The 113,813-nt window shown below is 47.6% G+C and overlaps 2 protein-coding genes and 1 long non-coding RNA gene across 8 annotated transcripts; 2 read left to right on the top strand and 1 right to left on the bottom strand.

The window, feature by feature from the left end:
* The first annotated feature begins 53,953 nt into the window (after positions 1-53,953).
* gw (trinucleotide repeat containing adaptor protein gawky) lies at positions 53,954-93,044 on the top strand. Of its 6 annotated transcripts, none has more exons than XM_084604013.1 (15): positions 53,954-54,108; positions 57,403-57,469; positions 60,116-60,233; positions 60,354-60,511; positions 65,434-65,931; positions 66,707-66,880; positions 67,390-67,923; positions 69,785-70,102; positions 74,404-74,536; positions 74,867-75,099; positions 76,033-76,200; positions 76,882-77,010; positions 80,413-80,670; positions 80,754-81,439; positions 81,558-93,044. In XM_084604013.1, exons 2-15 carry the CDS (start codon positions 57,416-57,418, stop codon positions 82,354-82,356), a joined length of 4,260 nt encoding a protein of 1,419 aa, XP_084460139.1. In that variant the 5' UTR covers positions 53,954-54,108; positions 57,403-57,415; the 3' UTR covers positions 82,357-93,044. The 6 variants fall into 6 exon arrangements, with proteins under 6 accessions (XP_084460139.1, XP_084460143.1, XP_084460141.1 ...); XM_084604017.1 differs by having other exon boundaries at positions 80,817-81,439; XM_084604015.1 differs by having other exon boundaries at positions 69,806-70,102.
* Positions 61,613-62,786, bottom strand: LOC146189081 (uncharacterized). Its single transcript, XM_084604019.1, has one exon. The coding sequence runs from the start codon at positions 62,585-62,587 to the stop codon at positions 61,670-61,672; it is 918 nt and encodes a 305-aa protein (XP_084460145.1). The 5' UTR covers positions 62,588-62,786; the 3' UTR covers positions 61,613-61,669.
* Positions 93,045-93,912: 868 nt separating the features above from the next.
* Positions 93,913-104,197, top strand: LOC146189082 (uncharacterized). Its single transcript, XR_014707634.1, has 3 exons — positions 93,913-94,015; positions 94,719-94,836; positions 104,041-104,197. It is a non-coding gene; the product is annotated as an uncharacterized LOC146189082 (long non-coding RNA).
* Positions 104,198-113,813: the final 9,616 nt, after the last annotated feature.

Raw genomic sequence — 113,813 nt, forward strand, 5'->3', positions numbered from 1 at the left:
GTAATGAGCACCCCGTGCTCTACTTGAGCAGAAAGCTGAGTTCTAGAGAGAGGGCTTATTGCGCGTCAGAGAAAGAGTGCGCTTGCATTGTATGGGCCATTCAAAAATTGCAGTGCTATCTTGGAGGGGCCAAATTCACCGTAGAGACGGACCATTGTCCCCTGGCTTGGCTGCAAACTGCGACATCGAAGAACAGTCGCCTTCTTAGGTGGAGCTTGATTTTACAGCAGTACAATTTTGAAATAAGATACAAAAAGGGGAAGTTAAATGGGAATGCGGACGCGCTTAGCCGCTCTTTCTAAGCGGTCCGAGATGTTCCTCACCATGTATCCAAATTGATAATCAGGTTTTTTTTTTTTTGTGCGCTTGTATATGTGTGGCTATGTAAAGCAGCACGTTTGGTTTTCTAGGAATACGTGGGTCCCGAACGTCTTGAGAGTGGGCTTTTCTCGAACAACAATGGCAGTTTTCTTTTAACCTGGTCTCTTCAGACGGGAGCCGAGTGCTTGCTTCGACATGTGGTTGAGTTTCAGACAGCTCGAGCAATTTGGCCTACAACAATCGAGACAACGCGACAAGCAACAGCGAGCTTCAAGCGTTCACGTGCAGGCCATTAAGTCGTCTCTTCATGCAGCAGCTGGGACTGCTGCCCTCCGAGACTCTTCTGGCGGGGGAGGAGGCTGTTACGACCAAGCATCCGCATTTGCGCGCTCTATTGTTCGCCTGTGGGCATGGAAAAGTATTGTGAATATGTGGTGATGGTCCATTGGCTCTAAGTGAGCCTGTTTCCAGGAATCCTGTTTTGTAAGCCTGTTTTGCTTTGTGGACACCCTGCGAATGCCAAATTGACCCTGTCAAGAGAACGTCTGGAAAAACACAAAGAAACGTCCCCCTGCGGGAAATAGCAGGAAGTGCTTTCTTTCTTTTGTTCACCCTTCCAGTCGAGAAGTGCTATCCTCCAGTGATGAATGCCTCCTATCCAAAGGAGACGACAGAGTGACATGTCCGCTGACGTGCAGGACAAGAAAGGAGCTTGACTCATACGGCCATTAAGTGATTTCCCGGGAATGCAGGAAAGATTTGCAATTGTCGAAAAGGGACAATGCTGGGAGCCCTATGCGGCGCGCACGTGTACTTGGGTTTCTGAGAAGTAAATCCCCTTGCCGGAACCAGCTGCCTATCGATTCTTGGCTGAAGAATAGAAATGTACCTCCTCGCCGTTCCCAAGCTTTTCCCGCCAACAAGTGATCACGCCCAACGAATGAATGCCGGACCAGTCAGTGCTTCAGACCATCAGTGCAGGGATGTGTTCAATTGGATGCCGATACCTGAGGGGCGTTCCCTGGATTTGGTTGGTCAGCATCTTCAGAGAGGGGCTGGACATAGGGGGTTTTAAGGACGCTGCAGAGCTCGAAATGTCGCTCTGGGCCCTGGGTAAACGGCTCATCCAGTCGCTTCTCGCTATGAACTCTTAACGCTTGCCATTTTGCTGATGTACCCTTCTTTTTCGTGTAAATAATCTTGTAAATAAGTTTCTCAAAGTGCCATTAAACCTGCTTGTACATATTTCACCAACTTCGAAGATTCAATCCTACTTCAACCCCGAGTCTCTGCACGCTACCAAGTGAAGGCCGGGTCGACGTAGCCCCAGCGTCACGACAATCCATAAGAACAGTGACACGTGCGTGAGCTCACCATCTGTAAGCATCCAAGATTGTAAGATTTTATATCTGGATTCCTAGGAAAAATCTGTGAAGCGCATGTGCCTTTGGTTGTCTTCTGCGAGTATTTAATCTGTGTTCTTCGAGCAAACTTTCAGTTGATAGTAGCGCCTGTCCTTGTCATTACTCTCTCGTTGTTGTTCTCCGTCGCAGCGCTCGTAATTTGCAATGCTGTCATCGTCATTATCGACGGCTTATGCGTACCGGTACGGTTGATCCGGGGTGTAAGCTAGGTGCACTTTTATTGGTGGTGGTGGTTGTGTGTGATTAAAAATAATATTCAAAAAAGGAAGGAAAATAATATGTCACCTGCCGCGGCAATCGCTAATATCTATCAGCGTTTGCTGGCGTTGGTAAAAAAATGCCCATCCCATAGATGGTTGCACACGTCAGGAGAGTGTCTGCGCACAGTGCTTGTGCGGTGACAGAACACAGAGCTCCTTCAACAAAGCAGGCAGCCCACCAGCACCTCCGACAGCCTGTCGGGCCATTGAGTGCCTGTCGCATGGAGGCTGCTGAGCCACCAAGGCTCCGGGACACAGCGGACAAACAGAAGACACTACTCAAGGAGCGTTTGCTCTCCCCCGGTCAGGAGGCAACAACAGGACAAACAGCCGCCCCGCGGAGGGAGCGTTCCGCCGACGAGGAGCAACAACAGCGGACCAAATCGCAAAAAGAGGAAAACGCGCAAGGAGTGAACGCTCAGCGGAGGGGCACCTGCTTCCTCTGGCCCTGAGCAAACACAAGAGCACCCTGCAGTTCCAAAAAGAGGGAAAGGCTTACGCGGTGGAACGTCGCCACGGGATTGTTGTAGCGGTGCAGCCTGCGTGTAGAGGTCTTTTCACGTCCCCGCAATCTTCCCGAACAGTGTGCGCAAGACCGCCACATGGCTGCACGTGGCATGTGGGGAGCAATGACCAGACACGCAATTAGTGCAGCTTCACGCGCCGTATGCTAGGTTCGTTTCAGCGAAGGCAAGAGCTCCTCTGTCCACAAGCCTTTGTTCCCCATGCCTCTCCCTCCACGGTAGGTCCCCTCCGCCGCTGAATACTACGGAAGAACATCCGGGATTCCTCCATATGCCGGCTTGTAGACGACAGTTTGCAAGCCGTCGTGTGTCTGTTCATGCAGTTTCCCCGAGTGCACTACACAGGTGTCCACGCTGATAGACAAATCAGGAAGAAAAAGAGTGTTGCCGGCCGCGGCAACTGCTGTCTGAAATCTGAAGCACCGGTGCCTTTAGGCAAAGAAAAGGGGCTGGGGAGAGAATAGCGAGGCTGAGTACAGAGGAGAGACTCTTTGAACACGGTTGCTGTCTCCAAAGTGCCCGTCCGACGCGGCCGCTCATCGAAGTAACGCAGGCAGCAAGCTCAGAAGGATCTGAAAGGCGATGGCTCGCATGCCCTGCCCTGCCCCTTCATTGCGAAGTCACGTTTGGAGCAATGGCACTTGGTTGACAGCAACCGTGTTCATATTAAATGTCGACGACCCTGTAGTCGCTGCAATGTGCAACGGAACAGTTAGTTCGAGCACTTGATTGCTCTGCCAAGCACCCTTTATTGTTTTGTACACGCACGCGATATTCGGAGATCGTGGGTTCGGTTCCCACCATCGGCACGTTGTTTTTTTCTTCTACTTTGGTGTTTAATCATCTTTCCCCTAAACAGATTGCATTACAAATTTATGTGATTATCGCAGTAAAAATAAAAAAAAAGACAAAGTACAATCCCGAATACTTTCCTTGGCCTCGCCGACCGTTGGCTTCTTTCCTTCATGTATTTTAACGAGCATCCTCATTTCCCCTTCATTTTTCTGCTTGTAGCTTACGGGGGTTTCGGTTCTGAGTCTTGAAGCCATAGGTAGCGTAAGAGGGTCCTAGCTTATCCTAGCACAGCTTTCGCCCTCGCTCTTGATCACATTCTGCGTGACGCTGGGGGTAACACAGGACGTTCCACATCCGCCACTATGGTTGAGGGTGGCGCTGGTGAACACCCTCAAGGTCCGTATACAGACAACATTAATACCCAAGAAAGTAGCAGGGGGGACAGCGGTCGATGTAGCTCAGTTGGAAGAGCACCGGACGCGATATTCGGAGGTCGTGGGTTCGGTTCCCACCATCGGCAGGTTGTTTTTTCTTCTACTTTGTGTTTAATCATCTTTCCCCTAAACAGATTGCATTACTAGTTTATCTGATTATCAATCCTCAATGCTTTCCTTGGCCTTGCCGACTGTTGGCTTCTTTCCTTCGGTTTTCCTAAAGTTGTTGTTTTTTTCAATTCCTGTAATAAAAAATCATAGTTTGCGCAGGCTGGCTGTTCCTTTCATTTTCAACAACCCGTACAAAGCTGCATGTTCGGGTAGACCATGAATAAGCGCGGTGCCGGGGGCTTCAAATGATTGATACAGCTCCGGGCCAGCAAGACGCTGGGTTCGCGGCTTGTTTCTGCCTTGAACGCAATGAGCCTTCGACCGTGCTTTTATTTTCTGTGTTTTGATGCCGTTTTCTTATCTTGATAGTACCAATGGCTACCTGGGACGGAATTTGTAGGGAAGTCGAAAAAATATGTGCGCGTCACGTGTGGAGAGAGGTTTTGGTTTTGTTTACTTGGTTCACATAGTTTTATATGAATGAAAACAAGAAATTAATTTAAAAGTAATACCATTACTACCCAGAACTGTAACGTAATGACATTACTTTTTGGGAACAGTAATCAGTAATTAGTAATGTAACTAAATTGCATTCTTGCGATTGTCTGCAGAATAATGAGTAACATAATTTATTTATTTTTTAAACGTAATTTTGCCATATATGGCGTTGACCGACCGCGGCAGCGTATGCTGTTCTTAACGTTTGGAACGGTGTGAAGGAGACTGCAAATTGCCTGTGATTTGAACGCTGTTCGAGGACATCATTTTGGATAGCTCGAACGTACAGCGCGAAATTAAGGGGGACAACAAACGAAGGCACATACAGAAGAGCACTTGCTCATAAACCTTACCTCATATTTGCCTCAAGCGATTCCCTTCTTTTCTGCCTTAATCACGCCCTTGTGAGTTTAACGATTAGCGCAAGTCTGCAATGTTTATGCTTACCCAAATTATTGTGCTTTCGGAAATTATTCAGCGCATATATTCGTTTTCTCTACTGAAAACTCGGCTCCAATAACAATAGTGAAAAGGTGTTTCTGTACGTATGTCGTGTATTACCATGTCTCTGCTCCCGAAACTGATCAACCACAAAACTATGCAAGCCCTTTGTTGAGGCAGATAAATGAAGGTGAAATGAGGGTGCTCGTTATAATACATGAAGGAAAGAAGCCAACAGTCGGTGAGGCTAAGGAAAGCATTGGGCATTGTACTTTGTCTTTTTTTAAGTTTTACTTTGGTAATGACATAAATTAGTAACGTAATCTGTTTACGGGAAAGATAAACACAAAGTTGAAGGAAAAACAACGTGCCGATGGTGGGAACCGAACCAACGACCTCCGAATATCGCGTCCGGTGCTTTTCCAACTGAGCTACATCGGCCGCTGTCCAACCTGCTACTTTCTTGGCTATTAATGTTGACTGTATACGAATCTTGAGAGTGTTCACCAGCGCCACCCTCAACCATAGCGGTGAACGTGGAACGTCCTGTGTTACCGCACGGCCGGTCCCGAGGGAGAGCTCCCTCGTGGTTACCGCCAGCGTCACGTAGAACGTGATCAAAAGCGAGGGCGAAAGCTGTGCTAGAACCCTCTTACGCTACCTATATGGCTTCAAGACTGCCACAACCGAGACCCCCGTAAGCTAAAAGCAGATAAATGAAGGGGAAATGAGGGTGCTCGTTATAATTCATACACAATAGCGGCAGAACATGACTTTGATGAGTGGGGTTATAATTGCGATGCTAGCATGCAGTACCTACGGGGTTCACGTAGATTCGCTGTGTTTATAACACTTGCAGATCATTGGGCGAGGACAACTTGTCAGTCATCTTGTATCATTGTGCGCTCAGAGACGGCGCGCTCAAACGTCTTCTATAGACCGTTTACAGCGAGTAGTTCCACTCTTCCCTAACAGGTGGCGCCACTAGGACGGCCGTCATTGCTGGCCTTCGCAACGCATCGGCGCGCAGTGCTAACTGCTGCTGTGTATCTTGTGTAAGAATACCAGCTGACTTTTAAACAGCGCTGCTTTGATGCAGGTGTCATCTGTATTGTCGAAGTATTCTGCGAGGAAGTAGAGCTAATGACCCTGTTGTTTATTGGCGGAAGAACAGAAGACGCTTTCTACCTAAGGTGCACATCATGGCCTAGGCAACCGTTTTTCTGGGAGATGTATCACGAGTTCATGTTCCTTTCTGGGACAAGAAAGCGCCTGTGAATTGCAGAGAATGGCTATACCTCACGCCCCAGCTCGTTTTAGCACCTGCAGTAGCCATGGGAATGCGAGAACGACCCTGACGTTTTCTCAGGAATTTGATATTGAGTCTGCACTGCTGCCGAGTTTTTTTTTCGCAGGGCGTTAAGAGGTACCTTGACGTTGCTATTAATGTCCATGCAGTTATACGAATTGATTGCGCAGAGAAGGAAAGTTAGTGTGGGCATGTAAGTGAATCTGTTTACTTTAATTAGGTACTATTCCCTAGGATATGCGGGATCGAATCTCGATCGGCCTCGGTGGCTGCTTTTCGCTGGAGCCAAAAACCCAGGCGCCCGTGTTTTGTACGATATCAGTGCACATTAAAGAACCCCAAGGGGATGAGAATTTCCGCAGTCCTCCAGCTCATAGCCTGAGTCGCTTTGGGACGTAACACCGCACAAACAAAACCAAACTTTAATTAGACAAGTACTGCTGAAATACATGTAATAACTGCTGCTTTTATGAAACTAATGCACGGACCAATGATGAAATTCACCATGATAAGATTTTTTTATATCCCCGCTTGCTTGAGCTACGTACTGTGCGTTCTGAATTCCGGTGCAGTTTCCAGTCACCTTCGCCCGAGCGCAGGTGAACGCCGCTGAGCGCCTGATGCGGCCTTCAAGCAGCGTAATAGTCTTTTGAAGCCAGGACGTTTACAGGAGATAAAATTATATCTTATCAATTATCGGGGATTACACGCGCGTCCATATTGAGCAGTAATTATTGGGCACAATGTTAAATGAACATTCATAATTTGTCTCAGCCAGCATAGTCTGAGCAATGCATGCGTTCGCCCTTTGCGCAAGAAAATTTAAAAAAAATAAGTTTGAGGGAATAATCAGTTTGCAATCTATTCAGTTTTACAGAAAGTCACGTTTTCCACAAAGAGCACTAGAAAGGGAATTGATAAAAAAAAGCAAAACAGAAAACCGAGTCGACGGCTGATGGGTTTGTCGAAACGTTGTAGCCAATGCAGACATTTAGGAAGACGCAATAAATGAACTACGTGGTTAAATTAAACATTTTTTAGCATCTACACATGCTATAGGCTTACACATGAAGTTAATTGCCTGTCTACAAGCTCGTTGTCCCCAGCAAAAGCTGGTACGCCGCACCGTGCAGCCGAGTACCAGCGTGCCGGAAGCCGTCAAACCAGAAGGCCTGAAGGCCGGCGATGGCGGAAGGGTCACGTGATCAAATATGGCAGCGCCCATGCGCTCGCGCTGTAAAGGGTCTATAACCATGCGACGTGCAAGTACTGCTCCTAACTATCACAGACGTGTTGTCAGTTGTTAGTCCAGCTTTTGACCTGCCTGCGTTGTTCTTCCTCGTGCGTGCGTCTTATTTACCTAAAACAAAGTTCAGGATGTCATTCCGATTGGCCCACTATACAACATACAACCTTGCTTCGCCAAGGAGGCGCCACTGTACCATTCTAAAAATTATACAGATGAACGGCCGCTGGCGTCGACTCCCGACTAGCATATGATTTGTACGATTTTAATCCCATACTACGTTTAACTTGTTATTGTGTTTTGGGCCGAACTTTGCACATACACGAACGGATTAATATAATACCAATGTACAAGTGCAAAGCGCATAATAATGGGCAACAAGTATCCGCATTAATTAATATCAGTCAATCAAAATATCAATCACGTTTTCTCTGGAAGAGTAGTCGAATTCAGCGATTTAAAGGTGAGACACCGATAAAGTGGCCGTATGAAAGCAGTAGACTCCTTACCTGCGATGAGCACTCGTGTGGCTAGCTCGATTTATTGCAGCAACAAAAAGATATTCACTTTCGCTTTCTTTGCGCAATCTGAGTGGACTTCCCAGGCTGCCTACACAGCGCGCCTGTGTGACATTCACGCCTCGACGGGGAGTATCGTCACGCGCCTGAAAGTCTAGCGCCTGTGCGAGTGTGGCGTCTTCTGGGAGCATTGGCCGCATACTCGCGTAACACACTACAATATATTTGGCTGTTTCGGCTTCACCACCGCACAGCGGACACAGTGTGCACGAGATCGTTTCGTCGTACCGGCTTCGGTATGTCAGCGTTCTGAGAGCTCCCTCCCTAGACTCAAAGAACAAGGCGCTGTCGACGCTATGGTCGTAGAGATGGTCCTGAACGATGCTGTGCTTGTGGCTCCGGTATAAAGTCAGGGTGACCTTCTCTTCCATGCTTGCGCACCGCAATACGCGTTCAGCCTCGGTTACCCGTTAGTGCACCTCGGCAGCCCATTTTCCAGCCGTGCCTGCAGCGATGAGGTTCTTGAAAAACCTAAACCTCTTTTCAAGTTGGCAAATTCGGGCCGTCCAGTGCATCCTGAGGCAGATCGCTATGAGATAATCAAAGACACGACGTGCCCATCGCTCGCGTGCCATAAACTGAAGTCGGCCTCGATATCCTAACTTACTGGAGGCTTCGCGTGCTTCGAAGCTGGACCATCCCAGGTCCCCCTGCAGGGCTTCATTGGCAGCCCTGCCATTGCAGCCATGTGCGATATGCGCCCGACCTCCCGCTGGCGACGTTCCAGCCAAGAACGCGCTGTCGTTGACAGGCAGACAACTGCGTTACAGAATGTCAGCCCGGGAGCATGCACTTGCAAAGGTCCCGCACCATTATAAGGCGGTCCAATCCCACAGGCATCGCCTTAGGCGCGAATGGCTGCTTGGCGCACTGACCCTTCATGGCGATGGTATATGTTGCCTGGTGAGCAGAATGTGATGCCCATGTACCTATATTATGTAAGGACGTGCAGAATCTCCCCGCTAAGCATCAACACCGTGTTATCAGCGCTCTCCAGCAAATCGGACAACGGCTGTCTTCTTCATGCTGAACCTCAGCCCTATAGGCTAGATATAGTCCTATGACAGATCTCCAGCAAGTCCTACAGTTCCGTCGCAGACTCCGCTATGAGGACCAGATCATCAGCGAAGGCCAGACCCGGCAGTCGGCGGTCTTGTTCGAAGCCGCGGGTGGTATGCTGAAGTCGACAGCAGCTCCCTCAGCATATCCAACCTGGCGAGACAGCTAAACAGAGATGTCTTTTCTTATACTTCGTCTCACAAGATATTTGCAGCACTGCGGAAGGCAGAGGAGACCTTGCAATTGTGCTCATATGTACCTCTCGCCCCTGCGCACTATAATAGAGAATTGTGCTCCTACTGTCACCCCCGCCAATTTGGGGGGCAAGAGACGCGTAGGAGGACAATTGCCTATTGTAGAGAGCGTGATCCTGATTGGACCAGGGTGCCAGACCTGCCTTTCGCAGTGCTGCAAACATCTTTTGAGACGAAGTTTAGTAGCGCCCCCTTCGTCTCTCTCAGCTGCACAGGTACTCCACGAATCATACCATATGAAAGTTTGGGCAAGCCCCTCTCCTACCCCACCCCCCTCCCAACCACATAGACACATCACGCACTAGTCGAAATTACCGCCAAAGTGTGTGCGCGGGAAGGGAAAGCTATCCCGGAAAAGCATCGATATTCGAGGTAATCACCACAGAAACCTCCCCTGAAAAAAAAAAAATAAAAAATACAGGAAATGCGCATAATTTAAAACAGGGGACTTAGATTCCTAAGCAGAACTGTTCGTAAAGCGAGTCGTCCGTAATAACGAACTGCAAAGAAATTTTGAAAAACAGAGTGTAATTAAAATTATGGGCAGCTTTTTGCATAGTGGTGGTTACTGCATTTGAATTCAATTACCCACTTTTTGCATCTACAACCCCGTTACCTCGAACGTTATTATAAGTAAAAGAATATGTCACAACCTGAAGTGTCGAGCGGATATACTAGCTCTATGGCACATCACCGAAAAATGGGATAGCTTTGTTCACACATATGACATCGACATTCAGTCGGCTGAAAGCGAATGAGTGGCAGCTTCGGCCAGCTGGAGTAATATCCGCCTTGGTAATGTAGCGAAGCATAAACAATCCGGGAGCCACACGACACAAGACGGAGAGACAGGGACGAGCCCTGGCTACCCTCTGGGCGTTTATTTCTAGGCTGGAAACAAGGGAAACGGATGACGACAGAAGGAGAAGCGCGCGCAGTTGGAAAAGGCCGAGCAAGAAACTAAGGAGGGGGGCAAAAACACGGTAAAAATGTAGAAAAATACAAAAAAAAAAATTTAAGGCGAACAGCTCTCCTCCCACGTGTGGTACAGCCTCACAAAGGTTCACAAAGGCCAGCCTCGAACGCTCCACGCTGGACTGACTGAGAAAAAAAATGGATGAAAGCTGCGGGGAGAAGGATGGAACGAGTATGGGAGAAGAATAGGAATGAAGCTGGAGAAAAGAGGAAAAAAAAGAAACATAAAAACCTGACAAACCTGAAAACTTATGAATGCGATTATCGGGGCTTGACAACGCAGAAGACTTTTGAAGAGCTTTAGCTGTTTTTCTTGTGAGGTTGCCACTTTTCTCGACGATAAAGGAAAGGATTGCAGATGGCACGCGGTCGCTGATACAGCGACACAGCTGTGAGAATAGAAGACTCCATTACAGCACGGCATAACAAGCGATTTACGGTTTCTAATACACATGCATGTTTTCCTATGTCATATATGTCAGGATTGTCGCATGCCTACTTTTCTCTTTCTTTGAAAGAACGTTCGCTTCCAATCCCGACTTGAATGCTAGATTTCTTTTTTTTTTTTTTTTTTTTTTTTTGTAACGATCCTTATTGCCTCGTTACCGGTACTTTCATGTCCTCTGCCAAAAAATTAAGTTAGGACAGGGGAAGATCAGCCAGCCGCTCGACCACTTGTTTGGAGCAGGATAGCATGTAATGAATATCTGTTCAGAGCGTCCACGAATAAGTAAAAAAAAAATAGCATTTATCAATGGTTTGGTTTGTGGGGTTTAACGTCCCAAAGCGACTCAGGCTATGAGAGACGCCGTAGTGGAGGACTCCAGAAATTTCGACCACCTGGGGTTCTTTAACGTGCACTGACATCGCACAGCATACGGGCGCCTTGCTTTTCGCCTCCATCGAAAAGCTGCCGCCGAGGCCGGGATTCGATCCCGCACCCTTGGGAACAGTAGTCGAGCGCCGTAACCGACTAAGCAGTATGGCATGAGAAACAGCTCATCATTCGAGGTTCAAGAGCTCAGTAGACATCCAAATGCCATTAACACAACTAAACGAATGAAGTGTATGGAATGGCAGACAGGGCTTTTATGAATCACATCTACAGAGGAGGGCGAAGCGGACAGCTGGTACTTCGACGTCAGGTGCGCTTCTTGGCGCTTGGTGAGGGAGTGTGAGAACTGTGCGGCTTGATGGTGTCGCTTAGGTTGCTTAAAAAAAAAAAATGCCCGTGAGCACCTCATGCATGTGATCCGACAATGACACAAGGACAGCCGCTAGCATTTCGGGGTCCCAAGGAAATATGGCTAGCTAGAGGAGAACAGCGGAAACCCACCTGGGCTACGAAAACTGGCAGGGCAAGCAAGAAGAAAAGTTTAGAGTTAAAAGTGCGGACTTTTGTCGGGGGGGGGGGGGGGGGGGGGGAGAAGGAAGCCAAAGATGGCGAGAAGAAAAAAAAAAACGTCAAGCTGGGGAACGGGCAAAGGAAACCGCCCAAGAAGAGAAGGAAAGTAGCGGCATAAGCATGGAAGGAAAGGGTGTGGAAGGAAAAAAGGATCGAGCTTAGAGGGAAGAAAAAATAAAGAAAGAAGGGGAAAAAAAAAGTTGCGAAGACAAATTTGTGAAACTAAACTCAAGACACAGTAAATGCCCAATTGAAACGCTCCATTTTCGTTGATTACTCTCTGCATTGTACTGCGGATTATACAAGTTATCGTAAGGAGGGAAATATAGACCGCAAGACAGCTTCAATAAAAATTGCGCAATGATCAACTGCATTCACGAGCGCGGCACACTGGGTGCGCACGGCGGTCCTAGTAGTTTCTTTTATTAATTTTTTTTTCACGAGTTGAGAAAGGCTGCTAACACAGGTGAAGGTAGTGTGTCCTCTTTCGGGAAAAATGTTGCGCTGAAAATCTGGACGCGGCAAATCCGGGCATGGTAGCCAGCTCACTGCTCGTTGGACGACAGCGATCCAAACTTAGCGTCTGTTCGCTTCGTAAAGCTTATTTGGGGGTGTGAAAAATATTTTATCCAGCGAAACTGTGTGCAACCCAGTGACTGCAACCTAGCAATTCATTTGTGACCATAGAATGCCGCGAATAGAAGCTGCTGCTAGATGAAGTCGCGATGCAGTTTTCTGGAGCTTCGCCATCGGTTGATTGTTGTATGCAACTTTTGCTCACGACTGTAAATCGACTCGAAAAAGTCAGATGGTCGTCTGCGCATGCTTCCCTGACACTGGAATTCACTTCCTAAACACAAAGACTAACACTGCACAGCAAAGATGGCTCAGAAAGAACGGAAGAAGGACTGCGACATAGGACAATGCGGCAAAAATTGTACATAGCGGCCATAACTACATGTGCCACGGTAATACCCCTCCCAACCGCCAAACAAGTGTTGGTCGACAGCACACAGCAGCACAGCTGCCCACTCGAGTTCGGCAGCGGGGGTTGGTCGGAAAAAAAAGTACGCTCCCCTTGTCCCTCATCTCCTTCGCTATGCTACGCTGTGCACTCTGGCCAAGTTCCGGTTTCACTTCACCGGAACGGACGAGGTTCTCGGATGTTCGTTCGCAATCTCGTCGTTTCAGCGTCTCACTTGCAGTCATGTGCCTCGGGGATTGGTCGCAGGTGCCCGGATGGGGTTCGAACAGGTTTAAGATAGAGAAAGGGGGAAATAAATTTGTCCATTTCTGTACCAGCGCGTATGTGCGCCATGTCGTCAAATCTATACATGTATGTGTTTGGAAACTGAGTCTCAAATCAAAACTCTTAGCAAAACTGTTTCTTCGGCTGGAAGGTGTAGTTTGCCCATTTCTGCGAAGCCTGAACCCACCCCTTATGTAATGCCTCCAAGAGAGGCCTTCAAGGAAATAAAGTGAAGTGAAGTGAAGTAAAAAGATAGGAACGTCAGAGAGACACAGCACAAAGCACTGGCTTCGCAAAAATGAGCAAACGCCCCATGGTTTGCAGATGTTGGCGCAAACAAAGAAAAAGCTTTGCTAATAAGAGTCCTGGTCCGAAGCTCACAGTTTCCCTCATTCATACCTTAGTTTTCAAACCCATTTCTGTCTCTCTCACCACCCTGTCGTTTTCGCGCTTCAGGATTCGCCAAAACGAGCAAAACTTTGAATTTGAAAATTACCGATCTTTCGAAGCTGGTTCGCCTCCTTCTTCAGAGGGGCGGAGAGGGGCGCAAAAGAACTTGGAGGAAGGGGGTGCTGCCTTGCGAAGGGAAACGCGTAGCCAGTGGAAATACACCGGGGTCAGGTTGAACGCGTACGTGTAGTCCCGCGCGAACACATGAATTCTTGGAATGCAGCGATTCTCTTTTACCCTACCTACCCTTTCTTCGACCAGCAAGCTCGGAGGCACACTGCCCGACGACGAGCAGGGTCCGTCTTCAAGCTCTCGCGTTCTTTGTCGCGCTCTGTGTACCGTATATACTCGTGTACGGACCGTGCTTTTTTATTTTTTCGTGGTTTTGGCGGTGTGTGGTCCTCGCGGGGGACCAGCATTTTTCTGTTAGGATTTACTGGCTCCCATTACGCATCCTTTTTTAATGCAGTCACACGCGCTTTTATGACGAATTAGTATACATGATGCATTGATAGTATGGATGATAAACGGCATGTGACAACGAGACCTGTGCGATTACCGTTCGATGTAAACCATACTGTTAGCGGTTGTTAAGGTCCTCATAAGATCCGGCGATTGTAACGACTTGGCCGGCTGTTTGGCGAGGTGCTCCGCTGTTCTGGTGGCCATCTCCAGGGTTCCACGCGTACATCGGCACGTGCCCGCTGCTTTAGGCCTGGCGCTGAGGACTCCGCAAGAAAACACGCCACTCGCGTTTCCTTGCGTGTTGGGCTGCATCGAACACACCTGCACCTCATTTTGTCATTTTGTCTTTTTCGGTGGAAGCACGAGCGCACAAGACGAGTTAGTGTCGATTACGGACAGTGTCCGGCGTTTGATGTTGATTATGGCGTGTGGGTGGACGCGTTCATGGTCGTTGCTGACATCGTTTTTTTTTTTCTTTTCGAATTACCGACCGCGAAATCGGGTGTGCGGACATTATACGGGTATATACGGTATACGAACACTGCCTGGTCCCCTCAAGTGCGACGGAAGACGAGGTGCCTACACGCACGGGAAAAGAAAAAGGGAGATGATACTGTTTGGGGGAGGGCGAGGTGGGGTTAATAGCCCCTGTCATTGCTTCTGAGCCCGCCCAGCGTCGACTTGGCACTGGCTTGCTATTGGGTGTAGATCACGTGACCAGGCGACGAGCTTGGGGCGCGCAGTGCAAGTGAGCGGCGAGCCCGCGTTGTCAGTTTTGGTCCTGTGCTGTGCTCCTCTGATGTTCCCATCTGATGTTCTGCCATGTGCGCGACCTGTGCCTATCATGTAGGCCCCGGCAACAGTGCTCTCCCCGGCTGCGACTTCCTTCGGGGGGCATTCTACCGTTGAAGAGGACAACATGGATGCCTCCAGGGGCAGAGGTGGCAGAGGCACCGGGCACTGTAGCAGAGACGGGTACGTATTGATTTGGTATACTTTTGTTTTTCGCTGCGTTATCGTAACCGAATGTTTGACGATTAGTTTAACACGAACAGAACGAAAAGACAAATGACTTGCTTTGTTGTGAGTCTACCTTACATCGTTCTTGCACTGGCTTGAGGGCTATATACTCACCATCTGTATAACCGCTGGCCGTCATATCTGCATGCATGGTATCTTAGCGTGAAGGTTAGTGAATGTGTATTGCATTTATAGTTTATAAACTTATATATTGTGGAAATGTCAAAAAGTGATCTTAGTTATGGGTTATTTTTAGTCTCCTTTAAGTGACCAACTCTAGCATAGAGTTGAGGTTGTTGTTTATTTTTCTTTAGGTACTTCGCTCGAATGCGTTTTCTAAATCTGTGCACATTCTGCATTGAGGTTTGTCTTCGGTCTTTGTATACTGTGTGGAGTTGTAAGCTGGGAGAAGTATGTTTCATTCCCGAGTTGTCCGCGGCTTTCCGTAAGACCCGTGCGGAACAGCGTGCAATCCGGGCTGCGCTCTTGACAACGAATACAATAGGCTCGCTTAAAGGAAATTTCTTATTGCTGAGGAGAAAACAATACTCACTAGCGAAAACCAAAATTTTCATGAGTTAACGGTGAATAATGCCGATATTCCGAGGCCCCGCGAACTAGCATTTCGTTGGCGAAGAGACATCCGCGGTCGTCTGCGCGCATCCCGGTCAAACGCTCCCCATTATCATGCGCCAGCGCAATGCTCGCATCGTAGTGGTACAATGGTACTACTTTGTACCATCAGCACTGGTACTAAAGTAGTATCCTTCCAGCCTTCATACTTTTAGCGCGCATGTATAATTAGGTTTATAATAGCTTATAGTCTGATTCCGCGGTACCGAGGGCATGGGGAAGGGGGGGGGGGGGGGGGGGGGGGTTTGCACATCTACGCATGCGCGTTTGGCACCTACTGCAAGTTTCAGGCTTTCAGTAGTCTTTTTTTTTTTTTTTGCTGGGTCACAATGATGTGGCCATCCGTTCGGGAGAGTTGCCAACACGGACATTATCATCAGAAGTGTTAGTCTAGGCGCACAATCACTGTCTTGTGGTCGCAGCGGGCAGCTGTGCGCACGTCATCCGTGTCGGGAAGTGAGCGCATGCGCGCTGGAGGCCCTCGGTACTATAAATAGGTAGCGGTGCGCGCTGTGTTAAAGGAGTATAGACACTTCATTTTTTAAGTTCGTGGTTTATCCTTTGTAATGATGCGTAAGACATTACTGTGCCTGAATCGCCTCGTGATATTTGCCTACAGCCGCTGAATAATGTATAATCGAATTTCTTTTCTCACCAGTTTCGGTTTCAACAGTCGAGCGATGGCTATGACGTCAAAGCCAAGTCTAGGTCACGTGAGGAATGAATAAAACAGCGATAAATTCTTTCCTGTGTCGTTGTAATTCTCCAGAACACTAAAGCCAGCCTGCCTGAAGGACAGAAATTATAAAAGATGAAGAGCGAGCTATTGTATTGCTGTTTTTTCATGCCGTGCGTGACTTAGACCTGTGACGTCACAACCGTCTCTCGGCTGCCGAAACCGGAACAGGCGAGAAAAGAAAATTCAATTAAAAATGATGTGGCGGTCGTAGGTAAACACCGAGTGGTGATCCATATACAGGAATGTCTTACACATCATTAACAGAAAGAAAAATTTCAACAATATTTGGTGCCTATAGGCCCTTAAGGGTCTCTGCTAACATGACGTGACCTCTCCTTAAAGGTCCACTAAAGAGATCTAGTTTTGAGCTTGTCTTTTTAATGCTGGAACTCGACTCAAAGGCTGCCAACACTCTTGAAATATTTTTTTTCCTATGTGGCCATTTCGCTTTCAGAAATTCTGTGGCTCTTTTTAGGTTTCGTTATGTGATACGAATGCTAAAAAATTTTCCATATTTCTGTTGTTTTTTTCACCTGTGCTGACACTGTTTTATTGATTCTACTGCACTGACTGCATTTTTGGTTTCTGCTGGTCTGCGTTTGCCTCAAGTTTGATGTTGTGCCCACTCCTATCTTGGTCCAGGTTGGACTGATAGCATATACAAATAAATAGATATGTGCGATGGGCTGCGCACGTAGCACACGAAACAGCTACCCACGCCTGGCCCTCAGCCCCAGTCAAACCGGTTTCTGCGCTGGTCACTTTGCGTGACTAAGATGTAACGTCATGACTTGTGAGTGCATGATGAATAGATGGATGAAGGCTGAACCCTTCGAATCGGGCGGCGGCCAGCCACGAATCAGCTAACCTTCGTTTGGTTATTTCTACCCTTTTGAAGTCTATTTTTCCTCCATTATCCTTAAACCCCAATACTTTGGCTAAATCTTCCCCATTTATTTGAACTATAGGGAGAGCCCTTTACAAGAAATTATTAAGTGTTCAGCCGTTTCCTCATCCTTCCCATACACACCACACAGCGTGTCTATCTTTTGGTACTTGACTCGGTACGTCTTACTTCGCAATACTCCTGTCCTAGCCTTGTACAACAATGAGCTGCCCCTAGAATTATCATAAATGTTTTCTTTGGCTACTTCCCTTGTCTCTAGTAGCGCGCCCTCTTGCGGCCGCCAGGCGAATTATGAGTGACTGGACGGGTTACGGAGAATTTGTGCAGAAATTCGTTTTTAGTAGCGGGGTGGATTTATTTTCCGAACAGTGGACGAGTGCAGGGATGGTCTCGCCTAGCCGTGTGCAGTGATGCGTGAGTCATCTGTGAAGATACCTTGACACCCTAACCTCGCTCCTCCTCTTCTGTTAAACCATGACAATGACAAAAGGAAGCTGACGAACCTGGTCCTGTGTTCTCTATTGAGGCAAGCTGGAGGAGGCGGAGACAATATAATGCGTTCATTCCGAAAACCTAGAAGATGCTAGCAGTGCACGCAATTATTGTGCAGCAATTCGTCGCGTGGATGAAGCGAGGTGCGTCGTTCCCTGGAAAAAGTACGTGCAGCCAAGTCCTCCTCTTATTTGCGCTTGGCATATCCCCACGAAAATACAGTAGCACTACTTAAATAAGGTCCTTTGCGTGTTCAGTCACTGCTTAGGGTTACTTAATAATAAAGCGTCACTACTTTAAGATTAATTCCCGCTATTTTCAAACTGCACTGAGTTAATGTTTGTTTTATATTGCTGAAAGCTTGGTCATATACACAGTTTCATTTTTTACAACAAGCAAGCAAAATTAAAGAGCACTGCAGAATCTGCATTGGAGTAATGCGAAAGCACAGATGCTGCTGTTGGTTGCTTCTAGTTGCTAAATTCACTTCCTGTTTACCCATTATAGTCTGGTACTTTCAAATTGCGCGCCAATCCCTTCCTATGCCTTTTTTGGCTCTACTTCCAGTCGCGTGACGTCACATCCTTGAAGTCACCATATAATGATGTCTTAATTAACTAACTTATTGGCCGAATTATTTTCTCGGACACAACATTACGTCCCCCACTATCGATTGACACCACTCATTAACCTCTGCCACTTCTCAATCACTCACAACTGTTGCGGACACGATTTTGCATGTTTTTACCTGTAATTAATTACATCAATAACCGATTAACCTAATTATTTTTTTTGGGGAAAAATTACGTCCCCTTTATCGATTGACACCACTCATTAACCTCTACCACTTCTCAATTACAACTGCTGCGGACACGATTTTGCTGACGCGGCCAGCGGATAGAAATCTGTTAACATAACAAAGTATTGCTTTCGCGTTAATAATTTTAAATAAACAAAAAAGCTTGAATCGAAAATGAAGGGCCCGGAGACTGCTTTGCGTGACGTCACGTGATGACGACACAGGCGTGCAGCCGAGCCGCACGCACCCGCTGCCGTTCTGTCGAGGTGTGCGAATGTCAGTCGTCGCGTACTGCACCATGTCGAACATATACTAAGTCGTCCTTGCCGTCATTGGGCAGTGACAGTCAGGACTCGTCACTCAGTTACAATTGAAAAAAAAAAAAAAGTAAGCAGTGCTCGACGTGCGGTGGCCAATGAAGGCAGAGTGCGAGCGATCTTGAATGCGACTAAATTACTGCCGTATGAAGCATTCCCTAGAATGTTCGTCATTTTTGCCTTCACACACCCTGACGTAAATGGCCCGCATATATAATTTTGTCCCATAGCCAAATTTTCTCTGTCAAATGTAAAACTCCCCACCGTATTTGTAATGTAAATTCCCACCGTATTTTCTAAACGATGGTCCGTTCCCTTCGGAGTGGTTAAAAACCTCTCCAAGCGTGGTGATTCGGCGATGATGCGGAAGAGGAAAAAATATATTCACAGTATTTACAAAAATACAAGGACAAATTGCAAGTTACAGATGCAACGTCACAGGGACAAAAGAAACTACTGTAACTTAAAAGAAAACAATCTCACACAGAGATACTGATCTCACTGAGGGATACTGTCTACTGGAACTTACTTATCGACTGGGCGTTTTTCTCTGTTGTGCGGGTGGGACACCTATCTGCCACAAAAGGCTCAGGCGGGCGCCGCCGTTCCCCACTCTGAAATGTGCAATGGCTTAACCAGATCTGAATTGTTGGTTTGCCACTGTGAAAGGAGAAATATTCAGTTCCGCAAGTGGGCACGTACGTCAAGGGTATTCGGGAGGAGACATGATTGCTTCCTTCTTCAATTATGGGGACGTCTTTCGTCACAAAAGCAGCAGAATTCGCGGCCCGGAACCAGTAACAGGGCAGCGGGCTAACACCCACCGAAATGCACTTGTTTAATGTCATTTTTTTTATATGCATTGCTAGACGTGTACGACCAAAACCTTTACTTATAATGTAATTGCGATATACCGGGTGTCCCAACTAACTTGAACCAAGAGATACAAAATAATACATTTGAGGTAGGTCAGTGAAACCAATTGCATTCAACTGCTATACCTCCTTGCGCACTACAGGCGATTTTTTGTTTTGCAATTACTTAATTAGCTAATTAGGTTAATTTTTCTAATTGATTAAATATCGACTTTAGACCAAACATGTGAATTGGAAACTTGTAGAGCACCTTCAGAAACCCCCATTCCATTAATTGCGATAAAGAAAGTCTCACGTGTATCTTTTTTTCCGGGCTCAAAAGAAAGCCCGCGAAATACAAATAATACCACGTGACTAGTGCATTAGTGCGCCGCGATTGTGGTGCTCTCAGTCGTGGTTTGAGCGAACGAAATTAGCTGCGGCCGTGTCTCCTTTGCCCCGTTAAAGCGGCAGGCCGATATGCCTGCGATGGCTTCTTCGCCCGCGTCCGACAGCCGGCCCACGTGATGGTGCAAGTAGCACCGAGAGCGGCGAGCCGACACCACCGGGATTCTAACAAACCCTCCTTCTCTCCCATCAGCGAACTTTACGTTACAGCAAACGGATGAGCGATAAGGTATCAGCCACTGAATCTGCGCATACAGGCATGGGTAAAGGGGCGAGATGACACGTGACTCGACTAAAATTAGCGCTGCACCTTCATTTGCCGGTTCTTTATCGTCATCCGCCTGTCGTGATGTATCTGCTGCGGTGCACAGGCATGGCCAAGATCGCAGTGACGACGGCGAGCTCGAGCTCGCTCCAACCATCGCCAACATTTCTGCCTGCCGCTGCAACGGGACCATCGGGTCAAGGCCGCAGCTGATTTCGTTCGCTCAAACCACGACTGAGAGCACCACGATCGCTGCGCTCAAATGCGCTAGTCACGTGGTATTATTTGTATTTCGCGGGCTTTCTTTTGAGCCTGGAAAAAAAGATACACGTGAGACTTTCTTTATCGCAATTAGTGGAATGGGGGTTTCTGAAGGTGCTCTACAACTTTCCAATTCACATTTTTGGTCTAAGGTGAATATTTATTAAATTAGAAAAATTAACATAATTAGCCAATTAACTAATTGCAAAACAAAAAATTGCCTGTAGTGCGCAAGCAGGCTGGTAGTTGTATGCAACTGGTTTCACTGACCTACCTCAAATATATTATTTTGTAACCCTTGGTTCAAGTTAGCTGGGACACCCGGTGTATATATATATACACCGGGACACCCGGTTATATATATATATATATATATATATATATATATATATATATATATATATATATATATATATATATATATATATATATATATATAAATGGAGCATACACAAACTTTGATGTGCCTTTACTATATTGGAAAAATGATTGCGATAACGAAAGCAGCTTTCCAGTTAATATTCATGTCTTGCATGCTAACAACTTGTTGATCATGAGTATCCATTACGAAGTTCAGTAGCTGTTCGGCGTTTGTTTACGGAAGGGTTAAAGGCCCACTGCCCACTCTTCGGCCGAAAATATTATCTTCCCCGATGACTGTGAGACTTCGCCCACAGAACGTAAGGCCGCAAAATGTTTTTGAAAAGAGTAACTAATAACGCAGTTACAGCCACCGCAATCACCCGATTCTGTCCTGCTTCTCCCCTTCCGTTCCCTTGCAAAGGTTTTTCACTCTCCTGCCCGGTCGTCTAGCCTCCGCAACACAAATTCCCCTTCCTCCTCCGCGTTTGGCGGGAGGTGGGGCGTGGCACTCTGCGTGGGGAAGAAAAAAAAATGGGAGAGGGAGCGCGCTCTGCTGGATTCAGTCCGGCCGTGGCGAGGGAAAAGCGCGCAGCGAGCGGTAGACACCCATCCTTCACCCTCAGACAGCGAGACGGACCAATGGACGTCGTTTTCGACTAAGACGTCATAGCTGCGTCATAGACGTCATGTCAGCCATGTAGCAATTGTAGCATGCCCGCTTTTCTCTTTCATTAAAAGAACGCCCTGCCTAAAATCCCGACTTGATTGCTAATTTTTTTTTTGTAACGATACTTATTGCCTCTTTAGGCGTACTTTCCAGTACTCTGCCACAAAATTAAGTTAGGACAGGGGAAGGTAACAGCCGCTCGACCAGTTGTTTGGAGCAGGATGGCGTGTAATGAATGCAGGATCTAGATCTGTTCATCACGTCCACGAATAAGTAAAAAAAGTAACGTTTACCAATGTTGTCGCTTGAGCAGTATGTCATGAGAAACAGTTCATCATTAGACAGATTGGACAGGACATAATATCCCATTACTCCGAGAAAAAAAAAGTATATGTATACAGAATGTTGGCAGATGCCTATGAAGAAGTTCAGATGCCTATGAGCTGCCTCCCCCCCCCCCCTTTTTTTTTAATGAGTTGAGAAAGACTGTTAACGCAGGTGAAGGTATAGTGCGTCTTCTTTTGGGAAAAACGCTTCGAGGTAAATCTGAACACGGCAAATCCGGGCATGATTGCCAGCTCACTGCTCGTTGGATGGCAGCGATCCAAACTTACCGTCGCTTCGCTTCGTAAAGCCTATTTGGGGACATGGAAAATATTTTATCACGCCTGTGAAAATGTGTGCAACCAAGCAACCCCGCGACTGCAACCTAGCAATTCATTTGCGACTATAGAATGCCGCGAATAGAAAAGAACGAACGGCGAATGCGACCCACGCACAGCAGATCCACCGCGTTTCTGCAGCGCGGCCGCGGGCGCACCGGCCACTACAGAAATTTCCTTCTCGCCGCGAGGGGCGCTCTCGTCGCGGCTCCTATACGGTGCCCATATAGCTCGTCTTCTGCCATTTCTTGCTTCCCAGCATTGTCATCGGAAGTTGTAAATTTTGTTTAACCGGTGCGTCGTATGTTTTTTCGGTCAGCTAGCGCATCGCATTTATGTAAGCAGGAGTAATGCGCTAGGAAAACGCATCGCATTAATGCGCTAGGCAGGGCTGGATTGAGATGGACAAGTCGACCTTCTCCGTGCATGTAAACCCGGTCGCATCGCATTAAGGTTAAGATGGTGGCGTCCGCCTCATCATTATCATCATCATCAGCCTGACTATATCCACTGCAGGGCGAAGGCCTCTCCCATATTTCTCCACTTAACCCGGTTCTATGCTAGCTGCATCCACTTGACCCCTGCGAACTTCTTAATCTCATCCGCCCACCTAACTTTCTGCCGCCCCTGCTACTCTTTCCTTCCCTTGGAATCTAGTTTGTTACCCTAAGCGACCATCGGTTATCCTCTCTTCGCTCTGCACGTCCTGTCCATGCCCATTTCTTCTTGATTTCCACTAGAATGTCAGTAACTTGAGTTATTTCTCTGACCCAATCTGCACGTTTCCTATCTCTTAATGTTACCCCTAAAGTTTTCGTTCCATAGCCCTCTGCGTTGTCCTCAACTTAAGTAGAACCCTCTTGGTTAGCCTCCACGTTTCAGCCCCATAGGTGAGTACAGGTAAGATGCAACTGGCATAGGCCGCTCGCCTCACTCACCACCAATTCGTTGTTGCCGCCCCGCTGTGTCTCGCGTTCGCTACGAACGAATGGGAGCTAGGAATAACGCACTGGGCACGTGTTGATGTAACGTGGAACCTTGTATACAATTAACAGCTCATTAAATTTAGCATATAATTGATTTCCGCGAGATACTGTCAGCGAAGCGCGGTAATGCCCAGAAAAGGGCCACCCCACAGTGGTGCACGGCACCAAACCGCCGACCAAGTCGCTACAAGCGATGGAATTTATTAGCACCTTAACGAAGGATCACGTGGCGTTTACCAGTAAAGAAATACACTGGTCGGGGCAACCGCTAATAATTTAACTCCGGATGGTAATCACGCAGGTCGCGTTGTCACACACTGTTTATCATACACACTATCAATGTATTATCAATTTAATGTATTCTAATTCGTTTATAAAGATGCATGCGACCGCATTAAAAATGGATGCTTAACCGGAGCCGGAAAATTTTAACGGGAAAATGCCGGTCCAGGGAGAGGGCCGCACCTCGCCGAACCCCCGGGGGAAATAACAGCGCGGTCATCCTTACATAAGTATATACGGTACAGGAGCGCGACAAAGAACACGAGAATTTGAAGACGCGTACCCTGTTCATCGTCCGGCAGTGTGTATCCGAGCCTGCTGGTTGTTGAAAGGGTGGGTAGGGTAAAAGAGAATCGCTTCATTCCAAGAATCCACGTGCCCAGCTCGTGCGGGACTACACGTACATGTTCAACCTGACCCCGGTGTATTTCCACGGGCTGCGCGATTTCCTCCGCAAGGCAATACCCCCTTCCCTCCAATTTCTTTTGCGTCCCTCTCCGCCCCTCCAAAGGAGCCGAGCCAGCTTACAAACGTCGGTAATTTTCAAGTTCAGAGTTTTGCTCGTTTTGGCGAAGCCTGAAGCGCGAAAAAAAAAAAAAAACAACAAAAAAAAAAACAGGGTGGTGAGAGAGACAGAGATGCGTTTGAGGGAAATGAATGAGGGAAAGTGTGAGCCTCGGACCAGAACTCTTATTAACAAAGCTGTTTCTTTCTTTGCACCAATATCAGCAAACCATGTGGCGTTTGCTCATGTTGGCGAAGCCAGTGCTTTGTGCTGTGTCTCTATCACGTGCCTCTCTTTCTACGCTTCAGGCTTCACCGAGATGGGCAGATTTCATCTTCCAGCCGAAGAAACAGTTTTGCTAATAGTTTTGATTCGAGACTGACAGTTTCCAAACATATACGTACCGCGATTTGACGGCATGACGCACACACAAGCGGGTACAGAAATGGACACACATTTATTTCCCCCTTTCTCTATCGTGAAACCTGTTCGAACCGCCTCCGGGCGCCTGCGACCAAGCCCCGAGGCACATGACTGCAAGTGAGACGCTGAAACGACGAGATCGCGAACGAACATCCGAGAACCTCGTCCGTTCCGGTGAAGTGAAACCGGAACTTGGCCAGAGTGCGAACGAGATGAGGGACAGGGGGAGCATACTTTTTTCCTACAAACTACCGCTGCCGAACGCTCGTCTAAGGGCTACCGCTGTCTCCCCGACAAATTCGTTTCTGCCAAAGGGAGTAAAATAGCTTCATATGGGTCTAACTATCCATGTTTAGTTCGCAGATAAATATGCCCTTATAGTCGAACTCCATTTCTTTTGGGGCAGTTTTATATCGGGCACCTGTTCTACAAGTAACCCTATGATTTTGCTTCGCATTAGATTGAGTCACTGTTCAGTAATTACAGTGATAAATAAATCTTCAACCTCTCAAAATTCCTTGCCAGAACGTGACAGCGCCCATGCGCAGCTTTTTACGATGTCTTCGCAGCGACTGATTGGATCGTAGCTGGCACTTTCATGTTATTGAAAATTAACCGCTGATAGTCCTCAATTCTTGTCAAGTTTACAAAAGTTTTCTCAGAGAGTAATTTATTTGCATTCTTAAAATATCTTTATACTCTGAATTTACTGTTCATCAACATCACACACATCAGCAATCCCTTATGCTTTCCTCGGTGTCGGGAAATCTTTTAGTCATTGGCGCAGTGCTACACCGATCTCTGACATTATTGGCCGCAAGAAGTATCCGCCTCTCTGTGAGCTCGGCAAGCTCAATCCACCCAGCGTTCTTTGCATGAACAGTCCGCTTTCCTGTGCCCTGATATTTATTGTGCAGTGTCGGCGTAATTTCGTTTTGGAGGAAATTTTGTACCTGGTTGTTTAGTCAGAGTCAAGTACCACGGCCGCTCGATGGAAGCGCGCTTCCACCGAGCGGCCGTGCAAGTACCATAGTCAAGTACCTCGAGTCAAGTACCATATGATGAAACAGGCTGTGTCTTGATTCATTTTAAAGTACTGCAGGTCGGAGCAAGAACCTTTCATCTGGGTGGGCTTGACACTAAATTTGCCTGACACGAGCACGCTATCGAAAATGCGATAAGGAAAACAAGCTGTCATTAGGCAAGTGGTATAGACAATAGTAGTTTGAGGTGAAAAGAAGTCATTTCTCCCGCACCGCTAATGTATCACGGGGGGATTGCGGTATAGACAAAGACAACTCCTCCCATTAGGCCCATGAGCGCGGCACAACGCATCAATCGGCAAAACGACGGCAGTAAATCTAAAACACAGGTGATTGCGTGCCTTGTTTTCCTAAAGTTCGCGCTTTTTACCCGCACCATAAGCCAAATCCATGCATTTTTTTTTTTTGCAGTATTGAAACACTTCAAACAATAAATCACTAATGCATTGCTGAACGCACGTTTTTTTCTCGCCCACAAACCCGCCGTAAACTCAGACGCAGACCTACGCCGTGTGCGTTTCTGCGAGCGCCGCCGGCTGCCGATCCACACTGTTGGAGCGATGGTGGCGCCACCCCCAGGTCGATCTCGCAGTGAATAGGTTAATACTCTTGAGTTGTGGATAGTACTGATGGGATGTACGTATTAGTCATGTACGTTTTCTAGTTTCACTAAATAGCTTTTCATGGGCCGTTTAGGGATTTTTATTTCCTGATATTCATTATTCTTCAGTGAACCGTTAAAGTTGTTAAAATGTGCAGTGAGAGCAACTACATCATCGCCCACTTTCGCGCCCTTCTCTTTTCGCAGAAGTGGAGAAAGAGGGCGAGAGGGCGACTCCGCTGTCTGCATTCGTGTAATCGTCAACCAGGAGTGAGTACTTCTAATGTCATACGAAAAATTCTTTGTAGAGGTCAACTTTTGAGCATTCGACCCAATTCGATAAAATTTATTGATTGACTTATTTTCATCTTATTGGAATGCATTCTAAAGTTTAAGTGCTTTTTGGCGCGTGTGCATCGGATGCATCGCTCACGGAAGACATCTTACACCCTCCGTCAGTTCTTGGGCCGTGTTCATGCGCGTAACCGGCGAGTCGGAGCGGTCAGGGTGCCATTTTTGTTTTTGAGTGTCGCGATTATAGTGGATTCTTGTGCAGGACTGCTCAGTGTTGTCTGCGTGCAGTCACATCAAAATCCCCCATTTGCAATGGATATAGATTTCCATTGCAAATGGGTGCTTAACCTATAAGATAGGCCATTGCATTTGCATGCATTCGCCTAGCTCAGCAAGGGTATATGTGCTCGCGGACGACTGCGAACAGGCTTCTTCTCGAGTCTGCCTGAGACCGGTCACGTACTTGTGAGCGTTTGTGTGGAGTGCTTTCGACACTGCATCCAGTGATTGATCTCGGGATTTAAGGGCTAGCAAGGGATGGCAGTGCTGTGGGATTCAGGCTTCCCGCCTTCTCATCGAAGCAGGCGAACACCCCATCAATTTGGCATAAAAATACTGACGACCAAATACTATTTCTATGCGAAATTTGAACCGCAACGACTCAGCGGTTTAGCAAGGAGAAGCATTCTACGGTCCTCGAGCATGAAAGTTCAATGATTTGGGCGTGTTCTTGTGTGAGTAAGTCTCTTCGATATGGCCTGCACCAGTTTTCAAGCGCGCGGAAGGCACGGCTTGGGGGGGGGGGGGGGGGGGGGGCAGTGCTGCCATGCATCGGACGATGGCGGCGGTCGCGCCGAGGGTGGATGCTTGAACAAAAAACTAAATCGCGCTCAGTACAGTCCGTGTTCTGTTTTCAGAAACATGCAGAGTACACTTAGTGGGAGTCGTTAGCAAGCGCAAAGTAGCCTCGCGGTGTCAACTTCAGCCATTTATTTTTAAATAAGAAATGCATCTAGGGCGCTCAAATTTTGGAAGTATCAAGGTCCAGTATTATTTGCTAGACTACAAAACTGATATATTGGATGACCGTGGCATGACCCCTTTATTGCAGCAGCGCTTTTGCGCGGTCACGCAGAAGTCTATAAATTACACGGGTTACAAACTGCAGAACTGCGCTAAAGTGAACTAGCTGCGCTACTTGCTACCCCACCCACGTGTACGAGAAAACCGCATATGAGATGGCGTCTGCCATTTTCATCTTTGAAATTGTACGCACTGCCGGTTTACAGAGGACGAATAGGTGAAAACTATATTGAAGGACCGCTGGCGTTCTAGTTGTCGCAGGCGATACATCATTCCAGTTACTTCCCAGTTACAACGGCACGTGGCCGACTTTTAGTATTTCAACCATATGAAATTCGTGTCCTATAGTTTCAGTGCATAGCACGCAAGACAGTATAGGCGAATGCGTCATCCGAAGAAAACGTAAGGCAAGCAATCAAGACGCATCCCGGCTTTTATACTTGTGGGGATTCACAATCCCCTTACTCCATTATAACTCCCGCGCGTAATTAACACGCGTGATTACGCGCGCTGGTAGTGAGGTTGGGCGGAGGAGAGGGCACGCTGGCCACCCCACGCTATCCCACGCCACCTCCGGCGACGCTGTTATGGTGGCCATAACGCTGCCGCGGGCTTCCCTCTTTCCTGCCGGCGTAACCCGGAGACCTCCTCTCCCGTTCCGAGGGACGAGCGCGTCTGTCGCAACTTCATTGGCGTCTTCGGCGGTTGAGCGCGCACGCGCGCGGTTCATGATTTCCACCGAGGAGACCACCGCCGTCACCGAGAATCGCCCACTCACCGTAGGCACTTACCGCAACGGGATTTGGGCGCGAAGCCGTGTCAGGTGAGAAGACTCTTCCTCTCACCTCCCTGTGCGAGCTTCCCCATTAGGTGGTTTTTATTTCGTCCCCGTACGCGGCGTTCGCTCGCTACACGGCGGTTGTATTTACTTGCTGTTGATTTGCCGTGTACAACTGCTCGGGCAAATTAAAGCTTGTTCGAGTGCGCAATTCGTGTTTGTCCCCTCTGGCCCGAACCCGGCCGCCGCAGTGGCGACTTCTCGCACTGCGGGTTGGGGGTCTCAGCTCTGTCTGCTAGGGCTGGCACGTCGGGGCTAGAAGGCGACTGTCGCCTCTAGCTCCCCCCCCCCCCCCCCCCCCCCCGGCGCATTTTTGCGAAAATTAACCCCCATATACTCGGGACACTTTTTTCTAGGCAATGGAGCCAAAGCTACGGAACCGAAACGCATCATCTTCCTACGCAGCTGAATATGGTCCCTAGTTACATGAACAGTTTCTGCAAAAACAAATTGAAATCATAGCGCTAGTTAATTACGGTATATTTTTTTATCACGCAACCGATTTTTTGAAATGAAGCTGTTATGCCTAAAAAATTTTTCTTGGTTCCACCGGATTTTCTTGTCTGATGTCTGTCGCCGGTTTTCGAAACGCCCCGACTTTTAATTAATAATAATAATAATAGTAATAATAATAATAATAATAATTGGTTCACAGGAAGGGAAAGGTGCAGTATCTGTCACACTTGTTTCTGTGGGCGCTTGAACCGTGCCGTAAGGGAAGGGAGGAAGGTGGGAGTTAAAGTGGAAAAGAGGAGCTGTAGTGGAATGCTACTGAGTAATTTCGACCACCTGGGGATCTTTAACGTGCGCTGACATCGCACAGCACACGGACGCCTCTTCGTTTCGCTTCCATCGAAACGCAGCCGCCGAGGTCGGGTTCGAATACGACCTACCATTATAGAGTAGGTCGTGGGTTCGAACCCGGGTACTCCGGCACAGTGGTCGGGCGCCTTACTACTGCACCACCCCCGCGGGCACTTTGAAAATCGTCTGCGGTGTCGGAAATAATCGGAGGCTGCATGCAGAATCGTATCATACTAATTTTTGGTTCTAGTGATTGATGATTGGTGTTCATAGGCGATTACGAGTTAATAAATTGAAATTAATTGATGAATTAAAGAAATAAAAGATTAAAAACTAAAAAGGGGACTCTGAATTTCCCTTTTATAGTTTTTCATTTTTCTATTTCAGTTCATCAATTAATTTCAATTTATTAACTCGTAATCGCCTATGACCACCAATCATCAATCACTATAACCGCAAATTAGCATGATAGGCTTTTTCATGCAGCCTCCGATTATTTCCGACACGTGGCGCAGACGATTTCTACTACTGCTACTGTTGTGTTGACAGCTTTTCGTCCGAACGAGCTGTATAAGCGATCACTTAATATACACTACAGTGCGCAACTAGAATTTCACGCAGTGAGCAAGGAAGAAATAGACCGCCGCAGTAAACGAGCGCTAACTCTCTCCTGCATGCAGAGCGCCCGGCCGCGCCGGTTCAGTTGGGGAATAAAATGGCGCTGCTAGCTCAACTGGCAACACTGGTCTTTAGCTGGCGCACGGCTATTCTAGAGCACTATAGCACGGCCGGGGCCCTATTCTGGACACACATGGCCAACGTTCGGCGCCATTTTGTTTTCTCTGATTGGTTCTTAGAACAGTCACGTGTTTCAGAATACGTAACCGGATTGTGTGCTTACGTGTACGTCACAATTTCAACAAAATGGCGAATTGTCGAGAATTGGGCCCCGTCTCGAGAGTACGCGCTCTCCCTCGAGACCGGCCGTGGCTGGCGGCGGCAAGTGCCCCTTCAAAGGCTGGCACCACCCTAACCGGGTGCAGCTTCGCAACATGTAGGCTCCCTAAATTTGACAGGAATGTGGCGCCATATGTCGGCTTCGGGGTGATCTGCGCATGCGTACTGACGCTCGCATGGTAGCGGTAGACGGTAACGGTAAGCGATAGCGCTAAATTGAAAGTCTTTTTTTTTTCTTCCGTGCCAGCGTGCGATGAATTGAGGGGGGAGAGGAGAAGCGTCAATTTTGATTTGATCACCGCTGTTTTCGGTGGTAGTGAATATAGCTTCAACATTTTTTGCGTTGCAGAGAGTACAGTGCGATGCTTATTAGTCGTGTGCGCTTTCTAGTTTCGCTAAATAGTCTTTCGTGGGCCTTTTAAGGATATTTATTTCCTAATATACATTATTCTACAGCGAAACGTTAGCGTTATCGATGTCCAGTGAGAGCAATAACAGAATCGCCCACTTCGTCGCGCTTTTCTTTTCACAGAAATGGAGACAGAGGACGAGGACGCATCTCCGAATTTTTACTACCTGTGCACTACCGCCACGAGTGAGTACTTCTAACGCCATACGAAAAATTCGCTGGAGGTACTTAGTTACGTCTTGAGGGGGGGGGGGGGGGGGGATGAGGGGCTAAAGAGTGAACTTTTAAACTTTGTAAACCAAATTCGATAAAATTTTCAGATATGGCCTATTTTCCTCTTATTACAATGTATTTTAAGTCCACCTGCTCTTTTACGTGTGTACGTCGGATGTATCGCTCACGGAAGTCATCTCACATCCTCCTTCAGTCTGGGCTTTGTTCACACGCATAACCGGGCCGAAATTATATTGGATGCTTGTACAGGACTGGCCAGTGTTGCCCGGGTGCAGTCGGGTCGAGATCACCCATTTGCAATGCGTGGAGATTTTCACTGCAAATAGGTCTACTACCATTTGCAACGGGGGATAGACCTATGAGGCGTAAACCTGGAGTAAACCTAAGTGGCCATTGTGTTTATATGCAGAGGCCTAGCTCTTAGCTTTGTTCCAGGAAAAGCAGCACTGGCTTCGCTTGGCAAGGACATGTGTGCTTGCGCAGTCTGCGAACAGGCCTCTTCTCGAGACTGCCCAAAAACGGTGCGCGCATGTGAGCATTTGCGTGGCGTGCTTTCGGCAATGCATTCAGTTATTGCGCCGCAGTTCATAGTCATCATTATAAATACCTCATAGATTCCAGGGGATTTCGGGGTTTAAAAGCGATGGCTCTGCTGTAGGACTCGGGCTTCCCGCCTTCTTCTGATCGAATCAGGCAAATACCCCTCCTCATTTGGTATGAAAATGCTCACGACCAAATGCCATTTCTATTCGAAATTTGAACCGCAACGGCTCAGCGGTTTAGCTAAGAGAAGCATTCTACTGCCCGCATCTAACTGCGCAAATCGAGCACGAAAGTTCAATGTTCTAATCGAGTTCTTGTGTGAGCGTAGCTAGGTCTTTCCGATTTGACCTGCACCTGTTCCGAAAAGCGGTGCCAAAAATTCTATGAGCTTGAAGCCATGGTCGTCTTTCAGGTTGAGTCGCGACCATAGCCTCCTTTATACCATAGCCTCCTTTTAGTGTATAAAGGAGGCTATGGTCGCGACACGTATGAATGGGAGCGATGATGAACAAAACGACTAAGCTACGTCGCAAAGATAAGCCGGCGTCTCACCTTCTGGTTGATGTACTCCCAGGAACCTGTATTGTATATACAAACGCGTCGATTATAGAAAATGGCGGCAGAACAGCAGCTAGCAGCCCGACTCACGAAGAGCTAAACGTGCACAATGAATACGAAACAGAACACGGACCCGCTTGTGATGGAACTTTATGCAATCCGCAATGAAATGAAGGTCATGAATGAAATAGAGGCCATAACAGAAGCCCACGTCGATACCGACCTCTTAGCTGCCATAAAACAATTGAAAAGAGTGACAAAGACACTACGTGTAACACAGGAGATTCATGCACTAAATAAAGAAACAAAGATACACCTCCAGATACAATAGACAAAAGATAATGCTGAGAACGCTGAGCAAAGAAAAGTTGACAAGCTCACACATATACATCACATCACATCACATACATTTCCAGATACGCTGGAAACAAGATTAATGGTCAGAAGGCTGAGCAAAGAAAAGTTTACAACCTCACACATCAAATTCCAAACACTAATACACCACCCACCAAGCTATCTTTTGATGCCCGCTCCGTTGTCCCCATCCTAGCATCTTCTCTGCGGAAAAGTACACGTACCCTCATCTCGCCGTGTATGCACTTACCCCCTTCCTAATAACTTAACTATAACTGTAGGAGGTTTCCCTTAGAAAGATAAGGGCTGGGGCGGCCCTTACCCCGTCGGTCAAATGTCGATGGGACTCCGAAGACATAGGACTGACCACCTGCCCGAAATGTTCAACACCGGCTGCAGAGGTGGACGTTCGCTACCTGCTGTGGACTTGTGCAGGCACGAGGGCGTGAAGAACACGGATTCTCCATGAAGTGGGACTGTCGGCGGCGAGGGACGAGGATTTCTCCAAGTTGGAAAACAGACAACACTAAAAACAAAAGCCTTCTTCAATTTCTGGCAGAAAACGAGTTACATGACTTTCTATAGTATGCTTTATGGCAAGTTAGCGAAAAAAAAAATAGTACGCAAGTGCAGGTATAGCCAGCCTTGCAGATTCCGACGTGCGCGCAGTGTGGCGCAAGTATCACGAGATACTGGTATAACTGGTCAAAGCATGAGTGCTATGTCCCTTTCTGAAGTGCTGCTTTATAGTTTTCTTCAACTTTATCGGAACTGTTTTGAAAAATTCAACCGCCTAAACCGGAGGCTAATTTGCACTGAAATTGCGCACGCAAATTTCACGTTGTTGACCTTTTGTTGCGTAGTAAGTATGGCCATGGTGCCTACCTCATTTGGCCGCGCATGATGAAAAATCGGAATCATCTGCGAAGAGAGTGAAGAGCAAATGACACAAACGCAGAGTTAGCGTCTTGGATTGCATATTGGATTAGATTTATTGGCTGCACCCTTGGTAACGGGCGTGCAACTCAGTAGCAATGTCCTAGCCTTGAACGTAAGACATATATACTAATTGCACGCAGACAAAGGCGCAGTACCACTCTCGCATGTTCTTCACATAGTTTGGGCATTAACGTGCGCGCACTATGACCCACCACTCAGCCAGTCGCTTCATGGTCGTGGACCACCGCCAACGTTGAGCTGGGATACAGTGTAATAGAATATTTTAAGAATATTCTAGTACACTGTAGCTGGGAGAAGCCGAATGCGGCGTGCCTGCGAGTGCCTCTAGTGCCTGCGGTAGCGTTGTGCCACGGCCGCTCGATGATCGAGCGGCCGTGGTTGTGCCATCTGTGGGCGCTAACGTGAGACCCGTGTGTACCAGACCAGGTGTTCAATGGTCTCCTCGTCCAGGTCACAAACTCTACACATAGCACTTCCCACTAGTGCATCAAGCGCCGGCGGTATGCTAGAGTTCTAAGGGCGTCGGCTCGAGCCTCGAAAAGGAGGCTGCTGGCGATATTGTTGTGTCATAGAGGGGTTCCATCCGGATCTCTTGTTTGCACCTTCTGTACATCTTCAGAGTGGACTTACTCTCCATGGCTTGCCGCGAAGCATCAGCCTCTGTCTAAAGCACGAGGGCTACAACTGCTTTTTCCCACTTTCGTTCGCTGTCATCCTTTACCGGGCTAGCGAAGAACCCGAACTTCTTACATAGCGGTTGCAGGCGCCTTGTCCACCTGGTGAGGAAGCTGGCTGCTGCACGTAATCGAATATTCGTCGTGCCCACCAGTGTGGCTGCATAAGACGTAATTGGCCATTATATGACAGCTTGCTCTGTACTTCACGTGCTTCAAAACTGGACCATCCGAAATCGTCCTGGATGACCTCATTTGCGACGTTGCCGTGGCAGCCCGGAGCCAGTCTCCCGACAGCACGCTAGCCGCGTTCCAGCCATTCTCGGGTTGGCGCTGTGGGGTATATGATTACATTGGCAAATGTCAGCGCAGGTGCATGGGCTGCTTTCTAGAGTTCTCGCGCCGTAATGAAGTGGTTGAAACCCCACAGGATTCTCCTGCGGAGTATGTGCCCTGCCCTCTGGGATGTTCGCCTCAGGTGTGTCTCGTGGTTAGCAGTGTAATCCTCCTGGGCACTGAAAATCCCACAGAGGTATCGGTAATTCGTTGTTTGGGCAACGGTCCTCCACATGGTAATGCCAGAGAGTCGGGTGCCTCAGAGCCAGAGAAGGTCATGACCCCGGATTTCCTTGCTCTGAACTGCAGCCCTAGTTGCGCCATGGCCTCGGCACATTTGGTGATGAGGATCTGAAAGTCGGCAATGTTCCGTGCCAATATCGCAATATCGTCTGCAAATGCCAGCAACACTTGCCACTCTCTCAGTACCTCACGCACCCTTTCTATCGCGAAGCCCACCCCTGAGGATAGCAGTGTGCTCCCTACTCTGGCTATATGCAGCATGTAGAGTAAGGGCGACAGAGGTTATCCCTGCTTTAAACCTTTGCTCATGACTACCTTGTTTGAGTATGCGCCGTTTAAGGTTGTTATAACCGTGCTATCTGCATACAGACGTCCGAGAAGCATAGTTCATGTTTGGGCATCCCAAGTGCATCGAGATGTTGTAGCAACGGTTTATGTGGCACACTGTCGTAGGCTTTCGTCACATCGATAAAAGCTCACCAACCATATTTTCTCATTTCGGGCTATCTGTATGCACTTGCTCAAGTAAACAAGTTGTCCTCGAGGCGAAGATCTCGTCGAAAATCATACTGCAGTTTTGAAAGGCCACCGTCTTCTTCGGCCCATGCAGTTATCCAGGCCTTTACGACTTAGGCGAAGACATGGTAAACCACACTTGTGATTGTGCGTGGCCGGTAGTCACGCAAAAGAGCATGGTCACTAATTCTTTTAGGAAGTAAGATCACCTTGCCTCGGAGCCAGTCAATAGGTACTTCGCCACCAGCCAAACCTCGTTAAAGAAACTGGCCAACTGTGGCCATGCCTCAGCACCAAGGACTTTCACGAGCCCCGCCTGAATACCGTCAAGACCGCGGGCAGTTCGCGCAGTTATCTTGATGATGGCTCGATAGACGGCACTACGCGGCTCCGTACGCTCCACAATATCGGTACTAGCCGAACCTGGTCGGTCTGGGGCCGAAAGGTGCAATGAAGGTTCATCTTGTGGTGGAGGTTGTATAACTGGCAGATATGGTCGGTTAAGCTTGTGGGGAGGATCAGTTGTTTTGATACCCGTTGATTCGTCAATAATTTCAGGCAGTGCAGCTTTACCATCCATTTGCGACACATACGTCCACAATTTAGCTGCTGATCCTTGGCCTGCCGATTTGATTGCCTGAGGCGTCCTCTGGTTAGCCTCTGCTATCTTATGTTGCGTAACGGCTTGCATCTTCCGTTTTCGACACAATACTCTTGCCAGGTACCCTGGACATCCTCGTTATGAGGGTTCTTTGTGGCAGTTGTGGCGCCATCTGGCGTCGCTAGAAGAAAACGCTGCAGTTCCAAAGCGCCAAGGAAAGCTCGGCACGTTTTTTCAATGGCGCTAGATGGTGCCACCGCAGCCCTTAGCAGAACAATTGGCTTTCGCGTTTTTCGTTCCTTCAGTCTTGTCACAGAGGGTTTTGGTCTCTCATCATCTAGGGCCAAACCAGGTAAGCACCACTGTTATACTTACTACACAATAAAATGGTCAATAACGGACCAGCTTTCTGCATGGTTTCACAGCCCTCCGGTTGAGGTGGAAGAATTTTTAAATACATTTCCAATAAAGCTGCCGAATACTGTTTATGCTACAATCCGAAAGCGAAACTGCCGTTGGCTACAAGGACCAGTTAGATTATGTATGCGTTGCGGTTACCAGTGCATTGCTGAGCGAAGATGTCGCTGCCCTGTGCATGGAAACGTAGCCATGTACGATCAGCAATAGACATTTCTTTAGTGGCGTTCTGCGCATGCGCAAAGCCTTCTAGGCAGCCATCTTTACCGCCCATGCCAGGCGAAAATCGAAGAGTTCGCTGCATGTGTTTTCGCACCAACGATGTTTATGAACTGCTGCTAGCATCTCCAGGGCCACAAATCTGCATTCGCCTCAAGCAAGCAGGCGTCCGGTCAGGTTCGCCAAAGTGCATTTGTCCGTAGATGACTCGCGCGTCTCTGGCCGACACTTGCTCAGCACTTAATTGCTGCCTGGAAATCTGCTTCCCCTGCCCATCACTCCGTAAAAGAATTTTCGCAGAAAATATGAGAGCCTCATTACCTTTGTATAGATCAACTCCACAGAATGTGGGTCGACTTGATTATTTGAGAGACCAAGCGAGCTGTGGATAGAAATCGCCTGACTGATATTGAATTTTCTTCCTCTACATTTTCATCCTTTCCCTCTAAAATGGATTCCTCTAAACCCCCTGAGTAATCACTCCCTGCAAAGGTACTTTGCTGTGAGGGGAGGATGGGCAAGGAAGGTGGGTTACTGGAAAAATGCCCCTTCAGGATACCTGGAAAGAGGCTTGACTGATTCAGTGGCATAGCTTCAAGGTCTCAGCCTTATTCTATCCAAGCGTATTGCAAGGGCGTCGGCAAATGATTTCTCATTGCGTTAGTGTACATCGACTCGCAAACGTTTGACTCGCCAACGTCAGAGGATCGTCTGTGCATGCTTCCCTTACACTGGACATTCACTTCCTCCACGCAGTTAGCGGCTGCGCTGCCTAAACTTAATAAAGACCAACACTGCACAGTGAGATGGATCGAGAAGAACAAAGAAAAAGAACCGGGGCATAGGACAACGAGATAGATCGTACATCGCGGCACGCGACATCATCCGCAAGGGGCGCTACCGGCCGGTGCGGCATAGACTGCATAGTGTGCCTCGATGCCTTTGCGCTGGCCATCGAGGCACCCTAAGTGCGGCGTTCGCCATGTGCTTGGTTGCGGTCCCAGGGACCATAGCGTGGTCGTGTCCTTTGCTTGCCTCGAGTTCAATTTCACTTCATTACATTGTGAGCATATCGGTCACTTTATTTGCTAGTTATCTCTCACTTCTTACCCGGACGGCCATAGACGTCCGACGGAAATCCGGTTATGTTCGACTATCCGTCGGACTATCGTTTGTGGATCCGGATCGCGTCCCACGGACGTCCGACGGACAGCCGGAGGCGGACATTCGGACCTTTCCCGGAACTTGCTCGCAGGGCTCGCTATTGGTGTAAAAACTTGCCAATAGCATTCGTGTAAAGCTCAGCAAGCATGTGCCATGGAAATTTCAGTCACATACTAGCGCTCAATTCCCCTTATTCACCTCCCAAAACAACTTTCTGAAATTCCAGACATATATTTCGCCCTCTATGCGGATGACATCACTGTTTGGGCAAGCCGAGGTAGTGACGCCACCATAGAGACTCACCTCCAAACAGCCTCAATACGATTGACACCTACGTGAAGGAGAGAGGCATATCCTGCTCACCGTCTAAATCTAAACTCTTCCTTTACCGATCTAAATCAACTCATCGATAGCCCACCTATAATTCTGACACTCGCTACACAACCGATTCCCCTGGTAACAAAAATCGGAGCACTAGGAATGATCTACTCGCATGGAGCACATGGGGATGTAACCAAAGCAATCCAGACTCATACTCATCAAACTACTCGACTCATCCGTCGTGTAGCACCTCGGAAAACAGGCTTTCATAAAAGAAACACACTTCGCCTCAACCAAGCATACGTTACTAGCAGATTCGCGTACGCTCTTCCATACTTACCCCTCACTAGTAGGAGCGCGATCAAGTGAACGCTTTACTCCGCAGTTGTACAAAATCAGCCCTGCGCCTTCCTGCCAGCACCTCGACATTCCGCTTACTCAAGCTTGGGGCCCATAATATGTATGAAGAACTCCGTGAAGCCACGCTGACAGCCCAGACGGCCAGCCTTTCGCATACACCAGCAGGTCGCGCACTGCTCTCTTCTCTACGCATATCCTCAATAGGACTCCCATCTGGAGGCACCCCATTACCTCCTGCAATTCACTCCAAATTTTTAGTAACCCCCCCCCCCCCCCCCCCCCCCCCCCGGCCCAAAATCATGAACCCAGAACGGGACAGGAAACGCAGGACAGCCAAGGCGCAAGCCTTACACAGACAATATGGAAAAGACCCCACTGTAGCATATGTGGATGCGGCCATTTATGCAAATACCCATCGTAAGGTACTAGCAGTTACAAACAATCGTGCAAAACTTCTCTCTGCTTGCTCGATTCTCACCGATTCTACAACAGAGGCGGAAGAGGCAGCCATTGTGCTAGTCATGATATCCTCGCCTGCCACGAAAATAATCTCGGACTTTAAGACGGCTATCCTTAGCTTTGACAATGGTTTAGTGTCCCCCAACACCCAACGCCTTTTGCGTTTCTGGCAACCCCGAGAATCTGCCACCCTTATTTGGACACCCGCGCATGCGGGCCTTCCCGGTAATGAGGAGGCTCGCTCCCTGGCCCGAGGTCTCACTTTCCAGGTTGGGGAGGAACGGCCTTTCTCGGATGCCGGGGAGTGCCTGCTGTCATTTCGGGACATCCTTAACTACTTCCGCCGCGAAATTAGGAGGACTTACGCTCCCCCTGCCCCGAATATCACGATAACACAAGCTGCCCATGGCGCAAGCTACAAACGCGCGCAGCCCCATACCCCATCTTGCTCCACATCCGCTTTCCTGACCAGTTTTCTTCTTCCTGCAAGCTCTGTAGCAAACCTGGCGACCTTTTACACACACTACTCACTTGCCCCTTTTCCAACATCCTCCTTCACCAGAGTATACCGGGAGAACCTACTCACCAGTACCTTCCATAAGGACCGGCGCAAGATCATTACTAGCGCTCTCGCTCGGATAGCCCTCCAAGGGCTTTCCTTTCCTTTGTAAGAGGGCCCTCTGTACATGGCGGGGGATCTCAAATGCCATGTAGAGTGCTACGCCCCCACCCTCTGTAATATTGGCAATAAATGTTTCTACCACCCCACACTAGGCTAATAGCAGCGGAGCTGGGCAGAGGGACAGAGGCCCCTACTGCACATATGCCGTTAGCATAGCAACCAGATACGTCGTTTCAAAGTTCCATGTATGGGGCTACGCTGGTGAACTTTGATGCGTTCACCGGAAGGCTGGTTTTGTTCGATGCAACGCATGGTCACCTGCATCCAAAGCTTTCGCTCCAGAGTCGGTTCAGCGGCGTTGAACCCCTCTATTTTTTTTTCTTCCGTGCCGACGTGCGTTGCGTTGAGGTGGGAGAGAAGCGTCATTTTGATTGCCCACATTTTCCTGATATTCATTACTCTTTAGTGAAACGTTAAAATGATTGATGTCCAGTGAGAGCAGTAACAGCATCGCCCACTTTCGTGCACTTTTCTTTTCACAGAAGTGGACAAAGACAGCGAGGATGCGGCAGAGGTCATCCTCCTCAGCGCAACCAACAGGAGTGAGTATGCTTCTAATGCCACACGAAAAATTCGTTGGAGGCATTTAAGCAGCTTTTAAGTTCGGTAAGGCGAAAGCCCTTATGCGACTCTTTGTACTCATATGCCGCGTTTGACCTCAGTTGCTTATTTTGCACTCATTTGCTTCCTTTATTCTGTTTGCGTTGTTTCATTTACGTTCCTTTTTTTTTTCGTAAGTGCTTTTTATCTAATTCGACCCAAATTTGGCGTTTTTTTATTCATTTTGTGAGATCTCACACTGCCTCTGTCTTTCCTCCGGATGTGATGTCATCATCCAATTTTCCTTAGCTTTTTTACCCAAATCCGCCGTTTCTAACCCAATTTTAACGTTTTTGTAATATTTCGACGTCCGAGCTGTTTTTACGTCTCCTCATTATCGACGTCCGGCGCTATAATCGACACAAATTTGACATTTTTGGCGCTAATTGACTAATTGCTTTAAAGTCACAAAAATTAGCTTCTAGGTTCATTTCTCCCTCTATCTCATATGATCATACAATAACTACGGCGAATAAAACCCGCTGTCTAACAAAGGCGGATCAGTGGTGTGGTTTAGGTCCTGGCGGCCATACTAATGCTGCGATAAGTGCTTAAGCGAAGTTGTGACGCTGCAGAATCTAGTGCCACTATATTTGGTAACATTTTTTTAAAGTGACATTGCCGAAACGCTATTTCAAATCGAGCCTTAAAAGTATGCTCGGGTTCTGCACTTGCTGTGATATCTATAGAGCAATAAATTATTATAGGCGATCTTTGTGAGTATTCGAGTCAAATAGGAAAACTTTGCGCGGAGCCTATAAACAAATTTTTAAATAGTGCCCCTGGCGACCGCTAGCAGTGACCGCGCGCAATCCTCCCCTGTGACGTCATTGTAGCTTATTGGTCGGCGCGCCTGCTCATTGGTCGCTTCCATGTTACGCGGTTGTGACCGGGTGTGGACTCGCGACTGTGTTCTTTTTAAGGCGGAAGCCCTTATTATCCCATGCTTCATGTGGCCTAAACGTGCGATCAGAAAGTAAGCAAAAATTCGTATGGCACTGTAACCATGATGATGACTAGCCATAACTTACTAAACCATGACTACGTTTGTGACTGATAAATGACTGTGTCTGGTCATGACGATGACGATGACTAACACGGCTATGAGTACCCATGATTATGACTAACCATCAACCATCACCATAGCTTTCATGATTAGTTACGGTCGTGGTTAGCCATAGTTTTTAGTGGTTAGCCATGGTTGGAGTGTCTGAAATCATAATAGTGCAATGTAGATGGTATCACTGCATGCCGGAACTGCGGGCGCAGGAGACAAATGCTGTCGTATTACATAAGTGCCCCCCCCCCCCCCCCCCCCCTTCTCCCGGAATTTTTTTCTTGGGCAACGACGTGGACTGAGGTTAGATGGGAAAGGAGCAGCATTATTTTCGATCGCCCATATGATCGATGCTAACGAAGGTAGGTTAAAGATGTTTGCTTTGCGGAGTCGATTGATTGGCTACCTATTGTTCGTGGGTGTTTTCTAGTTTCAGTAAGTGGCTTTTCATGGGGCCTTTGCGGGGGGGGGGGGGGGGGGGGGGCGTCATTTTTGATCGCAGATATTTTCGGTGCCAGTGACGCTAGCTTTAAAAAATATTTCCGTTGCGGAGAGCACTAACAGGATGCCTATTACTCGTGTACATTTTCTAGTTTCACTAAATAGCTTGTCATGGCCCCTTTAAGAGCCCTTAATTCCTGAATTCGTTTTTATTCAATGAAATGTTAAAATAACAGGTGTCCATTGAGAGCAATGACAGCATCGCCCATTTTCGCTCACTTTTCTTTTCACAGAAGTGGACACAGAGGGCGAGGAATTGGCCGAGGCAACCTTCCTCAGAGCAACCCACAGGAGTGAGTATGCTTCTAATCCCACACGAAAAATTCGTTGGAGGCACTTAAGTACCTCTTAAGTTCGGTAAGGCGAAAGCCCTTATACGATCTTTATAGCCGCGTTTGACCTCAATTGTTTCTTTTGAACTCATTTGCTTCGTTTCTCTTTGCGTTGTTTCATTTGTGTTCCTTTTCTTCTAACCGCTTTTTATCTAATTCGACCCAAATTCTGCGTTTTCTATTCATTTTGTGAGATCTCACACTGCCTCGATGTCTCTCCTCCGGATGTAACGTCATCATCTAATTTTCTTTTGTTCTGAACCCAAATTGTAAGTCTTTTAGTGATCCTAAGGGGTCATGACTCTTCATTTTTGAGTTCGTGTTTTACCCTATCTAATGATGCGTAAGACATTAGTGTACATGAATCGCCTAATGATATTCGCCTACGGCCGCTGAATAATTGATCATCGAATTTTTCTCAACAGTTCCGGTTTCGGTTTCAACGCTCGAGCAATGGTTGTGACGTCAAAGTCAAGCCTAGGTCACGTGAGAGATGAATAAAATCAATATAATTGTTTCCATGTCGTTTTAATTCTGCAGAACACTAAAGCCAGCCTGCATGCCTCAACGATAGCAAATACAAGACATGAAGGTTTCGCAAGTTCTAGACTTGATTGTGAGGTCACAGCCATCTCTCGGCTGCTGAAATTGAAACCGAAACTGGCCAGAAAAGGAAATTCAAATAAAAATTTTTTAGTGGCTGTAGACAAAAACTGCGTGGTGATCCATATACAAGAATGTCTTACGCATCATTAACCAAAAGAAAAATGCCAACAAAATTTGATGTCTACAGTCCTTTAAGTATGAATTACTCTTAATTACACATTCTTATTTTATTTCGACACAACCCATTTTAACGTTTTTGTACCATTTCGACGTCCAAGATGTTTTCACTTCTCATTATCGACGTCCGGCGCGTTTTAGGCGGAAATTTGACATTTATGGTGCTAATTAACTAATTATTTTATTTATCAAACTTGGCTTCTAGGTTCATTTTTTCCTTTATCTCGTACAATAACTAAGGCGGCTCAGTGGCGAGGTCTAGCTTCTTGCGGCAATACCAATGCTGCAGGCCATCGATATATTAGGCGGCTAAGTGTTGCGCCTCAATAAAGTATTTTACTACCACTACTACTTCGATGAGTGCTTAAGCGAAGTCGTGACGCTGCAGAATGTAATGCCACTATATTTGATGACATTTTTTCAAACTGCATATTCTCGAAACGCTATTTCAAATCGAGCCTAAAAGTACGCTCGGGTTCCGTACTTGCTGTGATATTCTGTAAGGCAAGAAATTGATAGAGGCGGTCTTTGTGAGCACTGTAGTCAAACTTTAAAGCTTTGCGCGGAGGCTATCATTTACAAATTTTTAAATAGTGCTCCTGGCGGCCTTAACAACCGCGCGCAAACCTCTCCTGCGACGTCATTGGAACTTGCTTGGCTCGACTGCTCATTGGTCGCTTCCAAGTTTCGCGGTTGTGACCGGGTGTGGTAGCGCACTGTCGCTTCTTGTATTCTTTTTAAGACGGAAGCCTTTCTTGCGCCCTGATTCGTGTAACCGAAAAGTGCGATCGAAATGTGAGAATAAATTGGTCTGGTATTGTAACCATGAGTATGACTAGCCATGCCTTACATAACTATGACTATGCCTGTGACTGACATTAAATGTATGTGTCCCATCATGACTATGACGATGACTAACACGGCTATGAGTAACCGTGGTTATGACTAACCATCACTGACTAATACAATTATAGCTTTCATGTTTAGTTACGATCATGGTTAGTCATAGTCATGATTAGTCACAGTTTGACGTAGTTAGTCATGGTTGGAGTGTCTGAAATCATAACAGTGCAATGTAGGTGGTACCACTGCATTGCCGAGACATGCCCTAACATGCTTAGCTTTGGCGGAACTCCATATACCACATAGCGCATTGAAACTGCGGGCTTAGGAGAGAAATGCTGTCGCATTACGAAAGTGTGTGTCAATCCCCCCCCCCTCCCGGAATTTTTTTTTTTCCTTGCGCGCCGACGTGGGCTTATCATGTTCTCTTTAAGGACCCTATTTTCTGAATTCGTTTTTCTTCGATGAAATGTTCAAATTATTGATGTCCAGTGAGAGCAATACCAGCATCGCCCATTATTGCTCACTTTTCACAGAAGTGGACACAGAGGGCGAGGAATCGGCCGAGGCAACCTTCCTCAGAGCAACCCACAGGAGTGAGTATGCTTTTAATCCCCTTGCAGGTCCTTGTTCGCATACACGCATAGACTAATTATGACTACGCCTATGACTAACTACTCAAAACCCGATCTAACGAGTGGCGAGTTTTCGTTACTTGCGGCAATACCAATGCTACATGCGATGGTGCGGATGCGAAGTTTAGACACTGTAGAATTTACTGCCACTGTATTCAATCGCATGTTTTAAAGTGAACATTCGCGAAACACTATTTCAAGGCTCAAAGCTTGCTCGGGTTCCATACTTGCTGTGACATTCTATGATTAGAAACCGATAGAGGCTCCTAGAGACCACTAGCAACCGCGCGCAAACCTCCTATATAGCCGCGTTTGCATGAAGACGACAGTAGCACATTGCATCGCATTTCGTAGCGCCTCATGGTAATACGATGCGACAGCGTTTACATATATAGCGCATCATCTTTAGCGCGGTAATGGCGGTACGCGGTGTCGCACATTAGAGAGGTTTAGTATACCGTGATCCGCGATCCGCCACCGTGACCCTCTACCGCTCGTGGGCGGGGCGTCCAAGCTGGTTGGTTCCAATGCGGCAGGTCTATGTGCCGACAACTAAGGCTAATGGAGGAGCCTTACCGGCAACCAGTATGTGGCGCCATCTATCGGCATCAAAGTAATCTGGGCATGCGCAGTGGAACGCGTGGTGGCGGATCAGGGTAGCGGATCGCGGATCACGGTGTGTCTATTGAAAGCAACGGGGGCTTTAATAAATGGTTTTAATAAATAGCTTTTTATGGGTCCTTTAACTATCGGCGATCTTGTACGATAAAAGCGCGTAACAGAATGTCTCTTCGGGGTGAACTCGTCATTGTTACTGGAATTTTCCGTGCATTTTAATTGGGAAGGCCCCACTGAATTGGCCATAGTCAAATTAAGTTGGGCATTAACTTTGATTAAGTTCAGATGAAGTGAAATTTCAGGGGCCCAGAGGGCCAAGTTTTGAAGATGGCCTACCTAAATTCGGAGGTCATCACTGAATTGGCCGTACTCAAATTAGGCTGGACGCCAATTTTGACCAGTTCGGTCCGGGTCGAATCTCAAGTGTCCAGTGGGCCAAATTTTGGGGATACGGACATACTTTTTGAGGACAAGTCCCATGCACGCTTTTCTGTAGCGTGAGCATGCTAACGCATTAATAAACTAATTCGTTGCAAGCGTTACCATAAAAAACAAAACAAACCAAGATTTATAAATAAAAGCTGCTAGTGTAGGAGCTTTGGAGACGCATGCATTTAGCGGAATTCGTCAAATGAAAACGATAATGGTTGAAACGACGCAGAGTGATTGGCGAATTAAGGGAGATTGCCAACTCAAGCAGTTTCAAGTAAACATAGTCGCTTAGAAAAAAAATTCGAAATGCTTGCGGTGCGGCCGGTATTGTTTATCTACTTTTTTCTTTGAATAATGTCCTTTACCCGAGAAATCGCGATAGGGGAGCGCACTTGAAGTTTTCTCCCACTACACCAGCGCCGCCTCCTCCTCTAGCGGTCATCTAGAGGAGGAGGCGCTGCTCTAGCGCCTCCTCTAGCGCTGCTCGCGCCGTCGGCACCCTCTCCTTCGCCGTCTCACCCGCAGGTGCACAAAAGATGTTGCTGGTCGCTGCGAGTCTGGCCGGCATTCCAAGGCGTTCAGAGAGGGGAAAAAAAGGTTATTGTGTCCAGGGGTGCGGAATGGCCCCTCTTCGTTCTTTTTATTAAAAGCACACAACAGCACCATGCTTGCAGTGCCACAGAATGCTAGCCGTGCAATTGCATTTGCCACTGCTCGTAAACTGCTGATTTGGAGAGCATAGCCATGAATGCTAAAAAAAATGTTCGTGATGAAACTTATATGTCGCACAGTTTACGAGTACAGAGAAAGAGGAGACGCGCCCATAATTTTTTGCCATGAACGGCCTCCAACTAGACCAGGCTTCTATCCAATTGAAAAAGTATGACATTATTTATTGCAGAAACATTTATTTATCACACTTTTGCACGGAATCGTAGCATTTAGTTAAGCATTTCTCCATTATTGTTATTTACTTACGAATGTTCATGCGGGCGAATGCAGTTTCGAAAAAAGAATTTTGAAGTGAAAACGTTTGTCATCCACATCACTGAGCATTCGCTTATGATCGATGTCTCTGCAGATAGGTTGTCTTCAGGGTACGCGTGTGCTGTGATAGCATGAAATAAATAAGCAAGCGCTTTTCTTTATGGCACTTATTAATCAAGCTTAGTACATTTTTCTTTTAACTATAAGCGAGCAGTTGGTAGGCATATTTGGTGAATGGTCTCGTCTTTCTCTTCAGCCTCGCATTTCGCCTTCAGGACTCTTAATTTGCGTTAAAATAACGATAGTATTCAATATTATTAGCACAAAAAATATCAAAATCCAATCTATTAAGTCAGCGAAGTTTCATGCACCACACTGAGCCATCGAATAAAATTGTGCATTGTGAAGATGACTATGTAAAAAATAGATTTACTTTCCACGTTGTAAACTGTTTTGCCACTTAATTACTTGCGGCACTAAAAGCGCCGTTAACATAATGGCGTTTTTGTCAATTTGCCTCACGGAGAGGACATTATCCACATAGAGAGAGAGAGAAATAACATTTATTGCACCCGTCAAAAGGTTGGTGAGGATCCGAGGCGAAGCTCTGTCCCAACCATGTCCTCCCCCTCAGCCGTCGACCTGGATCCCTTGGATCTTAGCAGCGGCCAGGGCAAGACGGATGACTTCTCGTTGCCCTTTTTCGTCCTGCTTGAGAAGTAGTGCCTCCCAGGACTCACAAGTTGTTTTTTTCGCGTTTGCGCTGAAATATTTTCCTAATTCTCTGAAGAATGCGCATACGTAAGCGTTCAAGCACTCAGGAGCAAGCACGCGACTGCACAAACAGATCTGCAGCAGCCCAGCACGTGCAGAACTGACCCCTTTCAAGAGCCACTCGCGCAGCTGTTCAATGGGAGGGGGAACCGGCCTGCCCCGTCAATTATCGGGACGCCGCCGAAGAGGGCGCTTTTCACTGGCGCTTGCAGCGCCCCCCTGCGAAGCTGCGGTCCCCTATAGGCCGGCTTCTGCACGGAAGTGCACAGCAACCTTGCATGACGCGGCCCCCCAAAGAGCGCGAAGTACTCTATTAAAAAAATCGCACCCTTAAAGGTGCACTTCGTGTCTATAAATCGCACCCTTAAAGGTGAACTTCGTGTCTATAAATCATACCCTCCAATATAGGGTGCACTGAGGTAACTAATGCACCCTTTTAATGGGGGCAGCGCTACTTGCTGCATCCAATAAAAAAGGAGCATCAGTACCTGAAAACACCATTTTCTCGAGGGTGTGATTTATAGAACCAAGGGTGCGTTTTTTTTTTTTGCAGTGTATACAAGCGCGTTATAATAGGGAATTCAGTTCGCCAACAAATGGCGCCGACGGATAACGGAAGACCCTATGGTAACCTATCTTTGCGGTTCAAGCTACTTTGTTCTGTTAGCTAGTACAACTTTAATAAACCTGTAAAAGAAGGCGTACAAACGCAGCTTGTTTTGTGTCGTTAATTTCATATCACTGTTCGGTGCATCTTTTAAAAGGTAAAGTTGCGTACTATAGTTACCTTATCCGCACGTATGTAATTTGACTTCGTGCAATTCGTAATGATTTGGTTATTGACGTATTTTCTTATAGTTTCTACAAACCAAAGTTTCGTCCCATCAGCAGTCTGTGGTTTCTTATCTGTTTTTAATCATTTCAGCCAGACGCCTAATTTCTCATCAAAACATCACACATTATATCAATAAAGCGAGTGCAAAATTCGTCTATGGTTTCCAAGGTGTCGATGACTGTGCGATTCGTAATGATTTGGCTATTGATGCATTTCCTTATAGCTAGAAATGAGTTTCGTACCATCAATGGTCTGGGATGTTTTATGAGCTTTTAATAATTTCTGCCAGATGCTGATATTTCCCATCAAGGCCATCAACACACATGTATCAATAAAGTAATGTCAATATTCGCCTCTGCTTTCCTAGGTGTCGGCGGATGTTCTTCCTTTTTTTTTCGTATGATGCTCGACATAGTGAGACCCTATCTATCTGGGACATTTAGTTCGGCGAAAAATTGTGCGCTATTCGCTCTTTTTGCCCATATTGTAGATAACTGAGAGATTTAGCTTACCGTGATCCGCTACCCTGATCCGCCACCGCGCATGCCCAGATCCCTTAACGCCGATAGATGGCGCCACATACTGGATGTCGGTAAAGCCCCTTGATACTTTGAAAGTTACGCGCCAACGATTGAACTTTGCCGCCGCCGCGCTACCTCCTCGCCTCCTCCTCGCCCCTTCGCTGAAGGCCGGCTCTCCGCCCGATTTCCTGAGCGACGATTGGTCTCCCTGCCGTTGCCCTTGGAAACCGACGCGCGTCCGGCGTTTTCCTTGTGTTTTCTTTTTTTCCTTCGCGCCATTTTTCTCCTAGTCTCGGCGAGCGAATATTGCGCGCTGTTCTTTTATTGCATCGTGCAAGCTCTATGCGTGCTGTTGCGCGTACAACTGCAGCAAGCGGCCTGAAGATGGTTGTGCGGTATTCATGATATCTCAAGGCAAGCGTGACGGCTTGCGCACGAGTCAATGGATTCACAAGATTAGTCGAAAGACGTTTATTCCTAGAAAGAACAGAGTTGTTTGCGACGTCGGGTGCCTTTCTCACTCCCCGTAATAACGCGTCACCTGACGCTGCGTTTTTTATTCCTGCTTGCTCCTCAATATTTTTGCGGCGGCAGCGTGTTCATTGTATAAAAATAAGGTTGTCTTCTGCAGCATGCTGAATATTCTGCGAGGCTCCAAGGCTCCATCATTTAACACGCTTCGACTTCTGTACAGTCAGAAAAAGGGCGCTATAATCTGCTTTTTGCTGTCAGAGATAACTGGAAAATTACAGTCTCTCGATTGCATTTGTCGCGATTATGCTAGGATCCCTGGCCTCCTTCACTAAAAATCAAAATTTGGGCTTATAGAGGAGCTAGCCTTTCCAGCTTGTACTTGTAGTGTGCGTCGATTACTCGGGAGCAATTAATGCTGGCCCTGAAAAACTCTTTGCAAGTAAACCCGAGGTATCGCGGGTAATCTGCACTAGTTAGGTCGTACGGCATTTCTTTTTTTTTTTTTCAATTCTTGAATGTGTTGCCATGCTTCGACGCACGCGTGGGTTAAAAAATATGCGTTCGTTTTATCAGGGATACGGCCAATGTGCAGGAGGTGTTCACATGATCACACACGCTTCACTTTGACCATGACTACTAGGCGTTGGCAGGTTACCTTCGCTTTGAAAGCTGGAGCTCTAAAACCGCGATTCCGCGTATTCATTTATTGCGAGAAAAGTTATCCCATCGATGTCAAATCAGCCGGAATCATTGCATCAATTTTCTGTATTTACGAAACTTAAACAATCAATAATGATTATAGTTATGATGTAAAAATAGGGGAACATTTTGCGAGCAACAATTCTTAACACTGTAACATATTACTCATTTCAATTGTATGCAAGATTTTTTTTTCACCTAGCCTGAGTGATTAACTCATCGCTCTATGTTCTAGCTACATTTCACTGAAGACCAGTTTGAGCCGCCAATATTACACGAACTCGAAAAAAAACCAGGCCAAACGCAGTTCCATCAATTTTCTCTCACCGACCTGTCCTGAAGTAAAGGAAGCCTCCTCGACAGAGACATGAACCTCGCTCTGATAGTAGTCAGTTATTTCTGTGGCTTGCTCTTTTCCCACCTCCATTTATGAGAAAACAAGAAAGTATAAGAATTAAAAGTCAATGTATAGTTGTCTCGTCAAATATTATGAGATAATAGAGATATGACTGACAACGTAAGTCAATGAAAATTGAAGTATATCAATGGGTCATGGGGCGGCATCAGATTAAATAGTGATGGTTATGAATAGTGATAGGTAATGATGGTGACTGTTACGGATAATAATAGTAAATGATAGTAATAGGCCCAGATAGTGAGGTGATAGTGTTCGTTGCGGATAGTGACAGTTACAATAGGTCTCTGGCATTAGTAGATATAGTGATAGATAGGATAGCGATAGTTAATGAACTGGCAGTTATATGCTTTCTCATTTCCGCACGTTGAAGACCTATGTGCACCTTGTAATTTTTTTATTTGATTGTTGCGTTCAATGAAATCAAGCTCTTTTACATAGCGCATGAGACCACAGCATGCTTTCCCCAGAACTTCAGTGTGTCGGCAATAGGGCCCACCACTTCTCCGAGTGTACCCTGCTGTCTTTTAACCACACGCGAAGTCAGTGAGGGGCCGCGTACTCATAAAATTATTTAATTCCTCCATCAGCATCATATCAAGACTGCCGTGGCAAACCTGTTCCTTGCCTCGAAGCAGCAAGGAACAGCTCAAAATTTGGTTTTATACAAAATTAACTAAGTAACGCAGATTATCGCGGATCGCTAACTAGCATAGTGCCATTACACTTGGCCTAAGCTTTCCAACGGTATACGGTTCGATGTTGCAGCTAAAACTTGGATTTTAATTGCAATTTACTAAATATCAATTAATTTGGCTCAGTAATTGATCTAAATACATGTACAATTAACCAATAATCCAATCTCATGGTTGATCACGTGACATATACTATGCTTAGAGAGATAGCTTGACAGTAGCGAAATAGACTAAGTCCTGCTTTGACCTTCTCTGATCTTGAAGTTCAAAGCACCAGCCTGGATCGTTTTCCGAAGTTTTACCGCGGTGACAGATTGCACGCTCTAAAAAAAAACAAACACAAAGTCAGAGGCAGTACTAGATTAAGTGCACAAAGTAAAACCTTATCATGAGACTTAAAAAATGTCTGTAGCACAGAACTCGCCTGAAAGCTTTGTTTATCAGTATTCCCCATTGAAACAGTTCTAAGAAGAAACCAATCAATTCATGAACTTTACTTTCGGCATTCTCAATGCTTTTCTCGCAATTTTTCAAAACTTTTGTGCACTCCTGAAGCGCAGACCTGGCCTAAAAGCTCGCGCTTCACTCACTGCTGCGGCCGGCCGGCGGGCGTCAAGGGGAAAACGCGTGTCGTGCGCAGCGCTCGCCTCCGCCGCGCGAGGAGAATCGAGGAGGAAAGCGCGGCGCGGAGGAGAGTGTCACTACTTTCAAATTATCAAGGGATTTTAGATGTCGGCACATAGACCTGCCGCGTCGGGACCAATCAGCTTATGCGCCCCACCCACGGCGCCATCTATCGGCGTCAAGGGATATGGGCATGCGGTGGCCGATCACGATATAGCGGACTATGGTACACTAAACTCTATTTTCTCTCTTGACCGCTTATTCACCAGCAGGACGACGCACGATGCTATCATGAGTGAGACTTGGAATGGACATTCAAAAATTCGGCAGATACACACGTCTGCTTACGTGCGAGAATGTGGAAGCACTGAGTTACTTTACATTACGTTACTCTGTAAAGGGCTAAGTCATGCAACTTTGATAATGGTCATGTCTATGACTGCGAGTCTTGACTATTAATGTTTTTTTTACAAACTTTGGGCCTCACATTACCTTATTTTGGTAAGTTCTATGTCGAGCAACAGACGCGTCACCTGCTAACTACAACCTTCCAGCGGCATACACGAGGTTTTCGTGACGTGGTTTGTGTGGGACCATAGCCTCCTAAAGGAGGCTATTGTGAGACATATACTGGGCCTGTTTTCCGAATTTGCGTCGTTATTTTTTATTGGTGGAAACACCGGTACCGAATGTTACTTCAACTTCCGGTTACGGCGTTTCCACCAATCAGATAACTCGAGGTCGGGGAGATAACGACGCGACGCAAAGCCTATTTTTGCTTCGAAAAATACTTCTGCGCATATAAGTTCGCCGCAATCGAAGAGGAATGGCTGGCGGGAAAAAGGCCCTGCAGTCTCCTCGCCTCCATCCGCCTCCGAATGCGTACACGTCCTTGCATTGTTACCATATCGAAGGACAAGTGTTTGCCTAGCAAACAAGTCGAGATCCGAGGCCTGGAGAGCCAGTGACGGGGGCGTCTTCTTTGCATCTGCGTTGCGTCTGTTTCGCTGGGCTCAATTACGTTAGGTCTTCCACTTGCTCACGCATAACCGCATATGACTCATTGTGCGTACGAATTTTTTTCTTTATTTAACGGGCACTTGGTCCGCGGGCGTGAAGAGGACGTGGTTCCTGGCGTAATCGCTGGCGCTAATTATTATCGACGAGCGCTGTGCCTGGGAAAGTTGGTAGGCGTAAACTGAAGGCCGTTTTGCCGTAGAAAATTACCTTCGATCCCTGAAGGCTTTCGATTTGTTCATGTCTTGGCTTTTACAAGCCTAGCTTTTCGGCCTTTTCCTGGCAAATAAAAAAAGAAAAGGAGCTTACAACTGCGTTCACCTTCCTGAAGCTGAGTGTGCTTTAAATCAATAGTGTTACATTTAGTGAAGAGTGCGATTTCGACGCCCCGCACCAAATGTAACGCTATTGACGTTACTGCGTAAACCAACGTTACTCACACAAAACAAGTGCACTCGAGCCAGATGGCACCCGAACGCCCACACACTTCTTCACCCTACACTCAACTCGTCTTCATCCATCTATAGTCTGTAATAATATTGTCCCGGAAGAGTTAGCAAATGCAGATAAACATGAAGCATGAAGAGAATGCGAGGGTTATTTCCTGAATGTGTGCGTCGTTGTGATCTTGAAAACGATGAGATGATTCCTCACAGAAATACGACGATAAAGGCAGCGTATTTCATGAGGACTGGACACCATTTTATGAGCCATTTAATGAAACCAAGCGTAGTGTAGTAGCGCGGTTCCAATTTCCATTGACTACCGTATGGTTGCCTAGCGTTAACACTTAATTGTGCCATAAAATCGAAACAATGACGAAACATCTTTTTCAAGATGGGGCTAGATGTCCTAAAAAGCAGACGATATGTTCAATATTACTTTATTTCCGTAAGAGAAAAATCGCAGTCGGCGACTGTAGCAAAATCAACGGAAGGTGCGGAGAGACAGCATGTGAAATTGCTCTGTGTGAACTGGTGTCGCCGAGTTTTATAAGGCCTAATCTGCCATCGAAATGTGCATGAGCGAAGAAAGACGAAGAGGCCAGAAAAATTCCGAAGAATCCGTTCGTCCGACATGTTACGCCAACGGCAGCTTTCGCTCTTCATCCTAATCGCTCTGTTCTCTATAGATAAGATACATCTCGCGCAACTCCCGCCACATATGTCGCACCTCTCTACCGCGTCCTCAATTGTTTCGCGCCTTCTCCTTTCTGTCAGTGCGTGCCCTATCCGGTTTACCAAGGTAATGTAAAGGACGTCAGACCTTTGGGCTGTTTACTAACGCGCGGCATGTATATAGGTAATGCTCGCTGCAACGGCGTGAGCGCGTCTCGTTCATTCACGCGCGTCCGCTGTGGCACGGCTAATTGCGCGTGCGCCGTGATTACGTGCGGCGGCGGCGTAGACGGAAAAAAAAAAAAAAGAAGAAAAATCGACGGCGAGCGTTTGCGTGTATGCGACGGCGAGGAATGTCAGAATTTGTGCCAGCTAGCGCGCGCTCTACGGTCGTCGCGCCGGTGCAAGGACTGTTGTGTCGGCCTACGGGGCCAGAAAGGAGCGGCCGCGACACAAGGCGCAGAGTTGCGCTCGGAGCGGCGGGCGCGAGAACGTTCCCTTCTTGCCCTGCCAAAACCGGGCAGCGGAGGATAGCGGAGGTGCATCACGTGCCCCAACCGACCGCTCCTGCAGCCGATGAGAAACAGAAAAGAAAAACATCAAAACATGGCGCGCTGCGTGCGAGCGAACGGGCAAGGAGGTTGGAGACGACCTCGTTTTCGCTCTTGCTTTTTGCGTTGTAGCTCCGGAACGCCATAACCGGGCCCTTCCGCTCTGTTTTAGCGGGGCCGAACGCTCACGAAAATTTAGATGAACGACGCCAGATTCCGATAAAAGATTGGTATATGGGTTATATCTCCACGCACCGCTCTAAACTTAACCCTACAGACCGCGAGCCGCGGCTCGTCTTCGTCGTCTGCTACTGCGCGCGCGCCGGTCGTTCTGCGATTCGAGGGCGAGTCCATTCCGTGCGCAGGAGAGGGGGCCGACTTGTTCCGGCGCCCGGCGCGCCACCACCCTCCTTGCCACCGCAGTCAAGGCAGCCAACATGGCTGCTCCTCGTATACCCGATGGTTCCTTGTGATGTGTTGAAGCTACGAAATGCTCAGATGGATGTTGGACCGTTGTTGAAGTTGCGGGAGCAAAATTGAGTACAAGTGAGTAGCCAGCACTGTCATTTTCCCGCGAAACGGAGCTTGTGCCGCGCAATGTGCGACCTCCGGTCGTGCGCCTTGCGACGTCGGAATGGCGAGTGCCCATAGGAGCCTCGCTTATTGTGAAGCTGACCAGTTAGGCCTAGTTGCCCTTGAATCGTCGACGGCTGCTCGGTGCGCAAGTCGCCTCGCTAGTTTTTGCGCCGATGCTGCGGACGTGTGCGACCTGATTGCGTTGCTTGAGGTGCCGCGGCACATTGACGGTGGTTTCGGCGTAGCGTTTGCGCCGCTGCGTCGCTAGGCCTGCTCAACAGCTGATGCTATTTTTGACCTACTCTCGCCGATAGTGCGACGCGAAATTGTTACCTCTGCGTTCTTTTAGTATCCCGGGTTATGTTACAGTCGCGAGGTTTCGTTACGCGCTTTCGGGTGGCGGCGCGGCTGATCGACGCTGTTTGCGTGCTGGCAGGCTGGAGCAGCGGTTTGACGGCGGCGGGAAGAAAACAGTGGTAAAAAAAAAAAAAAATGAAAAGGGTCCGCCACGGCGCACCGTCGTGGTCGGCTGCCGGGCCGACACCGTCCGTTTTTTTCATATTGTAATGTGCGCAGGGGACCGTTCCGTTACACTGCTGGTGCCGCTTCGTATATCCCAATTATATATGTCGCGCTAGTAAACAAGTTTACTTCTACAAGGACGCAGTTCGTGCCTTTGAATCGTTTTTTTTTTTTTTTGCGTCGACGGCCGAACGATTGATCGGGTCGTGACGTCGCGGTATCGATTTTTTTTTCATCCCTGCAGCGCGCTTTTCTTTTTTTTCGTTCGCGCCTCTGTGTCAGTGGAAGCAGTGGCGTTCAGCTGGGGGCCGACGGCGCAAGAAAAGCTAAGCGCGCGGTAGTTCTTGTGGCGTAAGTAAAAAGAAAAAGATCGTCGGAGAGAGTTGCTGCAATTGTTTCTTTTCGGCGCCATTCGTGTTTTGGCTTGGTGCGTGCGTGTGTTTGTACACCGCCGCTAGTTATGTAGCGGCGCGTAGTGGCGGTGTCTGTTTCAGAGTTTTTCCTTCGCGCGTTTCGCTCACCCTGCGCCAGATGGCGTGGCCTGCTGCTCGAGTTTTGAAACTTGGCGCAAGTTGTTTGTTGTGGCCGTCAGGTGTCACCACCTGTTGTTTGGAGGGCACGGAATGGTGGACGGCAGCAAGCATGCCGTAATGTTTTTTTTGGTGTGTATGTGTTAAGTGTGGTGTTGTGTATACTGTGCTTTGTATTGTTTACTTTTTTTTAACGACTGTGGCGCCAACACTGTTCCCGCCCGATACTAAGGGTGGAGTCAATAGATCATCATTAGGGCTCTGGTGTCGCGCAGGCACTCGTAGAGTTTGCTCAGTTCCGCGAATTTTTCTAACGCGAAAGCGTTACTTTGCTGTGTTCACAGATTTCTGCCCGCAGACCGTGTCCGCAGCAGTTGCGGGTAATTGAGAAGTAGAGGTTAATGAGTGGCGTCAATCGATAGAGGCTGAAGTAATGGTGCTGCAGAAAATAATTAGCCCCTAAGTTAATTAGGTAATTAATTAGAATAACTGGTTCACAGGAAAGGCGTGGTATCTGCCACACTTGTTCTGTGGACACCTGAACCGCGCCGCAAGGAAAAGAAGGAAGGTGGGAGTGAAAGTGGAAAGAGAGAAACCGGTGTCCTTTTGATATGAGGTCAAGGATGTGATTTCACGCAACCAGCAGAGCCAAAAAAGGGGCATATGAAGGGATTAGCACGCAATTTGAAAGTACCAAAGACTAAAATGGGCGAACAAGAGGGGAATTAAGCTACTAGAAGCAACCAATAGTAGCATCCATGCTTTCGCATTACTACAATATAGATTCTGCAGTGCTCCTTAAGTTTTACCTTACGGTTGGCGTGAAGGTGAACATGTTTGCGATTGTGTTATGCCGATGGCCCCACCAGCTTTAGCCGAGAAAACAATCGGATTAGCGGAACATTTTTAGTGTTTTCGTTACCGATTTGGGCCTAGGTGCTTAAAGGCAGTTTACGCGAAAACTCGCTCGATCTCTCGCAGAGATCGCGCAGAGAAATGCATATGTCACTTACCTCGTCGCTCTGATCTGCTGGAATATAAAATTCGCTTCTCGCCCGGAAGTACACGCGCGAGCAGCTAGTGGCATGAACGCTCAGCGTGCATCAGTGTCGCCGATTTCGCGCGCTTTCATTTGAAGTGCTACAGTTGCATTGTGACTGCATTGTACATTGACGTGCAAATTTTTGCGCTTTTTACGAACTCTTACAAACGGCTATGGTTTCAACACATCTCTGATCGACGCCGTCGAGTGCGAACAGGTCTTTTAGAACCCGCAGCACGAATCCACTCGATGTGGTTGCAGACCAGTCGTACCCAGCACTTGATGGCAAAAGACTTCGTTCGTTTCACAGTCAAAAGTAACCGCAGAGCTGCGAGCTTCTTGCGCTGGTACTTTTCGCTATAGCAAAAAGAAATGCGAACGCGTGTGCTTATTTGTTACTTGTTAGCACTTAGTTAACGCGTGTTTAAACGCTTCAAATTCAATACGGCGTGATGTAAATGGGTATTATTTTGCACGTCGGAAAATGCTTCAGATCCTGAATAATGATTTTGTTTGCGTTTAATAGTTTTGCGGTGTCAGCAGCACTAAGCGTCGTTGCTGTTCTGTACTGTCGCGGGCATTTTTCTCAATGGGCGACGTAGCGAACAATGATCTAGGGTACCTCGATGTAGCGCGCCGAGGCACCCTACGATGATTGCGTTTGCAGCGCTGCCTGTCCTTCGCACTCATTTTTGCTTACATGTAGATCAGTCTTAATTGCGTGCAGCAGTTTAATCTTATCGATTTTGTCTCTGGGTTAATGACTGCACGATCGCTGGCGCTTTCTCTTGCGATAATTTTTTGCCACTGCAATTTGTCTGTCGAACTGTCACCATCATGAAAGTTGGAGCATTTATTTTAGCTTGCCCAGAACGTTGTAGTATCAGGTGCGGCTGGTAGTGGCGTTTGTGACAATCAAACCCATGTACGCAGACAAACTGGTAGGGTTAGTTTTTGTTAGGTATGAATTTTTGAGGTGTCAAGTGATAGTGGTTGGTGTCCTTAATGTAGGAGCGGACAGAAGTTTCTCTCATAAGGATGAAGTTACAGTTAACGAAATGTTGCAGCAAGACATACTGGAGCTCAACGTTCCGTTGCCTGTGGCTTTAATTAGTCCTTTAGCGTTCCTTTTGTGCATGTGTGTGCAACATTGTTTTTCTTATCTTGTAGAACCTGCCCTAAGATGCAAGGCGACGACAAAAGAAACGACCTGTTTCTAGGCCAAGGGGGCCCTGGGGTGAGTTTTTCACAACCATGGCCGATCTTGCGCCGATTTAGTGGAAAGTTCAAATATGCACAACCATATCCGCGATACTAATGGAAAGGGATGAGCTACATCTTGGGAGGAACCTGGAGTAAAGCGTAAATGACTAGAAATGGCACCTACGTAGCGAATCCAAAGATATGGCTGTGGTCGACCGAACAGGGGTTGTTGCTGGTTGTGCACTCAGAACATTTTTTGTTGTATGCCATCGGGTAAGCAAACAGTAGTCGTTGGACACATGGGATCTGGTGTGGAAATCGAAATTTTGTGCATAGGGCAAAATCATTGAAATGTCAGGGAAAGTGACACCATAGTGTAAATTATTCGTTTATTCTAATGATCAACAGCTGCATTTTTGTTCCTCTTCACTCGTCAAGGAATTTGAGTCGAAATAATCAGGGAAAAGCTGGAAAAGTCGGAGATTTTGAAAATGGTGGTGTGTTAGACACCCTGGTTTGTGGTTGCATCTCTTGTTTTAATTCCACCCTAATTGGGGAGAATGGGAGGGAAGGGCAGTCTGCTGTCTGACTTTGCTAAGCTTGGGAGGATGACTCACGCTAACTAAATGCTTTGGAGCCTCTGGTTGCAGTTCTTACCTCAGAAATGAAAAGCAGGTTCAATCCAGGCCGCAGTGGCCACTGTTTGGAAATGAGGAGCAAGGTGCCCGTGTAATGTCTAATGTCTGTGCAACTATAAAAGAACCCCTGGTAACTGAAGTTACTTGGAGCCCTCCGACATAGCATCCCTCATGCGTGAGCAGCTTTGAAATGTTAAACCTGCTTTAAATCATGGCAACGGCATGCGCATTAAGTTTTGCTGTTGGTAACAATGACATAATGCTTTCGCTCTTTCCTGATATTTCAGGATTGGAAGCTGCGCAAGTGGTGTGCTCACAAAAAACATATCACTCTTTGCATAGAACTTGTTGCGTAACTAAACGTTTGACAGGATACACGCAGGTGTATGAATTGCATGCTTGGTATTGAAAATTGTGGATGAGGCAGTAACAAATTCAGTTACTAAACTCCCCTGAGTTTGCCCATCAGTAAGTTCTTACTTACATTTGAAAGCCGGTGGAGTTGGTGCTAATAGACCTTTTCAAAAAGTGGTCGTGGGCGCTGCCATATTGACTACTGGGCTTTGCTGCTAGCACAGGAAATGTTGAAGATTATCTCTCCCAAACGCGCCCCACAGCTGAGTCAAACCGGTTTCGCCGAAGCTCGTGAAAAGGTCCATAGGTGGGCATTTATACAGATCAGTGGGAGAGGCGGATGAAAACACTGCGAGAGTAAAATAAAGTCGTTGATGAAGGCAACCTCATTGTTGGAATTTTGTCACAGCAAATTTGAGCTGTGTGATTATCTACTTCAGGGGACAGACAAAGGCAGCGGAAGCAGGCTTGCTAGATTCGGCAGTAATGCATATGCACACCGGGCATGAGATCTGGGCGGTAGTACCTTTGGTCCAGGTGTTTGACAGTGCCGTGTGGGCTTAGAGTGGGGTTTTGCGCGAGTTCTGACTGAGCAGCAATTTGGTGGGATGCCTCAAGGTATGGACCTTTGCAACGAGGGCCCCCTGGGCATAGCCATTTTGCTCGCTGTCTGTTGTGTGCACCTGACGTCTGCACAATGAACATTGCATATGTTAAGTAGATTACATCACAATATGTACAGTCTTTGTTGAAAATATGCGGCAAAAAGAGTTTGTTTTTAAATACAGTAACGGTGCTTCTAAAAATTCTCCTGTGCATGCGAGGTAGCGGACGCTGTAGGCGTACTACGGGCCCCATCACAGGGTTTACAAGCAAACCCCTTGGGCTGTATATTTTTGACAAAGACTGCACATTTATGTTCCCTGACACATTAAGATTGCCAAACCTTGGTTTTGGAAAGCCATGGTATTCGCCATGATCAGTGTTTTTGCATACGTTTAGTGTGAAAGCACAGAGAGTCCATTATCTCAATAAAAACCTTGCTTGTGGAGCTGCAGCATAGCAACGCATTAGCAAGGCATGCAAAATTCCCAAAGCAGTTACTGAAGCTGTGAAAAACGTAGGGGTGGGCTCCAGAAATTTTGACTTCCTAGGGTTCTTCAGCGTGCACTGGCATCGCACAGGCACATTGCTTTTTTGCCTCTTATCGGAAAGGGTGCCCGTGGCCAGAATTAGATTCTGTGTGTGTCTTTGGGTTCGGTAGTTGAGTACCCTAACCACTGAACCACTGAGGCTGGTTAAGACCCGCAATTAATGACGTGTGTGTGTGCGTCAGATGCTGCTAAATTGTGGCAACTCCAGCACTTGAGATTTCCGCTTCTGGCTGATTCAAGGAAGCTTGCAAATAAATTGGCCACATGCAGGAAAGTTCTGAAAACTGGAAATGCCAGGAAATTCTTGTCATTGGTCTTCCTGCTGCTTTCCAGGGTCTGCATGGGGGAGGGATGTCAATCTAGTTTCATCATGTACATGGAATATGGTATTCTAGTTGGATTCTGGGCCCGTGCCACTTGTCACTGCCACATGAAGTGATCTGCCTTCGCGGCAGTGTGCTGCCACCATTAGGGTGACAATCGCTGTTGGCGAGCGGCCCTCCCTATATGTACGTGGGCTGTTTCACATTGCAGGCTTGGGACACGCGGCCAAGCTCAGAGCCCCGAGAGGCCGGGAATGTGTCGGCGGCCTGGCCGACCGGCACAACCTTGACACAGCCTTCCTGCCGGAACCCCTGCGAGAGGGGCATGGGTGCGTATTCCTCGGGGAGTCCTCTTTATTCTCAGTGAAAGGCTTCACGCACACACTGTAGTTCCCCGCAGTGCTTGGAGATGTTTCCGAGTGGTTGTTGACTGGTCGGGTGTTGTGCAGGTCCCGTGGAGGATATTGTATGGAGTGGGGAAGATGCATCTGTGATACACCGCTCAAGCAGCCTGGGGGGCCAGTGTGCTTCCACGGGGTCCAGCAATAGTCAGCCGGGCCCCCGACACAATAGGGGCACCTCTGCAGCCACCTCCTCATCCTCCTGGGTGAGTGCTACCCTGGCATGACATGGGAGGGTTGCATTTTGAGTAGCGTTTCTCGAAGGCGTCATTGGTCTAAAAAAATGAGCAGCATTATTTTATGGGCGCCGACTTTGTCATGACTGCTCAGTATCAGATTGCAGGTCATGTCATCTTCAAATTAGTACAGTGTGATTAGAAATGTCCCAGTGACCTGATCAGAGCTTTTTATCAGCTTAGTAACACCTACAATGGCAACTTTGATTGTATATGTATGTGGTGTTTGCTGAACGCGCCTGATTGACGTTTCATTGCAGTCTGGCAGATGCGTTAAAGGGACAGGACACTGACCAAGATATGTAATGCAATTATGGTCGAAAAGAAAAGATTTGGTTCGTATTGTACATACAGATCGAGCACTACAATATCCTAGAACCAAGATTTATGATTTAAGGGGGGATGAGGGTCTTAAATACTTTTTTTTTATTTCTTAACCTATCTTGCTGAAAATTGCCATGGTGATATATCTTTGAATGGTGATTCCAAATATGTATTTAGATTTGAAATACCTCATCTAGACATGAAAATATGGCAAGATAATGTACTGCACATAGTGTCTTTTCTTACGGGCCATTACGGCAATTTCTTAATTGAAGAAACTGGTTTTAAAAATATGCTGTCATTTCCAAGAGCCTACTGCACATCCTAAAGCTAAGGAAATTTTTAAGAAGTCATTATATAGGTAATGAATGAATAACAAAGTTGGGAGAAAAAAGACAATGTGGGAGTAATTAGTTTACATCTGATCTAATTGCTAGTCTATCAGACTTTATCGAAAACGGAAAGCTTTAGGATGTAGCTGAGATTTTACTGAAAAAAATACCAAGTTCAATAAAATCCGTGCATGCAAACATTATGAAAAGTTCCGTAAGGCAAGGCTTTTTACCAAATAAACAAAGCTGAGAAAACTGCATTCAAAGTTTTACTCACTGTGCCACTTTTGTTTTCCAATCACATGGAAAGATTTAATGCTTTAGCATGCAGCCCAGTTATTGGTGAACAAAATGACACCAAATTTACATAGATCTGTTCATGTAATGGCTGTGAAAATCTATGTATATTGGCACTTGACAAAAAAAAGATGCTCAGAAAGTCACTTGCTACAGTCTCTGAATCTTAAATCATTCACATAAGTCCTGGGCAGTAGTCTTGGGTTTTGTCAGGCCTGTGCCTCTTGGCCATCTTCTTCTTCACCTTTTCACTATCGGTGTGACCCTTATCAGACCTGCACAGCCTCTGTTTATCTTTTTCAAGGCTCCTACGAATGAGGCACCTGCCAGGGCTATAACCAAGCTGCTCTGCAACAGCTCTGCTGGTTGCTGCCATCCCTTGATTGAAGCGAGAAACTGCTTCTGCAACAGCCCTTTGAACAGCCAGTAAAGAGTCATGCGTGTTTTTAGAGCATTGGCTCCAGATAACAGAGTGCAGGCACTCGATAGCATTCTGTGTCATGCCATCTTTGCAGCGCTTCAAAAGGGCCTCGTCGCCCAGCCTGGCAAAAACTGGCTCAAGCGCAGTGCGAACATGGCCTGGCAGAGGGTTTTTGTGTGGTGGAGGCTCCACCTGGTTTGCCAAAGCACGATTGAAGGCACACCATGAATCAACTCCTTGAGGACAGCAACTGTGATCTGGGGCTTCATCTGTTGAGGTCAGGTGCAACAGCGTAGCTTGCACTGCCTTTTTCATGCCTGCGACGTCGTGGCTATGGCTCCGCAAGGCATACCCATAGTAATTGGTGATCTTTTTTATCTTTTCTTGGGTAAGGTTGCCCTTTCCACCAAGAGATTGCCCTTGTGCCTTCTTTTTCTCAACCAAGTTGCGAAGAGCCGTCCCCATCCGCTTGTGGACATGGTTGAGGCAGTCCTTCTTTTCGATGGATATATATCCATACACGCCTTCCTGGGTCAATGCATGAAATGTGCGGCTATCACCATCCGAAAGTATGGTTGTGTACCGCAACCCATTTTTTTCCAAGGACCTATTGAATAAAATCATAGCTGCTTCGGTCTCCATTCGTCCGGCATTGCAGTCAATGTTCTTCATACACTTGTGGTTCACAGCCCAGTCACCGTAACCATCATCACTGGGATCAGGTGCCCCTTGGCACCCACGACAGTACCTCGAAAGCACAACATGGTCCAGTACAAGGCCAGTGTACAGTTCTATAATGCAGCCAACTGCAATATTTGAATTGTGGCCACGCGTTTTCTATGTGCCATCAAATATCACGTCTACATTTCCTGTTGGGTTCAGGAAGTCTTTGTATAAGTCCTTCACCACTTTGACATTTGCTGCTTCTGTAGCAGTAGCAACTGCCTGGCAAGCTTTCACCATGGTGTTCATGTGCCCCCTGAAAGTTTTGTGGTGAAGTCCTCGGTGGGAGAGGTTCATCGTTGCACAAAAATCCGCTAGAGCAGTCACTCCCTTCCCTATACTTTGTATGCCTTGCATCGCCCGCAGATTTACTTGAAAGGGTGTGATGCTAGATTTCCCGGGCACTCGTGGCGACGAAAAGTGCCGCTCGGCGAAATCGCAATTCGAACATGTGAGCACTAACTTCACAGCTAAGCCATACTCTCTTCCGCTGCATTTCGCGAGTTGAACACTGGCCATCCCACACTTGCTGCAGCTTGTGGATGCAAATAGCTTCTTCAGTATGCTCATATCAGCTCGAACTTCGGGAAGTCGCGGACTTCTTCGCCAATGACGTCTTGGCGTTATCTGCACATTTTTCGCGTCCCGCGCACTCCGCCTCCGTAAAAAACACTGTGTCCAAACGTTGAACACGCGAGCTCGGTTTAGCCGCGTCCGTCGGCGCTGAAGCGACGTGCGGAAACGCCGAAGTCGTCGTTAGGCTTAGCTCAGCCGGCTGGGCCGCTTCCGACTACACAGAATTTGAAGCGACTCGCAGAGCATCCACTGGAACCGCAGACACTTGCGGTAACACCGAAGTTGACGCCGATCGGCACGGTCCAGCCGCGGCGTCCACCAACGAAGCTGACATTGACGATGTCGGTCCAGCAAAACTGTGGTCGACGAGTTCAATCCAGCCGCATCCGCCGACGGCCCTGCAGCTTGCGGCAACACCGAAGCTGTAGTTCTCGATGTGGCACTCTTCTTATTCCACGCGCGTCTCCTTTTGCCGACTGCTTTTCGTGTGCTTGCTTTCAAGCGCGCGTCCCGTGCCATCGAGACACGCGGAACAGACACCAGGCAGGCAAATACACACGAAAACAATAACTTCGAAGCTAAGAGGAGCGAGTTAATAGTCAAAATATTTACAGGAATGATGAGAAAAAATGCAGAACGAGAAATGCTAGGAAACAAAGAGGAGCGCAAAAAATCACGTGCCAGCGGGTAAAAGCAGACGACGAAGAGTCGGCAACGCGGTCGCGGGAGGCGAGGCATGCGTCAGGGCCAATCAGAGGGCTGCGCCTCGGAGAGCGCGCGCTTTACCCAATCAGCGGCTGTCTCGCGACGATTCACCCCTTGCGGACGGATGCCGAAAGCTCCGCTGTGCGAACACCTACAGCGTGTTGAGAGACGCCAGGAGAGAGAGCGGGAAACGAGCTTTCAAACGAGACCAAGATGGCGCCTATCGGTTCGCGCCGCGCGGAGCTACGGCGGCTTGAAAATGGTGCAAATTTTCGCGTTTGGCGTTCAATTTCGGCTCACTGACGTTTCTAAATTGCCGTTTTTTTAATACTTTGAGTAGGAATTGAGCTATAATATTTTGTAGAGGCATAGTCGGGACATTGAAGACTTCAAAACAGCAATTTTTAAAAATTGCCATTTTTGACCATTTTTCGCGATTTTAAGACCCGCGTCCCCCCTTAAGTTTGGCACTGAAAGTGGCCTCTTGAGACAAAACTCCGCATTTAGCACTGTAGTAACCCATATGACCTCATCTTGGGAAAATGGGACCGGCTTTCGTAAGTGGGCAGTGTTTTCTATTCTTAGGAGAGTGCTCACCTTGTTTCATTATATTTTGCACTTTCTCCAGCATGCCTTTCAGCAAAAACACTCATATTTTGCACCGCCTATGATGTGCTTTTAGCGTTTGTCATTAGATGGCCCCATAGTGTTTAGAATTTCTGTATAAAGCGATGTCCATTGCCTTCTAAAACCTCTGTCAGTGAGGCGTACGTCCCTGTGCCCTAATTGCTTTGAGTGTGGAAACTAAAATGCATGCGGCTCTGTAATAAAATGTATAATTACTGTCTGGCGGGCAACATTTTTATGTTTTTGGTACATCACTTTTGTCAACACGCAATCAGCATTGCGGTTGCTACTCATGTTTCCAGCTTTGGACTACATAAAACGGGTGCATGCACTGATAAAAAAATTTCGGTAAAAAATTCCGAGAGCACTGTAGGATCTACACTGCTGAAATGGGAAAGCCTGAGCGTTGCTGGCGTGCACAGTGCATCACAATAGCCCTCATTATCATTAACAACTAAATGCACCATCATTATTGTTGCTAATGCCATTATTGTCATTATCACTAATTGCAGCATCATTGTCGATACTATCATGCTTACTGTAGACTAGAATTATGATGCGTGTGTCACGATCCCGGGCGTGGCGTAGTTGGTTAAGGCGCTCGGCTGGGGATCTGAGGAATGGAGGTTGAATTCCTAGTGAAGATGAGATTTTTATTTTTCTGATGACGTTAGTTTTGGTTTTATGTGATAGTGTCATTTGGTGTCAGCTATAGTTCGACTAGATGAGGGAACGCTGACTGCCGTATTTTTTTTTATAGCGTTTCTGACAAGAACTGCTACAGAATTGACCACTCGAGACAGGAGGCTTTTCATAGCGCTGACTAAAATATTAAATGCTTAATATACAGTGTCCTGTCCCTTTAACACCCTCTCTTCTCCACACAGCCCGCCAACGACAGCACCCCCGAAGGTGCAGACCAGTTACTGGGCGCTGTTGGGGGATCTGAGGAGACGTCGTCACAACCCTCGTCGCAGCCGCCACAGTCATCGCGCAACTGTCGGCCTCCACGCCTCGGCCTGCTAGGCGGGGGCGAGAACTCTCACAACAACGGCACCACAGCCACCGCCACGGGCTGGGGTGCACCACCGCCCGGTCCTCAGGGAGGATGGGGCTCCAGCGGAGGAGCCCAGTGGGGAGGCGCCACAGCACGTAGTGCGGACTACACACCCGGTGGCCCAAATCCCAGTGCTGGCGATGCTGGTGGTGCCAGCTCCCCGACCAAGCCAGCGGCCGCAGGCAGCTGGGGTCAAGGTGCAGTCAGCAAGGGTGCCGAAGCGGCACCAGATGCCAAGAGTGCCAGCATGGGACCGCGAAGTGTTTTGGAGGAGCCCATGACAGAACTGCGGCGACTAGCGGCTTTCAGCGAGGGTTGGGGCCAGGCGGTGAGTGTTGTTGCTTTACTTGGGGCACTGCACGTAGCTGTGGGAAGGGCAAAGGCAGTTGTTGTCTTTATGGCAGCTCCAAGTCTTGTGACAGTTGGTCAGTGACGGGGTCTACGTGATAGTTTTGCTGTGACAACTGACTATCCCCTTTCGCTATGCTGCTCGTGCATTCTCTTTGCTGTGGGCACAAGTTTGCTTAGAAAACTGTCAGTTTTCTTCCACTATGAGAATTGTGCTGTGTTCCCTTCTGCCTCGCCATTTTTTTGTACGTGGGAAAAGAAACAAATATTTTCTAAAATAAAATATAAAAAATCTGCAGTCTTTTCAATCACAGTATAAAAAAATTGAGTCAAAACAGCCCTGAAATGAACCTAAACATTGTTTTCGCGACCACTGGTAGTGAAAAATTGGCTGAAATGTTTGCGAAAATGCTATTTAGAGTGAACGTCAGTATCAAGATTTCATTCGGGCTTTTGGTCCTACTGTCCTGCTTGCAGAAACCGTAGCACGACAATGGCTTGGTCAATTTTCATGAGGTTTGTTTTATTGTATTCCAGTGCTCTACCTGGAATACAAGGGCTCTATTCCAAAAACATAAAAAAAGAAATATCTTTTTATTCTTCAATTAAGGGGTGCTTTTCACAGTTGTGTGGTGGATGTGGCTTGAAAGGCGACATAGAGGGCTTAGCGTTTCACTGATTGCCACTGTTGTTCATCTAGCTGTGCGACGGAGTGGCTGTACTTTGCGTTCTCACTACTTTGTGGCTTGCTGCAGTCGATCAACCAGGAGACACCCTGGGAACTGCCACTGTCACCCGGGACCAAAGAGCCGCCAACAGGGGCGCCCTGGAGGGCCCCCGTCAACACGGGCACTGAAATCTGGGAGAATAATTTGCGCAGTGCCAGAGCCGGAGGCAACAAGCAGTCCAACCCACCACAGGCAGCACAGGTGGGTGTTGCCGTTTCCCACTTGTGAACAGAGAAGAAAGAAAAAAATGGATGCTAGTTACTGCCACTATCTAAGCCCTGTGTTCACGGATCTCACATCGAGACGAAGAACTAGCAGATGGCACCTGATTTCTTTTTTTTTTTCGCCACCGCATCCCTCGTGTATTCCATGCAGTTCTCTTCTCTCACTGTTACATGCTGCTTCCTGCAGCAGGGCCGAGCTAGTCAACCCACCCCTTCCCACCCCTTGAGGTGGAGTTGACTGACTCGACTTCCCGACCCGACAGCATATACACTAGCTGTGTAACCAGTTTTTTGACCTGCTCTCATCAGGCCCGGGTAAACACCACTGGCTAGTCTTGAGTATGTATCATCAAGCACTTTGCTTTGGTTGGCTTCCTTTGTTAGTTTTGCTGTAGGGACTGTGACCAGAGCCAGCCACGTGACAGGCTAGGCTAGAAATTCCTATTGTACATTATTTGAAGTTTTCTTTGGGTGCTTCCATTCTAGGGTTCTAGCCAGTGTCCTCAGCAGCAGCCCTGGGGGAGCCACACCCCCACCAGCCACATTGGGGGCACCTGGGGTGAAGAGGACGAGGTCCCTTCATCTAACATGTGGACTGGGGTGCCCACACCAGCCCAGCAGGGCGGGCCGCGGGCACCTCCGGAAGGGCCGCCTTCCTGGGGGGGCGGAGATCACCACCGTGGGGGTGGCGACAAGCATTGGGGTGGTCCAGCCCCGCCCCCTGGCTCCGGGTGGGGTGGACCCGAGGAGCGAGAGTCTCAGGGCCGTCTCTGGGGTGGCCGGCCGTCACATGGCATGGATGATGGCCCCAGTGGTGCGTGGGGCGGGGGAGGGCCCAAGGGAGGAGGCCCCCCGCCTGGTGTGGGGACCTGGTCGCCCGTTGGCGGGCCCAATGGCAAGCGGGAGCCCTCGGGCTGGGAAGAGCCATCCCCGCCACCGTCACGTCGGCCGGTGACCAACTACGACGACGGCACTGCGCTCTGGGGCAACCCCACAAGGCAGGGCAAGGTGGGTTCTGCGGTGGGTGCTATTACTCATGGCCTCCTTGAAGTTTGGCTTAGCCATCTGGCAAGCTTTAAATGCTATAGCAATCATGGGCAAACCCTCAAAACTAGTGCTAAATGTGGAATGGTGGAGGGATTACTAAAATGGATGTGTTTGAGAGTTGAGCGTGTGAAATGCGAGGGAGGCGTAGGCAGCTGGAAGCAAATGTACAAGTGGCAAGTCCCTTCAAGTTTGTTGAACCAGACAGTGAGGCTTATGGGGGATGTTCTTTTTGGCAAGCCTTAGTGTCATTGTCTTGGTTCCAGCCCATGAGTGCTAGGGCATTTCAGTGTTGTTAGCCTGCATTTTTTGGAGCTCGAAGGGGGACTGGTTAGTTGTGGAATTAGTTGTCTTGTGGTAACTTTTTGGCAGTTGGGTTGGTTGCTTAATTTTTGCATGATTTCTTTTCTCAAGGAACTCTGTGCATCTCATTAGGGTTGAAAATGTGAATATTCGTGTGACGATACCAATGTTCTGGCTCGTTTTTTGTTCTTTCCTTTTTTTTTTTTTTTTCCTATTGACTGTTGTCATGCCTGTTATATTTCTTCTGAGATGGTGTGCAAAGGGATTCCGTGGTATGTCCTGCATGTCATCCTTGACTTACAACTTCCACTAGACTCCTTAGCAGCATTCACTTTTTTTTTTTTTTTTTTTTTTTTATACTCTTTGGGTTGGAGAGGCATTTGGGAAGTGGCTATCCCTACAATATGGTGCTGTCATCTGAAGTTTGCTGCATGCATATGCTCGAGAACAAATGTTGTAAGGTTGCCTGATTGCCTGTGGAGCACGCATGTCTTCAGTGCTTGCAGGCATTCCAAGGGAATGGCCGGAGTGACAAAGTGGTTATATCTTTACCACTAAGCTGCCTGCTGTAAACATCTGCTGCCGACTGTGAAGCATGCAAGTTAAATGTGCTCTGCCATCTCAGGCAACACTCTATTGAGGCTGCACGATAATAACTTGGGAAGCAGAGTGCTCTTCGCAATAGCAAAAATGGCGATGGACATTTGAGTGGGAGTTTTGAAGCAGTAAGTGAAAAAGCAATGCTTTAATATTATCAAGGTAGCTGAAACTGGCTAAAGATGAGTGCGTAGCCTATTTAGAACTCTTGACAACTAGCATATCAACGGGCATATAGCTTAGGGAATCCTGTTGTGACACTTTGTTGGAATGTGGGTGACACTCCACTTGTGCCCTGAGCTATGCCAAAAGTGGATTTGTACCGAGTGATGTTCCCTGTAAGGGCATCCAACGTGGATTCGGGACTGTGATATGATTGCTTCCATGTGTGGTGTTGGCTGCAAGTTTGAAAAAAATGAGTGTGTGGGTGAACGGTAATGCACTCATAGCTCTAGTGCGGTAATTAGAAGTGGGGACTCGTTAATAGTCCCCGCAAGGGATTGCGTAATTGCCTTTCTTCAGCTGTTAACCAAAATAACTGGCATGTGTACCTTTCACTGTTATGGAGTGGCCAGTTGTAATCCCAGTACTTGCACGGTGTACCGGGTAATTCTCAAAACTCATGCAATTCCAAATCTTAATTTTATGCCTGAACTCGTGCTTGGCGTTTGGTACTAAAAAAAAGGCTGTCAATAATTTCGGCTCAGCATAATTTAAATAAACATTTGATTTCCCTGGAGTTGCATTATTGTGGTTGAACTTTGTTTTCACGTTGCTAACTAATCTGCATCGCAAATTCGTTATGGGTTTTGAAAGTGTTAGGGGTGATGTGTGGATTGCATGAAGCCAGTGGTTCATCTGTGAAAGGTGGTGTGCTTGTGCCTGCGTGTTGAGTGCTGCCAGTTGTTTTACCTTGCCGAGTGTCGGTGTCGTACAGCGTGCCATGCACGTGTCACAGGTGTCCCACTGGAAGGACATGCCCTCGGTGAAGTCCATCAGCGGTGGCGGCGGTGCTCCGCCCGGGATGCTGCGGATGCCCAAGGAAGGTGTCTGGGGCGGCGGCGGCGGCAACAAGGGCCCCCGCGGGGGTGGGGCCAGCTGGGGTGACTCTGGCTGGGAGGACCACAACAAGGGCAGTGCTGCCTGGGGCGGGGTACCTCCCGAGCAGGCCTACTGGGGCTCCAAGCCCAAGGGCCCACCCTCCTGGGCCGATGGCCAGATCGACACATCCACCTGGGGTGGACCTTCCAAACAGGTGGGCCACCACTTCTTCGTCCTCCTGAGGCTTCCTCGTTTGTAACTGCTACGAAATAATGGAGTGTAGACCTTTCGAACCTGATTGCTGTCATGCTGCTGGCTGGAATGCTTTTTGCGCGACAGTACCAGCCGCAGTGGCCACTTTTCGATGGCGGCGAAAAGTGAGGCGCCCGTCTGCTGTGCGATGCTGGTGCCTGTTAAAAGAATCTCAGGCGTTTTAAGGGGGGACACTGGTCTTAGAGCTATTTTCATTATTTTAAAGCCAATCCTGATAAAATCATACCCTCTTGTTCAGATTTTTATGCTGATTTCAAAAATGTAACTTGTTTTTCTCTATGTCAGTTAATTCCCGAGATAATAATATTAATTATTCATTTAATTAGTACTTCCGCGCAAAAAACACGCCTCTATAAAACATCATTTTTAATGCATGGCGGTACAGTACAATGACCAAAGAGTGCAATGATCAAAGCAGTTTTTCCATTTTACCCTTATTAGCAATTTTGCTGCACTTTGAAAGTTGTCCTTCAAGACGTGCCTATCATGCTTCAATTAACTTGGCAAAATAAAAAATTTTTGAAGCTTGAATAAAGAATTCTGTTTCGATCATTGCATTCACTGCACCTTCAGCTTTATGTAGAAAAAGGAATTACATCTCTATCTGTCCTAGATGCAGAGATATCGACGAACTAAACCAGCCAAGTGTCCAAAATTTGAGTTTTGAGAAAATGGGAAAAAACAAACTAGGCACAATTTATTCAAAATTTCGAAAAGATATATGCATATTTACACTTGCAGACAGCTAATATGCACCAGGCATGTAATCTGACTGCTTGGGCTGACTAGAATGCCGCTTTTTCAGTGCCCGATGCATGTTTTCCGCAGAGGCACGCTTGCGTACTGATTCGGCTGTTCGGCGCCTGTCCTTCTCAGCCATCCTCCTGATATTCTGGACGCCAGGGTTCATATTTAGCTCACTCAGTATTTTTGAGCATGCTTGTAGGTTTCCTGCATTGAAGCGGACAACAGCCTCTGCAACAGCTGCTTGAACGGAGAACAGTGACGCATGGCGCTCCTTTGGTGCGAGTGACCATATTAGGGAGTGCAAGCTTTCATTACTGTTCTGGGTTTTTCCCTGCTGGCACCGCTCCAGCAGCTTTGGGTCTGCCAAACGCTCATAAATAGGCAAAAGTGCTTTGCACACATGTGGTGGCAAACTGTATCTGTGCTTGGGAGCAGGCTCTCCCTTGGCTGCAGCAGCATTCTGGCGGCACCACGAGTTTGCGCCTGTCGGGCAGAGGGTGTGATTTGACACGGTATCATTGGAGGTTACGTGATGATAGGTAGCCATCACTGCCTTATGCATTGCCCCAACATCTCCAGCATGGGACTTCAGGGCCCAGCTGTAATACGATGTCAACTTGGTGACAAGGTCGCCTGTCAGCTTTCCTTTGCCACTCAAGCTCTCTTTTGCATCACCTTTATGCTTGGCAATTGCATTGCGTAGGGCCGTTCCCATCCGCTTCTGCACATGGTTTGTGCAATCTTCTTTGCTGATTTCGATGTAGCCGTACACAGCTGATTCTTGCAATGCAAGAAATGTGCGGCTATCGCCGTCTGAGAGCATGGTCGTGTACCTAAGGCCATGTTTCTCCAGTGACCTTTCGAACAAAACAAGTCCGGCCTGAACTTCCATTTCACCGGACTTTTTGTCCGTGTTCTTTTGGCACAAGTGGCTTTCTTTCCACGCCTCATAAGACGGGTCACCTTCTTTGGGCCCACGCTCACACCCAGCACAAAAGTTACTGAAAACTACATAGTCAAGTACCAGTCCAGTAAAAAGTTCTACTACGGCGCCGACACCGATGTGGGATGAATGACCCCGGGTCATCCATGAACCATCGAAAGAGACAGAAATGTTCCCGGGGTTGTCAAGGTTCAACTCGTTATAGAGTTGCCGAACAGAACGGGCGCTGTCTTTCAACACTCCTTCGGCTGCGCGTGTTGCTGCGGGCGTCAGCTTACTCTTTACGTAGTCCTGCCACGTTTTCGTGTGCAGGCCACGATGAGATATGTTCATCGCCGCAAACACATCATTCAGCGCCGTTTGCCTATGTCCGGTACTTTGCATCGCGCGTGCAGCAAGGATATTCACGGCAAACGGATTTATCTTCTGGCTGCCTTGCACGCGCGGCGAACTCCATGCCGATGAAATGTCCCCGCAAATCACGCACGCGAGAGAGAGTTTAACGGCTAGACCATATTCACGATTTCCTTTTGAAATATGGACATCCCCGCCACACACTTTACATTTCACAGCAGACAACAGTTCGTTCAGCGACTCCAAACTCACAACAGTGAACGTCGTATCGTCCGCACGGCAACCGCCGGTCGCGTCAAGAAGACGGGCGTCAGAAGTGGCGATGAAATCCGCTTTCCTCTTCGTCGCTGCGGTTGAACCCAGCTCCTGCAGCATTCCTTCGGCTTTTCTTTTCTTTTCAATCAAGTCCGAAGGCTGCAGCATCGTCGTGTCGTGGCGGACGCGTCCGCTGGGCGTAGGCGCCGCCGAGCTCGCTAGGCCTATTTCGGCCGCGGGGACTTCTTGACTTGCCGCTGGCTCCTGCACATCCTCGGAGCTTTCGGGTGCCGCAGGACGGTTCCGAAAGTTGTCGCCGCGCGCACTCTTCTTCTTTTTGCCGAATTTGTGGCGCGAGCGGAATTTACTGAGGGGCATCGTCTCGCCTCGGTCTCGACTCAGAACAAAATGGCGTCTCGGACGCTTTCAACGGCTGCTGGCCCGCCGCAAGCAGACGACGTGCGATAGAATCAGCCAATCGGATGGCTCAGTTGCAGTCACGTGCGCTCAGCAGCGAATCAGATGCCGCGTTTTCGTTTTTCTTTGTGGTTATTTTTCTCAGTGGCCATTGAGGGCAGACAAGCGCTAGCGGCGGGAAATTGAAACCCAGAAAGCGCTCTTTCAAACGAGCCTAACATGGCCGAGATCGGTCCGGCGGAACGGCAGTTGCGCGCAACGAAAAATGTGCCGTTTTATCGTCTGCTGCTGCGCAAATTCAGCCCGCGCGATGATTTCAATTCGTTATTATGCTGAAAATACTGACTTCTGGAAGAAGAAAATTGGTGAACTTGTAGATTAATAGCCACAGATTCCAAAAATGCCATTTTCAGAAAATCGGTTTTTTGGTCATTTTTTGGTCCCAAAGACCCGTGTCCCCCCTTAAATTTCCGGAGTCTTCCACTACGGCGTCTCTCATAGCCTTGAGTCCCTTTGAGACATAAAACCCCACACCACTCGATCCCTGCTCAATGTACCAAAGGCTAGGCAGGACAGAGAAGGCGATAGGCTTTTGTCCTTGCAGAGAAGCTAACTCAACAGGTCATTGGAACAAAGGCTCGAGTTTGAGCTGCTGCTTGCGTCTCCTACAGGCTCAGTGGATTGGTTACGCCAGGTACAAGACACAGTCCAGCCAGGAATATGGACGGTAATCAGGTTGGAAAGGTTTACAGGTTTCCCAAATGCAAAACTGCCTATCACTTGAGCTGGAATGTTGTTTCATATATAGGGAATTATGGAGCCTCTGTTTTCAGTTCTGCAACAGGAAGGAAAGGGGCGAGTGCATTGTGCAAACAAAGGTCACTATTGTTCAAATTTATCTTAGGTGTCTCATTGGCATAATTGTGTTGTACACATACCAGGCGCTTCATTGTGCAGTGCTTCCTGTGTTGGACGTTTTGCCAAACCGTGCTAGTAGTTAAAGCTGAACTTGCGAGGGGGTGGCAGCACATGCGGCCCTTACTGGAGCAGAGGTGAGTGCCGTTTCAAAGGAACTTGCGGTGACCCTGGTGCTGGAAAATACAACACTGCTGGGGCTACGTTGCAGCTGGTGTGAGACATCCGCAGGTGTGGCTTTCTTGCATTACAGCCAGGACATCAGAACGAAGGGAGCCCACAATGGGCTGCTGCAGGGTTACGGCTGTTTGTGCCAATGCTTCCAGAGTGTTTTAGAGAGTGAACCTAGGAGCAAACGCTGCAACACCACCAATCGTACGTGTAGTGGAGCCTGCCATTGAAGCATGTAGTACAACTTGGGGCTGGACAGTTCAGCATATGCATTTGGCGGTCATCCGCTTCTTGATGTATTTAGACGGAGTTTGATATAGCACTGGTTCATAATATTTGGATTTATTATATTGGGTTATGTAGTTGTTACGGGACTGTTTCATTCTTTCCAAGTACAGGGTGGCCTTCACTCATTGTTGATCGTCTCTTTGTCTTGGCAGGGTGGCAAGCCTTTGACCAAGGACCTCATCTATGCGAGTAAGCAGTTCCGTCTTCTCACTGAGATGGGATTCAAGAAGGAAGATGTGGAGAACGCTCTGCGTATCAACCAAATGAACCTCGAAGACACTCTAAGTGAGTGTCAGTACCGTTGTCGCTGCTCTGTGGTCTTTGGAGTCTTGGTCTTGCATTTCTGGGTTGGACCTAGGCAGGAATTGGCTCTGCGCCGATGTTAGTTTTTGCGTGTGTGAGCATGAATGCTTGCATTTGTCAAGTTTTCCCGGGTATGTTGAGAGGCGGCCGTAAAGATCCTACGATTCCTTCATTGCCCTTCATTACAGCTACTTTGTCGCAGTTCGTTTTTAATCTCTTGACTCGTAGAGTTCAGTGTTTGGATGGAAGTGGTCCTTTGTGCCGGGGTAGTAGGGTTGCATATTGTGCTTTTTGCTTTGCCTGTCACCCCAGTGGACCTGAAGGCCCTACCACGAGGGAATGGGACCCAGGACTCTGGCCTACTGGACGGCTCGGACTGCGGTCTGGGTGGGGTCCGTCCCAAGATGCGCCCCGAGGAAGACCCCCATGGCCCGCTGGGGGAGGCACCGTTTGCGGGTTTTCATGCTGCAGCTGGCTTCCAGGGGCTGCCTGTGTTTGGTGCTGGCTATGGCGGTGGACAGGGCTTCAAGCCACCACCAGTCAAGGTACGCAAAAAGGCTTGTGTTGTAGACACTGTTGGAACGTATTCACTTACAGTGTTTACTCGAATTTAATGCGACCTTGAATGTAACATGAGGGGGCGGCTTTCCATACTGCGCAGTGGGAAAAAATAAAATGACAAATGTAATGCGAGATAAGCACTTGAAAAAGTACCTTTAATAGACACCAGGGTCATTGCAGTCTAATCAAAAACGCTCATTCGTCGTCGTCAGAGGCAGAGTTCTCGGAAACCGAGTCTTCCTTTTCACTCTCGTCCCCAGACGATTCGGAAGCCTTTGCGGCCAGGCCCACGCTTAAAAATCACCTTCCGCTACATCTGCCATCCACATAATGTAGATTAGTAACGTCCTGCCGTTGAGCTGCCGCAGAATTTCCGATTCCTTCTGATATCACAAAAGACTTTTTGAGACGAGCATCATACCGTGCACAGTGCGTTGCTATCGTGCGGAATGCAATAAGAACAGAAGTAACCACGCTAATCCACTGCTAAAGATGCGACAAGTGCGGTATCTAGGGGACAACGTGATTCTGAGCCCACGAAAAAAAAAAGCGCAACATTTTTACTTTGAATGAATTGGGATTTGGCTGATTTGGCTTCCCTAATACCTATGTTGCCAACATAACATCGTAAAACCGCGGAAACCGAAACCAAGTGGTGGCAAATTCAGTCTGGCTGCACCCTGGCACTGCTCTAGCCAACTGAATCACAGTATTTGCTTATAATGCGAGGTTAGACTCTGACAGCCAGAAATTATAAAAAAAAGACTCGTTACATTCGAGTAAATACGGTAGTTGTAATCCCTAAAACAGCAGCCACGTGCTGTCCATTGAATGCCATTGCCTGCTTGTGCCTTGTTTCCATGTAACATGCACTGCAGGTTCGTCAAGCTCCTAACTGATGTTCTTTGTTCCTGCAGGGCTCCAACCAAGGCTCGAATGCTCCAGCTAGTCTACTTAACAGTGCGGGGATGGGTGGGCAGAACTCTAGTCTGACGGTAGGAAACAGTATTAGCAGCCTGAGCCCAGCCATCGTGCAGAAGATAATCCACCAGCAGCAGCAGCAGCAGCAACAACAGCACTTCCCCGTGAGTTGCTTTGCGTTCGCCTAGCTTGGAGTTATGGTTAAAAAGCCTTGTTTATTGTGGAGGCGACACTTTGGCCTCCCTGGTATCGTTTTTTGTTATCATTGAGAGTTCAGGAGTGGCCGGTCTCGGGTATTATTTATTACATGTTGGTCACGAAGGCTTTGTATGATAGGATGAGGTAGAGAAATGCGGGTTGGATGGTGAGGGTTATGTCAGGTGTGCCTGTGGTGAAGAATTTCATGCGCTGGACACTGCAGTCTGGGAAGGAAAAACGGGAGTGAAAGAAAGGACTTGTCACCACATGTTGTGCACCGTGCAAGTCTGACTGCCTCTGTCCAAGCTCGAGCCTTCATTTCTAGCCAGGTAGAGACTTCTGGAAATGCAGGCACCTAAGCTGAGCATTGTGTGATCCAATGCCAGGACAGATACCATCGTGCTTGTCATTGGTGTGGGTGCAGTGGAGTAGCCAGACATATTTTTCAAGGGTTCAAGAGAGGGGTTATAGGTTACCAATATAAAAAGAAAAATGGGCGAAATTAAGGCATTTATCCTCTGGCTATGCCCTTGCTGGGCTGTCCTTTAGCATAATAGTTGTTGCAATAATTTCATTGGATGAGGCCAGTGGGGTAGGTTGTCTTGATGTAGAAATAAAATTGCAGCGTCGCTTTATTGCACACGCAGGGCAATGCGGGTTGTCCGGCGGGCATGGGGGCTCGCCTGGGCCAACCAAATGTGCCCTCCGCAACACAGTTACGTCTCCTGGTGCAGCAGATACAGATGGCGGTGCATGCAGGGCACCTCAACCCTCAGGTGGGAACCCCTGGTTTCTACATGTGTGGTAAAGGCTCGTTAATTCGAACCTCAATAATTGGAGCCGGACACTACTTAGTGCGGCCAAGCTCCATAGAGGTCTGTGTGCAAAAAAAAAAGCTCATTAATTGACGCGCTGCCGTGTCTGGGTGGCGTGGCAGTTAGCACATGGCCGAGGAAGCGGCCCCGCGACAGGGTAGCATAGTTAGGATGCTGTGGACGTCCGAGGAATGATGGGTAAAAGTACTTATTTGCACTCCATTTTGCAGTTGCCCTGTGGTGCATCACTCTGCTTTTTTTCGTCGAACTCTGCCCCGCACCAGGCACCGAATTTAGTGCTACAGACATTTGTATGTGTGTGTGTTGGTTCGCTTCCCTTCTGGCACCGACACGCTAGATCGGAATTTCACGCATCATAAGGGGAAGAGCACCTCGCATTTGCCCTGGCAATCACAGAAGCCACAGGGTCCCCAGTTTGTTCTAAAAACCAATTTGCTGTTTCCAGCTCGGAAGGGGTACGGGAGCGCACGAGCTGCCAGCTAGCGTGCGCCGCGGTCGTACTTCTTGGCAACTAGTTCTGTGTGCAGTGTATACGCCACGAAAGTGTTCTCGCGGTCGTTATCGTCCAGTATATCGTTTGCAGAGAGTCCCTTGATAAAGACATCTATTCGGTGTCCCACATTTCTTGAAGGCACAACTAATGTGCTCTTTGAGAATGCTGGTCAAGCATCTGCGAATCGGCTGTAGGGCGTGGCCATCAGCATCGTTGGAGAGGCCCATAAGGGACCTGTGCAACATTTTGCAACAGGGAACCGAAGCTGGAGTTTGCCTCGCGATGCCAGCACTCTGTTTCTGATGGGGCGGAGAGAAGCGGCATTGCCTACGCGCAGTGCATTGGCTGACTTTGCAGCGAAAGCAGCGATAGAGTCTTGTCGACTTATTGGAGAGGCAACGGCGCGAGCCCCTGAATGCGACGCGCCGTGTCTGCTGATAGAATAGAAATAAAACCTGCAATTCTGTGACAGATAGCAGAACAACCCTTGAACCCGTAACCGCATGCGCGCCTCGTGATCGCTTAGCCTGATACAGTAGCGAGCGCGGAGCGACTGTGCCCCCCAGCAAAGAAGGTGGCGGGGGTGGGCACAGTCGCTCCATACTCTTCAGTATGTGCGCACCAATACGACACGGGGCGAAAATACGAACTTGTCGGAAGATTTGACAGGTGGCGCAGCCTGTCTAAGCTCGCCAGCTTGGCGCGAAGTTTTGAACGCACAATAAAGAATGTACCTGTACGTTCGTGACAGTGAAAGGGTTAAAGTATAGGAGAATAAAAAATAATGCGGAAGCCCCGATGTCTCCGTCCTTGCTGTTAAGAGAATAGTTGCTGCCTTCTCGTGGAGAATCTATTGATACGCGGGTACACAATAAAAAGTACTTGGGGTGCCATTTGGGGAGCTTCTCCTCCCGTTGTGACTTTGTGAACTCAAGCAGCAGACGACATCTATTGAATCTAGGCCAGCCACGATTCTAAGCCGTGACTCGAAAGTTAAGTCCGCAGAAGAGGGAAAAAAAGCTTACCTTGGTTGTACGCCGATTGAAAAAACCGGCTGTGAATATGAAGTGCAGCGCGCACACAACATTTATTTACATTAACAGGCTCCCGCTTGCTCGTCCTCATCATCGCTGACTTCTTTATCGCTGGCCTCCTCGTAGAGTGCACAGTATTCAGTACCATCAAGTGCATTTGAAATGCAACACTTGCGGAATGCGCACAGTACCAAGCTTTCCAGGATATCATCCCGGGCTGCAGAAATCTAACTGGCCACGACTCCCAGCGATGCACGCTTGACACCACCCCTGGGTGTAAGCTCGCGCTCTTCACCAGGCCAATCCAGGGAATATTTGCGCAGCCAATCCTAAAATGGCTTATTGAGGCATACATCTAGAGGCTGTAACTGGCCTGTCATGCCATGCTAGATATGATAGCGACGTCGGTACCGGCATTGGCAAGCGCAGCTTTTACATAGTCAGTCAAGTGGCCGTGGTACGAGTCTAGGACGGGAATGCTTGCCCAAGAGGGCCCCTGCACACCCACTGCCACACCATTCTTATCCACTTTCACTCGTCATTCATCCATTTTCATTGGCGCAGACGATACGCTTCTTGGAAACTCTTGAGCTGGAAGCGTCTTTCGTTTGAAAATGATATGGGTAGGCAGCTTTAGCCTTCGGCCGTGCACCACAGCATCGCCTGATGCACCGCATCTCGTATCTGGCCGAGCGCACTTTCACCTCCTTCGCACCTTTTTCGTTGACGGTGTACGCCACTGACACTTCAAACCATACGGGCGTCTGGTCACCATTTCCCATTTGCCCTGGGGGCGTAGCTGTGTACTATCCTCTTCTTTATAATGAATCTCTGAAATGAAATCAGCTTCTCTTCAGTCTCCCAGCAGCTTCTGACAGATAGACGTGCGACATGGAAGCCGAAACCAAAGGGCTTCATGACCTTCTGCAACCAGTGGCTTTGAACTGGTCCCATGGAATGCCTCGCTCTCTTGCCAGCTCTCTCTCGCTTTGGCTTGTAGCACTTCCGTAGTCACTGGAAGTGCTGCTGCTCTCTGCGACTCAACGAACTCAGCCAGTGCTGACACTACTTCACGACGAAATTTCACGGGCCCGAAGAAAGGCCGCCATCCCGAAGTAGTGTCAGCACAGGCTGAGTTCGTTGAGTCGCAGAGAGCAGCAGCACTTCCAGTGACCACGGAAGTGCTACAAGCCAAAGCGTAAGGCGAGCATTCTTTTCATCCACGCCGAAGTCCCGCCTGGAAGATTGGGTGGTTCCTTTGTAATGAGTACAACTCTCCGCTTGAAGGCGGCGCTATGTGACACTGCCTGCTTGGTGCCACGGTGTCGGGGCACCAAGCAAAAATCACAGAACATACTCGGGGTGCACACGTGAAGAGAAGGCCAAAATAGCAGCCAGGGCTCATGTGCGCTTTGACCAGTTTTTCAAGCTGCTCGTTAAATAAAGCAATGTTTTTAGTGTGAATTAGTTTTTTTGGACTGCCTGGTTTTTGGCATGCTTTTTCGCCCATTCGAGGGTCCGAAAAATCTGTCGGCGACTTCATTTGCTTTTTGGAAAAGTAAGCATTTGACATGTGGCAAAAAGATTCCCGGCACTTGTGATGTGAACATTTGTGTTTTTTAGCTGATATTCCAGTATGTGGCTGCACTGTCAAGGAAGCTGTGTGTGGAAATGTTGCTGTGATTTGGGTGAAGTGGTTTAGGGAAGAACTACTGTTTCATACTGTTTGGGAAAGCAGTATCGCCATGGTAGGGAAGTGCATGTCAGGATTGACGCAGTGGCCTCGGCGGTAACCCGTCCTTCCTCTCTGTGCAGATTCTGAACCAGCCGCTGGCGCCGCAGACCTTGCAGCTGCTGTACCAGCTGCTGCAGCAGATCAAGGTATTGCACCAGCTGCAGCAGCAGCAGCAGCTGGTGCATGCCAAGGGGGGCCCACCACTACAGCTCAACGTGCAGCTGACACAGACCAAGCAGCGCATCCTCAACCTGCAGAACCAGATTGCTGCCCAACAGGCGCTCTTCCTCAAGCAACAGCTGCCCCCACCACCACCACCCCAGCCACCCCAGCAGCAGGTGAGGTCTCTTTTACCCATGGCAGTTGTGTATTGATGTAGCTTTGGCAGTGGGTGGTAATATGCAAGCTGTGTGGTGTGTAGGCGCCACCCCATGCGGCTCCACCTCCCCCTGCTGGTTTGGGTGGTGGCCCCTCCACACCGCAGGATTTCCTTGGTGGCAAGCCCGGAGGTACCGAGGGCCTGCACACAGACTTCCGTGACCTGAACCTCAAAGACGCCGTTTCCCAGCAGCAACAGCAGCAGCAGTCGCGCCTGAACCAGTGGAAGCTGCCATCTAGCCTCGATGAGGAAAACAAAGCTCCGCAGCAGAACGGAGGGGATTTCAGTCGAGCTCCTGGTCCCGCTTCGAAGACTGGCACAGGTCTGCCATCATTCCTCGGCGGCTCGGATGGGCCGTGGTCAACTGGGGCATGCTCTCAGGATGGCTGGCCTGACGCACCACCCACGACCAGCGGTACAAGTGGTGGCACATCATCACCTGGCGAAGCCAAGGATTCTAATGCTGCTGGCTACAGCCTGAGCGACCTGGTTGCAGAATTCGAGCCAGGGAAGCCATGGAAGGGGGCTTCGGCACTTAAGAGTGCCGAGGACGACCCGCATCTGACACCAGGGAGCGTGGTGCGCTCGCCTCTTTCAGTGAACACCATCAAGGACTCTGAGCTGTTTGGCAGCTGGAAGCAGAGTCCCCCAGGAGGGGAGGGCTCCCTCGTCGCTTCCCTGGCCTCGCTGACCTCCAGCACGTGGGCATTCACTCCAGCCATGCACGGGTGAGTTTAGTCAGAGCAGACAACTTTAGCACCTGGCAACATTTTTTTAGCTCTGGGACCTTTTGTAGTTGATGTTGCCCTGGATGGGGGCCATTTGTGACCTTATGCCCTCTTGCAGGAGCGGAAATGGCAGCGCAGGCTCCTCCAAAGGCAATGCCTCCAAGAGCAGCTGGGGCTCGGAGCAGGCACCCAGCTCAGACCCCTGGAACGTGGGGCCCAAGACCCGCGGGCCGCCCCCTGGCCTCTCCTCTTCAGGCTGGGACCAGCAGGGCAGCAGCTGCACCTTCCTGGTGCTCAAGAACCTGACCCCGCAGATTGACGGCTCAACGCTCAAGACCCTGTGCATGCAGCACGGGCCACTGCAGCTCTTTCACCTGTTCCTCAAGCATGGCCTGGCCCTGGCCCAGTATGGGTCGCGCGAGGAGGCCGCTAAGGCCCAGTCGGCGCTGCACAACTGCGTCCTCTCCAACACCACCATGCTGGCCTACATCCCGTCCGAGTCTGAGGTGGCCCAGTTCCTGCAGCTGGCTAGCAACGGCCAAGGGCAGCACCCCTCACAGCAGCCCCAGCACCAGATGCCCTGGGGTTCCTCCTCATCTGCCTTCCACCCGGCACAGCGCCCTCCCCTGCAGCAGTACGCCCCGGGCCGCCCTGGCAAGCAGCCTGCCGAGCCCTGGAACACAGCCCAGCCGCCCGCCTCCTCGGCCGCGGCAGCCGTCTCGTCGTCGTCGTCCAATGCTAGCCATCTGTGGTCGTTCCCTGGTGCTGGGGGAGGCCTCTGGGCCGCTCCCCAAACCAGCCAGGCTGGGGGTTCCAACCCGTCTGGCCTCGACCACGACCACGGCGCCCCCGGTGGGCCCCAGTCCTCGCTCAACTCCTTCCTGCCTGGTGACCTGCTCAGCGGCGAGTCCATGTGAGTGCCCGGTGTGGCGCAAAAAAAGCAAGAGAAACCGGAACTACTGCGACGGCGAAGGAGCGCGCATGCCGGTGCCTTGCCGGCCCCTTTGTGATAACCGCTTTTGTGGGGGGTAGGGAGCTGGGCTCTAGTGACCCACCATGCTCCTGCCCCCTTCATCCGCCTGGGTCTGTTTGTGTATGGGTCTTACGTCGTGTGCGTGTCCCCTCTCCCCTCCCCCTCCGCCATCCCCTCTTATGCCGCCGCTGTGCGCCCTTTGAGAATGCCAAAATGACACGGACCGGCCTGTTTCTCCGTTTTAATTCTCTCGTTCTGTCGTCGCGTGTATGTGTGTGGGTGTGATTGCATATGCTTGCCTGTTGCTAGTGAGGGAAAGTCAATCAAGATGAGAAAATAGTATATACACAAACACACATAAAAAATATATATATATTGATATTACGCATATATATTATATATATATATATTGACCACCTTTTACACGTGACTAAAGAGTGTAAGAAAAAACTTTGAAAAAGCAAAAAAAAAAAAAAGATAACTACGAGAGAACACTGCTCTTCTGCACAATGTGTATGTCTTCAGTTTTTATTATGGTTGATGACGTTTGTCTTCTGGCATGCACAAGGGGGGGAGGGTGTCGTGTCAGCGGCGCGCGACGACTGCCAAAGTGTGATACCTTCATGGACAGGTGAACTTTTTTTTTTTTTTGTGAACATTGCGTTTTATTATCTGTGTTGCAGTAGTAGTCATCATTCCCACTGCTGTTAATGTTTTTTTGTTTGTTTTCCTTCGCATTTGCGTTGCTTGTCGTTTCCTTCTACGCGCGGCGGCCCACGAAGCCGAATCAACGATTTCTGCCACAGCGTTGCGCGGTATCGATTTCCGCAGGCCAGTGACGGTGCTGCCCCCACTCGATGGAGAGAAGTAACCTCTTGTGTACTAGACGATCTCCTCTCTGTTCTGGGCTGGGGACCGACCGCAGCGCTGGCTAGATGTTGCCTCACTGCCTCTGCATTGTGTTGAGGCGGCTGAAATCTGGGCTGGGCTTGCCTCTGTTTCAAAACCAAAAAGATGAAGTGCCAGTTTTATTGCCGCAGTCGAAAATGACGACACTGATTATGTTGATAGATGCATGGCAGTGCGGAGAAGTGTAGCCTTAGGTGAAATGGACGCCAAGCGCCCCATAGCCTTGGGCGCTCGGCTGAAGAAATAAGCATTGTTTTTTTTTTTCTTCTGGAGTGTGCTTGATCTAGTGTTAGGAGAGCGTTCATTGCGAGGCCAGCTTGCGCCACCTGTCAGCCATATGCAGCAAAACTCGTTTTCTTTCGTTTTCTTTTTTTTTGGCAGTATGGTATTTGGTTATTAATCAGTGATGGTGCAAGGTGAAGCTGGCGGGTGGGTGTGCGGTTGGCAGCACTGGGTGGTGCAGGCAACACAGCGACATATCGGAGCGTGCAGGGCACAATCCTCCTCTCTTACCCCATTACCTTCGCAATAAACTGGGGGCTAAGTAGCAAAGTGTTCTCCCGTCCTCCGCTTCTCGCACGTGAGCGTTCTCTATGCTCCCCCCTCCCCCCGCTACACTGTGGACGTGGTCGCATTTCCTCGAGCCTTCCGGGCGCTGGCGTTTGGTTCCTCCAGAGTGCATCTCGGTGTTGCCGCGCTCCCGCTGTGTTGGGCTGCCGCCACCCCCTGCCACTCCCATTGGACGAGTCTTGAGAAGGGCCTCACATATCTATCTCTTCAGCAGGGCTCACGATTGCTAGTGTGGCCTTGCTTGCCGCTGTCGCAAACTCTCCCTTTGATCGACAACTCTTGCTCTCTGATCACAAGTGCGTCATCGGGTGTTTTTTCTCTCGCGAGGGGAAGGCCGGCTCTCCTGGAATGCGCACACATTGTCTCCGCTCTGCTTTTGGCTGAGGGCCGGCTGTCCCCCTTGCATGGTGACGCGTTGGTAGCTCAAGCCCCCTTTCCCGCTTCCTCTGCTCGTCGGAACGGGGAGGGGGCCCCAGGTAGGAGGGATTCCCTGTCGCAAATGTTGGGTCTCCGACTCGTCCCCCACCCCCCCTGCCTCCCCACAAAAGTGCTTCGGGGTGGGGAGAGTGTGGGAAAGGTGGTGGGGGAACCACACACACGCAAGGCCCAACATCATCTCTCTACTACTATACATATAACGCAATGCCTCTTCTCAGGCACACTGGTGTGGCAATCTATGCATCTTGTGCGTAACGTGCAATACATCTCCTGACCTGGTCTCCACTTTTTTGTTTTATATTCCCCCCTCAGGACTGGCAAAACTTAAAAACAATGTAGAAAATAAAGCTCCGTTGAACTCTAAGCACAATCCTTACCTTCATCTCTTCCTTAGCTGTGTTGTATTTGCCATGCCAGCTCAACGAGGCCCATCTGCCGGCAGTGTCCCGTTTCTTTGGAGTGGTTCTGCCACGTTGTTAACTCTGGACTGTTTCTTCCTGTGCTGGCTCATGGTCGCACGGGAGCAGTTGCGTGTCCACTGAAAACTGTAAAAGCAGCTTGTCACAGGTGAAGGACAGTGATGTGTATATTTTTGCGTGTGGTTGTCCTGTTGGTGCTTTCATTTCTGTCGGGTCACAGTGGCTTTTCGTGCGTAGCTTTTTGTCCTGGCTGATGGGCAGCTTTCAGTGCCAGGTGACATCTCTGGTTCTTTTTTCCTCCGCATCTTCTCCGTACTTAAAAGTGGCAATTGAGTGCGACCTGTGGCCAGCATGTGTTGGTGGTTCTGTGTTTGGTTTTTCCTTTGCTCCTGTCGCATGTCTGCATGTAGTACCTGCTTGCAAAAGCATTGTGTCTGGTAGTCTGCTGGTTATCTGTTTATGTCCTCAAAGCCAGCGATCAAAAGGTTGACTTTTGTTGTTTCTCTCTCATTTGTGCTGTCACGATGCGGCAGCTACGAAGTCTGCCTTTTTCTCTCTGCCTGGATGCGGCCATTCCTGGTTCCTTTTTGCAAGTTTTTAATGAGTCAAGTCGAGCTTCTTGTTGCCTTTCTCAAGTGCGCGTCTCTTGGGGTTCTATTTTGTTTAGTCTCGCTTCTCGACACTAACGCAGTCGCCTCATGTTTGCGTGTGCGCGCACGTGCGCGGCACATCTGATGCAGTTTAAAAGTGAGGGGACGGTTGGTGTAGTGGCAACGTAGCCTGGGGCCAAAGTATAGACGAAGCCTGGAGAGATGAGAGCGCCCCTCCTTGTGGCCCTTGTTCGTCCCTCCATACAATTCTGCTCTCTCTCTCCTATGCTCTCGTTCTTTGTACAGATTGTCAGTATGTGTATGTAATGTGTGTGTGTGTATCTGCTATGCTTTTTAGTGAGATTCGGGCTGCTTCCTTCATCCAAAGTTCGGGAGGCAGACCCAGCACTGTTAAAAGGAAAGGTAATAAACCTAACTGTTGTCACACTCGGTTTACGCGGAGTGTGGGACAACCGCGGTGGGGCGTGTACCAAGCGTTGCCATGTGCATTTTTGGGGAGCTGTCGTCGTCCCCCATTCCCAGAGCTTTTTGTAGAAAATGCAATGACTTAAAAAGAAAAAACAAAAAGCCGCATCTCTGCTGATGAGATGCGGAACCAAAAAAAAAAAAAAAAGGTGGACAGGTGCACCCGCTTGTGCAAGTTGTTCGAAGGTTGGGGAAAAGGGGTGCGTCGTTTGGAATCTAACCTCTCGCGGCGCGCTTGCTCGTCGCTTTCCAGAGCCAAGTGCATTAGTGGTGGAATCTCTCTTGCGGCATCGCGCCATGCATGGGTGCTCGCGGTTCCTTGACGGTGATGGGCTTGTGTGCACCTGTCTGCGCGTGTGTGTTTTGAGTGCGTGCGTCGTAGTGTAAACACGTATCAGTCTCTTGTCGGTGCCGGAACACAGCAGCAGCGGATATCATGGAAAACAGAGAAGCACGTAATACTCTAGTGTGGGGCACTGCTGTCTGCTCAAGAATACGGGCGGGACTTGGGCGGGCACGCCACTGCGCTTTTCGCACCAGCAGCCTTGCCCACGAAGGGAGTGTTCTCGGAGGAGGCAATGATTAGTCACTTCCGCCTAGTGAGCAGTCAAAGTACAGGGGGAGGGTGCCACCCTCTTGACAAAGATGTTTCCGGGTTCTTGCAAGCCCTTCTCAGTTGTGTACAAAGTTGTCCGGAGAGACGGGGTGTGCCGTCGCAGGTATAGCGGCAGCTAGCGTTGATTCCAGGCGAGATGTGCGTCGGCATTTCTAGTGTGTGTGTGTGTGTGGTGAAAGGACGAGTGCGCATTTTATGGGTTGATGGAAGTGTGTGTGTGAGAGCTGGGGGGGTTGTTTTTCAAACTGGTCTCAGTAGACGGCTGGGTGCTTGCTGCCTTGTCAAGGTAATCTGGCCGTCAGGGTTTGTTCTATCTCGCGTTGTGGGTGTGGCAAAATGAGATTAACACAGCAGGACAAGGGGCAGTGGTGCTTGTTGCCCCTGGGCCAGCTATTAGGGGGGACTAGTAGAGTGCTTGTACATAGTTTGGGGCGTCCACTTCCTACGCTGCTTTGTTTGAGGAAAATCTCCTCCATGCCAAAGCTTGGTGCTTCCGGGCTGTAGCCGGGACGCTCTCAATTGCATTCCATTTTGTAGCCGCGCAGGGCAGGTGTTCCTCCTGAAGAGCAATGGGGGTCGCTAAGGTTGGGGTGTGGAGGACTGGATGGTGTCACACATTTGCGCGTCTGTGGTAGCGGGGAATGTGGGCACGAGGGTGCGAATGTTGAGACAAGTGTTGGCAGTTAGCTACATGGTGTCGGGGCAGTGTGTGTTTTTGCCGTCTAGAACAGCAGGGATGCATGCATATGCAATCTGGCCTTCTCTCCAGTTGCAAGCCTGAATTTGAGTTGCCGAAATGCCGCAAGGACAACAACTGTTTTTTCTGTGCCTTAAGGTGGGAAAAAAAAGGTCTGCAAAATGCACGCTCCATCTGCCAGTGTTGGCCAGGGCAAAGCTTGTCTGGTGTCTGCAGGGGCAGGAGGTGACCAGACAGCGGATGGTCGGGGTTTGTACTTCCAAATGAATGACGACGACACATTGCCTCCTCATCGTGGGTTGGAGTTTTGTGTTTTTAAGTTCTACCCTCTTCCCCATTACTGCCACTCCCACTGACCCTTTCTGCGGTCGGGGCACTGCTTCCTGGCACAGTTTTAACCACTGGCACGTGCAGCCACATTAAGGCTGAGAGAAGGGGATGCACTTTGATTGTGATGATTCTCCGGCGCCCGCAATGGTTACTTGTGCCACTCAGCTTTGCATACGTGTGTGTGCGTGTGCAGTGTCTTGTGCATGTTTGTGCGTGCACGCGTCATGCTAGTTTATCCCAAAATTCAAATGTTCTTGTCACAGCCAGCTTTATATATAATTCAAATTTGTATTCTTATTATGTTGCATTCATCATAGAGTTTTCTGCCGCAGGGGTATTCCCGCACATAGTGCCATCCTACAGATTTTTTTTTTGTGTGTAGCTGTCGAGTGTAGTATATTCTGTCCATTAGCGCATTTTTCCTTTTTTTTTTTTTTTTTTTTTCTTTCTTCCCTTGACGGTCGCAAGGTTGTCCATTTGCCTCGGGCCAGTCTGGGGAGCCCAGGTGCTTTGCACCCAAAACTTAGCGGCTGCACTTCCTGTTGTTTTTTGCTCCTATGGTGCTGGAAAAAAAAAAAAGACTCACAAAAGAACAAACAGAACAACGTAGCTTTAAGAAGAAATTAATAAGTGCATAAATACGCAGCAATCACGTGCAAAGGACACAGCCTATCCTCACAGAGTTGCTCGAAAGCTGATGTCCTTGAATCGTCACTCCCCCATGGCCGGATGAGGGGAGGTCATATCGAGACCTCGTGTGTATAAACTTCTTTTTCTGGTCGATCTGCGATGATGCATGGTACTACTGCCAAGCCCATTAGTCATTCAGTGTCGTACGTCTTGGCTGCACAGCAGTCTGGTCGTCCCTTGTTGATCGAATTGTTGAAGTGCGGCCCATGGTGGGGAGCACAATCATGACTGTGGCCAAGGCGGGTTGGTTGTTTCCTCTGGTGGGCTTTCCAAAGCGGAACAATTAGTTGTAGCAGCTGACCAGGGATCAGGCTGCCTCGGTTTAACACAAGCATTTAATAGCCGAAGGTACTCAAACATATTATTAGCTTGTGGCAGGGTTGTGTGTGTCTGGTCGTCACAGGTCATCATCGGTTCCTTTTATTTCATCCCCCCCCCCCCCTCCTCCCCTCTCATGCAAACGTTGCCGGCAATCGACGTAGTAGCTATTCAGCTAGCCGTGGTGGTCGGCTGAAGCACGTGTCTTTCTTCCTCTGAGAAATGGCAAGCCAAAAAATGAAATATTGAAAAATCTCAAGACTACCTCCTCCTCACCTGGGAGAAGTTGTTAGTTGTATCGCCACGTGTCTTTTTGCCGATGTACACCGTATACCTGATGAATAATCATTGTATCATGTCCTGCACTCGCCACTGGCCCTCCAGGTTCGCTGGGGTTGGGCTTCAGTGGTTAAGCTAGGACTGGTTCAAGCAAAGCTCACTTCATTTGTGGCCTGAATCTTGCAGAGACAGAAGAAAGAGAAAAAGAGCTATTTAACGTTACCTTCCTCATGCTCTGTGTTGTCTCCCCTGCTCATGCATGTTAGGGGTGGGGAAGTGCAACCTACCCTTTAGTAGGACTCGTCCATCAGCTTCTTCCAAGTGTGTTCAGCGGTGTCATTTTTCGTGTTGATTTTAATTGCTCGGTGGCGTTACCTTATGAAATTTTACCAGGGTGGGGTTGGGTGTATCGTGCCACGGGGGGTCGGTCTCTCTTTGCAAAGCTGTCGCCACTGCATGACCACCTGTGCATTTCTTGTTAACATTTTAATTTTTGTTTTGACAACTGCTCGTGACACATAAACGAGGTACCTGCTTGTGCCAGACTCTGAGAGAACAAGCTTGGCTAACCTCTATTTTTCAGAACACTTAACTAGGTCAACATTTGAAGCGATACCGCACTGGCTGCTTGGGTTCGAGTCTCGCTCCATCGATTCCACAGAAAACATGGCATACCTTTTTGGGCAGTTTTTCTTTCGTTGTTTTTTCGTGTTTTTATCTGCGGTGGCTCAGTGACTCGGTACACTTTTTTGTTCTGATTGTTGTGGGGAAAAAAAAAACGAAAGCTTGTTTCCAACTGAAAAGTTTAATTGCCAGTGTTGGTGCCTCTTGGGGTTTCTCGCGGACGGGGCTTGCGGAGGAGCATTTTTATTTGTCTCTCAATGTAAATTAAAGATAAAAAAAAAATTGAACAAAAAGAAAAGTGCATGTTTTGCATCTGCAGGAGGTGTGGGGCAGTGTCATCTCTGTGCAAATAGGCGGCTGCATTTTTGATTAAGAGGAGGAGGCCTGGGAGTTTTATTAGGCATAGAACCTGCATCAGCCACGAAGTGATAACTGTGCCCGCACGGGTGTTCCAAACGAAGGGGTGCAGGGGGTCCGGGAGGGCGCTGTAGAGAGTGGAGATGGTGCCAGGTCCGGTGGCAGCAGCAGTGGATGATCTCAAAGTAACTAGCTACCGCTGTGCCCCCCTCCCCACCCCGCATGATGAAGACAACCCCACCATTCCCCTAAGGCAGACAATCAGGGCTGAGGCCCTTTCGCTCGTCTGTGTAGTTGCTAGGGCAACCCGCTGCCCTCCCCTGCCATCTGCTCCCCTTCCAGTTTTTCCCAACCACCCGCGTGCCAAAAGCAGCAGCAGCCAGGGGCGCCTAGTCAGAGCGGCTCCTTCCGCAAGCACTCGACAGAGCAGGCATGCATGTGCTCGGACAACGTGCCTTTGCCGTCGCTTTAACCCCCCTCCTGGTGCCCTCTCCCACTGCTTATCTTACTTAAAAACGCAGGCTACGATGGCACGGATCGTCACAAGGCAGGGGAGGAGGGAGGGGAAGGGAGATCTGGAGAATGCCTGCAGCAATGTCTTGCCACCAATGAGAGCCCATTCAGTGCGCAAGCCAGTAGCTGGCAGCCCTCGCTTTTTGTTCCCTCACGCTATCCGCTAACGTACTCTGTGTCCTGGTGGTGGTGTGTGCAACGTTGGTGGGTAGGTGGGGCTTGTGGCAAAAGGGACGGTGCGTGGGCTTATCCATGGGTACACAATATTGTATGATTACTAAGCAGACAAGAAACTTGTTGCCAATGTGATTTTTGTTGGTGAGATGTGCACAGCAATTGTTACTATGAACTAGTATTCCTATTAATCGCTCGTATATATTTTCTCGCGCACGCACGTGCGCATTGAGTGTATAACGTGTACGTCCAAGGAGAACAGGAGGGTGTGTGTACTGTGTGTCTCAAACCTGTGTGTGTCGTGCACGTCGGCACGTTATGTAAATGTGAAGTGTGAACACATGTTGTTGGAAAAGGTTTTTTTTTTCTTCAATGTCCCCTTTTGAGATGCTCAGGGTTTCCAAAGATGTGATGATTTTGACATACTTGCATGTGGTGTTCCTTTGCACGTTGCTATGAATATTATCCCCCTCATCAGCTAACGAGTTTTAAGTTATTGTGTTGCGTGCGCTCTCCCCATTCTCCTTTCTCTGCGTTCGACCGTCGTTGCCACCATTGGACTGTGGTGAAGGAATACTTTCTTTTTTTTTTCCTCTAAGTGACCTAGCAACGATGGTGGGCAGATTTGAACTACTGTTGTGCGTGAACAATGTTTGGACAGTCCGCCCAACCCGTGTGGCATTTGCAAAGAAAGGGAGAAGAAAATGCCGGCCGCAATGGCGAACGCAACTCGTCCCGGAATTGTGCCACAAAACGTCAGCAACAGCGACCGCCACCACAGTGGAACAAAAAGTGCGAGAATCACCGGGACGAAAGGAGTGTCAGGGCCTGCTGCTGCCGGTGCGCTTGTGTGTGTGCCACGTTTGCTGCCTCTCCGTGCAAACGGACCTACTTCATTCCGAGACTCTTAGCGGGTGTGGCATGTGCCCGAGTGTACGGCTGCAACCACAGTGGAGTGGCGTGTGGGCGTGCTTGCCGCATTCTCGATGCATGCTCACTCGCGCTGGGTGCAATTTCAAGTTTTTGTGCGGGTGGGGTAGGGTGGTGGAGGGGGGAGCGCAAGGAGAAATATACCCGTGATTATGATTTTTTGTTCTTCACTTTCTGTGCACTCATGTACGTGTCTTTGTCTGTTGGTGAGAATAACGGGAGGGCTTGCCCCCGTTGGCAGCTCTTTAACTTGCTCCTGTGTCTGAAAGGAAGAAAGGAAGAAAGGCAGCGTGCAGCCCTGTTCGTTGACTGTTCATCGACGACTGCTTGGCACACATGGTGCACGCATTGTTTTTTGCCTTTTGGGTTTTCTTATTGTTGCTCTTTTCCATGATGTCTTTGGTGTGTGCGTCCGGAAGTTTAGTTTTGTAGTAAAGGCAACAACAACAAAAAAAAGAGCACTGGTTGCTTTTGGTCCCAAGCACAGACCTGTGTGAGTGTTGTGTCACACATGCTAAGGGAAGGGGGGAATGCTTCATTCAGAATCCCGGCCAATGCAATGCAACTAGTGACACATCTTTGACGAAGCAATGGGGATGTTGGAAGTGGCACATTTTTCAGCTCTCAAAATGTGGGAAAGGGGGGTGCCTTCATTGGAATTGGTAGATGCAAAAACTTCCCCTGTGAGGTAGCACGCTCCGTAAATGCAACTTCTATTGTACTACACTTCTTGCAGTACTATTAATGCAGCAAACAAATGACGGTGGTGTTTTCCTATCCAAGACTAAGACAGCAGGCAATGCATTATCAGTTTGATGTTAAAGCACCTAGTGACAATTATAATCTCAGGTTGTGTTTTCCGCCACTTTCCCCCCTTCTATGGTGTGTTGTGTTTATACTTTTACATGGCAATTTGTTCCACCCTGTGTTACAAATGTGGTTTGGACCTGCGTTTTTTGCTCTGCTTTTCTTTTTTTCCTCAATTTCAAATGATTGCAATTGTGGAATGTGTTTTTTAGACTTGAAAAACATCCCACTGTGGTGACAAAGTGTGCATTTCCAAGTTCATTACTTTTTTTTTTTTTTGCTCCTGCGTTTTGCTCGACTTTTGTTGTGTTGATATGTACATTTGTTTCGCTAGAATGAGTATAATGATAATGCATTGTTCAGTTTTTATTATTTGTTGCAAGTTTTTTTCTCCCCATGGGACCGTGCTCTTGAGTGTCCACCGCCATTAGTACTGTATACTACCACTAACTACCGCTGTTGTCAAGGTGTGTGTGTGTCAGAGAAAAAAAAAAGTGACAAGGAAGAAACGAAAAAAGCATGTGACACTGACAAACCAAGGGTATACATATAGATATTTAAGGACACGGCACTGCGGGGATCCCAACTTGTGATTCAGACTGCTAGTTCAAAACCCAAGCCCCTCGCTTTGTCTGGGGGGCACCGTGTTCGACGTGGAAGAACTTGCTTATTCAGGGGCCTTCTCACACCAAACACACACACACACACATGAAAGTTGTAGATGGTTTTATTATATATACATATTATATATGCGCGAAGAACGATGCTGGCTGTACTTGGACGATGACAAAGATACTGAGAAAAAAACCTTGTGATGTGTTGATGAATTTATTGTATTGTAATAGCAGTCAACTTTCAGGCATTAAAGGTTTGTGTAATATGTGCCTCCCACTGGTCCCCCTTCGTTTCTTAGTCTCCCGAGACTGCCGAGTTATGGAGTATAGTCTTCACAGCACTTGAGCAGAGCTTGTGGAGATGCAATTTTAACAAGGTGCAGTGTTTCTGCAGCTGAAACAAAGCGGCGAAAGCATCACTTCATCAGAAATTGAATTCTGCCCAATTGACTGAACTAGCCAGTGTAGTCTCCAGAAGAATATTGTCTTTCCTTGCAGTGAGTTGTATGTGGTGTTCGAGTATCACCTGAAGCTGGTAGTATGCCTTTGTGAAAAATAAAAATGCTAAGGCCTTTTGTGCATGAACTTGGTGCAGCTGAATCCTTGTACAGCGGCTGGTGACGGGATACCCGCTGCTGTGCCTGCCCACAGCGATCGTGTAGCATCAGCCCCGCTCGATATGGCCGCTGGTCGGCATCGAGTGGCCGGAAGATTGTGATTTGATCATTGCCCATATGGCTACAGTTAATATCGGTTTTTGACAAGAAAGCTAAAATAGATTTTCGATTCTTTGCAGTAATTACATGGCGATTCTGACTTGCTAGGCCAACGTTTATGTATAGTGCCTAGAATATACGTTTATGCGAGGTTGCAGGGCATGGCCAGTTTGCGTGGTTTGCGCACGGTTTGTGCCTCAAGGTCACGCATAGCCTATCGAGCTATCATTATCCCAGAAGAAAAAAATTGCAATACAAATTTAAAAGTGCAAAAAGCGAGAAAAATTCTATTTGGCGGCCTTGTCGTCTTGTGTCCGGCGCCGTCTGCTGCGACCCGGTTGCAGGAGCAAAATGCTTGCTGCAACCCATGACGTCTTATCCGGTTTAAGAAAAACGTCACGTCCGGCTACTGTTTTGTGGGTAGGTGGTTGTTTTTAGTAGCAGAATGGCTGGTCGTCGGAACTTTTTTCTTCCTCCATGGTCGGAGCCGTGGGAGCTGCGTCGCCGTGGGCTCTCGTGTTGTACGGTACGTAAGCAATTATTTCTATTTTTTAGATATTTCAGTATGCATGTATTGAGTCATTGCCCGCTGTCTGGGTCTCTACATTTAGTTTTCAACTTCCCTGCTCCCGAATGTTCTGTTGACGACCATTGAGCCTGCTTGGCCGGCAGTGGGCCCGAACGGCCCAAAGGTGTGTTATAGAAAGTTTCAATCGAAAGCTCAGCGTAGTTCGACAACAAGGAACATGCGTTTAAATACCGTTTATTAGGCCAACCGCACGAAAGTCTCAGTCATGTAAAACACGCCTGACTACCAGTCTTGCGTGCGCCTAAAAAGGGCGGGAAACTTGGGTGAGCTTTCCTCCGCGATCTGGGTGAATATTTAATGATTGTAACGTCTTTGAGCTGATGGAGGGACTTAAGGAGATACTAGGACATGACAAAACAACGCGTAGAAGCAGGAAAGGCGAGGATCACACAGGCCTGTGTGGGAAGCTTTTGTTTCGGTGCACCTCGACGTACTAACCATTTGTGCGACGTGACCCTCATTGTAATGACGCGGTGTAGAATAATGATTTCATGCCTCATTTTATGACTGCGTACTGTCAAGTGTATGCAGGGCCACTTTCTAATTACGGTGAGGTAAGCGATTTCGCCTTGTACTTGTCTTAATTTCTTTTGTGTGTGTAAACATCGCTTATAAGCTGACGTCTAATATTTGTACGCAGGGACCTTCCTGATATGTGTTGTGGAGTCTAGCATGGGCTTGCTGGTTGCTGAGGCTGAACAAATGGGACCTGATGGGACTATGAAAGGCGGAGGCAGCATATGCTCCAACGCCACAAGGTGAGCCCTGTACTTAATTTCAAAACAATTGCTGTGCCACCGGGACTGGTCATTTGTTTTAACTTTTGCATGGGGAACATGGCACAGGTCACCAGTTTGCATAGAGTGCATGAAGGATTCGAATAAGCAAGCATCCCTGCAGCTTCCTGCAGCTGCGGTGTCCAGCTTGTAGTTCGCAGCCGTTCTTTCTCAGCTGCAATTAATGCATCGCAAGAAGTGTGCAATGTAACAGTTGATTCAGACTAAGAAAACCAGACTAGCTCCAAAAACAAACAAATGTTTGCACGAGATGGAAGATCAAACCACGCTATATTGTCTTCTCAATTCGCTGTGAGAAACTAGCAAAGCTGCCTTCTTTAACGAATGGTATTCCTACACAGATTGGTTGTGTCGCTTTTTTGTGCGTGTGACAAAGTTGCTGCAAGAACTTTATTTATTTATTTATTTATTTATTTATTTATTTATTTATTTATTTATTTATTTATTTGGTTACTATCAGGGCCGTTGAGCAGCTAAAAACAGTGACAGCTTCTCTGGGCACCGATATGCCTACCAGCCGATTGTGGCAGGGTTGCTTCACATTAATCAAAGCAGCCTAGCAAATGAGGCTCACTGTAGCAGCAAGAATTGTGAGCACGCCCTCGCACTCACTTGCTTTGTCATCTCCTGCATCTTCTGGCGCAGCAGCGCCGGGCAGTCTCTTTCCGCTCATCAGAGATGATCCTTTTATGCCAGGGGTCTTGGAGCACGGCCAGCGAAGCTGCGTGATGCAGTCTGCCCAGCTCAATTTTTAGCCGACGTTTTGAAAGCATTACCACCAGCCCTAATTTTGAACTAAAATAAGCTCAGACTTAGTACCCAGTTAGTACGCATTCATTTTTGATAAGGTGTTGACCACTTAATCTGCATGAACTTTCATTTGACATCACTATGCCTTCAAAAGCAAGGAGCCAGACATCCTGCCTTTTCTTTTATTTCCAAGTGTGCTTTTTTTTTTCTTGCTGAGGATTATAAGTGTGGTATTTATTAACAGGTATGTCAATTCAGTACCTCTCTCCGAGTGATCCTGAAACTGCTTTTGTCCTGCATTCAAGCGGAAAGGAGCACACGTTGCTTTTCTTTTGCAATAATGGAAGGGCTTGGTCTGGAAAAAAGTTTTGCTTATTTTTGTTCATTTTATCGTTATTTATTGTACTATGTTTCCTGTTGTTTTGTTTTCTGGCTCCTGGGTCATGAGAGAAAAGGCTTTGTCAATGCGGCCCACGTAGCAATATGAGTTTGAGACCGCTGCTCTATGCCCATAATGGCGTGGCTATCAATGGATATTTCATAATGAGTTTGTCTGAGGTAATTGTCAAGCAAAAAACTACCATATGCCACTGGTCGGCCTGGACCCACAACCTCCGCATCATGGTGTTAGAATAGAAGTGCGTAAGCGGGCTGCTCCGCACCAAACAGTAAGTGGCGATACCGATGCGCTGATTTCTGTAGGCTGCCGAGAGACTGTGTTGACTGTTGGTGGCCGCGGGTTCGCTGGTTGCCGCAAGGAATGGCAATCAGTTCTCAACTTTCGCTGACGCCCCCGCTCCATGCCTTTCTTCGATCATGGTATATTCTAAGTTGTAATGTAATGTGGAAAAAATGTGCATTGTTCTCCACTGCGATACAGGCTACGTATTCTGCAATGAAAAATGTCAGCTTTTTTCGGTGCGAAAAGATGTCGAACAGCTTCAGCTATGGCGGCCGGCATACCAAGATAGGACCGAGCTATACAGTCACTGTTTGTGAGGGGCATTTGGAGCCCAGCTTTGTGTCCAAAACATGAATGACAGAGTTAAATGGGCATGTGCTACAAAGCGTTGCTCGTTGCTAGCAAAGGAAGCTGTCCCCACGATATTCTCTGCCGGCCTTGCCTACCTTTCAGACTTCGAAAAGTAGAAAGCGACCCACTGAAAGGCAGCCGCAGGAACCGAAAAAATAGAAGATCGTCAAACCTTGCGTAGAAGTGTGAGGTGAAGGTAGCACGTGCTTCACACGACACTGCGTGGGCATGGGCCGGCCCAAAAGCCGGGTGCGGCTCAGCCCACGGGTCGTCTGGGCCGACTCGTGAACATTTTTGCTGGACCCGGGGTGGACTTAAACGTGCGGGCCCGAGCCGGATTCGGGCTTGTACACAGAGAGCCGATGTCCGATTTATAGTCACTTTGTTAGAGTAAAATACACATCCGCGGCGTCGCAGCAACGAAACGGATGAAATAACTATGGTACGCTCCGAGAAAAAGGTTTAGTCTTCATAGCTTATTTATTTACTTATTACGGCACCGCGGTGGCTTAGTCATTAAAGCTCTCGAGTACTGAGCTGGGATACCCTAGTCTGATCCTAATTGGGAGACAGCATTTCGGTCGGAGCTGAAAGCATGGCAGGCATATGCTTATAGATGACAGTTTCATTGAGGAACCCCATGTGACCGAAGTGATCCGAACGCCTGTGCTACAGCATCCTCATACCTTGAGCCGGTTGGGGACCATTACTCCAGACATAGCTCTTTTGTTTTTGTTTTTTTTTTTTTTGATGTCATGTACACTTTCTTTTTCTTTTTTTTTTCTTTTTTTTTTTTTTCGTTGTGAGAAAATTCAAAACCAAACGTAGGTATGGTTTTCAATTTTAGCTGTTGATTGGAACGTCTCATAACAGAAATAGCTGCAAAGGCTTGATAGAGTTTAGAAATCTCCTTGACGTTGAAATAAGATCAATCTTGAATTAGCAATGTTTAAATGAGTCAATTAATGTCGTAAACAATTAGACGTGCGCCGGCCACATTGAACGATTCAAACGAATATATGAAATTACTCCCCTCTGTGACTGAAGAGCAGCAGTCAGACACCGCTCTTGCATGTTTTAAAGCGTAAAATGCCATGTGCGGGTTACTCTAGTGTGGTGCAGCGTGGCATTCGCCTAATAAATTAGAGTAGCGCTGGATGAGGCTGTTTAAGCTATCAGCGAGCACAGACAGTCTGGTCTGCGATAAGGTCCTTCCGCATATGATCAGTTTTGTATACCACTGGAGACTAGGAACTGGATACCTCATACAAACCACTGGGAAGGGCCAACGTCTGAATGCTTTATGAGGTTTGGCCTTTTCCAAGGTTGCTGTTCAACACTCGGGACGCCTCAGCCACAGATACAGTCTTGCTGCCGCAACGGCGCCATCTTTCTCGAAAGGAGAAATTGGAGGCGGGGGGGACCTTCTACATGCAGAATCAACGAAGAGCATTGCAGCCAGAACACATGCCGGCCCTGGCGGCGGTGCGATAAATATAGCTATTATATAACAGCGCCTCTCGCACACCACGGGGCGGGCACGCCGCCTGAGCTTCTTGTCTTTCTTCTACCACCGTCGCCTCCAGTTCACAGATACATTAATTCGGGAAGAGTATTGGCTTTCTCTTTCTTTGACGGAGGTGATACCTACGCTTGACTAACGGCCGTTTTGGCATGGCATGAAGACTACATACGCATGCAATTGGCTACCTTGCGTTTCGAGATTTTAATGTTATATTTTGCTGCACGCGGTGTCTAAATATTAAAGCCTCCTCACAAGAAGTCCGATTACTTTCTTCGTTTTTTATTATTATTATTTATTTTTCGGGGCCCCCTCGAAAGTTTAGACTTGGTGGGGAAGGGGGAAGCCGCTGTGGCAGTGTAAAGGGCAGCACACGAGGAGCTCACTGACTGCCGGCGTCTCACAGTCTGGCACACACCTGCGTCGATCGGCGTCTGTCTGTGTCCCATTGTCGGGGGCACTCCCGCGTCGAACCATGTCGAATGCGCCACTGCGCGCCGTCGGCAAGACTAATTGAAGAAGCGTAGTGTAGATGGCTAGCGAGGATTTGGTCTGGGCCACACCGTGTGCGTCGCAAGGGCCATTGCGCGCTGTCGGCCAGACAAAGGGGATGACCACGTGGCCGGCTTGAGGGTACTGACCCAGGCGGGAAGACGCCGGGATTCACTTGAACCTTTTTGTTTCCCGATGGCCCGACTTGGGCTGCAGTCGCCGTCTGGCCAAACACCCCACGTTCCTTTCCGGTGGGGAATTCTTGTCACGATAGTTGAAAGCGGCAGCTCTCGCGTTTGTCTCGTTGTCGCCATGCTTAAAGGCCCACTGTCCACCCTCCGGTCAAAAATATTTTCTTCGCCGGTGACTGTGAGACTTCGCCCCTAGAACGCAAGGCCGCAAAATGTTTTTGAAAAGAGTAACTAATAACGCAGTTACAGCCACCGCAATCACCCGATTCTGTCATGCCTCTCTCCTTCCATTCCCTCGCAAAGGTTTTTCACTCTCCTGCCCGAGGTCGTCTAGCCTCCGCAATACAAATTCCCCTTCCTCCTCCGCGTTTGGCGGGAGGTGGGGCGTGGCTCTCCGCGAGCGCGAAAAAAAAAAAAAGAAACGGTCGAGGGAGCGCGCGCCGCTGGATTCAGCCTGGCCGTGCCGAGGGAAAAGCGCGCTGCGAGCGGTAGACACCCATCCTTCTCCCGTCAGTCAGCGAGACGGACCAATTGACGTCGTTCCCAATACGTACGTCATTATCGTGGCCCGTCGAGCCAGCGCAGGAAACGGGGAATCTGGCTTCCTGGAGGAGAGCATGAGATAGCTTTGAATTGTATTTTCGATGCTTTGCGGCGCGCGTGTCACTGTAGCATTTTGCACAGACTATCTCCGGTACCTGATCGAAACACTGGGCTCCTTTGCTTAAAAGGGCCTTCCCTGGACAGTGGCCCTTTAACAGGGGACATGGCTCTTAAAGCTATTTTTCCTACGTTTTTCAACAAATTTGATAAAACCTGGTATTCTGATTTAGTTTCTTGCACTGATTTCAAATATATAATTATGTTTCCAATTAGCCAATTAGTTCAAAAGATAAAATGAAATTGTTCATAATTTGCGGGAACAATGAAAAAATAACCGCACTACAAAAAATTCACATGAACACTTTGCTAGGTACTAGAAAGCATAACAAATACAATGTTACGTGCACTTTTGTATAACAAATATTAGCGATGTTATAGCAGTTTAAAATTCACTGCTCCAAATGTGAGTGCCTTCCTGCCTGATTTAGAGCAAAATTGAAAACTCTGAACTGCTATAACATCGCTAATATTTGTTAAAAAAAAATACAAATGCTCCTAACATTGTATTCATTATGCTTTCTAGTACCTAGCAAAGTGTCCATGTGAATTTTTTTGTAGTGCTGTTATTTTTTCATTGTTTCTGCAAATTATGAACAATTAATTTCATTATCTCTTGAACTAATTGGCCAGTTGGAAAAATGGTTGCATGTTTGAAATCGGTGCAAGAAACTGAATCAGAATACCAGGTTTTATCAAATTTGGTCAAAAATTGGAAAATAATTTTAAAAGCCATGTCCCCCCTTAAGCAGAAGCGAAATGCAATACATCTGACATATTTCGTGGTGTGTTTGGAGACTGTAAACGGCCTAAACTAATACATTCTTTTTCAGCTAATTTCTAACAGTCTAGAGTTATCATGGGAAGACGAAAGAGTCACACTAGCCGTACTGCCCGAATCCGTGAGTCTCACTGCCTGTCGGAGGTTGGGCACACTACGAGCAGTGGCGTGCCGCGTCGTTCATACACAACCCTTCGGACACCACGCTCCACATCATGTTCTACTTGGCACTTGCTGTATATCATTTTAAACCAGCCAAAAGACGAGACAGAGAATAAAACCGAATGAGATGAGGCTGGCTTCTGTGTCTCGTCTTTTGGCTGGTTTAAAATGAATGATTACCAACTCGCCCAGTCGTTAACCTTGTTGCTGTATTTACAGGGCATTCCCACCTCTGCTGCTGTGGTTTAGTTTAGCACTGATGAACGCTGTCTATGTTGGGATACATGCAACATAAATAGCTTGAAAGTAAAAGATTGCACAGCCATTATTGTAGCTAGTTTGTAAAGCATGGGATGCATAATGTGGAGGTCTCGGACCTCAACGGTGGCATGTTTCTTGTTTTTGTTTTTGTTTTCCTAGTTTGCAATGAGTTATTTCTCATTTGAGAGTAGATACACTGCTAATTGCCATTCATCACCAATGCAGATTTTGTTTTTATTAGTTAATTATATGCTTTCCTCAATTTTTTCCTTTTCTGCTAAATAGAAGAACATGAGCCTCTCATACATAGCCTGTGTTGCTTTGGGACATTAAATCCCATAAGCCAGACCGGCATGAGCCTCGTTTCTGGCAGTCGTAGATCTATTTCATTGAACCTCTTTGTTAATAATAAGCTTGTCAAACATAAGTCAGACAAAAACATACAGTATTATGGGTGTGACACCATGAAGGTGTCAGTCATTAGAAATGTCACAAGTGTTGGGCAGGCATGGAGGGCCCATCATTAACATGTTAAAATTAAGGAAGCTCCGGTGCCACTCAAGCGAAAATATGAGAAGCCACTGACAGAAAGCCATGGAGTAGGCATCTGAAGGAGGAAAGGGCTATCCTTGAATGCAGTCTATCCTTACTGAAGGGATTACAGACCAGTGCCTTGGAAATTTTATCAGAACAGGCATGGATAAAAAAAAAATTATATGCACAAGATAGAGAGTGGAAATGTGCTGCTTATTGATGTGAACTCCGAACTAGTCTAGTGGTGCTTGAGCACATCATAGTGGTATAGTCCACATTTCTCAAGCTAAAAGAGTCATGTTTTTAGTCAAACTTATCGTTCGGGCATCAAGCATAGAAACAAGCATTGCATTTGCGGGAGGTGGTCAGTTCGAAACCCGCCGCCGGACACCCACCGGTAAAATTGGGTACAAGCGTCCCCCGGCCCGGCGCCCGGCTCCTTTAGGGGTGTGCGTTTGGAAGAAGCTCTGCTAACCCTGCTGTGCCCCTTCGGGGGCTTTGTTTCGAACAACCATAGCCTGCAAAGGCCGTGCCGAAAAAGGGCCACATAATGGGCTGTTGCCGCGCAAGGCGGACTTATTGTTGTCCGATGGCGGAACGAATCACTGCCACATCGGCGCAACTATTTGGGCCGTGACCCCTTTTCCCAAGCATTTCACCCCAGAAGAGCCGAGCACCAGGCCGGGGGAAAGCTTGTACCCATTTAAAAACCGGTGGGTAACCGGCGGCACCAGGGATCGAACCCGGCACCTCCCGAATGCGAGGCGGATGCTCTACCACAAGGCCACCGCTTCGGTGCTCACAGAGTTGGGCTTAGAAGGCGCGGGCTCCTTTTCCAAGTCACGAGCCCTGGTAAGCCGAGCACCAGGCCGGGCCGTGGCTTGTACCCATTTGAGAAAACCGGTGGGTGTCCGGCCGGCAGTGGGAGTCGAACCCACTACCTCCCGTAGCCGAGGCGGGTACTCGACCCCGGGGTGGTCATTTGCTAGTTTGTTCCAAATTGGTGCTAAGGTCATTTGTGTTATTTTAAACATCTGTACATGTTTTGGCTGTTAGTCTTGTATTTTTACCAATGCATTGATCTTTGAATAAAAAGGAATCAAATAGGTTATTTTGGTATGTCAGGTATAAAAAATTCAGCTAATAAAATGTTTTGACTTTAGAAACGTGCTCCAAAACAATTTGAATGCTTCAAAACTCCCGTTTTATAGCTTCGAAGTGCTCGAGCCTGCTTCCACCTCTCCAAGTTGGTTTGTGGTTCAGGTCATTATTGACAGTTCTGCATGACTGAATTGATGTCTTCAGTTTGGAGTTTTGGGGAGGGTTGCATCCATTGAGAAGAGTGAAAAATGCTGGCTGAAGATAAGGAACGCAGCATTATGCAAATTCCGATTGCTATTGGGCAACCATCTCATGGATGATGGCACTTGAAAGCGTTTTGACTGGAGGTACAAGCACTGCTTGCGCTAGGCCAGTGCAGCACTTCATCTTACAGGAGCATATGCACCTAATCTTGGTCGCATTTTGCTTGTTAACGACATGCAAGACATTTCTCTGTACAGGTCATCACCTGATTTTTATCTTCAACTGCTAAATAATTTATAATTGATTTTTTGTCTTATCTGTTTCAGGGTGTCTATACTCCATTAACACACTGAATGTTAGTAGTGCTGCTACTGCACTTAAAGTCAAGTATTGGTCTCTGTTTGCAATACTTTTAGCTGCTTTGAGAAGTAAGATGCTCATGGACAGCCTCCTTAACAACATGAACTGGTGTATTTGTGATGAGGACCTTATACAAAGACAGCCAGAGGTTTTATGATGCTGGCATTGTAGCAATTGTTGTGGTGCTGCAGTTGGTGAGGGATTTGGCCATCTTGTAGTTGTTGCCTGTTTGCTGTGGCCACCCTCAAAGTAAATAGCTATAGTCCTGTCACATAGTTTGAGAACTTCTTGTTACTTTTATGGAAACTACTGTTTGGCACAAAATGACTTGTGGCTGCCATCATGTGCGAGCGACTACATTTGGGTGGAACAGTTCCTCATTCTTTTTCACAGCCCATAGGAAGGATTTCGCAAGTTTAGAAATTGAAAAGTCCACAGCTGAATTAGTCGCGATTCTGGAATCATGCTGTGTAGTCGAAAAACGCTACATCCCGCGAGCAACACATGTCGTCTAATGAACAGTGCAAGCGAAACTTCTTGGATGCAGCAGCAAATGAAAATGTGCACACATGGTTTTCAAGATGTCTCAACGTTTATTTATGTGCTTCACAACCTACCAAAGTTCGCACGCTTGCGTTATACCAAAGCACAATCACCTGTCTGTTCTGATGTCTGCGGCCAGTGTTGATAACTTCATATCAGTTCTTTACCACCCACGGTGTCCATTTCTGCTGTGCATGTGCACTGCAGTGATACATTGTCGCACGCATGCAGAGAGCACTAGTACTGGCCTTACTTAGGGTAACTTTTTTGCTGTTTTGGCTTTTCTCATTCTTGAGCTATGCTACATGGTGCACACTTTCCTTTTGGTCTGGTTCCTTTGACGAGTCATGAATTCAGCATTTGTGCTTCTTTCCTTTTTGAGGGTGTAGTGACCATATGCAAATCCACTGTTAGAATATATGAGCTGCTGCATAGTCTGCAGTCCTGTTATCTTTTTATTTAAATTTGGTATGGTCTCTGAATTTCTCTGAGTGTTTTGTTATTGTTCTGAGCTTGCATACTTTTGTTTTTTCTCCCCATGACGGCCGATCCTGCACGTGACTGATGCTAGTCAAGAGATCACAACAGCTGCCCACCTTTCAAAGCATGGCATTCCCTGGTCCAAGTTGACTGCTCCCTGTGCTACTGGCTCAACAGTGTACTCACAAGTCTGCACTTCACTTACACACGTTGGCCATAGCTTCTGTGTCAAAATAAAGTATTCCTACTTATGTGCCTTTTCATTCATTAATAACGCACATGATTGGAGTAATAAATACTCCAGTGCCAAAACACCACGTTGACACACACATTTATGTTTAGACTGCCTACCTTCTGCATTACTTCCCTTTTGTAGCCTACCTAGAAAGGTAAGTATTTACTGTATGTGTCATAGAACCACATGTATTTCTGTTATTCCTTTTGAGACAGGAAATAATCTGCAAAACCAGTGAAGTAAGAAAAATTCACAGACATGTTTCGTAGATAATATTTAGAGGTAAGCGTATGACCGGATGGATTGGTCTGGGTTATGATGGGACCATGATATGGTCCAGCTGCCTACCCAAGCAGCTCCTTTTGGCATGAGAAAAACTCGTTGCCTTTCAGAATCCGAAGTCATATGTGTGAGTTGCGAGTTCATTCACATCATGTGGTAGTTGGTAAACTTACAAATTGGTATGTGTGATAAAAGCGCAAACTAAGATTGGTGAGTCAACAAGTAGCCAACTAAATGTACAGGGATGAGGATACAGGAGTCGTAAATGCTGTGGCATGTTTTCCTTAACAGCGGTGCAGAAGTGCCCCCGAAATATTTGTTGCATTTGCTCAATTTAGGTGTATTTCAGTTTCTGGTATAACCTTTCCCACACCTTTAACCTTTAGGCACAGTAATCAGCAGTTAAAAAATAGCATTGTCAATATGACAGTGTTCCAAAAAATTGAGAAATAGTAATTAAGGTACGTATAGCAGCAAAAGTTGCTACACTGTACCATCAGCATGCACGTGTGATGCCAGCCATTTTTGGAACCATAAATGCAGTATTAACTTCAGTAGTTTATCAATTCAGTTTCAGACTATCCTCATGTTTGACACGATTTTAATGATGAAACCTTCAGCTTAATGCCTCCAGTAGCCTGAGTATTCTGAAGCATAGCATTGTTGCCTTACTTAATTGCTTGGCACACTTTTCAATTTTGCAGTGAGAAATTTTCTTAGCCTAAAGAAGTGAAAAATTTGGCAGTACTCTGTCAGGGACAAAGCAAGCTTTTGGAAAAGGAAAATAGAGTAGATGTCTCTGAGTGGACACCCCATGTGCACTGTGAATGAAACTAATGAGTAAAAAAAGAAGCATATGCTTTCAAGCAAAGTATTGCAATGCTTAATATTACATAGAATTCCTCCTGGCACACATAGATTTCATATTTCAAGCTGCCAGTTTCCATCATGCAAGGACGACATCTGCTAGTTTCTATACAGCACCTTCGTGCTTTCGCACTGGCAAGCCACGTTTTGCGAGAGGGTACCTTTCTAAGTGGACTCAGCTAGGCTTAACCTGATTTCCATGAAATATATATGGAAGGGTACTTAAACCAGATGCTATCAGGCTACGTATACCTGCAGGTAAGGGTCCTACCAACTACTATTTTTAATAAAGAACATTTGATATATCTAGTCGTCACTTAGTGTTTGTCATATATACTCCCTGAAGCACAATTAATAGTGGTCTAATTGAGCTGCTTGGTTGATACTAAAAATGAAAACGCAGCACTGACACCAAACATGGGCGGGCTACTGCTCAATTAAAACGCCTGGAGAGAGTGTAGCGTAAATCAACTTAATCGCTTTCACTTCTTTCTTGTCGACTGCGACATAAAGTATCGGTAGCACTTGTGCAGTGCTCACCTCTACAGACCAAGCATGCTATGCGTCTGGTCATCGACTCGCAGCTATCGACCGGCGCATCGTCTCCCAGCGGCGCCACGCCCTCCGCGGCACGGATTCAACCCTCTTTCCAGTTTGGTTGCTAATGGTCATCAATTTTCGCTGATTATTGCACTAAGCAGGTAAGCCCAGCTCTACTAATTGAGCACATAAATAAAATATTTTATCGAATTTAGTTTACAGCCCAGCCCTATGGCAGTCGCGTAACCGGCGCAACGAATAAAGGGCGCATCAGAGGAAGAAAGTTCGGCGATGCACTCTGATGCATATCTTACGCACTGGATTTGTTAGAGACCAACATGGAATAATTTGAAAAAATTGTTCGATATAAACGGTCGTTTGGCTGCTGGATATACCATTGCTTGTAAATCCGGCCGGGCAAAATATATAGTAAAAAAATTTACTTCTTTTTCCATATTTTATGTTCGCAACAAACATATGCATAACCACGCACTGAGATCAAGTGCCACATGAAAATTCGCGCTTCCACTTCAGTTCGAATAATAGCTCTCGAGATCAACTGTTCGAATGAGTCACGTTACATATGCTGTATGCGAGGTGGGTACGTGGGGGACGAATTAAACTGCACTGCAAAAGATGGTTTGGTTTATGAGGTCCCGAAGCAACTCGATCAGGCTATGAGATACGCCATATATAGTGGAAGGCTCCGAGAATTTCGACCATCTAGCTGGGTTTTTACCGTACCGCGCAGTACACGCGGGCGCCTTGTTAGTATTCGCTCCCATCGAAAAGCAGCCACCCCAGTCAGGATTGAATCCCACACCCTTGGACACAGAAGTCGAGTACGCCAACTGCACCAGCACAGCGGGGGAGGGGGGGGGGGGGGGACTGCAGAAGACACTGTTGCGTTGTTGGGTGCTTGGTTTTGCCAGCGGCTGCTACGTTTTTGTGACATGGCCATGCAGTCCCGTTCCACGTGCTTCCACTAGGCCATCGCAATTCAATCTCGACTTCCTATAAAATCGCAACCATGCAATTCCTGGCACGAAGTCGCCTCCTGGTCGAATTAGCATGGCTTACCCTGCTCGAGTCGCCAGACAGTTCGTTTATACACGCTGGCCAACAAAGACGTACGGGATCTGTTGGCTCTTAAATGATCACAACGGTGCACTGCAATGCCGATCGACGCCATGTACACGCTTACGGGCGGCATGCAATTCGTTGCAGCCTCCGCTGCTGCGGATGAGAGTCGTGAAAAAAGAAACTATGCCGGGACTGCGGGCATTGCAGAATTAACATGCAGTTTCACGGGTTGGTTCGGCTGGAGGCTTTTAATTGTGCCCGTGTATGCGGTGCGATAACAATTAATTAAGCAGGCGCTGGTATATAACTGATAATACTTTTTAACTAGTCATGCGCACTAGCGCCTCCATTCACTAACAGCTATAGGTTTGCTGAGATCGCAATTATAATATCCATATCAGTTTTTTAAATTTTGGAAACACCATTATCGTCCCCGCTTTTAGCACATGAATTTAGGCCGCGCATGGCAGAAAACGAAACCTCTAGGTCGAGGATAATTTAGTGCGCGCGGCATATATATGTACGGGTGTACGTTGTACGATCGCTTCGATAGCCATTCCTCCCGGGCGCTCCCGAACATTATGAAAGGAGTGACACCCGCGGCGGTGCGTGGCGCTTATTCAGCATGCATGACTAGCGTGGCGATTTGCGCTCACCCGCTATATAGTTTCGGTTTCGCCTGTGTACGGCCGAAACTACCCGAGCAGGTTGCGTAGATGGCAGGTACTGCTCCGAAGTTGTCACTTGCTCCTTCGTAACGCACAGGAGGGACGGCAAGCTTCGAGAGCAAGGTATACCCGCACATTTGAAACGGGCTCATAAGAGAGCCAGGTCATAGCCTCCTCTATTTTTTCGAAAAAATAGAGGAGGTTATGGCCAGGTACGCGCTCGATCATCACAGTGGTTTCAATTTAGCCCGCGCATAAACATTTCTTGCGCTAAATACGCCAACAGAATTATGTTTTGGGAAAGTTTACACTGATATAGATACTGACATGGGCGTCGGCATGACCCCCTGCATGGTGCCAACAGATTCTTATTCACTGAAACTGCATTGTCAGGACACTTAGTGACATAATTTGTTCATTCTAGAAGGACAAACTCGTGGAAGTTTAAATTTTGGGGCTCGTGTTATTAAACTAAGGAAAAAAGTATGGGAGATGGAATAAACCCCACCCTTTACAACCCCCTTTACTGATACATTATCACCAGGTTTGATTTGGTTGTTTAATCTGATGCAAAAATTCATAAGAATAGCAATAAATGGACAGCAGAAGACAATTAAGTAGTTCAGTTTGGTAGTTAAAATCTTAAGGGTCACTGTATCAAATGCTTTTTGAAGATTAAGAAAAGGTAGCTAATTTTATTTGAGTTGAACATGCCCATGCTTCTCACTTAGTGAATCAGTATATACAAAGCATTCCTCATCACCTGATGGGCCAGCTCATCAAGACACTTACAGTAATTGCTTAACTGTGGCTGCTTCCTCTTTGTATGAAATAAAAAACTAATTGAATTTGAGGCAAACATTTCTAAGAAAGGAAAAGGCGCGAGTACTGAGTCATCAAAAGTGCCTTAAAATTGAGATACTCGCTTAAAATCAAGAGACTTAGCTGCAGTATATGCAGCCAAAGAAGAAACAAAAAGGCTTTTGAAATGTCAAAACAAGTGATTTTAATAGCACCCCCAAAATTCAGCAAGAGTACTGGGCAATTTTAGAGTGTATGGTTAAAGCAGAATTCATTTTACCCAAATTTAATACTCACCTTGGCTGTTCTGCCAATGGAAAATTTTTCTAAAAAATTGCAACACTTAGAAGCACAAAAAAAGCCTAGCCCTGAAGGCTTTTGCTTTCTTTTCTAGAATGCATCCATACCTTCAGTTAGAAATGTTAAGCTATAGAAGCACGATCAAAAGCGACCATTCAGAGCTTCATTGGAACTATCCAAAATATAAGTTATGAATTGCAAAATAAAATGACCCACGTTTAAGGTCTAATTGTGTTTTTTAAGTTTCGCTCTCAGCTATGCTGGTCCCTGTAGACCTTTCCTCAACTCTTTAAACTGTACTTCAAGACCTAATAGAAGTAGTAGTAATAAACTTTATTTGGCTACAAAAATGAGTGCCAAAGAGGTTTGCAACTTGTAGAACCAGGGCCATCTGTCATTTCGACATGGAGGACTCCAGCCAGGTACACCAATTAAAAGGAGGAGAGTCAAGATAAAAGGGGGACTGAATGGCAATGGTGCAAAAGGAAAAGCAGTGTTCTAGGTTGAGAGAGAGATATAGTTGGGACAAGATGCTTTAGGTGGAAACGGTAAAGAAAGAAATGCACTGGGAGAAGGAGGAAGAAACTTTAATAACACGGAGTATTAGGCACCGAGAATGTCCTGAGTACGGGTCACCAAGGCCAACCAGTCAATCAGCTGATGCAAGACTAGCCAAGCCCACCAGGTCGGGAAACAAAAGTGAGGAAAATGAAATGTGCCGGGATGGTGAGAAAATTTGTTCCCATTTTACGTTTGACATGAGATTTAGTGACAGAAGAAACGAAGAGGTGTCAAAAGAAGAATGAGATAATCTCGAAAATGCTTGGAAAGCAGCTTCATTCATCAAATTGACAGGTTGAAAGAAGCCGGCTATCCGGAACATGGTGTCATCTCAGTTGCTGAAGGAACCTATAAAAAAATGAAAACAAACAGCAAGGAAGCTATGCCTAACACAGTGGACAGAATACAACAACAAAATCTGGTTGCAATACCCTATCTGCACAGCATATTGCATGATTTGAAACGAATAGGCAAAAAAGTAAATATCGAAGTAGTTTTTACAGCTTCGGAAAAGTTATCAAAGCTTTGTAGGATCACTCAAACTTGTGGTGTGCAGCGATGCGCATGTAGCATAAAACACCAGACTTTATTTGTACCCTGCAGCACAGGTGTGGTGTATGAGATCCCATTAAGCTGTGGGAAACGTTACATTGGACAAACGGGTAGATGCCTCAATGAACGGCTCTGAGAACACAATTATACCTATGAAAAACTTGCAAGAAAGAAACATCTGCGAAGGAAACGTCGCTTTGCACTGCAGCAGGTGCACAGGTTGTATGCCCTGGCTTCTACAGGGCTTAAAGCCAGGGGGTGTGTCAGAGACCCCCCCTCCCCCCCCCCCATAATATTTAAGAGGGGTCCGAGATCCCCACAAGCTTGAATTCAAGCATGAGGACTGTGAGAATACAAACCAGGTAACCATTGTTTTGTTCTTGTCAGTGGTGTAATTGGAAGGTTTTTTCTCTACCGTTTCAACAGTTTCACATCGAGTATTAATAAAAACCAGAGATGGAGAAAAATAATGATTTCTCCCCTTTGTATAAAACGATTTGCAAAACAGGCAACCAGCCACTTTCTCTCTTTATTTCCCTTTCCACCAATGCTCGAATCACTACAGACCCCCTCCGATTGAGCCAGACTTTAAGCACTGGGCTTCACAAAACAAAGATTGTTGGTAGAAGCAACAAGCAGATTACAAGAGAGATTCTGGAGGCAAGAGTCATCAAACAGAAAAAGGGCTTGTGCGTCAGTGCACCTTCGATAATGCTCAGTGAAAAAGAACTTGAGATCCTGTAAGTAGCGCAGGTTTACTCAAAACGCTTAGTATGTTATATCTTTTCTTGTGTGGCAGTTTTCGGTTCTATATCTGGTGGTTTTTAAGGCTAATGGCACAACTTAATCATGCTCATTCATACTTTACATTTTGACAACAGAAGCCCATATACAGCTCAACCTGGCTTTTTCATTTGTCTTCATCGAATGTTTAGCTGTGAGGCATGTGCTTGCTCATGGTGTATACTACTTCACTTGCGTTTTGGATTTTTGTGATTTCTTGTTTATTGTTACTTTTTTTTTTGTCAATGCTTTGTTAGGAGAGAAAACTGGTATACGTGTATATGACGTTTTGACTTCGGCTGAGTCACATGTTATGAAAATGTGCATAAATTCCTCCGTTTTCCAATAAACCTCAGTTGACAGTCAGTGCTGTGTTCATCTCCCTACCTCTGACCACATCTATCTCAATCTCAAAGACCTCATTCCAAAAGTAACATATGCACAAGTATTGATACAGCCATAAATTTATTACAATGAATAAGACTTAGCTGTCAACCATGATGAACTTGACTTTCTGCAACATCTAATGTCAAAGTGAAAGTGATCGCTTCTTCTGCTTATATGCTTCGCTTATTATTAAGGAGATTATTAAGTTGGTTTAGACCTTAAGGCAGAATATTAGTTTAAATAGTTTAGTCACACAAACAAAAAAACACGGAAAAGAAATTATAACCGAGCTTTTTCTTGGTTGAAGCGCCGTACAGAGGAAGAAAGTAATCATATTTACACAGGTGGAAGCAGGCTCAAGCATTTTAGAACAGCTCAGGGAGCAGTAATAAAGTAACTTCGGAGCAGCTTTGAAGCAATAAAACTAGAGTTTTGGAGCAATCACATTATGTCTTGGAGCAAGATTCTAGACTCGCTTTTAATAATAGAATTCTAGCTTCCTCACTTAACTCTGACTGTCAAATATTCCGAAATAAAAAAAAATCACCTCCAGTGTCGAACTATTTCAAACGCTATGCGTTTAGCGCAATACCCGTACTACAAAAACGCCGCGGGACGGCATGCAGCCGCAGCACCTGTACGGCAAAACCAGTCAAAGGGTTAAATAGCAGCAAATGGAATGCTGCCTTCTACACTTCATAATTGAAGATCGTTTAACTAAGAGATTTATACTGTTTTGTAAGATTCAAAGGTGGACTTCACCACTTTGATGCACTTAAGTATTGCCACTAGTTTGAAGTTCACATCAATGAACAGTACATTTCTGCTTTCTATCTTGTGCATATTCTTTTTGATCCTGCGCCTGTGCCGATAAATTTCTGGGTACTGGCCAGTAACGCCTTCAAGGAAGATAGGTGGCACTTTAAGTATAGCCTTTTTCCCCTTCAAATTCATTACTTTATGGCCCTCTGTGGCTGCTCAAATTATTGCTTGAGCTATCTTAGTTTCAACACACTGGCGATAGGCCCTGTATGACTTTCCAACACTTTTGAAAACACATTTAGTGACTGGCACCTAAGTGGCATCACCTCCATAAGAGTTCCAAGTGTGCTTTTTGTCTGTCGTAGGCATGACAGGCTAGATGGTGAAGCACCTGCTTGTATTCACAGCAGAATCGCTACAAACAAACCGTGTAGTTCGTTGCAGCTGGACAAGTTTCCAATGGCTCGTAGTCATCATCGGCCAGACTATACCAACTGCAGGGTGAAGGCCTCTCCCATACTCCTCTACCTGTGCTAGCTGCATCCACTTTACTCCTGCAAACTTTTTAACCTCATCCACTCACCCAACTTTCTGCTGTCCCCTGCGACGATTTGCTTCCCTTGGAATCGTTTATTACCCTAAGCGAACATCGGTTGTCCTCTCTACGCATTACATGCCCTGCCCATTTCATCTTCTAGATTTCCACTAGAATGTAATTAACTCAAGTTATTTCTCTAACTCACTCTATGTGCTTCCTATTTTTTAACGTTACACACACCATTTTTCATTCCATAGTCATCGGCGTTGTCCTCAACTTAGATAGAACCCTTTTCGTTAGCCTCCATGTTTCAGCTCCATAGGCGAGTAAGTGTAAGATGCAACTGCTGTATACCTTCCTCTTGAGCAATACCGGTAAGATACTAGTCATAATCTGAGAATACTTACCAAATCCACTCCATCCCAATCTTATTCTTCTAGTTATTTCCCTTTCATGATCTAGATCTGCGGTTACTACCTGTCCTAAGTAAACGTATTCGTCTACCACTTCCAGTGCTTCGCTACCTCGTAGTAGTTTGGTGCGCCTGCTTCACTCGCTGATCTCATTTCCCTCACCAGAGGCGATTCAAAAGGCCGGGAGTAGGCGCTATATCAAGTGCACAGAACATTTTCCGTAACGAATTCCTCAAATTTGCTTATAAGCAAACATTATGCTGCATACTAAAAGTAATATTAAAATTTTATATGTATTAGGCTCGGGTGAGATGCATTACACCTCTGCTACCGGTGTGCTGCCATCGTTTTGACTACACCAGCCACATACCCTGTATACAGAACTCATAACAGACCATTGCCCAGCTGCGCTTCTCATAGTCGCTTAACTTAATTGTCTCGGATTGCGGTTCTTGCTGCCAATACCAGTAATGTCCCACTGTGCGGCAAAACCGTGCTCCACTAAATTTAATGTCAGAACATTGATGCAGTCGAGTTGGAGCAATTTTGGAGCACTTCCACCCCTGCATTTAGGATGAATGCAAAGAAAGGAATACTGCAATCAAATTCTAAATTCTAAGTTCATTCTAAGTTCAAAAGCAAGCCACCATGTCAGTGTTATCACTCAGTATCCTAATTTCTAAGTTCAATATCACAGGAAAGACAATTGTGCCAAGCTCAAGCTTAACACCGTTCAACATGATCCAGTTACATATATATATATTCCTGCCGAACATAATCACAGTTCCCATATTGTAAGGAATCTTTATCAACCATGCTTTTATTTATGTGTTTATTGATACCTCAGAGGTCATAATGCAAGACTTTACAGAAGGAATGGGCTTGTGCACAGTGATAAATGGTGACAGGCTAGTGGTATACATGGCTATGATTAGACAGGTTCTTCGATGGCAGTATTGAAGCTTACAGGATCACTGATGAGGGATGATTCCAGTTGTGAACAGTGCTTGCGAAGAATGACTCATGAAATGTAGTTGTGCGGGCATGCGGTGAAACGCCACTTTTACGATGACCTGTGCGAGGTGTTCTATA

The sequence above is a fragment of the Amblyomma maculatum genome, chromosome 5, assembly GCF_055883805.1.
Source record: "Amblyomma maculatum isolate TAMU_Amacu chromosome 5, ASM5588380v1, whole genome shotgun sequence".
In the NCBI taxonomy this organism is placed as follows: domain Eukaryota; kingdom Metazoa; phylum Arthropoda; class Arachnida; order Ixodida; family Ixodidae; genus Amblyomma; species Amblyomma maculatum.

Bases quoted from the DNA above. Each gene is read 5' to 3' on its own strand.
- gw (XM_084604013.1), top strand. From the start codon at position 57,416: ATGCAAGGCGACGACAAAAGAAACGACCTGTTTCTAGGCCAAGGGGGC. The intron at 67,924-69,784 runs GTGGGTGCTATT...GGTGTCGTACAG, and splicing joins AGGGCAAGGTGGGTTCTGCG to CGTGCCATGCACGTGTCACA. The intron at 70,103-74,403 runs GTGGGCCACCAC...TTGTCTTGGCAG, and splicing joins GGGGTGGACCTTCCAAACAG to GGTGGCAAGCCTTTGACCAA.
- LOC146189081 (XM_084604019.1), bottom strand. From the start codon at position 62,587: ATGAAGAACATTGACTGCAATGCCGGACGAATGGAGACCGAAGCAGCT.